The sequence below is a fragment of the Ambystoma mexicanum genome, chromosome 5q, assembly GCF_040938575.1.
Source record: "Ambystoma mexicanum isolate Mex_15411 chromosome 5q, UKY_AmexF1_1, whole genome shotgun sequence".
Taxonomy (NCBI): Eukaryota; Metazoa; Chordata; class Amphibia; order Caudata; family Ambystomatidae; genus Ambystoma; species Ambystoma mexicanum.
The window spans coordinates 710,795,108-710,939,286 of record NC_090933.1 but is presented as its reverse complement, the minus strand read 5'-3'; positions in this window follow the sequence as shown (position 1 = coordinate 710,939,286).

The following is a 144,179-nucleotide window of genomic DNA, read 5'->3' as shown; positions in this document are numbered from 1 at the left end:
ATACAGCATGCGGATGTGCAATGCACGTTAGGGTTTAAGTGGAACAGCAGCTGTATTGACCACTGATGTCCCACTGTCATTCCTATCCTTCAAACAAAGATAGAAATGCTTTTTTCTTTCACTGTGCATTTCACAATAATGGTAGCTTCAATGGCCTATCATTGTGACGTGGGCTCTCTGGAGGAGATGCTCCCACCACTAATGTATGGAAAGTGCACCACTTATGCTTCAGCAAAGTCCCCTGCAAATGTGCGGGTCACCTTTGTAGTTAGGGATACGTGTGCACTTCCACAAATGGGGCCTCTAAATTTATCACATCCTCTGAACTATTTTTGGATGCACCATTTCTTGAAGATCTGGCCCAAAGAAAAAGCGGCACCATTTTATAAAAAAATCTCGGAAATGCAGCAAAATGTGTTGGAGCGTAAAAGTAAAGCGTAAAACCATTTTACAACGTACTGTTACGCTCGGGCACATCGTATAGGGAACTTTTAAATGTGTAATCTGAGGTATTGTAGAACCTGAGAGCCAATGTCTGTTTCATTAACTCTATGGGGAAAAATCTAATTAAAAATCTTAGAACATGATTCATACTTACGTTTTCTCAGTAATTTAGAAATCACATTTACCATATGGGATGTGTTTATAGACATTTCAGGAGTCCAAATTCATTATTGGATTTCCTTGTGATATATATGTATAGGTTCAAAATCAATTTAAAACATTTCTTATATCACATCTGTGAACAGTCATGTTTTTACACATCTTTTAATTTCAAAATAAACACTTTTTTATTTTGATGTTTTATTTAGTAATGTACCTGGAAATAAAAGTCACCACGTCAAAACTAAATTGATGATATGGATTCATTGGAAGCATGTCTGGAATTTTGAAAACATTTAATTACAAGTCTCAGCATTTTTATAACGAATAGAAGCACAGATTGTGCTAGAGGACAGATGCAAAATGGAGGCTTGATTGTGGAGTGACGTGTCATATTCATTAAAAAGGGAATTGCAGCCTCAATTTTCCTATACCAAACCACCAAATAAAAAGGAACGGTGCAATGAAAGCCTGCCAGGTGAAGCCTAGCAGAGAGCAGCAACAACACATACATGTGTATAAACTTCAAGGTATCCACCTGCGGGATATCTCTGGCAGGAGATGAATTGTGACCTGAGGGCAGTTGCCTGATATGGAGATTATGGATAATGTACTAAGCCATTCCTTCTGATAATGTAGGGTGTAGTCTACCAGGCCTATCTTTTAACTAACTCTGCATATCACTGTTTGGACAATGAATTTGAACGGTGCAATGAAAGCCTGCCAGCTGAAGCCTAGCAGAGAGCAGCAACAAAACATACATGTGTATAAACTTCAAGGTATCCACCTGCCGGATATCTCTGGCAGGAGATGAATTTTGACCTGAGGGCAGTTGCCTGATATGGAGATTATGGATAATGTACTAAGCCATTCCTTCTGATAATGTCGGGGTGTAGTCTACCAGGCCTATCTTTTAACCAACTCTGCATATCACTGTTTGGACAATGAATTTGGTATGGTCACTCTTGATGGCCTTTGATTTGTTGAAGCACAGACTACCCAGGCATTGCCTGGTTGCCTGGTTGACTGGTTGTGAGGGAGGAGTCCCGTACACTGTGGCCTGTGTGGATTGAAGCAGTGCAACACACATAACAGTATATGTATTATTCCTTCAAAAGGTGCGCCTGCCCTCCTGTGAGCTCCAGCTGTGGAAATGAACCAGTATGCAATGCAGCTTCCACCCGATGGGGCCTTAAACTGCCCTTGGATCAGCATATTCTTGTCGCCACCTGGCTGGTATCCTCCCCTAGATCCAGCTGGTAGCCTAAGCATTCTCCTGGCCTGAGGAGATTATGTTCACCTAAGGAGGCATTTAAAACATGGCTGTCATTGTGGGTATACAACCTCAGTATATCAAGCTGAAGGTGTGGCCCAACCAAGCACTGCATATTAACCACTTCGCATGTGGTTGTGGCCAGGTGAAAAGCATCACATTGCATATGAGTCAGAGCTGACTTCTCTGATGAATCTCAAAGGAGAGGTCACCGCTGAAAATGTTGGGTTGGTTTTCATCCATCTAAAAACAGGGGACATCAGGATATCAGAGTCTAAAATGGGATAAGTCTTTCTTATAGGGTATATTGGACAAAGAAGTGTTCCTTAGATGTGTGGTCCTCACACGACTAAAATTAAAGTATATTTTGAGAGGTTCCCAAGATTTTGCAGGAATGTCTCATCTTGAGAGATATGGTATCATCCCTCTCACAGTGATCTGTTCCTATTTTTGAATACTTAGGAATCAAGACTGTTTTAAATGCATGCAACCATTCTTGCTGCTACATGCCTCCAACACAGTCACAGTAAGGCTTGACACCTAGAACTAATTTAATCAGTTCATGTTATGCAACTCTATGGTCTTTTAGCAAACATCTGAGTGCTATGATTTGTTGAGTACACAATTAAACAAATGGTCGCTAGTCATTGTGGGGTTTCCCGTTATTTCTAGTATGAGTAGCCGGCAGGTACATTTATCAGTGTCCCGAACAGCCTTGCGCTTCCCTTTGCTTCATCCTACGTGCCACCTTAGTCCTCTACTCCTCAGATACCTTCCATGCGGCATAATAGCAAGGAGAAAGGATGTTTAGGTGCAATACTGTGGAAGACCTAGAACTGAAAAGGTCACTGCAATGGATCTGCTATGGAAGGAGCACTCTGTGAAGAAAGAGTTGAGACAAAGGGCTAAAGCTAACATTAAAGTGATTTATGTTGAGATCAATGACATGGAGGTGATTTCAGGACTTGGTGCTGAGAGTAATTTTAAATGGAGGTGACTGCCAGAAATGTTGAGAGTAGCCACAGAATATGCAGCAAGGCACCAAAAGGAGCAACAACATAAATGAATTAGGCTAGAAAGGGGAAACAATGCTCTGGGAATTGTAAGGGGAGGAGTGACATGGGATATTCGTTCTTTGGATCAGCAGACACATGCAGAGATATGTGTGCAGAGTTCCTCAACGACCAGATCCTGAAATTGCTGGGGTCAAATGGAACCAAAGAATTTTGAACTAAAATATCACATCACATTCTGACAGAAAACATTGAAAGGGCAAATGATGCTAAGACTGACCTTAAGGCCGCATACAGGGGCTTAGTGGAAACCACTGTTCTCAATGTGATCGATGTGTCCGCTACAGCACTAAGGGGCCCCCAGATTGGCCTAAAGCCTCTGCCATCTGGATGCATGGAATATCAGGGTCCTCTCACCACATGTTTGCAAGGTATCCCGTTCATTTTGCGCTACACCACTGGCCTCAGGTGCCAGCATGCCATAAAGACCCTCATAGTGGTAAAAGTCTGGGAAGGGAATATTAATTCACTTTCACCCATTATTATGCACACATATTCATTTAAACATTAGGAGACCCTTCCTTGACCTGCAGTTACGATTTAAGAAAATGGATTTCCACAGGGCCAATCATGCACATACGCAGCTCAAGGTGGCACCACCAGCTGACGCTATAAGGCGGAACCATATTTTCCCTAAAACATTACATCTCGCTCAATTGCAAGAGAGTGGCGTGTGGAAAAATCCATCAGACCGAATACCATACCTGGAACCTTAAAAACATGATGGATGCTAGAGAAACATGATTGTTCGCACTTGAGTATTTTCCTGCTTGTAGCCTGCCATGCCTTGCTCTACTGGTATGCAAAATAGGCTTAAACTCACATCGTTCCACCATGGTAGTCAAATCCAGTGGTGCTGGAAACCCTTAGGCGTAACACATATTTTCATAGACTCTCTTTTGTTATTGTTGGCCTACAACCGCTGCTTGCAAGTCAATTTTATTGGCTGTGAAAAGAATACTGATTTAGTAATTTAGAAAAGTTCAGCTCACTTAAAACACTTCTAAAAGAGCAGCTGCAATGAATAACGCATTACATGAAGCTATCATATATGTAATTCAAATTAAATCTAGTGTGAGTGGGTTTCTAACATTTCCAACATGTCTTAGCTGATGTTTGAAACAAAGCATAAAAGGGGTCTATCTATGTCTATCTATGTGCATCCCTTGTGCAAGCAAATAGTTTGACAAGTAGCTCTCTTTGTTGTCAAGTTGTCTTGGAGATATTACATTATGTACACACAGTATTGAAAGCGTTGTCATGATTAAAGACTTGTGAATGTTAAATACCAAAAGTCATTCTTGCTTTTCTCTAATTTTCTCCTATTATTTTTTACCAGGAGAGTCGCCAAGTACAGCAATCACTGCATTGTAGTAGTTTTTGGCACTATCTGTAATATTTTTCAAACGTAATTGCAAATTACAGACATGAACACCAATCGCTGTTAACACACGTTTTAATGGGAACCATATATTTAGATGAATGTGTAACAGGGATTGCAAATTGAGTTGTGATGTGTGATGTGGACCCTCCTGAGCCTGGAGTGGGAGGCCTAGAGGGTGGAATCTAGGGCCATTCCTACTCCAGAAGGTAAAATGGCAGGTTGGGAGGACCCCTGTCCCCGTCCCTTCCCTGTGTGCCTGTGTCATGTATTGGAATAGCACTTTTCATCACCCCATGCCTCTATCTGAACATGCTGGCCAGTCTTTCTTTTTTCCTTCCTAAAAATTACCTGTACCAGCATTCTTGGCAGGAAACAAACAACAAAGCAGCCCGCCAGTGCCTCCAGGGAAATGCCTCTCACCAGCACTCCCGAATGTGCAATTAAAAGAGAAAGAACTACTGTGGGACACAGCTCCAGCAATCACAACAAGTGTCAGAATAGACTGCTACAGAACTCTCCCATACAAGGTCTGACTCACCTGCAAACCAGGCGTGAAGAGAATCACAGAAAGACTCTGGAATCCCAATAACGCTCCAATGAACCAGGACAGAGTGGACCACCATTGTCAAAGGCTGAGGGACCCGTACGAGGAAATGGGATGGTGCTTAGCCCCCTTTTTATGTATTTGCCTAATTGTGACATCTCCTGGGCGGGTAGGGCAGGGACCGATTGGACGGAGGAACCAGTGATGATGCACTAATGGGAGAAGGAGGAGGAGAAGGATGAAAAATCAGCCAAGAAACAGGAGTGTCTGGGTGAGGTAAAGAGAGAAGAAGGTGGCAGTCCAAGAGGCCAGAAGGAGGAAGGGCAGCGTCAAAGAGCATGGAGGGGCTTTCTAGACAAGGTGAGGTATTGGGTGGTGAGAGAAAGTGATACTGTGTTTTGAATGTGTGCAAGTGGTGTGAGTGAGAGTGATGATAGGAAGGTGGGGAGTGAGTGACATAGTGACTGAGGGAATTAAAGAAGGGTGACTGAGTAGTAGTGTGGAGGGAGGAACGGTAGTAGTGTGGAGGGAGGAATAGTAGTGTGAAGGGAGGAGTTGTAATGTGGAGGGAGTAGTACAGTGGTGAATAGTAGTAGTGTGCAGAGAGGGGTAGTAGTATGTTGGGGGGAGGAGTGAAAGTAATGTTGAGAAGTGAGTAGTAGTGGAGAGGAAATGGACGTAGTACTGGTGTGGAGGGAGGGGTAGGTGTAGTTTGGAGAGGAGGGAGTAATACTGAAAGTAGTAGTAAGTAGGATCGAAGTGTGAGGTAGACCTTAAGATGAGGAACAGTGGTGGGCTAGAGGAGGAAGAACTAGGGAGACATAGGGAAGTCATCGGTTGGAGAAGGAGGCAGGAGAGTAGAAGGAGAAGCGGAGAGTGACAGATAGATAAAGGGAGAGGACTATTAGAGCGCAGAAGGACCACAGAATGTGAAAAGCATGGCATCTGGAAGCCACAGCCCTTAAACCATATCTTGAGGACATTGTTGGATAAGAACCTTAGATTGTTCCCTGAAGCAAGCTAGATAAATAAGGCATTTGTGATTAGGGCATCATCTAAAGAGTTTAGATAGTATGGGTTACTGATCACTAGCACCAATCCAGAGTCAAAGGAAATCTAGATTAGGGTGGTATTGCCCATCCCTATGTAAGAGACAGAGGGACGGCCGCTAGGCCCATTGGAAACCAAAATAAAAACCATCTGGGAGTTGGTTTGATATCAACAAATAAAAAACAATATTGCCAGCAATTCACTGCAAATATGAATACCTACTATACAGCTTTATCTAAAACAGAGATGTTCAACACTAGACTTAAAATACATGAAAATGCTTGCTGATCTATCACCAGTGATCTATCTACCAGTTATTTGGTGATGGTGGTGGTGGTGTGTGTGTGTGTGTGAATCCACACCAGCAAGACAAAAACAATGACATTCTAGATTGTGAGAGGATTGATCATATTGTTATCACCAAGAAAGGAGTAATAATGTCCTCTTTAGCTCAGGTCTGTAGAATAAGTAGTGCACAAATTTCAACTGTGCACTAATTCTAACAGCACCTCTGAATCCATTAGGGGCAATGTGCAACATGCCCAAAAGGAGCTAATGTCATACTAGTTGTGTGACTTATTGCTGACATGAGGCATGGATTGGGTATCAGCGCAGCACAGTGCTGCGTACGGGCTAACAATTAACATGGCTAATTACTAAACATACTAATAACTAACCTTAACAACACAAATTCTAATGGCTATTAGTAATTAGACTGGGGTAGCTTAGGCCATAGTCCAAACTGCCGGCTGTGGGTGAAAAGGCAGCATTCGCACAGTGATGTGAATTTAGAAAATAAATGCAGAACATTAGAAAGTTGAAGCTGTACTGCAGTGTATGTGGCAGATAGCAGAATGCATTGTGGAAAAACTCTTTGTTTAAACCAGAATGCAGAGAGGATGTCAGGAGGCAATATGTTGCACATTCATCGGGAATGGAGAAAAGAGCTGTACAGAGGTTTTAGTGAAGAAGCAGAAGGAGTTTGGAAAATTACTAGGGATTGGCTAAAGGGGAGGCGATGTTTGATTGATAACATCATGGCAGGAGGAAGGGAAATAGGTGGTAATATGATATGGATTGTGTGGGAAAATTTAAGTAAGGGGGTGGAAGCAAAAGAGGGTTTATAAGGTAGCGAAGGAGGACTGTAAGGGGCTGGCGAGAGAAAGATTTGAAGAGAGAAGATGGAAGAGAGGAAAACACAGTTAATGAGTTCTCAAGTGTTGGCTGGCTGTGTGCTGTGAAGCGGCCGTTGGATTTCAGTAGCTGATCCTCAGAGGGGGCAAACAGAGGAGATCCTTGGAGCTGGCACCTAGTGGAGAATGGGAGAGAGATGGCCCATTTCGCAGAAGACACCTCTCTGGTGGCTATGCAGATAATGTGGCACTAAATCACAGTAATCATAAGTAACAAAATAAGAGAAAAATTTCCAGTTAGAGATAACGTTATCATAATTATGCATGAACGGAGGAAGCCCCATTTTTGCTTCGCGCACTAGAGAATAAATATGTTTTCCTGTGCAGAGATTCAGTTATTGGAAAGTGGGAGTTTGTAGGCCTGCTAAAATAGCTATTTTATTTTAAGGTTGCATCTCAAAAATGTGTGTGCTCTGCCAGGTTTACCAGGATAGGAGCCAATTTCGCTGGGTGAGAAAAGAGTTCATTTGTATTGATGGGTGAAGCTAAGAAAGTCTTTGCCAATGCATTACAAATAAAAATGTGCTAATAGATGTGAAAACTGTATTTTGGTAAGCTTCATTTAGACAGTTTTTCCATTTTCTGGCACATGTTATGAGATGCAATGCTGTTGTTTTCCTCTGAATTGTTTATCCTGTTTTGCTGACAGAAGCTAAAGAGTGCCAAAGAGCATTACTGTGAAAGCCATGTATGGTCTGTTTATTTTGTAATATATATAGAGTGTGGAGCCTGGTGTATTTATACCGTCGGTGGCAAAATTCGGTGTGCTTAGTGCAGCACTAGGTCTAGCATTGTCCTAGCCAAAGCATCCCACATAAAAAGGTATGAGCTCATTTCCTATGTTTTAGCAAATGACAATCAGAGACATATTGTTGCTCGATGTTGCATGCTCCTGCCTATGGCGAAAGTAACCATAGATAAAATCTCTTACAGGTCCTTGCCTGGAAAAGTGTTGAGTCATTGACATCACATTTTGTTTGATTTCTTAACCTGTTATTTAACAACTTATTAATCGTCTTCTTTATAATTAGTGTTCCGGCTATGCATCTGATAAAGCACCTGTTCCCACTACAATTATTCACTTGCCCCCCCTCCAAAAATGAACACTTTTTAAATATATTATATATATTATTAAAGAGGGAGGTCAGAATGAGTACCCTCACCAACATGAAAAGTGCAGTGTCTCTTTACCGATCCATTAAGACCTCCTCCTGAATTTGAAACATTATGGGGCCGATTCATGGAACAAATGTGTGGGGAAATTAGTGGTGCAAGCTGGCGCAAGTGTGAAAAAGCAAGCACACGTGCACGCGTGCGATTCATGGAAGGCCCTGCACGTGTTTTTCCCGGGATGTGTGCCAAATCCCGGCGTGGCGCACACGGGTGCACACGTCACTGCAACATCCCGAACGCTGTGCGCGATGTGCACTGCAAAAGCACACAACGTGTAGTGCACACACCAAAAAGGGGGGAACACGCGGAATGAGGAACAATGCGTGAAAATGAGGGCGTAACTGGGGAAGTACGGCTGGGAAATACACAGAATGCCCACACGCGCGGGTTCAACACGTATTCATGGAATCGAATACGGAAACCTGTGCACACCAAAAGACACGCACAGGCGTAAACACGTCCGCCACACGAAGGCAGGCGGAAGCGTCCCTGCGCAGTATAAAAGTGAGGGCAAACAACAAACACGCATATACAGCTACGATGAATGTCCCATTTCTCGCAGCACTGATCGTGGGACACCGCAGGAGGAGGAGAATAGCCAAGCCCTACATTTTTTTGCCCAGGAACAGCCTTTTTGGGATGCCTGATGATGAGGTCTATGGCAGGTATAGGGTTCCACCTCGTATCATCCTAGAACTGGTCACTGAGTGGGAGGATGACCTCACATCACCCACCTTGTGCTCCCAAGCACTGAGCCCCTTGGAAAAGGAGCTCAATGTCCTGCATTCTTTGCCCACTGGGTCATTTCAGTGGACAAATGCCAGAGTTGGGGGTGTCTCACTGCCCACGCAGTCATGCTGCCAACACCAGGTGTTGGCAATCATGACTGTGCGCCCCTCAGTCCGCAGGCACATATACATGCCCAGAACACCCGCAGAAAGGCAGGCCGTGGTCCAGGACTTTTACAGGGTGGCACACTTCCCCAAAGTGCTTGGTGCCATAGATTGCACCCATGTGGCCCTACGTCCACCTAGGGCCACTGAGCACATCTACCGCAACCGCAAGCACTGGCATTCCATCTACGTACAGGTTGTATGTGATGCCCATTGAATCATCACCTCTGTCTATGCAAACCATCCTGGGTCTACCCATGACAGTTTCATATACAGAATGTCTGCCCTGAGCGGGGACCTGGAAGCAGGGAAGCATGGCGACACATGGCTCATTGGTGAGTACAAATGTCTGTGCACATGCATGCTTGTCACACACAGACAAATACACAAACCCAACTAATGACAACCATCCTCACCTCCCGAGGGGACAGTGCCTACCCTCTGAGCAACCACATGATGACGCCAATACGGAACCCCACCACACCACCCCATGTAAGATACAATGCTGCCCATATTGCAACCAGGGGCATAGTGGAGTGCACATGTGGAGTGCTCAAGTCATGCTTCTGCTCCCTTGACCGCTCTGGCAGGCAGCTACTATATGCACCCCCAGTAGTGTGCAGGATCATTGTGGCAGCATGTGTCCTGCACAATGTTGCAACACGGCAGGGTGTACCGGTGGACATGGTGGTGTCCCCACACCCCCAACCACAGGCACAGGCGCTGCACATGGGAGGGGAAAGGGCACGTGGTGAGGCAGCCCGTACCCAGCTTGTGGCCACATTTTTCACCTAAACTCCCACCCCTGCGGAGTGCACACAGGCCTGGCACATATCAGGGGACAAATCATGATGATAAAGAGACACTCAACTGTCACAACCCAACCTTACCACCCTGAGAATGGTGCCACGGAAGTGCTACATTGTGTGCATCCCTAGCTACGTAAAAATAACCAATCCTGTGTGACCAAAAGGAACACATGCAAGGTGCATATTACACCACCCTCCTGCAAAACAGGCCATGACAATCACTGGTATGTCACCCAAACCCTCCCAACCCACATCACCCTTGTCGGTCACACCATGACATGGCATGCAACATCAAAAGAGCAAACCAGAAGCACAACACATGACCAATTAGATACGAAGTGCCACATGATAAATGGAAAGAGGACAGAGACAATCACACCTGACATGGAATCAGATGAAATGACTGACCAACAACCTCCCAGACATTCAAAGTCATACACAAATGCATGCCACCAGCGGTACCATCAACAAAAGACAGAATGCCTGTTTGCATGCACATTGGCCAATCCAAATCCGCAAATCCCAAACCTGTGGGTGTCTCCTGCAACACACCGCTCAGCACACAGCACAGTGATCAGCCATTGTGTTGGGGATACACCTTGAGCATCATATAAAAAGGACAAGCAACAAAAATAACCCAGTGATGCATGTACACGATCCCCAAATGTTAAGTGATCATGCGCTGCAGGGACACAGCATGCCAGAGAAGGCAATCTGTGTGGTGTGCACGTGTGGGCATGGAAGAGTGTTTGTATGTGTGGTGGAACATTGTGTAAGTGTCGGTGTCAGTAGGGACATGCACTCAATACATGCATGTGAAATCAAGTGTCCCTCAGTGTCCTGTACACATCACATGTGAACATTGCCCATGTATACACCCGAGTATATCAACAATCCCCTGACACCTGAAAAGTAAACCCAACACAGGAACATCCATTGATCAGCAGAACACATCATGTACATAGTACCCCACAATGAGAATGTCAGAGAGTGCCCAAACACTGTAGCCCAAGCGTACTGTCCAACAACAAAAGCCCCTCCCTCATTTACTCATCACCATGACCTTCAGAAGAACTGTGTCTGGGGTCCGTTGGTTACTTCCTTCTAGTTTACCTGGCTTCAGGATCCCCCTTCCCCTTGGTTTCCTTGTTCTTCCTTTCATGTAAATAGGGTCCAGCCCCCTCAGAGGCCACCTTGACTGGTAAAAATACCAAATCGGAGAGAACTCCAAGGAGTCCAACCCCCAAACCAGGGAAAAAGCCTGTAGATACCAAAAAACCCTGGAGGAGTCTCCAGTAGATGACTTGAAGTCGCTGAATTTGGCCAAGCACATGTCCAAGCACAATGATAGAATAACTACCATGGAAGCACACTTGACCAATGGTTCAACAGGATGGGTAGCAATTTCAGTACACAATAATCAATGAGGATGCCACAACTGATGGGTAGTGGCACAGCTCCGATCTCCAGGTGCAGGAGTGGCACGAACCAACCACCCTTGCTGCGGTCTGGGCGCCTGCAAGGTAGAACTTACACAGGCCTCCGAGACCCCGGCAGGGAAAGAGGTTTAGGGATACGTTGGTTGGATAGGCATCGTTATTTAGGATAACCGGAAAGAGGGTCAGGAGAGGGGAAGTGGATGTTCAAGGGAAGTAGGCAAAAGACAAAATACAACAATTGACAATTACACATACTCAATCAGAGAAACCATGTTCTTCATGCACATTGTACAAAATGGCACAAAGGTGAGCCAAAGAGACACTTATCTCTGGGGTGAGTGCTGGAATCCTGCCTGCGCACTCTCAGGTCCGGTAGCAGTTCAATGCTGCAAAGAGAGTGTGAGTTACTATTCTCTGTGTGTTTTCCCCACACACACATAACACCATTCATGCCTCGAACTTAGTGACTCCTCCCCAAACAAGCACTATTGTCTGCTGCTTTGTTCGTATACTTTTGCTTGCCCCTGTGATGGTTCATACACTGTTAATGCAGTAAGGCAGCCGCACGTGGTCCAGTGGTAAACGGAAGACCATGTGTTAAGAATTACACATGACAGAATGGGGCTTGGGTGAGCTTCTAGACGCGTGTAGTGAGGTGCGACTTCAGTACAAGTCGCGTTTTGCCAGCCGTGGATTTGTATAGGTTGCGCACGTGGCAAATTGCATATGCTAATGATATGCGCGACACTTGAGTTTGTGCGTCGCTGGGTGCCCCCCCTTGCGCTGTATTCGTTTGTGGCTAGGAACGCTACTGCGCTAATAACTTATTAGCTTCTATGGAGCAGGGGGGACTCGAGGATATGGGCAACACCCCCTGCGTGTGCCCCTGACAACCTGGACAGCTTCTTGGCATTTTCTCCTCAGCGTGGCTTAGCTGTACTGTGCGCATCTTCCCCAATGCCTGGCTAAGCTCCCCAGCACTCGTGTTACTTAGCTTGCATGTACGAGGGGCCTGGAGGAAGGTCGGCTGGGACGTTGCCCCTCATGTTGCTCACTTTGCTCGGAGCTCCTGGAAACACATCTGCTTCTGTCGGACGTCTTAGCACAAGCCCCGTGCTCAGGGGTGGACTGGCAACCAAAAGAGGCCCTGGAAATAATGTTCAAAGTGGCCCCATATTACACATTTTCAGAAATCTCAACCCTTTTCCTATAGGAACATTTGGAAATACTACACAAAAGAGGCCCAAGGCTCAGAGGCCAACTGGGAAATCTCCAGAGTTCACTATAGGTCATTCCACCTGTGCTATTATATCAGTGTTCTGAGACATATGGGTGTGTAGTGCTATATAAGAAATAGATGTTATTATCATCTTGGAAATAATGAAACAGGGGAGATGGAGTTATTGTATGTTACGATGCTTATACTGTCCAGATTAATCACTCGAGTAGTTTCAAAGTGCCAAATCCTTGTATGAGGTGTATTGCGACTCTGCTGGGAAGAGCCACACTAGTTGTTAAGTAAAATTGAGGGAATGTGGGACAGGAGTTTGCAGACGCAAAGCTATTTCCAGAAGCCTTTGCGTTCTGTGCCGATCTTCAAATGAAGTGAAATGTTCCTCATTTATACATTGACCCATCAGGCTAAGCCCCTGCAAGGACTTTAAGTGGGCCGGGGCTGTCTAAGGCTCAGCCTTGACATTGGCCAAAAACAAAGCTTGAGTCCGGGTCAACAAACGAGCTCTCTCTGTGCTGAAATTGAATGAAAAGATATGAGATAATACTGGTCTTTGCTGGTAGGTGTCACGATCACCCATGCTTAAAATCACAACATCAGTTTCAAACATTTCGAGTTAAAGTATTTGTTTTGTAGTACTCCACATTGTTAGATTTTTGCCATTTACTATAGGGAAGTCTTTTCAATAGAGTGAGTAGATAAAATAATTGAATTCAAAAGCAGGATGGGCGTCCTTCAGAAAACTACGGTATTGGGATCTTCATTGATGGGTCCTGCGATCTGCACTTATGGACAGTTCAGTAGTGCCACCTGCACCACCCTATTCTCTCATTAAGCTCCTCCACTCCCATCTTCCAGACCGCGCCCCACAAGGCTGCTCATACGGCAGAGTTTTGCGCCGTTCATGGCCACTCCACATTATATTACTTTACAGAGAAGGGGAACGTACACAAAGCTGGAACATGCCGCCCTATTTCAGTGACACACATGCATGCCACACCTCTTTGCAACATGTCATCTTTAAAGATCAGGGTTGGGATGGGACATAAAATTGTCTCGGGCACCAATGAAAAAGACGCCCACAGTTGCAAATGGTTATTCATTCCTTTTGTGACAGACTGTTTGAATAGCACCCGGGGGGGGGCATTTTTTGATAACATGTGATGCAAATTGTGTATTTTTAAAGAAAATGTATTCAGCAACACTGGTAAAAACTATTAGCTGCATAGTGAAGTAACTCAAACTGGCCCACTTTGACCAAAAAAACTCCCACACCAAAATTTTGAGTTTTTGGTTCGGTCATGGGCCTATTGCCCTATAGGTCAGTCTGAGACTGATAAAGGTTTGATCCCGAGACCGGCCTAAATGCGTGTGTAAAACTACACACATGCCTATACATGTGTACAGACATGTGTAGAAGCATATCTTAATGCAGGTACAGAACCATGCAAACAGAAACATGCATAGAAGCACATGAAGGCATTACACATGAAGATGTATGGAGCTGTACAATGGCACATTCCTAAATACATGTTCTAAAACATATGTATTCATACCCGAAAACATGCATGCACAAAAAACTATATCGGGGTGCATAGAAACATGTAACAAGCATGCATCTATACAGGTGAAATCATATATGGGTAGAATCATGCACAAACACATTAATAGGAACAGGTAACATACAACACATCATCCATCACTGGATAGCTTGATGCTGCCTGACGCTAATCTGCTCCAAGAATGAAGTAATCTCCACATCCCTCCGTCTTTAATGCTAATGCCACTCTCCCATCTCCCGTCTTCCCGACCTACTCACTGCAACCTTGGCCCTTTAACACCCTGCGATTCACCCAAGATAAGGAAATGCCCCCCGCCCCACACCTCATTCACGATGTGGCCAAGGCCCCGGTCCCTGCCCTGGTGCTCAGCAGACTGGGCTACCGCTCAAGCCTGCACTGTGGTCTATCTGTCTCCTCATTCTCTTCCCTAAACGAATATCTCTCACCACACGCGGCCTTCCCCGCTCACCACAATCTCTCTGCCCATCTTCGCCTGTGTCCCCTCCCGCGTCTGCTCTTTACCTCAGCAGATTCCGTCCCCAAGACATTAAAGCCAGCCCATCAGGGTAATTGTTTAAAATCAGAAATAATTTCCCACTGTCATCCAATGAAGGGTTTTTCCGACCCCTGCACTACCACTCACTAAATGACCACCGACAACCCCTCCGGAAAATGTCATGCGTGTGTTCAAAATGTAAACAAGCAAACTCTGTGCTTCTTCGGGCATTAGGACCTTGCGGTGCACCTCGTGGATGCCTGCTCCTTGGCAACTGGCCTCGGTCTAGGTCTCTTTTTACAACACCCTTCTTCAACTGGTGCTATGCACTTGCCGACATCCCCTCGCTATAGGAAAGGAACTACACTTCTAGACTGGAGAGACTTCGAGGTGTGTCATTTCTCTTATGAATAACTTCCCCAGTGTTTATTAAAAAAAACATACATTAAATATATGGATCCACACATGAATGTATGCATAGAAATATGCCTACATCGAGGAAAGGGGACACATTGGATGTATTCAGTCATGTTCAGAAATATGTGTTTGTTTATACATGTATGCTTAGTTATCAACGAGGACATGCATACATACAAAACCTGCTCTTTTGTTTTTGAATGTCACACCCATTGTCCAAACCCGAGATTGCTTGGCTACTGCCTCTATAGCGCTTTGCACACAGACATCTGTATGAATGAATGCTTAGTGGCTGGTGGAGGTCTCCTACGTAAGCCACAAGACCCTTTATCCCCCCACATACACGGCTACTGACCTCTTTGTAGTCAAATGACCCAGTGAAATGCTACCAGCGCCCTGTGCACGATTCTTGGGTGCCCCAACCCCTCATGCCCTAGTGCCTGAGTCAGAGCCAGGCCCGGAAGGGTCAAGTACAGGTTGTAATTAAAGCAGGAAGAGGTGGAGGGAGGGGCGGCCGCGTCACTCCTTAACTTTCGGCCCAGGGAAGGGAAGGGAACGCTGTGGCTATTCCATCAGCCAGCGCGGTATGTCTAAATAAACATCATTAGGCTGCCTGCATGAAGTGACTTACTGCGGAGGTTCACTTCTTTCTACACATCATTCTTCTGTGGCGAGAAGGTGGGGGAGTTAAAGCCGCTTTGCTTTGAACCCCGTTGTTATGTCCTGCCAGGCCAACCAGCGCTGGGGGCACCCAGCAGACACGCTGGTTGTGTTCACGCAGAAGGATTGCAGGCAGGGACTGGATCGTGCAATGCGTGTGAACCTTGTTCCTCTAAGTTTGTATCCTTCCGCTCCTGCCAAAGAGGCCCTATGCCCAGAGGCCCACCGGGGGATGTCCCGGTGTCCCGGTGGGGCAGTCCAGCCCTGCCCGTGCTTCTGCTCACGCATGCATGCACATGTGTGCCCCACACAACGTGGCCAGGGTTTTGTAGTTCTTGACCCAGTGTCTGCTGGGAAAAGTAGTCTGGAGGCTCCTTTTCCTGCAGAAAGGACATAAAAGCCTTTAATAAGTCTGGAAAGTTTTCTGTGTGTGTGTCTTTATGCTGCTTGTTACTGGGCCATGTCTGACACCTACATCTGACCTCCTCCCGCACAACCCCAAGTTCTGTACCCTGACAGGTAGAGCTGGAACTTGAGTAGAAAATAACCAAGGAGACTGTCACAACTGGATGGTTGAGCTGAAACCCAATCAATCCTTGATAGCTTGAACAAAGAAAGGCAGAGACAGCACAGGTCTGGAAAGGCACAGAGAATGCGAGATAGCTGGAAACAGCTGACAGAAAGTTAAGAGCCACAACAGTTGAATAGCATTCATAAAAGCCAACAGTCAACATAAAGGCATGGATGTAATAGATGAAAGACAGGAGCGACAGAGAGATGCTGTTGAACAGAAGTGTCCTGAGGCAAACCGAGGCAGTGTAAGAGTATGTGGAAATAACTGCCCAAGAGCCGGGCGGACAGATCTGCAACAAGGACAGTAGCAGGAAGAAGAACAGGGACTAAAGGCACCAGAGTGTGAAGAACAAGTAAAAGAGCCGTAGTCCAGTAGGGAAACTGCGCTGTCAGGCAGCATCAATCAAAGTCCAAGAGGGAAGACAGACACAACGTGCCATCCAAATGGAACAGAGCGTAGTAGTAGTATAGGCGGACATCTCAGGTGAGAACTGGACCATGAGTTGTGCCTCTTGGGTCACATTACTAATGCATCCTCCTTTGCCACAATCCCCAGGGGCTGAACTCAACATGTACCAACTTGACATTGTCACCACCCGGCCCCCTCCCACCATCAGTGTGACTTTGACAGCTAAAGGGTGCAGGCTACCGTCTACAGCATGAAGTGCATCAAGCATGTATACAGGCAAGAAATGAACATACATCACAATCAACATCAATAAATGGACAGTTCAATAATGCACTCACCAAAATTTATTGCAGACATGCCTTGGAGAAAACATCCATAATCCCCACTAGGGGTGTTAACACAAGTAGTACAGCAGCAGACAGGCCACAAATATGACGAAAGTCCAATGACCTTGTGTAAATGGTTGTCACATCGCACCATCCTTACGAGCCCATGGATAGGGGAAGCAGGAGTGGCATAGTGTCAGGACCCCAAGCTGCAAACACATACACGAGACAAGCTTCAATGGGCCCAGCTGGAACAGACAGTGTATGCTTTCAAAAGCCAGAAAGCACCACACCGTTACATTAATGGACAATAGACAAACAATATTAAACTAATTTAACTAATTAAACTAAAAAAATGAAAGATGGCCACATACGACCCGTGGGGAGGAAGGCACCCAGGAGGGGGGAGGTACAGGGTGCACCTCAACACCCACATGTGATGATGTTGAGATCAACAACAAAAAAATCCATGGGCTCAACGCCTACACGGCCCGACCTGTGTGGGAGATAAGTCGTCGTCCTGCTCACCCTCTGGATGGAAAGCAGAAGGTGGACACGGCATAGTACCCTGACCACGCCTATGCGCAGCTTGCCCCTCATCGGCACTGGTAAGCCTGGTCCTGTGCGGCGATGACACGTAGGTCAGCATGCAGCACCTCACGTGATACGCATGCTTCCTCTTGCAAGGTAGCACGTGTAACACAGAGTTCTTCCTGCATGGCCTCGCATGACATCTGGAGCACCTCCCGGCATGCACGTAGCTCAGCCGAGATGGTAATCTCAAGCTGCTCCAACCACTCCTCTGTCCGCTGCCTCTGGGACATGTTGAGCACACCCAGAGTAGATCTGTGGGATTGATGGTCATCCCTCAGGGCCTCCCTGTGTGCCTCTGCATGAGCAGTAAGTGCTTGATGCAGTGACACCATTTCAGCCCGGCGTGCCCTGTCTGAGGGAGCGGGCTGTGGACTGTGCTGCCTGCTGCTGGAGCTCCACCTGCCTTGCACGGATTGGGCCACATGTTCCATGCTCTGAGTGATCTTATCAACTGCTGCCCCCTGTTGTTCTGAATTGGCACACATGGATTGCTCCCACTCAGTATAGCCCGGTGGCACGCGGCCACCGCATTGCAGGGCTTGACACCCACGGGGCCCAAGGAGCCGTGGTCCTCGCTGGGTTGGCATTGCCCGCAGCTGCAGGACTACATCCCTCCATTGACGTGCTGCCCCAGGCACGTCATCAGCTGGTGTAGAGTGTGACCGTGTGTCCTGATCCACCACAGGCGGAGGTTTCAACACTGTCTGCCCCTCAGTGAAGGTGTCGCGGACAGAAGATCATCCACATCAGAATCACTCACCATCGACGAATGGACATGACACGCATCCAACTTAACATTGTTGTCAGAATGATCATCCGAGCTAGATTCATTCCTGGACACGATGGTCTGGAGCACAAGTGGGTTCTCGTGGCCTGCCACGCCATGACCCTCACTTGTGCTGGGTTGCTGATGTAATAGCAACCCCGTGTCAGGATTGAAATCACCATCCTCTGGCTCCATTGCATCATCATCTGTAATGTGGAAAAAACAAACATGAGTACACATGTCAGAAGCACACAACCCACACACACGTAGACATCACATCAACAGCCAACACATGAAGCGGACATGTCACACACAAATGAAATTCCAGCATGCATCCAGTGGCATTGATATGCAAAGACATCCCAAAGCAGAAATGGATGTGTGTAAATAGTAAAGCCTATACATGTACAGAATGTAGTATACCACCTCCATCACACACCACGTCTGTCAGGCACATGTCACAGGCAGAAATGACAGATGGCAACAAAGAGATGGCACATACCACAAGCATGTCTGAACTGCAAAATGGCCACAGCTGCAAGTGAATCCAAACACACCATGACACACGTAATATGCATGTACACATGCATCACTAAACCATCATCACCAATATAGCTTCATCCATCTGCAGCTTGGCCCATACTGGGCATCATGGGCCATGTAAACATAGTGAATGTCCTCAAATCATCACGGCCAGGCCCCAGCAGATTAGCTAAGTGGGCCTGGGCATACACATACTGCACCACAGTGCACATTCAGGATTATGCCAGTTGAACATAACGGGCGGAATGCTGAAATCGCAGCAGCATTAACGTTAATCAACTACATTTTAGTCATTCAACAAAAAAGCTGCAGAGAACACATGTGTAAATGAACACCTTCACACAGACACATAAGTGAGTAGCTGCAATGTTGTACTACACAACGTTGAAGCTGCTTGCATATGTAGATGGGAAAGTGTTCAAGAACATCCGTTTTCATATACACCCGTATGGTGATTATGAACAGCAACCTATACAGCAAAGCAAGCTGCTACAACGCTGCTTGCTTTGATGTATTTGAAAGTGTACACATACACACGTGAAGGCAGCTCCACAGTCATTACAACCCGAATGGCAGGCTATAATCAATCTGCAGCCTATTCCAGTTGGTATAGGCCGCAGATTGACCAATCAACTTTGCTAAACACCCACTAGGCTGTTCCAATAATGAGTACATGTGTCACAGGATGCACCTGTACGTGCCTTTCATGACAGTGAAGGGATGACAATCTGACCATACATGCCAGGTCACTTTGACATTGCAGCAGTGAGTAGGCATGTAGAACAGTGTAAAATGGCTCAGAAGTGGGTTGGTGCAGTGCAGAACATGTGTATGTTACCGACTATCTACATCAACAAGTACATTATGATATCAATCAATAAACATGAAGGCCGTGTAAGGGCAAGTTCAGGCATCACGTGCAATGTGCATGCAATGGGTTGCATGGCTACAGGCACCCCCCCCTTTAGTGAAAATGTAGGGAGGTAATGCATGGCAGTGAAAGGTTGACCAGAGAACTGTGTATTGGCAGACAGTGTTGACGAGCGTCAATTGCATCATCTGAGTCAACTGACGACACAGCAGATGAGAATGGGACAGTAAGCAGGACACATGATGAACCCTCAGTAGTACACCCATTTGTGCAGATGTCACTACACCAGTTGAACAGAGTCAGGGGGCCTATAACAGGGGTGCCCCACACAGACTATGACACCCTAAACATGTGCATGATGCAGGTCTGAGCCAGAGTAGGCATGGAATGGATGATCAAATGGCATTAAATGTATGTCATCCTGGACACATACTACAATGATCATCCTGCCAAGGACACATAGGGGCATGCATGGAATGCACATGGAGCATGAATGGGCACTCATGTCCCTGTGGAGCATCTGCCATATGCACAGTCCAAGTGAGACACCCTGCATCAAGGACAATGGATGTACCCCACTGTATGCATCTGGCAGGTTGGCAGGGGGAAGTGTGCATGTACACAGGAGTGTTGAAAAGGCCATTGCAGTAGTCCAACATGATACCAACCAGTTCCATGGTGAAATTGTGGTGGAGGGGGGTAGAGGGGCAAGGGAGCATGCCTACGTGGAGTACCTGCATGCAGGCAGAACACACATGCACGTCAGTCATGCGATGACATAGTCCGAGGGCTGAGTAGAAAGACACCCCATGCTACATGCAGAAGGGCCAGTGAGCTGGAATATGGACCGGAGGGGCTGCCGGGTGACTAGCAAAGTGAGATCTTCCTCCTCTGGTGGTGGCTGTAACGCTCACCTGATTCCCGCAGAGGCGCCGGTCTTGACTGGGTGAATGCCGTATCTTCAAAGGTGATGTGTAACACACGGTTGGCTCTTTGGGCTGGACCTCTGTGCTCTGTATGTCTGACTCGAAGAGTAAGATGTCTTAGGTAAGTGAACACCGAGCTCTCCATCTGCCTCGGGGCAGGGTGCCGTAACCAGTTTCTTCACTGGATAAGGGTGCAGGCCTCTTGACCTCAGAGGACTGCTGTCCGTCGTTAACTGCACGAACGGTAAGTTCTGGGCACTTCAAATGTCTTAAAAGTCTTTTGTAATGATATCTCTTGTTTTGCAGGGTTCCGGCGATGGCGGATGGCGGGCTGATGAGAGTTGAGGATCGAACCCGCGTGAGGAATAGAAGCGCCTGGAAGCACGTAAATAAGCGCTTGTAGCCTGCTTCACGATGCGCACTAACTGTCCCTTTTATCTTGCAGGTACAAGTTCGGAGCTTTAGAGAAGCTGAAGGGTGCTGGAATACCCACTGGATTCGGCGTGGGAAGGAGTAATGGCACGTGAGTAATAAAGTTGCCCAATGTCTTTAAACGCACCTTCTTTTGTCTTTCAGATGCGGGATGCAGCGCCGAAGGCCTCCGGAGCGTGCGAAGAGCTGGTAAGCTTTTGTCTTTGAGATGCCGGAATGCAGTGCGAAGACCTCCGGAGCATGCGAAGAGTAGGTAAGCCTTTGTCTTTCAGATGCCGGAATGCAGCACGAGGCGATGGACCAGGTAAGAGATGCGCTGCCACTGAAGACCGTAGTGCTAACCTGTTCTTTCTTTGTCTTTACAGGTGCTGCTGAAGACTGGATTCCAGGATGGTAAGCCTTTGTTCCCTTAGGCCCAGGATCAGAAGCAGAAGACACGATGAGCGTTCTGCTGCAGAGAATGCAGAATAACGCAAAGCAAGATTCATCCATCGGGTGTGGTTTAAATAGTCTCCTGTAGTGCTTAGGTGTCTCCTTCCACAGCCACGCCTAGGTAAGAAAAGAGTTCCTGCTTTCCAGAAGAGTTCCAGTGTTCTGAACCTAGGGAGTGGCTCCTGCCCCACCCAACAGGAAAAGTAGTCCCAAACAGAAGAGGATCAGGGGTTCAACTGGCAGGTAAGTAAGCAGCATGGTCTGCTGCAGGTAAGTCCACCCAAGCATTATGAGCCCGGCGCTTCCAGCGCTGGGACTGGGCATCTTTATGAGCCTGGTGCCACTGGCGCCAGGACAGGGTCCAAAAGCTCCCAATTGGGACTGGCTGGCACTCGGAACCGGGGTTATGGGTCTGCTTCCAAGGGAGTCGGGCAAGTCCTGATCTTTTGGAAGCAGAGATCATGACAGTGGCCCACTGCCAGTCACCCGAGTCATGGCATAATTGGAGGCACGCTTTAGTTTAGCACAGCGTCAGAGGTCATCCCAACGCTTTTTGCACTCCTGAGCTGTGTGCACCTCATGTCCGAATGCACGGACACACTCCGCAACATGCTTCCAGTGGGGCAAATGCTGGGCAGCTGTAGCGTGAAAATTCGGGCCCATTAGCATATCACGGTCGTGTCCCGACACATAGCCCACAAGGAAGTCCTGTTCCTGCTTGCAGAAAGGCTTCTCCCCCGACGTGCCGGAGGCCGGAGCCGTGTCTGGGGTCCTAGCCTCTTGTGCAGGTGCAACCTTCCTCCTCTTGGGCAGTGATCCGGACCCTGACTGGCAAATGCCGCCCTGATCAGTAGGGGCAGTGGGGCTGGTGGATTGAACCGAGGGAGTGGCAGGTGGAACTAGGACGGAAGCCCTGACTTGCATCAGTTGCTGCTGGGTGCCCTTGACTGGACCCTGTGCAGCAACATCCGCTGTGTCAAGGTCATTGACCGAGACTGTCCTGGATGGCAGACTCACAGCTGGGGTGGTGTCGGCTGCATCTGCCCATGCAGTTGCCAACACCTCGCTGCTCGGGGCAGCAGATGACAATACTGCCCAAGGGACATGTGCCTCGGTCAGGTAAGCCCTGCGTACACTTACGACGTGCCTCCTGACCACCTGGAAATCATCCTGGGACTCTTGAGGTGTCAACGCAGCATGCGCTGGCTGACCCTGAGTCATGGTGGCCACAGCTGCACCTGCAGCTACCACTACCCTTGGGCCCGTGGCAGTCGATGAAATGGACTGCCGGGTCACATTGTGGAAATCGATATAATATTGTGACCCCAATCGCATTGTTTAAATGTATGTTGGCCTACGCCAAGCTGTCTAAAGAATATTGTGAACATAGGTTCTGCGGCAAGGTCTTGACCTTAATGTATCGTGTAAGCTGCCATCTTGGATCTAGCCGCCATTTTAGGTATTCTTGCAGTGTGGAAGTCACCCCGAATCACAAAATGGAGGCCGAATGACATTGCGAGTAAGACTTCGGCCATGGTGACCTCCGCACACGTGAATGAATAATATGTCCGCAGGCTACTTGTTAGGGTCATGAACTAAGACCCTGTCCTCTGTTTAACCTAGGTGTAAATATGTAACTGTATCAGCGGAACCGATCTAATATATGGAGATTGCATGTTCGACCTGGCTACGAACCCTAGCCATGGTTCCAGAAATGGTTAACTTGTAGGAGGGCTGGCCAATGCAGTACTAAATGTATAAAAACCCAAGCATCCCGATGATCGGTCTCTCCCACTTTCAGTGCGAACCTAACGTTGAAGGTTCGTGTGTTAGTCAGAGGGCCGAATAGCTATTCGCATGTCAATTGACCTTGATAACTTGGTAACTTTGTAACTTTGAAATAAAGCGCTGTATATGGTCCTTTGTAACCTGTGTTGGTGTGTTTCCATTTGGGCTTCCTGGCCTCATGTCAATTTCTCTATTTCCACAGTTGGCGCCCGAATAGGGACCCTCAAGATTGATGCCGGATCATTGAAGGTTGACGCAGACTATCGAATCGGGATCGGACGGTGTGATTCTGCGGGCCCGACCGATCGAGACGCGATACCTCGGCAGCGCTGCACGATCCGATCCTTGGGCGATAGTCGTGCGGTCTGACACGGCATCTTGACGAGGGTCCAAATCCGAGGCGGGCAGATTTGCCGAAACCACTGAACACAGGTAAAATTTGTTAGTTGAAGTCCTTTGAAAACCGTACGGTCCTCCTTAGGTTTGGTCAGGTGTAGTCGTGACCCGGCTCTTAATTTAACCCTGACAATTTGAATTTGGCGTATTGTATCTGCAGACACAATTATTGGACCAGGTAACACCAATTCTTTGAGAAATGCCTGGGAAATTGTCTAGCTGTTTTAGGGCTCTATTCCGCAGCGATCGACAATCTTTGGAATTTAGCCGTCCGGCACCACAGGAGGGGTCGCCGGCGTGTACTATGTACTGTAAGTATGGCATTGGTAGTATTGTATTTAATGACATTTGGCACAGACAGACCAGAAATGCCTCCGAATTTCAGTGGCCAATCAATGGTAGTTTTGAGATCCCCCGTATTGAATACCTAGAGTCGATTTTGCTTAAGAAGAAGGCTAGGCCAGCAGCCTTTGATGTGTTACAAAATTGGAAAAAGGAAGCATTACAGCAGCTTAAAAGTAGGGATAAACATGCACGACGTCATAAAACGAATGCCGAAAAGGCATTGTTATATGACAAGGAAAAACGATTAGATGAAACCCAGAAAATGGACAGAGCTTTTTCGCTCGGAGTCCAGAAAATTTACCCTTCTAAAGATTTCCATGTTTCCGAGGAGTTTATTGAGAAAATATTAAACGAACGGAGGCCTGATTCTTCAGCGCCACCTCCGTATGCTCCTGTTGTGGGCGCTCTTCCCATTCCTGCTATTGCTCCTATTGTTATTCCTACTCCTCTTACACAGCCTACTACCCCTAGTTCCTTGGTTGTCGCTCCTCCGTCTATTTCGTCTGCTACTTTACCTCTTTCCCCTGCACCCATGTTAGGTTCACCTACACTTTCGATTTCGGGGAGTCCTGTGTTTATTAAATTAGATCCTGGTGCAGGGTCGGGGATAGTGACTCGTAGTACTGTTCCTGCGGGCAGGAAACAGGAACTATTTGCTTGGGCTAAACATTGCATGGAAAAAGGTGATCAAACTGAGGTATTTTCAACATTATCTAATTTGCACGATTTTCCCGAGAAAAACGTTTTTATTGAAGGACTGGGGATTCATTTAGGTGTAATGTGGGGTAGATTGCAGACTTCGGATCTCCCACAAGGGGTGAGAGATCTGAACGCTTTGGCACTCTCAAGGGATACCGAACAGAAAGTATATGGACATGTTGATAGATTGTTTGAGTTTAGACAGGATTTTGAAAGATTACAAAATGAGGATGATGAGGACGATAGGATATATATGCAGAAACGGTTCCTTTCGTGCCGAAGATCAGCACCCGAGGAAGTACGGATCTGTACTAGAGATGCGGTTCGATGGATCTCGGATTCATCAATACCGCCGGATGAGGTATACGATACATATAGTCAATATACGGTAGAAATGCAAAGGAAGGTAATTCAAGTGATGGTACAGCACTTGCAGGAAGAATGTATAAGAAAGAAGGTTGGTTGCCCCACAGAGTTATTAGGTATTTGTAAAAGAGCTTTTTCGCCTGACACTTCCACAGCTGCTTTAGCGCTTGATTTGGCCTTATTACTCAGTAAGCGGTCGGAGGTCCCTATATCTCAGTTGCCTATGAGAGAGGTCCCTCCGACCCTTGTCCCAAAAGTAGAAATCCCCGCCAACGCGGCGACTGGTGCTCCCGCGGTGGATATCCCAGCACATTACGTATCACAGTTTGTTCACGTCCCGTTCTCTCGACAGGAAGTGAACACGATCAGACAATCAGTCCCTGATATTAGGAAGAACCCGACAGGGTTTTATAAAGAAATAGAATCCGTTTTGCAGTCTTCCGTGTTCACCTTAAGTGACATGGATTTATTGTTTCCAGTGCTTTTACCTGTTGATGTATGGAAGCAGGTACGGACGGTAGATGATGTGCCGGGGTTAGGGGATACATGGGTAAATCTAACTAGAATAGATGGGGAACGACCAGCTGGTGAGAAACCACCCCAGGTAATACTCACTTTACCTGATAGAATAGTTGCCAAATTGAAAACTATAATTCCAGAAAAAAGGATTATTTGGGACAAGCTTACGGCCTGTGTCCAAGGAAAAACTGAAGGTACCACTGAATTCTTTAATAGGTTTGAACAGGTGTTCTCCGACTTCAGTGGACAGGATTTGGGTACAGAGTCGGGGAAGAGGTTGTTTGTGGACAAATTTGTGCGTGGATTGTTGCCCGACATCCAGTCACAAATTATGTCCTCAGAGAGCGCTTGGCAGGCAAAATCTCAGTCAGAGGTTTTGCATATGGCTCAGTATTATGAAAATCGGGTTAATAACGAGAAAGAGAAAATCGAAAAAAGAAGGGGTGACCTAAAGACTAAGGTATTGTTGCAGCAAATTGTCAGGCACCCCAGAGGAGGTATGACACAAACTAGAGGTCAGTACATTCCAAGAGGAAATACTCCTCTAAATTCTATTAATATTAATCAGTGTGCTTATTGCCGCCAGGAAGGTCACTGGCGAGCACAGTGCCCTGCCCTCCGTCAGAGGTCAGGAGGCACATTCGGAGGTATGGGTAGGCGACCACGGGGCCGCCCTGGAGCAGGGGGTCCTGATAGAGGTCAGCTTCTACGAGATCCCCAGCAACCTTTTTCACAGGAAAATCAGACTTCGAGTATGGACTCAAGAAATATATTTGATCACCCTTCCGCCGTCTATCTTTCTGAGGAACTTCCCTTTGATGAAGTTCTGCCTTACTAGGATTGCCCGAAGCAGCGTTTGGAACCTTTACCTATTCCCGTTATTCAGAAGGGCCCCTATGTTGAATTATTGGTGGGGAATAGGAAACATCAGTTCTTGATCGACACTGGAGCGCAGAAGTGCTCCATTGACCATTCTCGGGTTCCAAACATTCCCCTGTCAGGGCAAACAAACGTTTCTATAGGGTTCTCTGGTATACCAACTGTTTGTCCGGTCTCTGCGCCGGTATCCGTTTCTTTGGGCCCTTTTACAGACCAGTGCCCTTTTCTTCTTACTTCAAACTGTGGAGAAAACTTGCTGGGGTTGAATTTGTTGAAGAAACTGAATGCAGTGATCCATTGTACCCCTGACGGAATAAGATTGACAGTTTCACCACAGCAACCTTTTAACTCCCAGTACTTGACCCGACCTCTACCTCCCGAGTTCGGTATTGTCCCAGAATGTTTGTGGGCAATAGACGACAATGATGTCGGAATATTGCACGTTGAGCCCGTTAAGATAGTATTGAAACATGGGGTTAAACTGCCGCGCATTCCGCAATATAAAATTTCAGTTGAGGGCGAGCGCGCTTTGAAATGCATTGTCTCCGATTTTGTACATCGTGGAGTGATCGAAGAGATTACAGGTAGCTTATGTAATAGTCCGATCTTACCGGTATATAAGAAAGGCGACAATGCAATTCCGTACCGGTTTATAATAGATCTTCGTGCTATTAACCGGGTAGTGGCCCCACAATTTCCAATAGTGCCAGATGTAACAACAATCTTAACAATGATCCCTGCTACGGCTACGCACTTCAGTGTCGTAGATTTGAAAAACGCCTTCTTTAGTATTCCGATACACAAGGAGAGCAGGTATTTGTTTGCGTTCACCTTGGGGGGACGCTCATTTACATTCACAAGAGCACCTCAAGGGTACACTGAAAGTCCTAGTATATATAGTAGAGCCTTAAAAGAGCAGCTCGACACCCTTGAACTGCCACCTACTTGCACGCTGCTTCAATATGTAGACGATTTGCTCTTAGCTGCAGACTCTGAGAAAGCTTGTAAAGAAGGCACTATATTGTTGCTTGTTCATTTAGCTGAACATGGTCACAAAGCTTCACTTAAGAAATTTCAATATTGTTGCCAGGAGGTTGCCTATTTAGGCTACCTCCTGTCAAAGGAGGGGAGAAGATTGACACCTGAACGAATAAAACACATTTCTGGCATGTCTGTCCCAAAAACACAGAAGGAAGTCAGAGCCCTGATAGGGATGGCGTCCTACTGTAGACTGTGGATCCCGAATTTTGCCCTAGTGGTAAAACCGATGTTGGCTTTGACGAGGAAGGGCATTTCTTTGCCACTGCCATGGGAATCGGAACATCAACGATCATTTGAGCTTCTCAAAGCCGCGCTGTGTTCAGCACCGGTTCTGGGTACACCAAATTACGATAAGGCCTTTGTGTTGTTTGTGCATGAATGTAATGGATGTGCTTTGTCTGTGTTAACGCAGGAACATGGAGGGAAGAATAGGCCGTGCGGCTATTATTCCTCCGCCCTTGATCCTGTCGCATGCGCTTTGCCGCGATGTCTGCGCGCTGTTGCTGCTGCTGCTGCGTCTGTAAAACAGAGTGAGGGGATGGTCCTAGGCAACGATTTGATTCTGATGGTACCTCACTCTGTTGATATTCTATTGAATAAAACTCAAACAAAACACCTTACTTCTGCCCGGTTGACCAAGTATGAATTAGTTCTATTTGCTCCTCATATCCAAATTAAAAGGTGTTGTGTTCTCAATCCGGCTGAACTTTTGCCTCTCCCGCAAACAAGAAGATCCCTCACCCGACGCCACAAGTTACAGAAGAAACAGAACCCCTTGCTGATGCTGCACTTTCTGATCTCGGAGTAGCAAGCAGCGTTGTGAGTGCGTCGGAGAAGTTCTCTGAGCCTGAGGAGCTCGGGGAGCCGTCCATTTTGTCTCCGCACTCCCTTGATCAATCACTTCCGGAAACTCTGGTTTCAAGTTCTGCGACTTCCGTCGCCACCGACGTGACGCTCCCCTCAGGGAGCGACGATACTTTGCTTTCGGATTCGGAAAACTTGGGTACCATCAGGTACAACCTTCGACCACGAAAATAAAATCGTTGCACGAGTATCGTGCATCTGGAAGAAAAAGGAGTGATTGGAATACTATTGTCTTTCCCTTTTTTGGAACACAGAAAAGGAGGGTTCTGTTGGCTAGGGTTGGGAAGGACTGAGAAGTCGCGCGGCCGAAGTGCCGCCAGCAACGAACATTGGGGCCGTCGATCGGGACAACCATGATGCCTGCCGCCTTCACCGCTGCTCCTCGTATTGAACTATTAGATAAGGAGGTGACCAGTTCGAACAATGGACAATGTGCCTGGGCCCTGAAAACGTACTGTTGTGTTCTTGTTTTGATTATTGTTAGTTTTGCAACTGCTGCCGTGGGACTTTGGTACTTTGAAGAGATTTATCCTTTGAAGCCTCTGTTACCGACCGAAATTGTACCAACTGTTTTGACTCCCTCTGTACACCTTCACACTCTGTCCCCTAGGGACTCTCGGCATAGACAGAAATATTATAATAACACTCTGATGATAGTGATGAATGCTACGCATGCTATTTTTAATAAGAGTAATTGTTGGATTTGCACGCATTTGCCACAACATGGGAACAAGGGACTGGGATGGTATATACATCCCTTACCTCTAACGACTTCCTGCTATGCCTCTCTTAGAGCACTCTTCTTTGGCCGATGGAATGATAGCATCTCAGGGAACTTCGATGGCACTAATTTGAATGAATTTGAGAGACGTGAATTGACTCCCCTGGGATGCTCGCTTTTTGCAAATAGGAGTAGACCTAATATCGCTTCTATTAGGCCGTCTGATAAACTTTCCTTTCCTTTCCAAAATCTAGTTTCTTTCAAGATGGCTCCGATAGGCAATAAGGATGCCATGCCTCCTTCTTATTCTGTAAATCACAATCCTGATTCTGTCCCTTTCTGTGTACAAAGAAATGGCACTAGGCCAATGGGAGATTTTGAGCCTTGTATACATATTGTAAATTTGACTGGGGAAAATAGGCCTTTGTATGTAGGGGGACCCGTTTATTTTGTTTTTGGTAGTTTAGCTTTTCCCTGGTTGCCCAAGGATTGGCAGGGGACTTGTTATTTAGGGATATTGTTACCAGGTGTATTTATAGCCAGTACCTTAGAGGTATCCAAGGCTCGCCCGCGACGAGATAGTGATGGAGATACCCCCGGACAAGTGTTCGGGGATATAGCCAAATCAGTAGTCCCCTTTTGGGGACAAATAGCAAATTCAGAAAACATTAGGGGATTAGCGAGGGTATTGGAGAAAACGATCAACCGGACCACGGACATACTTTACAATATGACCTTAGAGCAAAAGGCGATAAGATTGGTAGCACTGCAAAATCGAATGGCATTAGATGTCATTTTAGCCGAACGAGGTGGAGTATGTAAATTAGTGGGGTCCGCTTGTTGCGTTTTCGGACCAGATTCTTCACCAACAATATTTAAAGCAATTCAGAACTTACACATTCTTAGTTCTGAAGTCCATATCCCTGTAGGAGACTGGAGCCTTAGTACCTGGTTTTGGGATTCTCTGCGATCTTGGGGGTGGAAGGTGCTTTCTGTCATTTTAGGTATTTTAGGGACTCTGTTATTTCTTTGCTGTTGTTTTCAATGCCTCCCAAGTATATGCGGAATGATGGGGGAATGTTGTGCCCAGGTAATGAGCGCAATAGGGCGAAAGATATACACTCCGAAGACAGCATCTAAAGAGTTCATGTTGCAAGAAGTTCTTACGAACGACCTTATGGCTATTGATATTTCAGACAATGATGCGGAACCTATGAATGATAATGCCTTCAAGTATTTTCGAAAGTATTAGAAAACTATGTTTTAGCACTTGGCATAGGCCAAAAGGAGGGTCTGTGGAAATCGATATAATATTGTGACCCCAATCGCATTGTTTAAATGTATGTTGGCCTACGCCAAGCTGTCTAAAGAATATTGTGAACATAGGTTCCGCGGCAAGGTCTTGACCTTAATGTATCGTGTAAGCTGCCATCTTGGATCTAGCCGCCATTTTAGGTATTCTTGCAGTGTGGAAGTCACCCCGAATCACAAAATGGAGGCCGAATGACATTGCGAGTAAGACTTCGGCCATGGTGACCTCCGCACACGTGAATGAATAATATGTCCGCAGGCTACTTGTTAGGGTCATGAACTAAGACCCTGTCCTCTGTTTAACCTAGGTGTAAATATGTAACTGTATCAGCGGAACCGATCTAATATATGGAGATTGCATGTTCGACCTGGCTACGAACCCTAGCCATGGTTCCAGAAATGGTTAACTTGTAGGAGGGCTGGCCAATGCAGTACTAAATGTATAAAAACCCAAGCATCCCGATGATCGGTCTCTCCCACTTTCAGTGCGAACCTAACGTTGAAGGTTCGTGTGTTAGTCAGAGGGCCGAATAGCTATTCGCATGTCAATTGACCTTGATAACTTGGTAACTTTGTAACTTTGAAATAAAGCGCTGTATATGGTCCTTTGTAACCTGTGTTGGTGTGTTTCCATTTGGGCTTCCCGGCCTCATGTCAATTTCTCTATTTCCACAGTATGGGCGCCAGTGCCATATGCAAGAGCTGCATCTCCCAGAACCACACGGGGTGGAGGCATGACTGCACCAACACGTGGCAGAACATCCTGCCAAAGTGGTGCACCCCTGCCTCTTCCCCCTCTGCAGCCACCCTGGACACCCTGGAGTCCCCCTGCTCCCTGGTCACCCCGGCCACGTCCCTGACCATGCACGCCATGTGGAGGACGCCCAGCTGAGGCACCCTTCACCTTTCGTGGCCTCCCAACCATGGCACAGATCTAGTAGTGCCAATGGGAGGTGTACACGACAATTGTCCTGGGTAATTGGGGTGAAGGGGGTGGGGTACTAGATGTTAACAGCACCCCTGTGCACCTCCAAGGCTGTATGTGACCCCAGTGAGAAAATGACGGGTCACGCAACGCTCAGGCACCCCAAAACTGCAGTAAAATGTGGTAGCCCACGTGTGCGGAATTAACCTCCTGCAGTATGCGGTGGCACCCAGGGACACGAAAAACACGTACGTGTGGGACACAGAGGCTATTATGACCTCGAAAACCGGTAAACAATACACAGGGGTACCCGCAGTGGGAATAATAGCATGCACAACTCACCGTCTGTCTAGCGTGGTAATGAAAAACCCGCATAGGCAAGACCCCTGCCAAAAGAAGAGATACGTCCTTGATCCGCTGTGAAGTAGTGATGGCACGTGAAACAACCAGAAGTAGCAACACACGCGTCAGTCTCCACGAAAAGCACATACAGCGAACTGATGGGCCCCGTTCACCTTTAACCCGTGTTGAGTGAAACGCCCACGCGCGTCACGTCACTTACGTGCTTAGGCCCTTTCATCGAATTACACGCATTAACACGCAGACGTGCTGTTTTTTCACATGCTGAATCTCTATGCACCCGTGCCGAGGGAAACGCCTGGGCATGTTAAGTCACATATGTGCTTATGCGCAAAGGGCCTTTCCTCGAATTACACGCTGACGTGCTGTTTTTATACGTGCCAAATCACTCTGTATCAAGCTGGCCACGCGACAACACACGGAAGACCACGCTCCTGCCCAGAAGGCCATTTTCCTGCCGCCCAGAGCCCCGAGTCGACTCCCACCTGTCATCTGCTGCTGCCTGCCTGCCTGCTGGCTACGTGGCCTGCTATTTGGTGCCTGCACGTCAGCCATCTGCAGGGGTCCAGTTGCTGTGAGCACCCCTGCTGGAACAGAAGACTCCCGACTGCAGTTACATCGCTCCACAGCCCAGCACCAGGACCCAGTTGCCCACCCACACCTGCCTCGGGGGTTGCCATGTCGGGGGAAACACCATCTGAGACCACTGGCAACCCCCCAGCCAGAAAGGCCAAGGGCTGCCAGCTTCACAGCAGGAGAGGTTGGCATCCTGGTGGAGCAAGTTCTGGTGCATTATGATGCCCTCTTCGGAAGAACATGCGCTGAAAAGGATGGATGGAAGAGGATCTGGATGGACATTGTGGTTGCCATCAACACGGAGGGGGTGGCAATCCGTGACCTACCACACGTTCATAAGAGATGGGAGGACTTCAGGTCCAGGACCCTCAGGAAGGCCCGCTGCCTCTAGGAAGCAGCGGATGCAGTGAGGTGCCGAGTCCACCTTACCACCGATGACATGAGGGTCATGGAACGCATTAACCCAAGGCTTCACCACCAGGTCGTCAAGAGGGAGACACGTCCGGAGTCGAGCAGTAAGTGTCCATGCTTACTTATTGGAAGCAGTGCATGTTGAGGTGTGTCGGGAGTGTGCAGCTTGGACATATGTCTGAAAAGGGCCATGTATGGATGTGTATGTGCAGGAACATGACCGTGCTGCACGTGAGTCCAGTCATGTGTGATGCACATCAATGGTGTATGTGTTCCAAAGCATGATGCACAACTGCATGTGGAGATGCACACCTGTTAGCATTTCTGTGTATGTACTATGGCATGGTTGGGGTGTGACACATGGATGCTGGTTCCACTTTCATGTACGTGCATGGAGTACATGTGCGTGTGTGTGTTTGACATGTGTGCAACTGTGATACATGTGACACAGACATGGAGGAACCCGACTGGCAGATGTGACATAGTTGCTGATGATTGCACTATGACAGGTGGTGGAGATGTACAGATGCATGTCTGCCTGGTGACATGTGTGCATGTGTTTGGCAATCCTCATGTTGCTTGTGATGTCATGCCAACCTTCGGATGTTCATGCTGTTGTGTGTGTATGGATGCTGCTGCCTGCTGCACGATTCATCTTAATTTGTGCATGTGTGTGGGTTAAAATGATATGAGTGTTGGGGAGTGCGATGCCATCTGTGAAGTTTGACACTGCCACTCATGTGCAACTGTCATGTGTGTATCCGACCATTGTACATGCCCTGATGCCTGTGTTCTGTCTTTCCCTGTCTGCAGTGTCGAATGATGAAGAGGGCAGACACGGTGCTGTGGAGCACAGCAGCAGGGATCCCACCGCCAGCCGGAGACCGAAGGCCCAGCTCCCCTCCGAGGTAGTCATCTCTTCGGGGAGGGAGGAGTCAGGTGCCGTGTCCATGGCCGCAGCTGCTGAGGGCAGGTCCAAGAGGCATAGTTTGGAGGTGGACTCCTTAGCAGCAGTAGGGGCAGCTGAGCCCCCACAGGGGCCTATGGAGGAAGATGGCATGGAGTCATCCAGGTTGGTGGTGGGTTTGGTTGAGGAGGAGGCCGTGGATGGCCCACACATGGGGCCTGGAGGGGGGATTCCACTGGTGGTAGTGGTGCAGTCCAGGGGCAGGGACAGGAGGCAGCACAGGCTGCTGCGGAGGTGCCTATATGTAATCCTGTCCCCGATCCTGTGACTGCATCATCTGGCACCAGCAGTGATGCCTCCGACCAGACCTGTATTCAGGGAGGGGATGCACATACAACAACTGGCCTTCCCCTCCCTGCAGACGTTGCAATCCGTGACTGTATTGAGCCTATCCTAGCTGGGATGGCATTGCGCCAACATGGCATTGGGGATGACGTGCAGGGTTCTCGTCTGGACACTAAACGTCATTTCAAATGCCTCTTTGGCCATGTCGACCTACTAGGACAGGTCGTCGGCACTTGGTTCATCCGTGTGCTGGAACTTCTTGCGACCCCCTCCTCAACTGTGCCCCCTATGCGCCAGTCGTCCTCTGTGCCATCTTCCGGCCCAAGTATCACCTGGGCCCCCAGTGGAGCTGCCCCTGAGCCAGCGGCCAGGCTGGTGGAGGACACATCCCTGCCACAGTCGGGAGTCGGAGGTCCAGCAGGGGTGGCCACCCCACCAACTGGACCCCAGCAAGAGGAGGACATGCAGGCATCAACAGGCAGGGCACGGCAGCAGCAGGCTCAGAGTGGGAGCGATCATGGCTCCGGGCCATCAACATCACAGGGGCAGGCATCGGCCGTTGGGCATGTGGACCCAGGATTGGGAGTGTCTTCTGTGTGGCAGCGGTTGGGCCAGCATATAGATGCGGAGCGGCTGTGGGTGGAGGAGGCACAGCTCACAATGGTCAGGGTGGAGAACTCCATGCGCCGGGCGTTGAGGCGGGCAGAGTGCCTTGAGGCAACTCGCAGGGAGTTGGAGGAGGCCATGGCTGCATCCCTGTGAGACATCGGGGCCAAGAAAGAGGCCCGCCTCCGGGACGTTGAAGTGGAGTTCGATGATGCCCTGGCCTGGGACATCAATGAGTGAGCCATCGCACTAGCCCGCCGCCTTTGTACATAGTTATTTAGATTTAGGTTTCATTTGGTTTTTATTTTTATTTGGAGTCCACGGACTTTGCTCCACCTTTTGTATATAGTTGTATTTTAGATAGGGTTTTAGGTAGGTTTCCTTTTGTTTTGGGATCATGGACCCTTCAGACTTTCATTGTAAATAGTTCCGGACCTGTAAATACCATGAGTAAATGATTTTTATGCTTTTCATTTTTGGAATTGTTTCTTTGGACTTTGGCAATGGACCACTTTTCATTTTTCATGTCTTGGCTTTTCAATTTTCCTTGGATTTAACTTTCTTTTTCTGATTGCATTCATTATTTGTTCATTTGCATGTGTGGTTTTCTTTTTTTCATAATTCTACATTATTGGTGTGGTGTACTATGATTTATTTTGCGCAAGTCTCCATGAGACGCGCCCTGATGCTTGCGAGCTGCGGCGCGTTATAAATATATAAATAAAAATAAATAAATAAAAATGAGCATTGGCTCAGTCATGTGTTGCCACTGTGTGGCTCTGTCGGACATTTCTTGATGAGCATGTTGGTTCATTTCAGATGGAATGGGTAATTTACTAGGGAGTGGGTGCAGTGGATCGTTGGGTGTTTTGGGGGGTGGGTAGGTGGGACTTGGTTTGGCATTAGGGCCATGGGTCTGTATAGTTATGACGTGGTGTTTGGGGGGACATGAGTCAGGGCCTGCTGGCAGGTGTCCATCACTGGTGATGGGGTGGGGGACATGAGTCGGGGCCTGCTGGCAGGTTGACGTCACTAGGGGTGGGGGACATGTGTCGGGGCTCCCAAGAGCATGGTGCCATGTGGGCTGCCTGCAGGTCATGGCCAGGGGTGATGGGCTGCCTGCGGGGCATGTCAGGGGTGATGGGCTGCCTGCGGGGCATGCCCAGGGGTGATGGGCTGCCTGCGGGTCATGGCCAGGGGTGATGGGCTGCCTGCGGGTCATGGGCCTGTAGGCAGCCCATCACCCCTGCACATGCCCCACAGCCAGCACACACCACAGGGGGGATTTTTTCCACGCAATTGGCCTGGCACGAGTGGGGTATGCGTATTCCGAGGGTTGCACTGGGAGTTTCCACGTGATTGGCCTGGTGTGAGCGGGGTATGCGTATTCCGAGGAGTGCGCAGGGAGTTTTCCACGTGATTGGCCTGGCGTGAGCGGGCTATGTGTATTCCGAGCGGTGCACAGGGAGTTTTACACGCGATTAGCCTGGCACAAGCAGGGTACGCGTACTCCGAGGGGTGCGCAGGGAGTTTTCCACGCGATTGGCATGGCGCGAGCGTGGCACATGTATTTCGAGGGGTGTGTGGGGAGTTTTGCACGCGATTGGCCTGCCACGAGCGGGGTACACGTATTCCGAGAGGTGCACAGGGAGTTTTGCACACGATTGGGTTCTCGCGTGTGGATTGTTTGGTGTATTTATCGCGTTTTCGTTGTTGGGGGGATGTATGCTGGTACACTGGCCTTGCGCCATGTAGGGGATTTGTGGGGATGTTTTTGGTGCACAGGCGGGTTGAGGGCGTAACTGGCACTGCTGCAGGGTCGCTGTGCCACGCTGCACCATGGCTGGTTATGGATGTAAGTATCCATGAATACACTGTGCGTCAAAATGGGTTTTGGCACACGTGGCTTGCGTACGCTGGCGCACGCGCACTCTGTGCGCCAGCCACGTGCGCCACTTCTGTGCTTGATTCTATGAATTACGCCATAGGTTTTGAAAAAGAAGTGAGCAAAGTTTAATTATAGGATCTGTAACCACATGTAGATTGCGAGTCACAGAATAGTGACTCTCATGAAAGAGAGAATATGGGCACCTGTAAAGTGAAAAACACGCTTTATTAAAAATGTATTTGTGAAGGGTAAAGCTTGTGTGAAAATGTAAAAACGCATATCAGTACCCTTTTCTGGATAAGCTTGAATGCATAAGTACACACGTTTGTGAAACGTGTGTCATATTTTGCTGACATCTTTAATGTTAAAAAAGCTGCAGAGCTTAAACAAGTATGGACTCCATTTTAGCATATACTACACTCATTTACCTCAAACCTCGTTCAGTAGATGTCCTCCATGTGCTTGACACACCAAATGGTGTCGCCCCAGAGCTTGCTGTCAAATTTGTGAGGCGTGCCGGAGGAACCATTGCCTGAGTGGGACCAAGCTAGTATTTTTAGGCTTGCCCTATGCCTGTGACCTCTACTTTATGTTAACCTGTACCTTGGTATCTGATGCTAGAAAAGAAACAATACCCCATCTGCTGCTTTCAGAGAGAAAGTTGTGAGAAAAAGAAGTATAGACAACAGAAATCCCATTTCACATTGCATTGTGCCCCTGTCCCGACCAGAACAAGCCAAGGAAAAGAAGAGGTCTACCTTCCTTCATCACCTCTAGCTCCTTTCTCACCATCCTCCATCCTGTAGTGCAAAGAAGGAGAAAAAGTTCCACTGCTCTGGGAAGCCGTCTGTGCCTGCATGGGCACTTCAGTGCAGGAAGTAAATGAAGTGCCCTTGGCACCACAGCTGCTGTTACAGGCACCTGCATCATCAAGGAAAGGGATGGCCTCCAAATGCCTTGGGACATTAGTACATTCCTCCTACAGCGGAAAAAGAAAATAAGGGTCTTGCCTAGCTGTAAAGCCCCCCATATAGTGTGAGTGGGGAGCCAGTTGGGTGTTTCTCCCACAGAGACTAAGAATACAGTATTCCAGTGGAGGGAGTGCTGTGACAAGACAAGATTTGCACTTCCAGTCATTCACACTCGAATGAGGTGGCCATGCTTCCCACTGCCCTTAGTGGAGGAAGAATGTAAGAAACTGCTAACCAAATCAAGAGCTGGGACACATACCAGGGTAGTGTGACTAATGTGACTATTACAATATATTATGTGCCCACCACAGGTGGTGAACCCGGTGTTACAAGATTCTGAATAAGTCACTTGATCAAAGAAACCGGTTTTCCACTTTAATTTTAAAAAATATTGTACAATACAAGCCAAATCAAGGTCCAGATCTAAGGATGACCCCTATATCCTTTCCCTCATCCTTGAAGGGATCCCCTACACCCCCAGCCCAGGGATCCTGCTCAAACTTGTCTGGTGGCAGTACAGATTCTGTCTATAGCCAGGTGACCCTTACTGTCTAGGCTAGCCATATTATTGGGAGGCCTTATCTATCTAATCTTCTCAGGGTCTTTCTCAGTGACTTGCGGGGGCATTCTTCCTCCAGATGACCATCTCACAATCATTTCTTCACTCTCAACTGTCTCCTCTCTCTCTCTCTATCTCTCTCTCTCTTGCCACATGCTGTCTCAACTTCTGTCTTCTCTCTTTCTCTCTAGTCTCTATCTCAGGCACAAATAACTGGACAATTCAATAAAGTAGGGAAACCTGGTGAAAAACAGATTGCTGTTCACACACCCTCAATGCATTTCAGTTACACCAATGATTTATACCTCAATATATGTCAGCTATGATGTCATCCTACATGGCTAACAGCAAAAACATACTAGGTGGACAGATTGGTTAAGGGAAACGTATACGTGTAGTTTGTATTGGTGTTTGTATCATCATGGGTGTTTTTTATCTAGTAGGCACGCCTTGAATTACCTCTAACATTGTAAAATACAGATGATAACATAATACCAGCAGCGGGTTGGCTACTGCATCAATGTATGGTCCACCATTATTTAGGCCCTCATGACTGGTTGGCCCTCTCTTACCAAGCTGGGACATTTGGCTCATTAGCAACATATAAGCAACAAAACTCAGGTGCAAGGAAACAACATCAGACAACTGCCTTTCTTAATTAATTAGCCTACCATCTCTCATCAGGCCAAGGATTCGTCTTTCTTCTTTGTAGTTGACCTTGCTGACTGTTCTCTTCCTCAGAACTTTAAAGGGAGTGACGGTACATTGCTATCTTGCCCCGGAGTTTTATGAATAGGCCTTGTTTTCCAGTCCTGAATCACTTGTGAGGAGATCATGATTCTGTTCATTTTTCCCTTCCATTTTATATTTGGTTCCCCTTGCCGCTGGAGACTTGGGTGCCCCATTCTGCATGGGCCTTCTGGATCTTTAATTGAACAATATTTGACACTCACAGTTGATCACTCCTTTACTTAATCTAAGAGAAATATGTCCTGTGTATGTAGCGTATCCTCTTTGACTCTTTTCGGCAGTTGCTTCTTGCTGTGGCATCCTTGATTCTGAGCAAAGCAAATACCCTTTGTTTTTACACAAATTTATATGCCAGTGCCTGTCAGTTCTGTAGCCTTGGTCTTTCCCCTCTCGAGGCATCTCACTTACTGTTACACAATGCATTCTATTTCCTATTTTAGCAAGCTTCTACATTGTCTTGCCTACCTTGCATTTCTGCGTGTATACATCTACTACATCTCTTGTTATTTATTCTCTTAGTGCATATGGTTTTCTTCATATTCACATATACGTTTACTTTGTCACTTCTGTCACATCTTCATTCTTTAAATATTCACATGATGGTTTCATTGCATCCTTGTATCTTCTCTTCTTCATGACATCACTTCACATCTGTCAGACTTTACTGATTATTCTTCTATGTCCAGCGGTGTCTGGAGGCTCATGTTTACCACATCAGTTCAGGTATACATTCAATACGGTTGTCTGAATACATATCGTCTCTCATATCTCCAATGCGGTATTAAGATGATACCAGGTGTCATGCATAGTGTTTTCTTGCTGTTCTGAGGTGTGGGGGTTGGCTCTATAAATGACGTGTACATCTGCCTCTCTACATTGGTACCTCGCTCCTAATAACAACAGTTGACCATTGACCATTACTCTCTACAAACACGCCAAAATTCTCCTCTAAGTCCTCCATCCATCCTCCAAACCTCATGGTTTCCCCCCAGCCTAAAAGCGCTACGTAATGAGAAAAGACATGTTGAGGCCAGATGGAAAAGCAACCCGAATAACCAAAAAAGCACCTTCTCTCCTCCCTGGATAACAAGTATAAACAGGAAATTATTCAAACCAAAAAAGACACTTTTAACGAAAGAATAAAAAAAGCCAGTTCAAGCACTAGAGAAATCTTCTCTATCCTAAGAGAATTGACATCCTATTCATCACAGAAACATGGCTGGACGACAACTAAAAAAATCACACTCCAAAGCTCCCTTCCAACAAACTTCAAATGCCTTCAAATAAACAGGAAAAACATAAAAGCAGGAGGCATCCCAATAGCATTCAAAGAACACCTGAAAATAAAAACAGATGAACCACTCAAAATCCTCAACTGTGAAACCATGGTAATACACCTAACAGTGACCCCAAAAACCAACATCACATTCATCCTGGTGTACAGACCACCGACATATGATGCAACCTTCGTCGACAACTTCATAGAAGCCATCACCAACATAGCCTTCAATCATGAACACCTAATCATCTTGGGGGATTTCAACATCTGGTTTGAAGACAGTCACGGCAACTCCCAAAACTCACTACCATGAAACTCTGACAACTAGTCAAAGGGGCAACACACTCGGCAGGACACACCCTCGATGCAATTTTGACCAACAAAAAAACTCATCACCACGGCACTGCCGATACAAATACCTTGGAGCGACCATCTCATCATCCCATTCGTGATCACTCTGCCGACTCAAGTCTGCATCCAACCTCATAAACTCACAACCACCACAAAAAGAAACTGGAAACACGTCATAGAAAGCAATCTATTCGAACAACTGGAATTAACAAAACCCTCAACTAAAGTACTAGAGCTAGCTGACCTAGACGGGAAAGCAGAGCTACTACAAACATGGATTGCAGATACGATTGACAAGATCGCCCCAGAAAAACCATTCACCCCATCAAAAAAAGAGCAATGGCAAAATGGTTCACCCCACTATTGAGCACTATGAAAAAGGAAAACTAAAAGATGGAACTGGAATGGAGGAAAGAATACAACCCAGACAAAAAAACACTGTTCCAGATACAAATCTGCGCTTACAAAAAGGAAATTCAAAAGGCAAAGAGAAGGCATTATGATGACAGAATCACCAATGCCACCAACACAAAAAAAGAAATGTTTAACATCATTAAAGAGATGAGAAACCCACCAGGCTGTGACAACACCCCAACCCCCTCAGAGAAACTATGCAACGACCTGGCAGACCACTTCAAGAAAAAAATCAATGACATCTGACAAACCATACAAAAAAGACCAACCAACCACAACATACAAACGAACAAACCTAACACAGAACCACAGCACAAATTCAAAAACATTCCTGAAATCTCAGCAGAGGCATTCTCCTTGCTGGTAAAACACAACAAGAAAGCGGGATCACCCATGGACACCTTTCCCCCAGACATCTACAAATCAATCCTCGCACAAGGAACGCCAGCAGAATATTACAGAAACCTTCTAAATCTATTACTAGCAACAGGAACTGTACCGAGGACCTTCAAAACAGCATATATCAAACCACTTCTGAAAAACACAAGTGGCGGCATAGAAGACCTCTCCAACTACAGGCCGATTTCAAACATCCCCTACCCGGCAAAACTCCTGGAAACCTATGTATATAAACTAACCCAAGAACACATAGAAAAACACCACCTGCTAGATCAAGCTCAAGTCGGTTTCAGACCGACAAGAGGAACGGAAATAGCACTACTATCCATCTGGGATGGCCTAAAAACTAATGCAGACTCAAACATAACCTCAGCCATTATTCTGCTCGACCTCTCTGCAGCCTTCGACACAGTTAGCCATGACACCCTAACCAAAAGACCGGAAGACATAGGCATAACAGACACAGCACTACTCTGGACTAAATCTTTCCTAGCAGACAGAACCAAAACCATATGGATTAAACCCTTCAAATCCACTCCACGAGTTAACGACTGTGGAGTACCAAAAGGATTCTCACTATCACCACTGTACTTCAACATCTACCAGACCCCAGTTATCAGAATCTTCAAAAAATACAACATTACATGCTACAACTACAGAGACGATACCCAAATCATCTACAAAATAAAAGACACCCAAGCTGATCATTCAATCCTAACCGAATGTCTAGAAGAAGTCTTCAACTGGATGAATGCGAACAACCTGAAAATCAACCCAGGAAAGACAGAAATCATGATCATATACAAAGATCAAGGGAACGAAACCGTTATCCCTTGGCCAACGGAAATGGGAACCACACCAACACAAATTTGTGTTTCTAGGTGTTACAGAGAACACCAGAATGGATTAGATCTTTTGTCAGTGTGTGTTCAAGACCCGTCTTCAGGACACCTTACACAATGAGTATCAAGGCAAGTTATTATTATCCTTTATGTTTTTAGTGTTTTATGCACAAGGCCTTGTGCACGAAGCAAAATATGAACTTGCCTTGATACCCATTGTGTAAAGCGTCCTGAAGATGGGTCTTGAAGACACACTGACAAAAGATCTAATCCATTCCAGTGTTCTCTTTAACACCTAGAAACACACATTTGTGTTGACGCCCCATGTGAAAAAATCTATACATGGATATTGATTAAAGCTGTCACTTGTGTTACTAGCATCCCAATAAGATCATATATATAAAAAATCTTGCATGTGTATGATATGCTCACACATTGTCTATCTTCTTCAGCAAATGTGATGGAATAACACCTCTTGCGAAAGGTTATTTTATTGTTTTTAAATTTGATGTGAAAATGTATACCAATTAAAATATGTTTGTCTTAGGATACCTGGTGAATGGCATGATATATGTTTTGTTGATAGCCTTTGTGTGCTACTTGGTTTTTGACTTACCAACCACCTAGTGTGTTTGGAAGAAGGGTAGCCAGTTGTGGAATCCGCTATGTTCTTACATGTATGTCCTCATCCACAACAGGCCCCTACCAAAAAAGAGGAACACCCTTGCTCAACTTTTTTCATCCATGCTTAGGCCCATACACCATGAGCTCTGTTTTACTGGCATTTAAACATAACCAGTTAGAAAACATCCAATGTTTGATGAGCATATAGACTTCATTTAGTTTTCCTTGATCATCCGCATAATCTCCACTAAATTCAATGGAGAGCCAAAAGTCATCAGCATAATGGTGTCCAAATTATTCTAACAGACAAGGGCTGCTCTTAACTGTGGTCACCCATGATTCAAATGACATATAACTGTGCATCCCAAAGTCCTGATGTCAGTTCCTTGGTAAAATGTTAAAAATAAAGTGTGTGTATGGTTTGATATAGTGGCCTATGGGGAGATACAGTTATAATTGCCACAGGCCATATAATGTAATGTTTTTATCAACTGGTGTCCAGTGACTCCTGCCATTGCCAGAGCTCTAGTATATTTCTGTCTGAGGCTTTGGTTTGCACATAACAGTTTTCTGGGCTAAGCCCTGGTAGCACCTTTAGTTTCCTGTTCCCAGCCTTGCCAGCACTATGGGGAAGTCACACAACGGGAGACATGTATTGAGTTGCTTTGATCAGGCAAACATTAGAAGGGGCTTCTATAGTAGAGGTTTGGAGAGGATCTGTCCCCAGAGGAAGGGACCCACAACCTTGAAAATATTTAGGATTCACTCCTTCCTGTTCCCACTCCAAAGTCCCTTGAGATAAGGCATTCTGAGTGCTGACATCAAAAGCAAACTGCTTATTACAGCAGCTAATCCTACAAAAGGATTGAAACTGACAAATTGACTGTGGCTAAATGTCTGGTAAGGAGGTAAGACCCCCACCCAACTTACTTAAATAATCTTGAAGAAGGAATTTACTGGAACTTTATTGGCGTACAGTCTGCTCAAAGTCCCCAGCCATATAGTCAACAATTTCCAAGGCAGAAAGAATGCCCTCCGTCTAACCACTGCCCTCTGTCTAACCACTTCTAGGGAGTGACCTGCTACTGAAAAAAGTGCCTCCTGATAAAACACTGGTGCCCATGTCTCTGCCTACTGGAAGTGGTGGCACGCTTGCAAGAGCTTTCTGGAAACTGGCTGACAAGGGCAGAGAAACTGGCTGACAAGGGCAGATGAATAGCTTACATTTCTTCTGAGACCCTGAGCAGAGTTTCACAGCACCTCAGGATAAGAACGAGCAGCCTGTGACTCGGTCTAACGCTTTGACCGACTTTAAAGCTGGATTGACTGCTCTCAAACTGTTTTGACACTTTTCAAACCATGTTCTCCAACTTCTTAGAGCCGATCATCCCTGCAGAACCACAACCCATTGTTATACCCAGTCAAATCAGCTCGCCATTGCAGTTGAATCACCATCTTGATGACCATTTCAGCCGTTGAACCATGATGACCTACACATCATCAATTTCCAAACTTACTTTGAGTCTCAAACCGATCGGTGCTTGTTTAAGTGCACTTTATATACCTCCCCTCGAAACAGCTCACCCCTCTCGATGGCAACTTGACCATGGGAAAAGCACCAGGAAGCCCAGCTCAAGGCTGTCGTGCCAGAAGATGGTTGAAAGGTGAACACAATATTTGGTCCCTCCGGCCTGGTTTGAAGGTCCCTAGTGATAATTAAGACCCCAATCCTTACTTTTAAAAGACATATGATTAGAATTGAACATTGCTGCATAGACATTTGCCTGCCTGCCCCTGTCTGCATACCCAGAGTGGCCTTTTCAACAAAAGGTCTGCATATTCTCTGTACTTCATTACAGGAGTGGTTTGTTAGTGATGTTCACAGTTCGTCTGTCATTTTAGCTTGATAAGATTCTTGTGTTTTATAGAAACTTGATTGGACATTTCTGTTTATTTGCTATCACAATACTATTGTTGTTTTGGGTGCTTCCTTGATGGTTAACATCCTTCTTCAAGAGAATAGCCTGCCCTCGGCCCAAGCTACTTTAAAGAGGTGATGGAGGTGTACCATTCATGTTGTGCCTGTTTCACTTTTATGATTGAGATTCCTATTGGCGTGGTAGTTGTGTGGGGCTGAGTAGGAGTTTAGAAACTACATCTCATCCTTAGAATCCTACAGAGCAGTAGCCACTTTGTCACAATAATTAAGCTTAACACAGCAGTACAAGGTGAATGCAAAGCAAGTGTTGACATCTGAATGGATTGGCATAGCTAAATGTTCTTCTCTGACAATAAAACAGAAATAAAAAGAATGGTCAATGGAATGCTATCTTTCATCGGACAGTAGTGGGTCCAAGATAAACCAGCACCATAGGTGGGCCCTGGCTGGAATTTCAAAATACAAATAATCAGTAGCTAATGTGCAAGGAGTATGGTCGCAAACATGGGGAACAGAAAAGATATCATGCACCCTCATCTTGCCATTGGTCAATAAACATTCTTTCACGGCCAATGTGTCAGTAACAGAAAATATGCAAAGGTCTGCCAAACCGGAACAGGTAAAACACAGCAGAAATCTGGGAATGAGGCATCCAAACATTGTATTTCTATTTCTACAGCAACTAATTAATCATCTACCAGAAACAGTCCTGATGTGGCATCAAAGATAAAAGCTAACAACATTATTATGAAATGCCTCCAGATCCCCATGCTGACACACATATAATGCATAAAGCAGAACCCAAGATTCTTGCAGACCAAGTAATTCACAGCGTCCCATGCTGCCACGGTAACTCCAACAGTCTGTGCCACCATTCAGATCCTGGTGTCCCAGGTGCCACACTTTTCCTGACACTTTGTGATTTGCTGGTGCTCTGAAAAATACATAGACAAATAAGTAATTAAGGAAGTATGTTACAACCCTCCAGACTTAAGATAATCTGTCGATGAATAAAATGGGACTGATAACATTCATATTTACCTTTCAATACCCTGCAAACAATTTTCAACATTTTAGCCAAGGCAACTATGCCACTTTCATGCACCCAAATATCAATGCTTCTCCAAATCACAGCTTAACTTTTCCCGGTCTCCTTCTACCTTTTTACAGTTTGCAGAAACCTTCGATGTTCTGTTCAGGAAAGGAACCTCCAAAGGCACTGGAGCAAAGCTGCCATCATCCTGATATCTCAGACGATCGCCAAGTTACATCCTTGCGAGCCACAACCACCCCAGGATTGTGAGATAACCAGTAACAACGAAAAACAACTCCCCGTTAAAATCACTGCATGTGAAGACATTTTATATGGATATCCTGAAAACATAAAGTGGTTTTGGCACTTGAGAAACAGACTTATAGAACCTTATATTATGTCAATCGTGATTGTACTTAAGAAAATCCATAATGGCATTCAATGCAAACTGTGGTTATCGAACCATGGAAGTGGTCAATGCCAGTGTCTAAAAAACACAAACACTGCCGATTATCCCAACAAGTAAGGTTAAATGCTGAAAAGACAGAGTTCTTCATGGTCGACATCCAGGCTGAGAATAACCTAGGGAATGGTGACTGTTGGCCTGATTCATTGGGCCATCGTCCAAAAGGCCTGTGTATCAGCTAAGAGCCTTGGCATCAAACTTCAGTCATCAGGATGTAGAGAGGCACAGATAGCCTCGATATGTAGTGCTGTTTTTATAAACTAAAAGATTTAAGAAATGTGCTGACTTTCATCCCTTCACATCTCCATTCTCGAGTGGTCACAGCTTCCATTATGGGAATCACTCAATTACTGCAATGGGATTTATCTAGGACAGACAGAGTTCTTACTGCACCGTCTTCATATACTACAAAGTTCTGAAGCCTATCTTGAACTCAACGCTCCTAGATTATCTCATACTTTGCCTATGCTCCATCAGCTTCACTGGCTTCCTGTTAAGCAGCACATTGAGTTCAAGATTCTATGGATGGTCCACTGAGCTATTCAGCATGTGGACCCTCCTTTTCTTGAACAGAAACTTTGATATTTTCCTTCAAGATCTCTTTGCTTGGGATCTCAGAGCCTGTTTACTGTTCCTAGATGCCGTAGTGCTCGCAGGGGTGGTCTTTCCTTCTCTATTCAGGCTCCAAAGCTATGGAACGCTCTGCCTTCCCAACTTTGCAAGCTGTCTGACCAGCTCTATTTTCGCAAATCCTTAAAGATATGTCTTTTTGTTTAGACTCTTTGTTAGGGACTTCACTTTCTTGACTAGTGATCTTGTGTGTAGCAGCAACCAGATGCCTTAGGGCCTTGGTCTCGCGCTTGATAAATTGTTATACAATACAATGCAAGTTGAGAAAAGACTATAGACAATTGATGAACAAAAATGCTTGGGGCATCCTCTTCTGAAAACCTGACACCCATGTGAAAAGATATTCTTTACTAAACGACTTCAAAACCAGTAACCACAATCGGGCCCATTTTCAAAATCCTGGAGCACAAAAGGAAAGCACAAAAGGCAGGAGTTACACATTAACGCCTTGGCTTGACACTCATTTGGAAATGGAATTAACATTTACACTATGCATAACTCCTCGGACTTCAAAGGGTGCTTTCTTTTACGGCTGCATGATATTTTGATGCAGCCATAAAAGGAATGGATTTTCATGAAATCTGCCTGTTTTTAGGACCCGCTAAAAGCTGGCAGATGCCATAGGAATCCATTATGAATGCCATCTGCAAATCATCCTTTGCAGGCAGCATTTACTTTTTTATTTACAAAATGGAGAGTAAACTCAAAGGCACTGTGTGTGTTCTTTACTTTTGCACTTTTCTGTAAACGTTGAACATTTCATGCACAGAGACCCAAAGGCACATAAGTGCTAAGGTTGACGGTCCCCTGCTGGTAATTAACACTTTTTCCAAAATGACTGACAATGTAATATGACATAGCAGCTGTTCATCTGTGAGGACATTATCTTCAACCTGTAAATGCATGCCTTTGTTGATAGGACTCATATAACTGGAAGCTATCTGTCAATAAAGCCTTTGAGCAAGATCTACCTAGAGAAGATATATTTTAAGAAGTCTCTACTAAAATCCAATCTTCATTCAAATGTATTCAGCAACCTCAGGCTGTAGCAAATGTGACATCCAGGGAGAAAAGCTACCAACTCAATAACACGGCAGTTTCACATTACAAAACAAGCAATACACCTAACATTTCTGCTGCTAAAGGACCCAGGCAGAAAGCCGGTCACTAATAAGTGTTGCTTTAAATAGCATCTGCAGGATGTTGCAGGAGGTCCTCTATTTCGTTGAACATGCTAACAACAAATCTAGATGGGTTGTCTCCATCAAGTCTCAGTTAAATCCGATAGTTTTTCTTCTCAATAAGACTGCAGCAGCTACACCATGTAGTACTCAGTGCCTCTATCAGACATGCCCCGGCTCCCACCCTCATCGGTCTCTATGCTCTGTCGCCTTCTCCATGTTCATATGTGTCCACTGCCCCCTGACCATGTCAAGCTTCCCATCTACTGTTATCGCTAGCACAGGGAACCACTCATCCACAGTAACAGCAATCCTCCACGTAGACTATTCGATGTGCTATTTGTGATTGAACAGAGGTTAATACATTCCTCACACCAAACATAGGACATTCTCTGTGGTCCCATGCCAGTGTGAGCGAACATAGCCCTCTCTTTGGCCAACATTTCACACCATCTTTCACTCAGTGCCTGGTGCTGTCACCATTGACTCTTAACTCTGGCATCCGGGCACCTGGCAGTACCTCTCTCTATTTCTTTCTCAAAGACCTTTTTTCGGTCCAAGCCCATGAAATGCCTGAATTTATAACAGTGGGGCTCATATAAAGTGAAACGTGGAAATTGACTGGAGGAACCCGCTTACATTTGCACTTAGGTGCACACAGGTCTCCTCTTGACAATGTTCATCTTTTGCACTGCAGAGTGCAAAAGGGGATGTAAGAAGAGGTGCAAAGTGAGTCAAAACTGCCTGCAATTTACACATACCAGGTAGAGTTCACAATTCTTTCCTATGGAATCTGACTGGTGTAAAAAGCAGGAGGATTGCATAGGAATCCATTGGTTTTACAGCATTGTGAAAAGGTTATGCTGGTCTATGGCCAAGTGGTTTTTGAAGGCAGAGGTTAAAAGGGAGGCAAAAAAGTAACTCGCCTTCTGCCGCCTCTCTCCTCCTTCAAAAACAACAAAAATACCCTGGATCATGAATACATCTGTTGAAACATGCTTAAAACCTTTATGTTCATTTATGCTCCAGAGACTGGAAAAATGAGGCCCCATATAGTGAGGGTAAGTCTTATATCAAACTCTTTGCATGCAATAATTGCAACTTTCAAGGATCATAAGGTTTCCAATCAATTCATATATATAAAATACCATGATAATCACTGGATTTTAGGATATTCTGTACTTCACTATCTTGGGTATCTTCCATTACAACTGGGTGCAGAGACAAGAAGCCAGAAGCATGGAAACTGCTCTCCTGAATATCCGTGAAGATCTGCTCTCCAACCTTGACTCTAATACTCCCTCTGTCCTCATCCTTCTTGATCTCTCTTCTGCCTTCGACACGGTCAACCACACCATCCTGCTCAACCGTCTCTGTGATAACCTGGGCATCACTGATCAGGCTCTGGCCTGGCTGACCTCTTTCCTCTCTGATCGGCCCTCCGAGGTCCAATTGGGGTCCTTCCTATCGTCTATCTTCCTCTCTACCTGTGGGGTTTCCGAGGGGTCTAACCTCTCACCCTGGCTCTTTAACCAATACCTGGCAACTCTCACCCACTGCATTGCCATTTTCTGCTCAAATTTGCTGTGCCATGCTGATGACACTCAACTCGTTTTCCGGCTGCCCTCGGCCACCTCCTCTCCCTCTCTCATCTCTGACTGCCTAACTGCCATTCAAGATTGGTGTGCCTCCAATGATCTTTGTCTGAATGCCAGAAAGACTGAGATCCTCCTCATCAGCACACCATCTCCATCCTTCTCCCTCACTCTCTGGCCGGTCTCCCTTGGCCCTCCTCCTACCCCTACCTGCGAAGCTAAGAACCTCGGGGTCATCTTTGACTCCACACTTTCCCTCTCCGCCCATATCTCTGAGGTCTCTAAAAAGTCAAACAAACTTCCTACTGCACCTCCTCAGAGGTACTCTGCCTTTCCTCTCCTTCCCTCACAAGCTCACTGTCTCCCAAGCTCTGGTTCTCTCTAGGTTGGACTATTGTAACAACCTCTTTCTAAATCTACCTGCCTCTACTCTCCGCCCTCTGCAACTTATCCAGAACAGGACTGCGAGACTTGTCCTTGGCCTTAAGCCCTGGGATCGTATCTCTCCAGCCCTGAAATCTCTCTATTGGCTCCCAGTGGAAGCAATGATTAAATTCAAAACCCTCTGCATTGTCTTCAAGGCTTTCTGGGGCCTGGGTCCAAAATACCTTCAGCTATCCCTCTGCAAATACCTCCCCTCTCAAGCTCTTCGCTCCTCTACCTCTAACTCCCTCCGGGTCAATCGTTTTTCAAAGAAACAAGCTGGGGGTAGATCTCTATCTCCGGCTGGGGCCTCCCTCTGGAACAGCCTCCCTGCCAATTTAAAACTTGAGGAGAACCGTCTCCAGTTCCGGAAGAACCTGAAGACCTTCCTCTTTGCTTCTGCCTTCGCTCCACCTCTCCCCTGCTGATCTGCTCTCTCTTGGCACTGTGCACCTGGCCACCCTCTGTCCCCTGGGCCCAGGTACCTGCTCATCCTGCTACACTCCTGCACTGCCCCCTGGCCACTCCTTACACTGCGGACTGTATCTGTACCCATACAGCCGCCCAAACCCATTTTTCTTCTTTTTCTGCACTTATCAGACTTACCCAGTCTGCTGCCTTAAACACAGCGCTTGCCACTTGCTGGCTGCACTACCACTGTTTATTGTGTCCATTTTCTATTTATTTATATTTATTATTATGTATCTTGTCTCCTCTTTCCACTCTCACCCTTACATGCACTGTTTCCCATTTCCCTTTCCCATGCACTTGCGCGTTCTCAATGTCTCTGGGCCTAGTAAGAACGTTGTTGTTGTGTTGTGTTCTCCCCTGTTCCCCTCCCTTGCCTACTTGCGCTCTGAAACACTTGTGTACGAGCGTGATACAAATAAAATATCATATCATATCATAAAGAAAAATTATTTCTGTAACATAAATAGGTCTGGATGGAGTATGCTCTTTATAATTTCTGGGGATTGAGCAGCTCTACCTTTAAGTGCCATTATGTGTGACTGAGGCTTGCAATATGCAGAACAGAATGTAGGAATTCTCTACACCTGTCTGTCCTTACCTTGTAGCAAGGGAGGTTGCTTTCACTGATGAATGAGAGATGGCCTTGACATTAGTGCACTTTGAACTTTGCTCAGAGTGAGAGAAAATGCACCCACTGCACTTAATCTCTGCTGTATTACTTTCCAATCCCTCTGGCTGAAAGGTAAAATAAAATACACCCACCATCTTCTAACATCAAAGCCACTAGTCCCAAAAAGGAGTGGAATGGGGCATCAGCAATAGCCACATGATACTGGCATCCCTCTGGTCCAGAGCCCTTGTGGTAAGTCAGCCAGGTGTTGGACTGAGAACTCTTCTTTTTATTGGTAATGGCAACCACACCAGTCCTAAGCCTTTGCTCAAGTCCTAGTAAAACATTGAATGTTTCCTCTTTTCTCAGTGCCTAGCAGCATCATCTGAGTGTAGGCTAGAATAATGACAGCTTCAAAGAACAGTGATAGAAAATATGACCAATTCCAGAGCAGGAATGTCTGCCTTCATCTTCTGGCCATGTTTAATAGGGCAATCCAATTTGTCACCCTGTCCCAGAGAGGTTGAGAGCCGCTTCACTGGCAGGGCAATGCTCGAATGAGAAGATCACTTAATACGTTCTCTCCCCAGATGGTGACTGAATATAAAGGACATCATTCTATAAATGTTGTTCCAAAGATCAAGAGCGCTGTTTTCATCAACATTGCTTCACTATTTTAACATAGGTACATGCAGTGCACTGCGCTAGTAGAAAGATGTATGATTTTTAATCAAACCTTAAATCTTTCACCTAGCGTAGAAACAAGGCGGTGGTGTGTCACCCCTGGAATCCAAAAGGTGGTGGCTGGTGAATGTTTTTATTGAGAGGTGTAAATATGTGTCAAAACTATGGAAGAGCAACCGAGCGTAGCGAGTGAGCCCAATCCAAGTAATGGTGGTTTGGGGGTTCTCACCTCACAGAATAAGTTTAGAATAATGGTTTTAAATGGTGCATTTTACAGCAACCGATGAGTGAAAAATTGGGTAAAAAGCCAAACAGTTGGCAATCGGTTTTGAAGGGTAACTCATGAAAGAATCCAATAGATACAAGTCACCAACAGTGCACAGGAGCATTTCCCAATGCACTTTCATGATGCCTTTCCCTACAATATATGCCAGTATAAGAAACATTTTCACACACGCTGTGTATTTCCATGCTGGTTGCACCAATATATGCCAGTGCCCCCGTGTTAGAATATATTCCTGTTGGATTTGCCATTAAAAATGCCATGGCAGTAAGAAAACATGTCCAAACTGGCTTCACCAACATATGCCAGTCTAGACACGTAGACACACTTACCATGCTTGCTTTATCATAGATGACAAAAAATTCTATGGCACAGTACGATATTATAGCTAGACTGGCTACACCAAAATGCCAGTCAAGCAACGTATTAACATGTGTCATGCATGCTTCATCCTAGATTCCCATTAAAAATTGTCATACCACAATAAGAAATGGCTAGACTGTCTGCACCAAAATGCAAGGTTAGCTACGTAATAACACTTACCATGCTCTCTTTATCATGGATGCCCAGTACAACATGCCATACTTGTCCCATGTGCTCCCCCAGTGCCTCGCACACACACATAGTCACATTCACCATGAAGGTAATTATGTTTGCATGTGAGGTGCTGGGGGTCCCAAGGGGCAGGCAGGCACAGCCATTTTATACTGGGCTGTGATAGAGGCCTAGTAAACAATGCAATGCCTGCTCCCTGGGCACCTCAGCACCTTACATGCACACATAATCATATTCATCATGATTGTGATTATCTGCATGCAAAGGGATGAGGGTGCCAGGGGAGGCAAGCATGGCATTTTGTACTCGGCATATATGATATACTCCCAGAAAATAAATGCCATGTCGGCCATCTGTGATTATGTGAGGTGCTGGGGGGCCCAGGGGACAGGCCTGGAATTTTATACTGGGCTATGATAGGTGATCAATAAAAAATGTCATGCATGCCCCTGTGCTTGCCAGTGCCTCGGGTACACACACACACCTAATCACATTCATTATGAAGGTGATTATCTGCGTGCGAGGCACTGGGGGACCCTGAGGCAGGCATGCCATATTTGACTGGGCCATGATAGATGACTGGTAAAAAATGCCTTGGCTGCTCTCTAGGGGTCCCAGCACCTCAAATGCACCCATAATTATATTAATTATTAATGTGGATATGTGTGCATTTGAGGCGCTTGGAGGCTCAGTGGCAGGAAGGCATGACATGGTTTACTAGGCTATGATATATGCACAGTTAAAAAGTGGTATGCCTCTGCACATTGACCATCAGTGCCTTGCACACACACATAATCACATTCATCATGAATGTGATTGTGTGCATGAAAGGCATTGGGCGGGCCCAGGGGAAGGCATGGACAAATACAACATTTTATAGATACTGCTCCATCTGATTTAAACCTTGTATAGATGCTGTCTCAACATATTCTGTTTTCCAATGACTGTTGTCACAGATGGCCTCAAGAACACACCAACTCTCAAAGACAGTTGAAGGGTTTTTATGGAAAGGAATTGAGAAGCAGCTCACTAAGGGCTGCCCCTCTTTCGCGTTTCTCCCCTCACTTACACTGGCATCCCTCAAGCCCAGGATGTTCCAGAGAGATTTGTAACCTCTGCTTAACCGCTGACTGACTGGTCATGATGGCCAAGAGCGGATGCCCTTTCTCTCTCTTTCCCTCTGGGAAAAAGCTAGATAAATCCTAACATAGGCCCCACAATACAATTAGTACAAGAAGAGTTGCTTTCCTGACACTCATGTTTTACTTAGTCCTTCCCTTGTACACTTATTTTTGTGCTCCAGTCCCTGATGTTCTATCCTTCCTTTCCTGTTCTTCTACTCCCCTCACCATTTCCCTTGTGGAGTTTCAAAGCCCCTGTTCTGCCAAAGGCTCGGAGAAGGATATTCTCTCATGTGAGGTTCCCAAAGAAGTAATTTCTGAAAGGTGTTCAACTTCATATCTGTGCATGCGAAGGGGATAAGCAAGGTATGTGGAGTTACTTATAAGGTCTCTGTAGTTTTCCATTCTCCAATCCAATAGGATGGTGAGGCGCATTAGAAAAGCAATGCATGGCTGGTGGCTTGAAAGATCACCTGAGGAGAAAATGGGATGTTCGACTGCGATGATGTTCAACTACAGAGAGGTGCATAGAACAGTGTAGAGTTAGTTCTCTTTGAGCTTCTGCTTGGCCATCCTGTTAGGGGTTCTCTAAAGTCTGGTGAAAGAAGGAAGGGAGGGTAACACCCAAAATACTTCCCACAACATTGTGTATTACGTACTTGGGTTAAGATCCATAATGGCCAAGTAAATGGAAGTCTACAATGAATCTGACGGGCATCTAGGACTTAATGAAGCACTGGCAAGACTAGAAGCCCAAAGTGACAGCTAACACTCCAGGACAGAGTTTTTGGACATTTCAACCTGTCGAACCCAGAGCTCTTCAGGACATGTACATTGGAGCCTATGGGGTTCTGGAAAGGATCAGTTAGCTGAACTACCTGACTGATACAAATGTTCCCAGGCAAATGCATAGGGTCTGTCATGTCAAATAGCTAAACCCTTATTACAGCAGGAATGACTTTGCATTTGCTTTGGTGACTGACACTGAGTCTGAAGAAGAGACTGATCCCCTCAAAGACTTGCTACACAAATAATCCCCAGATGGGTCTATTGTGGGGGTGCAAATCACCTCTGAACTGACAGAACAGCAACTGCAAGACCACTAGCAGCTGCTCAGTTTGTGACTCCAGGTCAGACTTGTGCGTCTATAGCATTAACTAAGGTCACAGTAAGCCAATAAAAATAATAATTCACAGGATGTCTGCCAAGATGAGGAACATGATGAATCAAAATGTCACCAAGATTCTGCCCATGTAGGTCATTGAGATGTGCCATTGCCTATGGGCTAGCCCTGTGGTGCAGGTTGCTAAAAGGTTTAGTATACAGGCACCTGAAGTTCACTTTTGCTTGGAATACAGATGGGTCAATTCTGTGTTTTTTGACCAAGACAGATCAACAACCCATAACTCGTGCAGATGATCTCATTGATAAGTTACATGCTGCCAAGTACATAGGTACCCATGGTCTTATGGCCAGGTATTGGCAGGTTGGCCTGACTCATAAAGAAAATGAGAGGTCAGCCAGGATGCAATTACCAGTTTAATGTTCTGCCTTCGGGTTGTAAAAATGCCCCTGGTATCTTTCAGAAAATTATAACCAGGTTGTATCTGGCTTAGATAATTCAACACAGCCTATTTGGGTAATGTTGCAGTCATCAGTCGCAGATGGGAAGTCCATCTTCCCCATCTTAGACAGGTGCTACAGGCCATGCAGAATCTTGGCTTGACTATCAAGGCTACCAAGTGCCAGATAGCGCAGGGTACTATGACTTACCTAGGACACCAAGTGGATGGTGATAAGAAACAGCCTCTTCAGGCAAAATTGTGAATGGCCTGGTATTGGGAGAATCCTATCACTCACAGTTAGTTGAGCGCCTTCCTTGACCTCAAAGGGCACTATCTGCCATTTACTAGGGGCTATAGGGCTATTTCACTTTCACTGAGGGATTAAGCGTCACTTGGGCTCCTGCATGCCAACCTGCTTTTCAGTACCTTAAAGAACATTTGTGCAGATGCAGGGTTCTAAAGATCCCAGATTATAGACAGGAATGTTTTGTCCAGACATACGCCAGATAATTTAGAATAGGAGCAGTTTTAGTACAGCTAAACTCACAATAGGATGAACAGCCCATTGTCTACATGAGCAGGAAACTGACCAAGAAAAAGAGAAATGGGGCCACAAGTGAATAATAGGCATTTGTAGTGGTTGGAATCAAAGTTGAAATGCTACATTTTTGTGTCACAATTTATGGGCCAAACAGATCACTGGCCTGTCATGTGGCTATTGGCTCTGCATGCACATCATTCAACATTCTTGCTTTGGGACATTGCCTTGCAGGGATTAAATATGCATATCCAGCATTAAACTACATTTCCACACTCCAATGCAGATGGTCTCAGTAGATACATTTGCCTTGGTGATGAGGCAGACCCTTAGACGTCTGGTGTTCAGTCTTTTTTGGTTGGGCTGTGTGACAGAATTTTGTAGCACAAAATGATGCTGCGAGTTCTGCCTCTAAAAGTGAGCTAGATAATCAAACACACTTTCATAATGCTCCATGCTAAAAGATATAGTGCAAACATGGACATCCGATGAGCCTGCCTACTGACAACTCTCAGCAGCTTCACTGTGGTACAGCAACATGGCAGTTACTGAGTAAAATGTGGGTTTCGGCAAACAGACTGATGAAACCCAAAGTTCCAACACCCAAGGACAACCTTTAACCATAGGCAACCCTTATCCAAATTGTGCATATGTGTATCCCCGTGGCCCAGTGGTAGATTAATAACTAAACATACACAATGGGCCTCATTATGACTTGTGCGGAATGGGTTTAACGGCACCGGTAATGGTGCCGGTGCTGTTAAACCCATTCCGCAAAATTACAAGGTTCCCTCGCGGGACCCGCTCTGGACGTCTGGTTTTTCCAGACGTTCATAGTGGGTCCCGCAAGGGGACCAGGGAGCTAACAACGGGCCCGTTCGTAATTGGCCCGTTGTTAGCTCCCTCCCCATTCCCATTGAGCCCTCTGAGGGCTCAATGGGAATGGGGAAGGACCAGGGCCGGGTTCCATGAAGGAGGAAATACTGGGCCCTCCATACTCGGAATGGCCTGGTATTTCCCCATTCAGGGAACCCGGACACGATTTTGGAGGCAGCCATGCCCATATTAAGGGCATGGGTACCTCCAAAGTCGTAATGAGGCCCAATGTCTTGTTTTGACATCATGGCCTGTGGGGATCTAGAACTATATTAGCCAAAATCTGTCATTTTATTGACAGCGGGGTTTCTACTGACTTGTCCACTTAAGGCCTTCTGTGTATTTACTGTTTGGGACTGTGTTTTACCCAAACCAGACCATTTGGCCAGAGGGGCATAGCACAGCAAAGCCTAGGTCTCTCTAGCAAAGAAGTGTCACCTTACAAGAGAACATGATCTGCCCCCATGGGCCAGGCAGAGGACCTGTGATTCAAAGGACTGGCTCTGCCCGCAAGAGTGAAAGTCGGACTGGGTTGGTAACTACAAGATGCTTTTTGATGCAGCTGAGAAAGAAGAAAGTATTGTGTTAGAATAGCCATGAGAGGAGTAATAGGCCAGAGAAGGGTTCAACCATCAAGGCATCTCTTAGGCCACTCTACATTCCCTGTGCTCTCTCCCAACTTCCTGCAGTCAAAGCACTTTGGGACAGACATCACCAGGAAATCACACTGATTACACAGCTATGATCAGACTATTACAGGACTTGAAATGGACTAGTTTGCTTTGTCAGATTTATTATGTAAGACAGTAACTAACAATTTCACCCCTCTGCATATACCTCTCAAACTCTAACCAAACACAACCACACGCCTAAAACACAACAATCCGCACAAACTTCACTACATGTGCACAACAATTGCTGTTGTGCACATAGACTCCCACAACAGCACACGACGACAACGGACTGTAAAACACCCCAAGCCCAGCCAACGGACCCACCCGACAGAGGCTGCCAACCACACATCACTGCTCTCTTGCACTTTTCCAGCTTACTTCCACTAACTCTCCCCCCTTCCCTTTTTTTAGAGACGCCACAGCGCCAGGGGACCACTCCGGTGGTGATAGTGCGTGATACAAATATCCTTTAACATTAACATTAACATAACATATAGATCTGGATTGATAACAGGAGTGTCTTAATGCACAGACACTGCGCAGGGCAGAAACAAAATAAACCCAAGACCGAATTCTTTATGTGACGAGTAGCATATAGGAGATTCGACCTCTTGAGTAACTGGTTGGCCCAATATTAAGATGTCAAATCTTTTGCTTTAAGTTCCCCTCCCTCCCCCTCACCCTCAAGTTATCCGCACAGGATTTCATTCAGCAGAGGCCCAGCCAGAGCTTTACAATGCTGAAAAGGCCATAAGTACGCCAGGGCAAATATGATAACATGCCCCTTTCCTTTGAAAAAAAGAAGGCCCCCGCCCTGGGAATGTCCCACACCGTATAGCTTAAGTGTGTTTTACGGTGCCAGGGATTAAAGCTGCGGACAGCTGCACTTTCCTTTCTCCTATAAATCCCTTCGCACATAAAGGACTAAACAGCAACGCAGCGCCAGCTGATTAACATCTGTTGATTTCGTTAAAATCATTCAGATGCCAGCATGTTTAAAGTCTAATAATTCTGTCTTTCCCTTGAAACAACGACTGTGCAACAACGTTTAATTTTTCGCTTGTTTTATATTTCCACTTCACACGTAAATAATCAAAACTGCGCGCCGTTTCATGCACTCGTGTAAACTCCCTTTCATGTTGTCCCAATGAAACAGGTTAATCGGCCTCTCAGCTACTGCCAAATATGAGCTGAAGCATGAAAACCCTGAAGCCATTTCAGAATCGGTGCCCAGCATATTTCAGTGGCAGGCTGTCTCTCAATTCATGTGAAGTCAATGGAGTCCGTCGGATTAAAGTGGAATTCTCCAGTAGCATTTCCGGCCAAGTCACTCATTGCGAAATGGTGATGAGCGGAAGAACTAGCGTGGCTGCCTGTCTGCTGAGATGTAAACGTTCACTAATTTGAGTTTATGTTATGTATATGAAGCACAGCTTTACACATATGGTTAAACTTCAAAGAAAGATAAATGTACACAATGCAGTCAAACGGATTCAATGCCCCCCCCCCACCGTCCTGTGTTATTAGCATCTTATATCCAATCAGTGAGCTCGGGAACTGTGGGAACTTGGTCACCCAATTATCCAATAAGCAATCCAGGCAGCAAAGGCAGAGTGTCCATTTCATTCCCATGGAGCTTTGCAGAAATGGACAGACGAACTGGCAGCGTCTCTCCCTGACAACATTGTATCACAGAGATTACACAACTCTGTGTTTTTGTAGGGTTTCACACAATGAGATTCCTAGTAGAACATCCTTCAAGCTTTGGGGGTGGGGCCTGGGCTAACAGGACCAAGCAAAACCTGTACAGTTCGCCTCTGCCTCCAGTAGATCTTTCCGGTTAAAAGGATAGAAAAAACCTACCTTCATTGGTTACATTTCATGAGTCAGTGGGTGTACTGGCGTCCGCACATTCTTATAGGCTCTCGTGTGCATGCTGGCTAGTCAAATCTTTCAACGCATCACTGCAGCACCTCCCCTCAGCCTGTGGCCTGTGCATGTCCAGGCACCTATGAGATAGTATAAACCTGGTCTAGCAGCCCGGTGGCAAAATTAGAGCCAGTATTCTATTTCTAGACAGTGGTGCAAAAATGGAAAGGAAAACTGTCTGAGTATTCCTGTCCCAAAATGGTGCCCCAGAGCTCACAAACCTCTGGATTTGTATATGTTCTTACACAATTGCAATCATACTTAATAGTCAGTAGGATACATTTAGATGGTTACATTAAAAAATGAGCTTCCTAACAGAATATCATTGGACCACCGTGAGGTATAAAGTTTTACTATAAACCAAAAAGATGTTCCCGTATGGCTATAACTCTAACACAGTTTGAGAAACTAACAGTTCCTATTCAAATGATAGTTCATAGAGAGCAAACAATTAAATTTAAGGCGAGTATACTTACATCACCAGTCATACTGAGCCTCTGCGGTGCCATTTGTTAGAGGCACAAAACATGGGAAATTCAGAAGATATATGTGACTGTGGGATGTCTTAACCCACTGGTCCAAGCCCTGCAACATTACTGTGCATTGCTGGCAGCAGAAACATCATCATGGCCGCCGGAAAGCATGCTGCTCACTAGAAATCACCAGAAAGTGCGCAGTGAAAATATGAAAAATAGGCCACCATCTACTTTTGCCTATGTCAGTGGTAACACAGGAGACCACTGCCAAAACCCATCATTTGGTGACCACAGAGAAAGATCATTGCAAAAGAAACAGAGCTGTTTGAAAAATCCGTTTTTATTTGGTGTCAAATTTGCAAAAATCATGGCTCACAAACCACCCAAAAAGATCCAACCCCCTTTTTGGGTGGTCCACCTCATTCTACTTCAATAATCTACTTAAATATAAGGTCCACAGAAGTATGTGTTATCTGAACAAAGTCCACTTTTGAGGATTGCTTGCTGGAAGAAATCTGTCAAAAATGGGTGTAATACCGTTACTCACCTATCAGAAGCCGGTGATTTAAAACCATCTTGTGTAAAGTTGTAAATTGAGCTCAAACTATCCCAAAGAAAGACTTGCTATCAGAAGCTTAAGAGGTGGAGACAATTCAAAACTATATTCTGAAAAGGCTTGAAGTAAGAAATTGTTTGATGTATTTGTGAAAAATGTGAGTTATATTTTAAGGCAAGACAATGTTTAGCCATTGGGTTTAGGAGTTAAAGTTTCCCACACTGTGCTTCAAACAAATTCCACACTTCTCCCTGAACAAAGGAAACTTCACTCTGCCCTTGGCTAAGAAATTGACAGGCTGTTGTGAAAGGGAACTAGGAGGGGCACCCTGGCCTGTTGCTCTCAGTGCAGACAAAGGAACCCTTGGCTGAATAGGAATGCTAATTTGGGTGTGACTGATAACAAACTGCTGGCAGGAAGAAGGCCATGTGACCTCTGAGTCAGCCCAGCTCTGGAGGCGGACCAGACTGAAATGTGGATTTAACATTGGATTAAATATATGTTTAAGGAAAATACTTCTAAAAGATTGTACTGAACTGACAAAAATTTGAAACATTGAGATTGTTAAAATGAAAAATTTGCTCACAGTTTATGATTAAACTGGAATGTGTTTATGCTAGGAACGTGAAAAATTACAGAAATGTGCCCAGATGGGGTGTGCATGCATGTCTAAAAATTGGTGCAGAACTAATATTGAGAAACCCACCAAAAGCACAAAAAAGTTGTCATTTCTGAACCAAAGTTCTTAGGAAGATGAGAGTTGGACAGAAATGTACCTTAGGCAATCTGTCATGTAATTTATCTAGTATTAACAAGTTGTGTTTTTTGTAAATATGTGTTTTATGAAAAATAAGATATACTGTACAGAGACAAAGGGGAGTGTTTTCCCCTAAGCCATAAACATGACCCATGATGACACAGGATGACAAACTGCTCCTTTCTCCAATCAGGGGACAGGGAATCCTCTGTCCTATTAGATCTTTAGAGGGCATAGACAATCAGCCTCCCTACCCACTTTGGAAATACATAAATAGGGACTGCTGAGGACAGGCAGGACACACACCTTTCCACATTCAAACTGATTTCTTGGTGAAGCACCCTGCAGGAGGACTCCAGACATAGACCAGACTCTAGAACCAAACTCTAGAACTTTGAAGCAGAGAGGCCTAACCCAAGAAGCTGAACCCTTTTTCAGCAGGCCTCAGAATCTTTTGCAACCTGATTCTAACCCCTAAACTTCCAAGGGGCACCTAACCAAACCACTCAACAGCCTGGCTGAGCTGTTTTGCTATTCTAGCTAAGAACCCTGTGCTAGAACCCAGATCCAGACCCAGAGAGCAGAGCTGTATCCAGAACTCGTCAGATCCAGACCAGAGTGCCGTGCGGAGAGCAGAACCCAGTGCCTGAGACCTGTCCGGTGGCAAGCGAATCCCAGCCAAACCCTTGACCAGATCTGTGACGGGCGCCTTGCATTTCAAAGCCATAGTTGTAAGTATTTAGTGTAGAACTGTCCATAACCTACCTCTTAGTATTAAGTAACCCAATCCAACCATTTCAACCTATCCAGAACTGCCTTATAGAATCTTTTGTCCATCCAGAATTCTTCTCATTATATTGTCTGTGATAATTGTAGCAATAATCATCTTTGCGCTGACACTTTTCTGAAGAGGGACAAGTGTTTTGATGGACAGAAGTCAGAGCGGAGGCACCGCTGTTCTGGTGGCTGCCCGTTGAGTGTCTTGCTTCTTCATGGCCCCTTAGTATAAGTCCATATTGATTCCAAATCTTTAAAGCGCAATCTGTCATTTTGAAATCTTGACTCTGTTTCTGAAAAATCTACCTTCACAAGAACCTCTGTAACTTTTCAACCGCACCTCCTAGAGACGGAATTTAACTGTCATTTTGAAGCTAAGATCCTAAGCTTTCCAAAGAACCTAATGGTATTGCCGTAATCGCGTTTCACGCACACAGAAAAATTGCCACAAATTTTATCACTTGTCAAAATAGCAGTTTCTTGTTTTCAACTGCTGAAATTCGTTTTCAATCTGATAATCATTCATGAATCATTGCTAGTGTTGACCTGAACCAATCCAAAGTAACTCTCACTTATCCTGAATCTTGTTTAGTGAATTAAAATAATTTTAGCTTTTTTCCCATTCATTGCAAGGCACATTCAAAAGTGATTGACCTGTTTTAAAATCATACCTGTTCTCTCTAAGCTTGCTGGGGAGAACTGGGATTGAACTGTGTTGTTGATTAATATTCCTGAAACCTGTGTGCCCTCATTTCCACCTCTTCATATTGCAAATTAATGGGGGGAATGAGTAATAACAGGGGGCAAGAGTGATTGTATTGTCGTTTGAATGAAATCATATAAAGTTTATTTCTGTGCTGCATTTTTCCTATCTGGCATTTCCTTGAACCCATACAAAGTATTCTCTGCTACCTTATTCTTCCTATTCCTACTCCTAAGTGATTAAAGAGATTGTTGATATTGTAATATTACCCATTTCTGATCACTGTTCATATAAGTGTGCTATTCAGATATTATTCCTATTCATAAAAGTGTGATATATATATATGTATATATATTGTTCAATTCTTCAAATAAACCTTTTAATTTGCAAAACAAACGTACTTCTTGGCTCAGTGAGGTCGGGAGATCCAAAGAGAGGGGCGTTATATAAGGGTTCATCATCCAGATTTAAAGAACTTTTGACATACAAATATATAAATAAGGGTTTCCATTGGGCATCCCATACTAGGCATTGACTTAGTTGGAGTGCTGGATTGAAGTCACTTACATGACCAAAAAGTTTGAAGAGAGGTTTATTGGACAAAAACATATACAAAAAGTGAAAACATATATACAGGAATCTTCAAATACATATAAAAAATACATCCTAGATTTACAACACTTCAAATGTATACAAAGAATACATCCTAAGTAATTAGAAATTGAAAAAGAGAAAGAAAAAGAAGGGGAGAGAAAAAAATAAGTAAAAAAAGAAGAAGATAGGTAAAACAAACAAGTTAGCAAGATACACTTGGTCTGATAGAAATCTTTGTCTATCCCAATTACATGCGTAATTCTTGTTCTAATGCACGCTTAATAGTTTAAACAGAATTCAAAAAGAGGGAAGGGTTTAACTTTCTAACCCTTGCCAAATCAAAAATATAATTCTCACATTTAGTTGTGACAAAGGTAACCGTCTAATATAAGCCCATTTTGTTGGGACAAGTAAGAACACAGGAGGATAGGTAGCAACAGACACAAGTCCTGTACAAACAGCTGAACTCAAGGGTAAGTTTTACAACACCATGTGAGACCTGCACAATTCCACTCTGCCTACATGTGATATAATCCTTCACCTCCATATGAGCTTTCCATTACATATAACAAGCTCTGACCTCGTGTCTGCCGCCCACGTGACCACCATTCCAGTTCTCATGCAGTAAAAACCTGCCTTCACACGAGACGACTCATGCTTCTCTGGGCGTTGCTGTGCCCGGGCCAAAGATAAACAGGATTCCTACACAGCCTTATGGGCTCTTGTGTGCGTGCCAGCCAAACACATTCTTCACCACTTCATCTCCCCAACTATGGCTGCAGTTATGCTCTGTCCATGCCTTAGGTCCAGGGGCCTATGAAATATAAAATACTGTCGGCCATGAGAGAACACAGGCTTTACTCTTATTCCTGCACTGTGAGCTGGCTTTTGACTTCTCTCTTCAGTTCCAATACTCCTCGCTTCTTCCATTTCCACCCTCTTCCTTTCCCTGCCGGCCTCCCAATCATCTGTCTCATTTGCCTCTTCTTGCCCCTCTCACACAACCCTTACTTTATTGAAAGGTTCACTTACGCGATGAGCGGCCATGAGACAAGCAGCCCTGCTGCATGCCGCCTTTGTTTCCCATGGGCCCAATTGAAACTGAAAAGGGACTTGCTCATTTCTGAAAAAGCTCCCTTTTCAGTTTACTCAGTGGGAATTGTTTCCCATATTTATTTTTTTCTTTCTGGGGATGAGTTGGCACACCTTGCCCCAACCTCTTCCTCAAAACTAAAACGCCTACCATTCAGGTGACAAAAGTGCTTGCTGGGAGGGGCTTTACTGATGTTAATGGCCCCACCATCCTTTTTAAAGGCCCTCCCTTCAACAGGAGTTTTCACTCAGACAGCCATCCATTACTTCCAGGTACAGCCCACCAAGGTCAGCATTATTGCCAAATGACTGCAAAGCAAATTGGAAGTGGCATTTTCGAAATTACACCTCTGTACTTCAATAAGCTCAAGAAAAACGTTGCAGACTTATAGGGCCTCATTACGACCCTGGCGGAAGACCATGGTGCTATTAGCACCATGGTCCATGCCGGTAAGTTACCGACTCCGCCATGGAGAATGGGGGAATTACCACCCCATTACAAGGTTGGCGGGCGGTAATTCCCCCTTCCTCCATGGCCCTTCCCCATTTCCATTTTTGCCCCATAGGGCTAAATGGGAATGGGGAAGGCGCTAATTACGGTGCCGCAAATTGCGGTACCGTAATTAGCACCCTGGTCACTTTGCGGGTCCATACTTTAACGGCTGGTCTACACCAGCCGTTAAGGTCGGGTCCCGCAAAGCGACCTCGTAATTAGGCGCTAACAGGTTAACAGCGCCGCAGCCTTTCTCCCTCTCCCCTGCTGAACTGCTCTTTTGGGAACGTGCACCTGGCCACCCTCTGTCCCCTGGGCCCAGGTACCTGCTCACCTTGCCACCCTCCTGCACTGCCTCCTGGCCACCCCTTGCACTGGGGACTGTATCTGTACCCATACAGTTCCCCACACCCCCATTTTCTTCTTTTTTTCTGCACTTCTCAGACTTACCCAGTCTGCTGCCTTAAACACAGCACTTTCTGACTGCACTACCACTGTTTATTGCCTCTATTATCTATTTATTTGTATTTATTATTATTTATCTGTTCTCCGCTGCTCTATACTTTCCACTCTCCTCCTTCATGCACTTTTTCCCCTTTCCCTTTCCCATGCACTTGCGCGTTCTCAATGTCACTGGGCCTAGTAAGACCGTTTTGTTCTCCCCTGTTCCCCTCCCTTGCCTTGTCGTGCTCTGAAACACTTGTGTATGAGCGCAATATCAATAAATTATCATATCATATCATATGTCGGCTCCTCAGACTGCATTCTGCACCTACCCCAGCCACCGTCTGTGCACTCGCAGAAACACATGCCTCACCTGTCCCTTGCAGCGGACAGGAGCTGCACTCCTAGTTGCTGCGGAAGCAAGACTCTGGGTAGGGCAGATACATTCTATACTAACTGAGCCTAAAAGAACATGTTGATTATGGGCTAACTGGAAATAATGGAATTTGACCTGGCTTGGCTAAATGGGAATAATGCAATCTGGCCATGCTGAGCTAATTGGATCTAATGGAATGTGAATATTATAAAGCCTTGCTCCATCCCAGTGTTTCCAAAAGAGTCTGGATGGTAAAGGACAGGGCGCCCCACGGCGCATGAGTGTGAACAACAAAGTCCTGACCAATACGCTGGAGTGTAACGACTGATCCTATATTCTCTCTCCACAACTTACAAAAATGAGAATGGGTTCCTTCCAGCGACTAACAACATGATGATGGCCAAGACAGGCATTATACTTTACCCCATAAGATACAACAGGGGCACATATTTGTTGAGGAGACCATATATAGCGAGGAACGTGGCATAGACCAAGAACATAGAATTTTGCACAAATGTTCCTGTGACAGGGCCCATGCAGCAGATCTCAAATACTCACCAAACCCTTTTGTACATTCCTCTTAAAAAAACAGGCCACACCCTACAATGTATTTGCCCACTTTCTCTGAGGCATCCAATCCAGGGCCAAAATACAACAAAATACAGTCAAGAGCATGTCAGAGGAAAGTTTATCCAGCAGAAATATAAATTGTGGGTTATCAAACACCATGGTTTATTTATTTATTTATTTTAAAATTTATTATTGGCATGTTATAGCAAAAAATGCTTTTCATACCACACATGCATAAAAAATGTTATTGCAAAACGTCAAACGTATAACACTATAATTCTGAGCACATTTATCGTCCTAAAACCGACTCGTTAGAACACATTCATTTGTTACCGACGTCACAGACTTTACTAAAATTGCTAATTTTGCACTAAGCTGAGCAGAATGGTGGCAACTACTATGGGCCTCATTACACGGAAGGCGGTAAGGGTTAACGGTCACCGGTAATGGTACCGGTGACCGTTAACCCTTACCGCCTTACTACGAGGTCCCTTTGTGGGTTGGTACTTTAACGCCTGCTTTTTTCAAAGGGACAAGAGTGCGAATTACGGTACCGCAAATTGCACCTTCCCCATTCCCATTATGCCCTATGGGGCAAAAATGGGAATGGGGAAGGGCAATGGGGGAAGGGGGAATTACCACCCCGCCAACCTTGGAATAGGGCGGTAATTCCCCTTTCCTCCAAGGCGGTGCCAGTATTTTACCGGCATGGACCAAGGTGCTAATAGCACCTTGGTCCACCGCCTACCATGTAATGAGGCCCTATGTATTAGAGCGAATACCAAATTAACCTTTGCACTAACTACCTGCGTGGACCAAATATCCAAGCTATTATCAACATCAATAGACAATTTGCAAATGCAAACGTGAGGAACAAAGAAAAATCATTGAAGGAGTCTGATTGGGAGAACAAACCATAAGAGACTTAATAACTACAGAAAGCTGGTAATTAAATGACATGTCATTCAATCGGTGCCTTTTTAAAAGTTTGTAACAGACTAATAAAAATAAAAATAATAAAAGAATATTGATCATATTGCGCTATTACGTCACCACTTCCAGTTACTCAACATTTCCAATAATATTTTTCACAGTGGACCACATATTGCGTAAGGCTATAATTATTGGAATATTGCTGCTTTGCATGCATCTTCCCCAAAATGCAGTAGTTCCTATAGTTCATTCGTCGTAAATACATTTACCCCAAAATTCTCTACAAGGCCTCACAAACCTTACACATATGCTGCAGGCTTTCAATCCCAGCGGAATCCCTACCCAGTCTGCAAGTTCTCTGTTTGAACCAGGGGCTCATCACAGCTAAGCAAGGAAGCTGATTTAATCTTACAAGGAGAAAGAACTTTTTCAAAGAAGGGCACAGGCATTTCAAAAGACAAGGCTGGAGTTTAAACGGTATATGGGTTAATTCTACTCCTTCATGTATAGACACATATTGCGGAGCTCATTTCAAGTTCGTCCGAAAATCCCTGTTGAAGCAAAGCCTTCGCAATTGGGAAGATATTGAATGTATGTCCTGAGACAGATCGATTGCCCAACCTATTTTTGTCAAAAAAGCAGTACAGCTCTTGGTTAGCCAGTTTAATTTCTTGTATCTCTCATCACTCAATTGTTTTCTTAGTAATGAGAACACTGGTATATCTAGATGTGCTTTAAATTGCAACCACATATTTAATCTGGTCATTTCTGATATTGTAGTTATGGAGACTAGTCCTAGTTCTGGCTTAATAATAGCAAGTGGGACACAAGGAGGAACACCCAGCATGCCCCTCAGTAGAGTGCCTTCCAATTGATCCAGCCATTTATTAATCGTTCCTTCCCAGACCTCTAATCCATAAAGAATGGAAGGGATGTCACTTTGTTCATATGCCAAAATCAATCCATTCTGGGAGCACATGTAATGCATAATTGCACCAGTTTTCTATGGGCTCGCATCTCAATAAGCCTCAGCGTATTGATCGCACATGGAGCATTTATCTGATGTTAACGATCCCAGCTGTAGGGGTCTGGCATGCTTTTAATTGGAGGAAAAAAGGGGTATTCCAACCACAGGTATATTTCTAAACACTCTCTTTTGGTGTTTTAATACTTCTTATTCAAGTTATTTTCAAAATCGGGCTTCAAATAGTAAACCTAGTATCTTCATGAATACACAATTGTATCCCCTAATATGTCGAAATAAGGCACAAATCCCCTATTCCTATATAGGTAGTTATTTAGTTCAATTTGTTTTTTTATAATCTGTATTGTTAACTCATACACAATAACAGAATCTTTGTCCAAAAACAAGAAGAAAAAAATCTCAAACCAAACGATAAAGCAAAATCACAAAGAAAGGAAAAGCAAAGACATAACCTGTGTACTGGTTATCTAAAAATCACATGTTCAGGTGGGTTAGTGTCATTTGTGTGATACAGTTTTCATTATACAACAACAAATTGAGAAATGTAGAAGAGAAAACAGTAGCAAGAAGTAAGCTCTGTATAGCAAAAATTATTTAGCATTTGCACATAAAAATTCGAGAGGTAAGGGCACCGAATGTTAGGTCCCTGATTATTGACTTGGGTTGTTTAATGACCTGATTTACCTCTAAATGCCTTTAGAGTTATTTTGACGAACTGAACTATGTTTGATCTAGGGTAGAGTTTAAGAAGGAAACCTGGTATGTCTGGTCTCAGATGTAGCACGACCCACTCTGCCTACCTATGCTCTGAGAGCTATAAAGATCAGACCAGGGTAACTGTTGGTTTCTGGGAACAGAGGACCAAAACCATCGGTCCCCTAATATGTTGAAATAAGGCACAACTCCCCTATTCCTATATAGGTAGTTATTTAGTTCAATTCATTTTTTTTATAATCTGTACTGTTAACTCATAAACAATAACAGAATCTTTGTCCAAAAACAAGAAGAAAAAATCTCAAATCAAACGATAAAGCAAAATCACAAAGAAAGGAAAAGCAAAGACATAACCTGTGTACTGGTTATCTAAAAATCACATGTTTAGGTGGGTTAGTGTCATTTGTGTGATACAGTTTTCATTATACAACAACAAATTGAGACATGTAGAAGAGAAAACAGTAGCAAGAAGTTAGCTCTGTATGGCAAAATTTATTTAGCATTTGCACATTACCTACTTTTCTACCTTAATTTCAGCTTTATGCACTGATTTATTTGTACCAAAACTCATCATTTCTATTTTTTGGAGTTTTTTACTAGGTCGTTTTCCCTAGAGAAGTCTAATAGTGTAGCCATAGATCTCTTTAGGGCCACCCAAGTCTGGTCCAAGATAAGTATATCATCTGCATACGACATAACCGAAATGTGCCTTGAACCCCATTTCAGGGGCACACGATTGCACGTGTCCAGTTTGGTGGGAAGGTCAGCTATGTAGAGGTTGAAAAGCTTGGGGGGCAAAATGCACCCATGATTCAAACCTCTACCTGAACTGATAAAATGAGTGAAGCTGCCTGCCCCGTACAATCAAACTCAGACCTTAGTGTGCATGTAAAGCTGGCAGAGCATGTTGAGTAAGTCATCATCCAATTCCCATTTGGATAACTTAGACTATGATGTGTTCCTGTTGACACTGTCTAAACCATTCATATAATTGACATAGATCACAAATAAAGGAGGGCATTCACCTTTCTTACCAAAAAAGGGTATGCAAGATCAATAGGTTTTGAAGAGCGAAACATCCACTACAAAAACATATCTGTGTTATGTGGAGAATATTATACTTCTCTGACCAAGCCTCTAATGTTCTAAGCAGTATTGAGGTGAATATCTGACTGAAAACATCAAGCATTGCGTGAAGATGATAGTTGGCAGGATCGTCTCTAGGTCCAGCTTGAATTTCAGTATCATCAATGAGGTTTTCCACGATTCAGATATTCTATTTGTCTCCACAATGTTACAAAAATAGTTGTATAAAATTACTGCCTGGGTGTATGAATCATCCTTGACAATTATGTTAGATTGGCTGTCTGGTTCAGGAGCCCCCAATCTTTTCAGAGATCTTATAAGTCTTTTAATATCTTCTATGTCACAATTTGTAAAGTCACATTTTTCTGTTGGAGTCATTTTATATATCCTGTCTCAGCACATAATTCTGCAATGTGAGTCTCAAACACCAGGCATTAGGCAGACAGTAGATGCCTGTTAGGAAATTCCTAGCCGCCATTAAATCCATGAGTCACTTTGCCACGTTTGAATGACCAGACTATTGTTACAGTCGGGATGGCACTTGGCTATTGTGAGGGGAACAAATTCCACTTCCTCACGGCCATGTGAACCAGTGGCCAGATTACATGGCCATCACTACACCCTGGGTCACCTTCCAGGATTCTACCATGAGTCAGCAATCCCTAGAGAAAAAGCACACCACTTAATGAAAGGCTACTTCGTGCTGCGACGGATTTTATTGCAAATCCCATCAGAGAGTTAACCTTTGGGAGAAGGGGGTGGCATGAAGGCTTACTCCTTGACAGTTGAAAATGTGCTTTGTTGCAGCTGCAAATGGTCCAATGTTGTTGCAGCCCTAAGAATTGTGACCCCATAGGCCCTTTAAGATGAGGTAACAGTATCTGAGATGGATGGAGATGCAGATCTTACTCATACATCAATAATCAGACTGACTCAGGAAGTTAGTGTGATGCTGGAAATGCATCGGAGGGACAGGGCCTCCGTATCCTTGTCCTTTACTGCTTTTTATTGTGTGTTCTGTCGTGTTTTCCGTGCAGGAGTCCATGTGGGACTCCTGGCGGTGCAGCTCTCTCTTTTGGTTTGCTGTACAGGCCCATGGGATACCCTTATGGCACCCATGGTTGGGGGTAAAACCCTGTACGCCTAGTGTATGTTTTTGGGCACCTGTGTGTGGCCCACAGATAAGGGTATGGGCTGGTGGCATCCTCCATTTTGGGATACCCAGGCCCTGCCACTGGAATCAGTTAATTCCTGATAGGAAACAAGATGGACCCTGTGGCCTCTTGCTTTCTATTGCCTGTTACCTTTTATTCCCAAAGTCCTGGGAAGCCCTGACTCTGTCCCTTCCCCTTGACTGGCTGTTGGATGGAAGTTCCATATATGGTGTTGTTGTGAAGTCCAGGCCAGACTGGCTGGAGCCTTCCAGTGACTGTATGTTGTGGGTACACCCTGTGGGTGGGACCTGGGTGAATGGAGTGTGTGACAAATACGCATTCTTGTGTTGTGGATGTCTAGTATCTGGTGTTTGACACAATGACTGAGACAGCCCTGCCTGAAACTGGTAAGAATGCAGTGTGGAGTGTTGAATGGGTGGGTACTTGTCCCAATACACATAACTTGCTGTGAGTGTCTGGAGTGAAGTGAATGGCCTGAATGCACTATGCACCTGATTGGCTGCCTGCCTGCATGAATGCCCTTCTGACCGATTGGTTACCTGAGTGAGACCCAGCAGAATGAATGGGAGATCAACTAGTATACCTGGGGGACGCTCACTGCTAGAATTTGTGTTCAAAAGCTGAAGAGAAACCGGAGTTAATACTGAAGCTTACCCTTGAAGCCCTGCTGGAAGAGAAGTTTTGCTGCTGCTCTACTTCGTCGAGCTGAAAGCTGCTGTGTCTCCAAGGACTGACCAGGAGAGGACCTGGTTAGGCACCATCTTCCCGAGCTACGAGGGACCATTGTGCACCAGCTGATCTTTGCCAGAGCTTCCTGGTAGACAGACCTACGACAGGCTGCCGACCGGAGACGGGGACCGTCGCAGAATCACAAGGAGAAGCGCCCGGACACTGTGTCCACCACCACCGTCGATGACCGCCGTCACTGACCCGAGCTACCGTGCTCCCTTTGCCTAAGTAACATTTGATCCAAGGACGCTCTCGCCTGCACCGTCGACTGCTTTGTCCCGCCGGAAAAAGCTGAGGCCGCCGACGTGCCAAGGAGCATCCGCCGGTGGGTTTCCCACCACCTGACGACAGTAGAGACGCCTGATGACTCAACACCCTTGCTGGGCCACAGTTCTTTACAATCTCTTTGCAGTCCTGAACTATCGTCACTGAGGTGCCCCGCACGCCTCTTCCTTGCAGGACACCAACGCTCCGTCATCGACGTGCACAGCTAGGAATGAAGCTGCCACCTCACCATCCTCGTTCAACCCTTTTTCCTTGTGGGATATCGACGATCCGTGGCTCCTGCCTTAAAGGGAGCTGCTCAAGATGGATCCGTCGACGACCCAATGACAAACTCTGCTACTCCAGGTACATTGGGGTTGTAGAACTATCTTAGAAGGAAATAAGACTTCTAGAACAATATATGGACTGGACTTGTGATATATGTTTACTTTACAGGTTGCCCAGGTGGGGGGATCTCCACAAAGAACTGTGTCTAGGTAACGGGGCCAGTATTCTGCCAAATGTTCTAACCAACTGCTTTCCTCCTATGTCTATTGTTAGTTACCTTTTATTAAGTGATTTGTGTGACATTTAACCAGAGTACAGTTTATGCACTTTAATGGAATCTAATAATAATTGTGGTACCACTTAGAATTGTATATATTTGCCATTGTAGATTTTCTGAGCACAAAGTGAGTTATTGTGATTGTATATAACCTTGAACTTATTTATATAAAGACTGTTTTAACTAATACAGTGTGTGGACATTGCTTTGTGGGCGCTTGGGGACTACACTGTACTTAAGAACCAGCCTGCACTACCTCCTGAGAAGCTGGACCCCGATAACAATAATAGAGAATATTGGCTGGGGTCCTCTATGCCTCTCCTCTGCCATATAGAGAGCAGAAGTACAGACCCCCCTCCAGTCTTTACACTGATGGCAGCTGTGGGATGATTATGATTTTAAGAATCAGTGTATAACCGTGCCACTTACAAAATATCTGCACTTTGTTAAATTGAGGTTTAGTTGTGTGCAAGATAACTGCATTACAAGCAATGGAGTCTATTGCAAATGGTAAATTGACTAGGATGAGCTTAGAGGCTCTCCAGAGTGCTTGTCAAGCCAGGGAGTTAGACATTGTGGATACGTCTAGGGCTGAGCTGATAGCTGCCCTGGTGGACTACCCGACTTATGGTGAAACTCTTGAAGGGTGGGTGCAACCAATGAGGACTCTGCCCCTGGGGTTGTCGCTGAATCTGATTCTGGAAATGCTACCATTCCTGCTGCCTCTGTTCCGAATCCCAGTGCTGCTCTTCAGGGGGAAGCCCTGAAGATTGAACTTTTAAAATTGGAGCTGCAACTGGAACAGTTAGCCTTTCAATAGAAAAAGTTGGCAGCAGAAGCTGAGTTGAAGAAAGAGGAGTTGGCACAGCAAGTGATACTCAAACATTGGGACACTGAGCACCAAAGAATCCAGCTAGAGAAAGCTAGAATGGAGACTTCAGCTAAACCAGTTGAGAGTGGCAGGTCCCCGGCCACCACATTTATGAAAGATTTGGTTAGTGTGTTTGTGGAGGGTTCTGATATCCTCCAATGGATTGAAGCATTTCAGATGGCTTGTGCAATTCATGATGTTGATAAAAGAGATTGGGCTAAGTGTTTGTTAAGCAGAGTGCCTCAGACTGGGCATGACTGTATTCTGAAACTGAGTGTGGAAGAAAGGGGTCATGAGTGCATGAAGTCTGCTTTGATCGCCATGTTTGGCAAGACACCAAGCCAATACCTTAAAAGTTTCAGGGATTTTAAGAGGAGAGAGAATGTGTCTTGGGTTGACTGAGTGAGTGCTGTGCACAAGAATATGATGGGGTGGATTGATGGTTACAAAGTGAAAACGTTTGTTGAATTGTCCCACCTGTTGTTTTTTGAGCATTTTTCTGAAGCCTGTTCACCATAGCTGCGTCAGTATGTTGCTGACCAGAACATTTTGGATCCCTTTAAGCTGGCCAGGCTAGCTGACAAGTGAGTCTCCCACCGGGTGTCCCCTAAGGACTCCAGTGGGAAGGACAAGTACAAAGAAAAGGGGACCTCTCAGAAAGCTGAGGAGTCCCAAGAGCAATCACAGTCGGGTAAACCAAAACCATCCTCTCCTAAGACCCAAAAATCTAGTGGGGATAAGTCATCTGTGGGTGGGAATAAGTATAGTGGTCTACCTGCTGCAAAGCAGGCTCCCAGTGGTTCCAGTACCGTACCCCGCATTCCTGTCAGTTGTTGGGACTGTGGGGCTCTGGATCACAAGAGGGGTGACCCCAAGTGTAAAGGTAAGTCACTTGGAGTCCAGGCTGTCAGCCTGACCTACCCTTACCCCATGTCTGAGGTGGAGGCCACTGTCCTCCCCTCCTCTACAGGAATCATTTTTGGTGCTCCCGTAGAGATTTCCTTAGTGTCCCTTGGGGCCTGGGACCAGTATGCAGAAGTACTGGTGACTACCCCACAGAACACCCGTAGGTTTTTGAGAAGTGTCCTCTTGAATGGCCAGCCTTCTACCAGTTTGAGAGACACTAGGGCAAGCATGACAGTGGTGGACAGGACCCTGCTCAAGCCAGAGGACTATGTAGGTGCTCCTCTGAGAACCACCAGGTTAGCTGGTGGGCCTCCTAAATTATCGCCTGTAGCCTTAGTCACACTCATGATTGGAGACAAGACTGCAAAGCTTCCTGTCCTGGTTCAGGACAATGTCCCTGCTAACATTCTGTTAGGGAACGATCTAGTAGAGTTGGGATTGATCTCGGATGGTCTACCCATGGCTGCTGCTGCAGTCACTAGGTTACAGGTGACACCGGGTCTGGCTGTGAGTCAGGTACCAGAGCCAAAGGCGAGGCCTAAGGCAAGAAGACGGAAGAACAAGAAGGCCACCTCTGTGAAGGGTGTGATGCCGGAAATGCATCTGAGGGACAGGGCCTCTGAATCCTTGTCCTTTTTCTGTTTTTACCGTGTGTTCTGTCATGTTTTCTGCCCAGGAGTCCATGAGGGACTCCTGGCAGTGCAGCTCTCTTTTGGTTTGGTGAACAGACCCATGGGATACCCTTATGGCACCCATGGGTAGGGGTACAACCCTGTGCCCCTAGTGTATGTTTTTGGGCACCTGTGGGTGGCCCACAGAGCAGGGTATGGGCTGGTGGCAGCTCCATGCTGAATTTGACAGGTGCTCTGGGTGTCCTCCATTTTGGGATACCCAGGCCCTGCCATTGGAATCAGTTGATTCCTGATAGGAAACAAGATGGCCCCTGTGGCCTCTTGCTTTCTATTGCCTGTTATCTTGTTTTTCCCAAAGTCCTGGGAAGCCCTGACTCTGTCCCTTCCCCCTGACTGGCTGTTGGGTGGAAGTTCCATATATGGTGTTGTTGTGAAGGCCCAGCTAGACTGACTGGAGCCTTCCCAGTGACTGTATGTTGTGGGTACCTCCTGTGGGTGGGACCTGGGTGAATGGAGTGTGTGACCAATATACACTCCTTGTTGTGGTTGTCTGGTTTCTGGCATGAGAGACAAAGACTGAGACAGCCCTGCCCGAAACTGGCCTGAATGCAGTGTGTAGTGTTGAATGGCTGGGTACTTGTCCCAATCCACATTCCTTGTTGTGAGTGTCTGAAAGGGAGGAGTGTGGCCTGAATGCACTGTGTGCCTGATTGGCTGACTGACTGCATGAATGCCCTTCTGTGTGATTGGCTGCTGTGTGTGTGCCAGCAGTGTGGATGAGAGACAGAATAGTATATCTGGGGACCTCTCACCACTGGAAATTGTTCAGAAGCATTCAGAAGCTGAGTCTCCACTCAAGAGTAACTGGATTTGCTGATCCTCGACGTCCAGCTGGAAGAAGAAGACTTGCTGTGGCATTTGCTTCGACGGAACTGAAGGTTGTCGAAATCGTCGAGGACTGACCCGAGAGAGGACCTGGTAAGGCGCCCTCTTCCCGTGCTCCGAGGGACCATCGAGCACCGCTGAATCTTCGCCGAAGCGCCCTGGAAGTCAGACCCTCGAAAGGCTGCCGACCCGAGACGGGACCGCCGAGGAGATCGAAGTGAAGCACCCGGACCTCGACGCTGTCGAAGTCCATTGCCGTCGACCAGGGTTCGCAGGTCTGTGTAACCGCTGGAGGCCCGTCGAAGTTGTGTTGCCCAGCCGTGGGAACCACTTGACGCCGTGCCGCCGACGACCGGAGCCGTCCGCTCCATTGCCTAAGAACATTCAATCGAAGGACTCTCTCGACCGCATCGTCGACCGCTTATCCTGCCGGAGAAAGTCGAGGACGACCAACGCGCCGAGGAGAAACCTGCCGGTGGGTTTCCCGCCACCCGACGACCCCAAAGACTCGGACGACTCGACGCCCTTGCTGGGCTCCCGTCTCTACAATCTTTGCGGTCCAGAACTATTGTCATCGAGGTGCCCCGCACACCTCCGCCTTGCAGGACGCCGACGCCCCGACGCCGACGAGCACCGCTCGGACGGAGCTGCCGCCTCCTCGACAACGTTCGGCCTCGTTTGTCGACGGACGTTCGACGCCCCGTGCCTCCCGCCTGAAAAGGAAGGCATTCAAGAAGGGCCGTCGATTCCCCGTCGCCGAACAGCGAGTCCCTCGACGCTTGTCGACGCCTTTTCGAGGAACTCGACTCCACCAGGTACATTGGGGGGGTAAAAACATTATAGGAGAGAAATAGACTATTGAACAATATCTGGACTGGGCTGGTGTTATATCTCTTTATTTTGCAGGTTGCCCAGGTGGGGGGATCTCCACACAGAACTGTGTCCAGTAGCAAGGGCCAGTATTCTGCCTATTGTTTCAACCCTCTGTTATCTCTCCTCTCTCTATTGCTGGTTTCCTTCTTATTGATCTGTGTGCCATTTCTACAGTATTGTGAATGCACTTTAATGAGGTCTAATATTAGTGGTACCACTTTAGAATTGTAGATATTTACCATTGCTGATTTTCCTGAGCACAAAGTGCGTTATTGTGATAAGTGTACATAACCCTTGAATATTAATTATATAAAGACTGTGTTTTCAGTAATACAGTGTGTGGACATTCCTTTGTGGGGGCTTGGGGATACACTGTACTTAAGAACCAGCCTGCATCACCTCCTGAGAAGCTAGGCCTTGATTGCTCGCCCATCGCTACCGTATTAGAGAATCTTGGCTGGGGTCCTCTGTGCCTCCCCTCTACCATATAGAGAGCAGAAGTACAGACCCCCCCACCGGTCTTCTTTACAAAGCTGGTGGCAGCGGTGGGATGCTTATGGTTTTAAGACTCAGTGTATAACCGTGCCACTTACAAAATATCCGCACTTTATTAGATTAAGGTTTGGGTGTGTACCAAATAACTGCATTACAGGCAATGGAGCCCATTGCAAATGGTAAATTGACTCGGATGAGCTTAGAGGCTCTCCAGAGTGCTTGTGAAGCCAGGGAGTTGGACTTTGTGGATAAGTCTAGGGCTGAGCTGATAGCTGCCCTGGTGGACTACCAGACTGATGGTGAAACCCTTGATGAAGGGGGGGATGCAACCAGTGAGGACTCTGCCCCTGGGGTTGTCGCTGAATCTGTTTCTGGGAATGCCACCATTCCTGCTGCCTCTGTTCCAAACCCCAGCAATTCCATGGAACTTGAGTTATTAAGGATGAAATTGGCCTTTGAATATCGCAAGTTGGAAATAGAAGCTGAGCTTAAGAAAGAGGAGCTGGCACAGCAAGTGGAACTCAAGAATAGGGATCTTGCGCTCAAAGACAAGGACACTGAATGTCAGAGAATCCAGCTAGAGAGAGCTAGAGTGGAGACTTCAGCTAGACCAATTGAGAGTGGCAGGTCCCCAGCCACCAAGTTTATGAAAGATTTGGTTGGTGTGTTTGTGGAGGGTTCAGATATCCTCCAATGGATTGAAGCGTTTGAAATGGCTTGTGCAATTCATGATGTAGATAAAAGAGATTGGGCTAAGTGTTTGTTAAGCAGAGTGCCTCAAACTGGATATGACTGTATTCTGAAGCTGAGTGTGGAAGAAAGGGGTCAGTATGAGTGTATGAAGTCTGCTTTGATTGCCAAGTTTGGCAAGACACCTGCCCAATACCTTAAAAGGTTCAGGGAATTTAAGAAAAGAGAGAATGTGTCTTGGGTTGACTGGGTGAGTACTGCGCACATGAACATGATGGGGTGGATTGATGGATACAAGGTGAAAACTTTTGTTGAGTTGTCCCACCTCTTGTTTTTTGAGCATTTTTCTGAAGCCTGTTCACCAGAGCTGCGTCAGTATGTGGCTGACCAGAACATTTTGGACCCCTTTAAGCTGGCTAGGTTGGCTGACAAGTGGGTCTCCCACCGGGTGTCCCCTAAGGACTCCAGTGGGAAGGACAAGGACAAAGAAAAGGGGGCCTCTCAGAAAGCTGAGGAGTCCCAAAAGCAGTCACAGTCGGGTAAACCAAAACCTTCCTCTCCTAAGACCCAAAACTCTAGTGGGGATAAGTCCTCTGTGGGTGGGAATAAGAGTAGTGGTCCACCTGCTGCAAAGCAGGCTCCCAGTGGTTCCAGTACCGTACCCCGCACTCCTGGCACTTGTTGGGATTGTGGGGCTCTGGATCACAAAAGGGGTGACCCCAAGTGTAAAGGTAAGGCACTTGGAGTACAGGCTGTCAGCCTGACCTACCCTTACCCCGTGTCTGAGGTGGAGGCCACTGTCCTCCCCTCCTCTACAGGAATCACATTTGGTGCTCCGGTAGAGATTTCCTTAGTGTCCCTTGGGGCCTGGGACCAGTACGCAGAAGTACTGGCAACTATCCCGCAGAACACCCGTAGGTTTTTGAGAAGTGTCCTCTTGAATGGCCAGCCTTCTACTGGTTTGAGAGACACTGGGGCAAGCATGACAGTGGTGGACAGGACCCTGCTCAAGCCAGAGGACTATGAAGGTGCTCCTCTGCAAACCACCAGGTTAGCTGGTGGGCCTCCCAAATTATCGCCTGTAGCCCTAGTCACACTCATGATTGGAGACAAGACAGCAAAGCTTCCTGTCCTGGTTCAGGACAATGTCCCTGCTAACATTCTGTTAGGAAATGATCTAGTAGAGTTGGGGTTGATCTCGGATGGTCTTCCCATGACTGCTGCTGCAGTCACTAGGTCACAGGTGACACCGGGTCTGGCTGTGAGTCAGGTATCCGAGCCAAAGGCGAGGCCTAAGGCAAGAAGAAGGAAGACCAAGAAGGCCACCTCTGTGGAGGGAACACCTTCTCTTCCTGCTGTTCCGACAGCACCCAATGGGATCCATGCTCCGGACGGGCTGGGTCCCGCGGAAAACCCAAACTCAACTCCTGTGGGAGAAGAGACAGAAGACTCTCCTGTGGGAGAGGTTCTCAACCCGGAGGATCATCCCGACCTTCAATGCTTGTTAGCTGAAGGGGGACCCTCCCGGGCAGACTTCTGTAAGGGACAGAGAGAGTGCCACTCTCTCGAGGGCCTGAGGAAACAGGCCCTGTCCCAGGCACAAGGTGAAGTGCCTAGGACATTCAAGATTTATTGGGAGGGTGAGCTCCTTGTTAGTGAGCCCACTAAGCCCGAACCTGGTGCCCGCAAGAGGTTGGTGGTACCCCAGGTTTACAGGCCCTTCCTACTGCAGTTGGCGCATGAGGTGCCCTTGGCTGGTCATCTTGGGACCAAGAAGACTAAGCAGAGGCTCTCTGCCCATTTCTACTGGCCACGGATGGGAGTAGAGGTGGAGTCCCACTGCAGGACCTGCCCAACTTGTCAGTTGTCTGGCAAGACTGGAGGCAGGGTCATTGCCCCACTGCAGCCATTACCAGTGGTTGGCACACCATTTGAGAGGGTGGGCATCGACATCGTCGGTCCCCTTGACCCTCCCACTTCAGGTGGACATCGGTTCATCCTGGTCTTGGTAGATCATGCCACCAGGTACCCTGAGGCAATACCCCTTCGGACTGTTACTGCCAAGGTGGTTGCCAGGGCTCTCCTGGGCATTTTCACCCGTGTTGGATTCCCCAAGGAGGTTGTCTCTGACCGAGGATCCAACTTCATGTCTAGTTACATGAAAACCATGTGGAAAGAGTGCGGGGTAACCTACAAGTTCTCCACCTCTTACCACCCCCAGACCAATGGTCTGGTTGAGAGATTCAACAAAACTCTCAAGGGCATGCTAGGTGCTTTGGAAGAGCCCCTAAGGAGGAAATGGGATCTCCTCCTGCCATGCCTGCTGTTTGCTTACAGAGAGGTACCTCAAGAGGGTGTTGGTTTCAGCCCCTTTGAGTTACTCTTTGGACATCCCGTGAGGGGGCCCCTCGCCTTGATCCGAGAAGGCTTGGAAGCCACCCCTCCAGGTCCCGCCAAGCAAGTGGGGGACTATGTGTTAGGCCTCAGGCGGAGGATGACACAAATGATGGGTCAGGCAACAGCAAATCTCAAGGCCAGCCAGGAATTGAATAAGTACTGGCATGACCTGAAAGCTTCGCAAGTGGATTGGACTCCGGGACAGGAAATCCTTGTGATGGAGCCTACCAAGCCTAGAGCTTTGGCAGACAAGTGGACTGGACCCTTCAGGATCATCTCCAAGATGGGCGAAGTCAATTATCTGGTGGACATGGGAGCCTCTGGGGTAGCCCCCCAGGTATTCCATGTCAACAGGCTCAAGCCTTTCCACAGGCGAGCAGAGGTCTCATGTCTCTTGCTAGCTTCAGGGCAAGAAGAGGATGAGAGTGAGCCCCTTCCTGATTTGCTGCATAGCAACCCTCAGGATGGCTCAGTGGAGGGAGTACAACTCTCTCCCGATTTGACAACAGAGCAGCAGAGGGCCTGCCGGGCTTTGCTCCAGCAGTATGCCCCTCTGTTTTCACTGACACCGGGCCTTACACCGTGGTGTAAGCACGAAATTGACACTGGTGACAGTGTGCCTGTCAAAAGCAGGAGCTATCGTATGTCAGATACCGTCAAAAACCACATCCAGGCTGAGGTCGCCAAGATGTTGGATCTGGGTGTTATTGAACCCTCCACCAGTCCCTGGTCCAGTCCAGTGGTCCTTGTCCCCAAGGCAAGTTCCCCGGCGGGTACCAAGGATTGGAGGTTCTGTGTGGACTACCGAGGAGTCAATGCCGTCACCAAAACTGACGCGCACCCATTGCCCAGGGCTGATGAGCTCGTGGACACTATAGGTGCTGCCAAATTTGTGAGCACCTTTGACCTTACCTCAGGCTATTGGCAAATAGCTCTGACGGACCATGCCAAGGAAAAGACGGCATTCTCCACACCTGAGGGACTCTACCAGTTTAGGGTCATGCCCTTTGGGTTGAAGAATGCCCCTGCCACCTTCCAGAGATTGGTCAACCATGCGCTCAGTGGGCTGGAAGCCTTTTGTGTGGCTTACTTAGACGACATTGCCGTCTACAGTTCCACCTGGGAAGAGCATTTGACACATCTGGATAAGGTGTTGCAGGCCTTGAAAAGGGCTAACCTCACTATCAAGGCCACCAAGTGCCAGATAGCTCAGGGGAAAGTTACCTATCTTGGTCATGAGGTAGGAGGGGGTCAAATCCAACCTCTCTCCAGTAAAGTACAGGACGTACAGAACTGGGAGACTCCCACTACTCAAACCCAGGTGAGAGCCTTTTTGGGCCTCACTGGGTACTATCGCAATTTCATGGCAGACTATGGAACCATAGCTGCACCCCTGACAGCTCTAACTTCACCCAAACAGCCTAGGAAGGTTAATTGGACTGAAGACTGTCAGAGGGCCTTTGATGGCTTGAAAGAAAGTCTGTGTAGGGCACCTGTGTTGAGTGCGCCTGACTACAGCCGACCCTTTATCGTCCAGACGGATGCCTGCGACACCGGAATTGGAGCTGTCTTGTCCCAGTTAGATGACAAAGGGAGAGAACATCCTATCATATTCATCAGTAGACAACTCAAGGGTAGAGAACTTAGGTGGGCTACTGTTGAAAAGGAATGTTTTAGTATAGTTTGGAGCCTTAGGCGTTTTAGGCCCTACCTTACGGGGTCCACCTTCAAGGTCCAAACAGATCATAAGCCCCTGAAGTGGCTTATGCAGATGAAGGGTGAGAATCCGAAATTGCTCAGGTGGTCGATTAGCCTACAAGGGCTAGACTTCACCATAGAGCACAGACCAGGGAAGAGTCACGATAATGCAGATGGCCTTTCCAGAAGGTATGTTGACCGTCTGGATGAGGGTGTCTATCCCGTGGGAGATTAGGCACCCTCCACCTCAGTCTGGGGGGGGCGACTGTGATGCCGGAAATGCATCTGAGGGACAGGGCCTCTGAATCCTTGTCCTTTTTCTGTTTTTACCGTGTGTTCTGTCATGTTTTCTGCCCAGGAGTCCATGAGGGACTCCTGGCAGTGCAGCTCTCTTTTGGTTTGGTGAACAGACCCATGGGATACCCTTATGGCACCCATGGGTAGGGGTACAACCCTGTGCCCCTAGTGTATGTTTTTGGGCACCTGTGGGTGGCCCACAGAGCAGGGTATGGGCTGGTGGCAGCTCCATGCTGAATTTGACAGGTGCTCTGGGTGTCCTCCATTTTGGGATACCCAGGCCCTGCCATTGGAATCAGTTGATTCCTGATAGGAAACAAGATGGCCCCTGTGGCCTCTTGCTTTCTATTGCCTGTTATCTTGTTTTTCCCAAAGTCCTGGGAAGCCCTGACTCTGTCCCTTCCCCCTGACTGGCTGTTGGGTGGAAGTTCCATATATGGTGTTGTTGTGAAGGCCCAGCTAGACTGACTGGAGCCTTCCCAGTGACTGTATGTTGTGGGTACCTCCTGTGGGTGGGACCTGGGTGAATGGAGTGTGTGACCAATATACACTCCTTGTTGTGGTTGTCTGGTTTCTGGCATGAGAGACAAAGACTGAGACAGCCCTGCCCGAAACTGGCCTGAATGCAGTGTGTAGTGTTGAATGGCTGGGTACTTGTCCCAATCCACATTCCTTGTTGTGAGTGTCTGAAAGGGAGGAGTGTGGCCTGAATGCACTGTGTGCCTGATTGGCTGACTGACTGCATGAATGCCCTTCTGTGTGATTGGCTGCTGTGTGTGTGCCAGCAGTGTGGATGAGAGACAGAATAGTATATCTGGGGACCTCTCACCACTGGAAATTGTTCAGAAGCATTCAGAAGCTGAGTCTCCACTCAAGAGTAACTGGATTTGCTGATCCTCGACGTCCAGCTGGAAGAAGAAGACTTGCTGTGGCATTTGCTTCGACGGAACTGAAGGTTGTCGAAATCGTCGAGGACTGACCCGAGAGAGGACCTGGTAAGGCGCCCTCTTCCCGTGCTCCGAGGGACCATCGAGCACCGCTGAATCTTCGCCGAAGCGCCCTGGAAGTCAGACCCTCGAAAGGCTGCCGACCCGAGACGGGACCGCCGAGGAGATCGAAGTGAAGCACCCGGACCTCGACGCTGTCGAAGTCCATTGCCGTCGACCAGGGTTCGCAGGTCTGTGTAACCGCTGGAGGCCCGTCGAAGTTGTGTTGCCCAGCCGTGGGAACCACTTGACGCCGTGCCGCCGACGACCGGAGCCGTCCGCTCCATTGCCTAAGAACATTCAATCGAAGGACTCTCTCGACCGCATCGTCGACCGCTTATCCTGCCGGAGAAAGTCGAGGACGACCAACGCGCCGAGGAGAAACCTGCCGGTGGGTTTCCCGCCACCCGACGACCCCAAAGACTCGGACGACTCGACGCCCTTGCTGGGCTCCCGTCTCTACAATCTTTGCGGTCCAGAACTATTGTCATCGAGGTGCCCCGCACACCTCCGCCTTGCAGGACGCCGACGCCCCGACGCCGACGAGCACCGCTCGGACGGAGCTGCCGCCTCCTCGACAACGTTCGGCCTCGTTTGTCGACGGACGTTCGACGCCCCGTGCCTCCCGCCTGAAAAGGAAGGCATTCAAGAAGGGCCGTCGATTCCCCGTCGCCGAACAGCGAGTCCCTCGACGCTTGTCGACGCCTTTTCGAGGAACTCGACTCCACCAGGTACATTGGGGGGGTAAAAACATTATAGGAGAGAAATAGACTATTGAACAATATCTGGACTGGGCTGGTGTTATATCTCTTTATTTTGCAGGTTGCCCAGGTGGGGGGATCTCCACACAGAACTGTGTCCAGTAGCAAGGGCCAGTATTCTGCCTATTGTTTCAACCCTCTGTTATCTCTCCTCTCTCTATTGCTGGTTTCCTTCTTATTGATCTGTGTGCCATTTCTACAGTATTGTGAATGCACTTTAATGAGGTCTAATATTAGTGGTACCACTTTAGAATTGTAGATATTTACCATTGCTGATTTTCCTGAGCACAAAGTGCGTTATTGTGATAAGTGTACATAACCCTTGAATATTAATTATATAAAGACTGTGTTTTCAGTAATACAGTGTGTGGACATTCCTTTGTGGGGGCTTGGGGATACACTGTACTTAAGAACCAGCCTGCATCACCTCCTGAGAAGCTAGGCCTTGATTGCTCGCCCATCGCTACCGTATTAGAGAATCTTGGCTGGGGTCCTCTGTGCCTCCCCTCTACCATATAGAGAGCAGAAGTACAGACCCCCCCACCGGTCTTCTTTACAAAGGGGGCTCCTTCTCTTCCAGCTGTTTCAACAGCACCCATTGGGATCCATGCTCCGGATGGGCTGGGTCCCATTGAAAACCCAAACTCAACTCCCCAGGGAGAAGAGACAGAAAACTCTCTTGTGGGAGAAGTTCTCAACCCGGAGGACCACCCCGACCTTCAATGCCTGTTGGCTGAAGGGGGACCCTCCCGAGCGGACTTCTGTAAGGGACAGGAGAGTGCCACTCTCTCGAGGGCCTGAGGAAACAGGCCCTGTCGCAGGCACATGGAGAAGTACCTAGGACATTCTGGATCTATTGGGAGGGTGAGCTCCTTGTTAGTGAGCCCACTAAGCCTGGACCTGGTGCCCTCAAGAGGTTGGTGGTACCCCAGGTTTACAGGCCCGTCCTGCTGCAGTTGGCGAATGAGGTGCCCTTAGCTGGTCATCTTGGTACCAAGAAGACTAAGCAGAGGCTCTCTGCCCATTTCTACTGGCCTCGGATGGGAGTAGAAGTGGAGTCCCACTGCAGGACCTACCCAACTTGTCAGTTGTCTGACAAGACTGGAGGCAGTGTTATTGCCCCACTGCAGCCCCTGCCAGTGGTTGGAGCACCATTTGAGAGGGTGGGCATCTACATTGTCGGTCCCCTTAACGCTCCCACTTCAGGTGGACATCGGTTCATCCTGGTCTTGGTTGATCGTGCCACCAGGTACCCTGAGGTTATACCGCTTCGGACTGTTACTGCCAAGGTGGTTGCCAGGGCTCTCCTGGGCATTTTCACCCGTGTTGGATTCCCTAAGGAGGTTGTTTCTGACAGAGGATCCAACTTCATGTCTAGTTACATGAAAACCATGTGGAAAGAGTGTGAGGTAACCTACAAGTTCTCCACCTCTTACCATCCCCAGACCAATGATCTGGTTGAGAGATTTAATAAAACTCTCAAGGGCATGCTAGTCCCTTTGGAAGAGCCCCTAAGGAGGAAATGGGATCTCCTCCTACCATGCCTGCTGTTCGCTTACAGAGAGGTACCTCAAGAGGGTGTTGGTTTCAGCCCCTTTGAGTAACTCTATGGACATCCCGTGAGGGGGCCCCTTGCCTTGATCAGATAAGGTTTGGAAGCCACTCCTCCCGGTCCCGCCAAGCAAGTGGGGGACTTTGTGTTAGACCTCAGACAGAGGATGACACAGATGATGGGTCAGGTGACAGCATATCTCAAGGCCAGCCAGGAATTGAATAAGTACTGACATGACTTTAAAGCCTCGCAAGTGGATTGGACTCCGGGACAGGAAATCCTTGTGATGGAGCCTACCAAACCTAGAGCTTTGGCAGACAAGTGGACTGGACCCTTCAGGATAATCTCCAAGGTGGGTGAAGTCAATTATCTGGTTGACATAGGAGTCCCTGGGGTAGCCCCTCGGGTATTCCATGTTAACAGGCTCAAGCCTTTTCGCAGGTGAGCAGAAGTCTCATGTCTCTTGCTACCTTCCGAGCAAGAACAGGATGAGAGTGAGCCTCTTCCTGATTTGCTGCATAGCAACCCTCAGGATGGCTCAGTGGAGGGAGTACATCTCTCTCCAGATCTGACGACAAAGCAGCAGAGGGTCTGCAGGGCTTTGCTCCGGCTGTATGCCTCTCTGTTTTCATTGATACCAGGCCTTACACCGTGGTGTAGGCACGAAATTGACACTGGTGACAGTGTGCCTGTCAAAAGCAGGTGCTACCGTATGTCAGTTACAGTTAAGAACCACATCCAGGCTGAGGTTGCCAAGATGCTGATGGATATTGAACCCTCAACCAGTCCCTGGTCCAGTCCAGTGTTCCTTGTCCACAAGGCAAGTTCCCAGGCAGGTACCAAGGATTGAAGGTTCTGTGTGGACTACAGGTTAGTCAATGCCGTCACCAAAACGGACACACACCCATTGCCCAGGGCTGATGAGCTCGTGGACACCATTGGTGCTGCCAAATGTGTAAGCACCTTTGACCTTACCTCAGGCTATTGGCAAATAGCTCTGACGGACCAGACGGCGTTCTCAACACCTGAAGGACTCTACCAGTTTAGGGTCATGCCTTTTGGGCTGCAGAATGCACCTGCCACCTTCCAGAGATTGGTCAATCATGCGCTCAGTGGGCTGGAGGCCTTTTGTGTGGCCTACTTAGACGACATTGCCGTCTACAGTTTCATCAGGGAAGAGCATTTGACGCATCCGGATAAGGTGTTGCAGGCCTTGAAAAGGGCTAACCTCACTATCAAGGCCACCAAGTGCCAGATAGCTCAGTGGAAAGTCATGTATCTTGGTCATGAGGTAGGAGGGGGTCAAATCCAACCTCTCCCCAGTAAAGTACAGGATGTACAGGACTGGGAGACTCCCACTACTCAAACCCAGGTGAGAGATTGTTTGGGCCTCACTGGGTATTATCGTAATTTCATGGAGGACTATGGAACCATAGCTGCATCACTGACAGCTCTGACTTCACCCAAAAAGCCTAGGAAGGTTCATTGGACTGAATACTGTCAGAGGCCCTTTGATGGCTTGAAGGAAAGTCTGTGTATGGCACCTGTGTTGTGTGTGCCTGAATACAGCAAACCCTTTAACGTCCAGACGGATGCCTCTGACACCAGAATTGGAGCTGTCTTGTCCCAGTTAGATGACAAAGGGAGGGAACATCCGATCATATTGATCAGTAGACAACTCAAGGGTAAAGAACTTAGGTGGGCTACTGTTGAAAAGGAATGTTTCAGCATAGTTTGGAGCCTTAGGTGTTTTAGACCCTACCTTACCGGGTCTACCTTCAAGGTCCAAACCGATCATAAGCCCCTAAAGTGGCTTATGCAGATGGAGGGTGAGAACCTAAAACTGCTCAAGTGGTCCATTAACCTGCAAGGGTTAGACTTCACCATAGAGCATAGCCCAGGGAAGAGTCATGATAATGCAGGTGGCCTTTCCAGAAGGTAGGTTGACCCTCTGAATGAGGGTGTCTATCTTGTGGGAAATTAGGCATCCTAACCTCAGTCTGGGGGGGGATACTGTGATGCTGGAAATGCATCGGAGGGACAGGGCCTTTTATTGTGTGTTCTGTCATGTTTTCTGTGCAGGAGTCCATGTGGGACTCTTGGCAGAGCAGCTCTCTCTTTTGGTTTGGTGTACAGGCCTGTGGGATACCCTTATGGCACCCATGGGTGGGAGTACAACCCTGTAACCCTAGTGCATGTTTTTGGGCATCTGTGTGTGACCCACAGAGCAGAGTATGGGCTGGTGGCAGCTCCATGCTGAATTTGACCGGTGCTCTGAGTATCCTCCATTTTGGGATGCCCAGGCCCTGCCATTGGAATCAGTTGATTCCTGATAGGCAACAAGATGGACCCTGTGGCCGCTTGCCTATTACCTTAGTTTCCCAAAGTCCTTGGAAGCCCTGACTCTGTCCCTTCCTCCTGACTGGCTGTTGGGAGGAAGTTTCATATATGGTGTTGTTGTGAAGTCCAGGCCAGACTGGCTGGAGCCTTCCCAGTGACTGTATGTTGTGGGTACACCCTGTGGGTAGGACCTGGGTGAATGGAGTGTGTGACAAATACGCATTCTGTGTTGTGGATGTCTAGTATGTGGTGTTTGACACAATGACTGAGCCAGCCCTGCCCGAAACTGGTTTGAATGCAGTGTGGAGTGTTGAATGGCTGGGTACTTGTCCTAATACACATAATTTGTTGTGAGTGTCTGGAGTGAAGTGAATGGCCTGAATGCACTATGCACCTAATTTCGCTGCCTGCCTGCATGAATGCCCTTCTGACCGATTGGTTGCCTGAGTGTGACCCAGCAGAAGGAATGGGAGATCAACTAGTAAACCTGGGGGCCTCTCACTGCTAGAATTCGTGTTCAGAAGCTGAAAAGAAACTGGAGTTGAAACTGAAGCTTAACCTTGAAGCCCTGCTGGAAGAGAAGTCTTGCTGCTGCTCTACTTCATCGATCTGAAAGCTGCTGTGTCTCCAAGGACTGACACAGAGAGGACCTGGTTAGGCGCCCTCTTCTCGTGCTACGAGGGACCATTGTGCACGAGCTGATCCTTGCCAAAGCTCCCTGGTAGACAGACCTACGTCAGGCTGCCGACCGGAGACAGGGACCGCCGCGGAATCACAAGGAGAAGCGCCCGGACAATGTGTCCACCACCAACATTGACGACCACCGTCGCCGACCAGAGCAGTCGTGCTCCCTTTACCTAAGTAATATTTGATCCAATGACGTTCTCGCCTGCACCGTCGACCGCTTTGTCCCGCCGGAGAAAGCCGAGGCCGCCGACCCGCTGAGGAGCATCCACCGGCGGGTTTCCCGCCACATGACGACCGCAGAGATGCCGGACAACTCGAAGCCCTGGCTGGGCCACAGTTATTCACAATCTCTTTGCCGTCCTGAACTATCGTCACTGAGGTGCCCCGCACACCTCTTCCTTGCAGGACACCAACGCTCCGTCATCGACGAGCACCGCTAGGAATGAAGCTGCCACCTCACCGCCGTCGTTCAACCCTTTTTCCTCATGGGATCTCGACAATCCGTGGCTCCTGCCTTAAAGGGAGCCGCTCAAGAAGGATCTGTCAACGACCCGACGATGAGCTCTGCTACTCAAGGTACATTGGGGTTGTAGAACTATCTTAGAAGGAAATAAGACTGTTAGAACAATACATGGGCTGGACTTGTGATATATGTTTACTTTACCGGTTGCCCAGGTGGGGGGATCTGCACACTGAACTGTGTCTAGGTAACAGGGCCATTATTCTGCCATTTGTTCTAACCAACTGCCTTCCTCGTATGTCTATTGTTGGTTACCTTTTATTAAGTGATTTGTGTGACATTTAACCAGAGTATAGTTGATGCACTTTAATGGAATCTAATAATAATTGTGGTACCATTTAGAATTGTACATATTCCCCATTGTAGATTTTCTGAGCACAAAGTGAGTTATTTTGAGTGTATATGACCTTGAACGTAATTATATAAAGACTGTGTTTTAACTAATACAGTGTGTGGACATTCCTTTGTGGGGGTATGGGGACTACACTGTACTTAAGAACCAGCCTGCATCACCTCCTGAGAAGCTAGGCCTTGATTTCTTGACCACGATACCAATAATAGAGAATCTTGGCTGGGGTCCTCTGTTCCTCTCCTCTGCCATATAGAGAGCAGAAGTACAGACCCCCCTCCAGTCTTTACAGTTGGTAAAAACATAAGTGTTTTAATTGCAATTGTTTAAAACAGGGAGCACAGCGGACGTCAATGGAAGCCACACATGTATTCTCGCTCTCCTCATACATTTCATAAAAAAAGCATTCTTTTATAGCAAATACTCCTCATCACTGACATCATACTACGTGACAAAATAAGAAAACCTACTAGGGGATCTGATAGGCTTAAAGGGAACATCTATGTATACTTTCCATGGGGAACTGGACTGTGATTGGGTTTATAAGGTCAGGTGGACAGCTATGCCCACCCCTACTGCAAGTCATCTTCCGTGTCATGAAAATATATGTTTCATTGGCTTCTCAAACTATAGGGCTCTCTGCTAGGTGGCTGTCTACAATTGGTTGGCACACTTGAACCCTTCTGGAATATTCCACTCGCTAGCAGCATGCAAGCTGGTACCCCAGGTGCTGGAGGATTGGCTTGGTCATGCCTCCCCACTCAATTAGCCCAAAATCGATCCGCACTCCTACTGCCTGCCATTCAGTTAGTCCTTTGAACTCAGCCTTGCAAAGGATCACTGTGTCTGAGAATAAAAGGGAGTGTGAACATGGCCTTATCTTCTGGTCTCGGTGTAGGTTGGCCAAAGTCTATTTTCATCTGACCATGTGACAGTAGACCACGTTTTGAGCTACTTCATTGCATGTAATACTATTAAATGAATAAAACCTGTACCTTCTAGTGTTTTTCCACTACAACTCAAGCAGGAGCTAAGCTCGCTTCTCACGTTGATTTTATCTTCTCGAGTAGATAACCAGGTTCTTGGCGGCCCCATTTTTGAAACTGGGCCAGGCAAGCCTTCTTGAATCTTCATTTGCCCTCAGATGTTTTATTCTACTGTGCCACACTTTCAGTCCTTCTATTCATGGGGTCCAAGTTTGCTAAAATGTGCCGTGGAACATCCAGATTGTATACACACCTATGTATATTGGTGGCACTGCCTGCAGTCTATGTACTATGCATAGCCAGCCTTATGATTACTTCTTTCTACTTGTGTTACTGCATCTGTACAATTATAAAACGACTTTGCATTTTCTTCAGTGCTTCTCCCGCACGTGCAATCTTCATTTTGCTCATAAATGTTGCTCAATTCTTCATTCTGCCATCGGATTCTCTAAGGTCTATTCACCTTCTTCATTGGTATCTCTTCTGGGTGCATCATTTCTGCTTCATGTGACGTCACTTGTCTTGTCTTTCACTCATCTTCACATTTCATCAGGAATTTCCTTCAGAAGACTGACATTTGTTCGCGAATACATCATATAGTGTTTCCTCAATGGATATCTTGTTTCAAGGACTCTTCGCGGTATATGCACCATCACTGGTGGAGCGCATGTCACAATTTCTGGCTGCCAACACATAGGCAAAATAAGGCAGGACCTCCGGCAGAGGCATGTGGCTCCTCCTCTACAATTGTATGGACCCATTTCACCAGTCACTGTGATACTGTCAATGACATGATTGGTGTGGCACAGAAAATCGGACCCCATTTTGTATGACAGTGCAGCAGTTTAATGTTCAAAATGTAGTAAATCAAAAATATTTCATATACCCAATTCAGCTAAGGTGATGACATTTCGGACATTGCAGTCTTGTGCAGAATCTGCACCTGGGGCTATGTCCACCAAACACTATATGAGTGATTGTGAAAAGTGAATTTAAATAGGTCACATATAATTGTCATGGCTCTTGGGCAGTGTATACAAATGTGAGGCTGTCATTTATAGTTTCATATCATATTTTATTATGTAATAATTGGAAAGTGGTATATTCTTGCCCCGAGACTTGTTCAAAGTGTGTACATTTATTTTATTGATTTATTACATGTGTTACACGCTCAGACACTGAGGTATCACGGCGTAGTTACAGACATCATTAGCAGAGAAATTGGGCATAGTTGCTTACAAATTAGCAGATGGAAAATGTTACAAAGTAAGTTAATAATTCTTGAGGCATAAAGTTTATACATAGAATGAGACAGTACAGCAAACATATATATTTACAAGTTAGGCTCAAGGTGCGAGATCACACATAGTTCCATAATTATACTCTTACGGGATGAAAAAAATCTCTAAATCTTTTCAAGGATCAAACAAGGGGTTTTCTTGACCCCGAGAATTTTAATATGCATTTGTTTGTTATAGTCAACATGCAAACAGACAGGGACACTTCACAGTTTGCAATGTTGTATATAATATACATGAGTGCAGTCCAGTCAAATAGACTGGATATGAGTGAACAAACAGACATGTTTCTCCTTTTTTGAATGACGGGTTACAATACATAAATAACATATGGATACAAAAACAAATTTACAGTGAACAAATTCCAGTGTTGGTAATGGACACTGAGAGGATGGAGAATGTCGTCCACACTACGGTGTTTCGGCCAAAATAATGAAGCTGTTGCTGCAGCTTGCATGTGGCTGGCCTTCATCAGGACAGAGAGATTGGTTGACAAGGGAAGTGTCCTTTGGGTCTGATTATTTGGAATTTACAAGTGTATACCCCTCTGGGCAAATCAGGGCTTAGACAGGTGCCCCTTTTTTGATACAGGTTAGGCTCAATCCACCACAGGTTGGAGGTTATATTAGTTCAGGAGTTCCTGAAAGAGCCTAGAGCGACTGGCTGGAATTGCCTAGAATTGGTTAAGTAGCCAGGTTTTTAGGGCTTTTTTAAAACCTAGGAAGGATTCTTCCTTTTTGATGTTGAGAGGGAGGGTGTTCCAGAGTTTAGGGGCAAGGACTTGGAAACTGCTAACTCCTGCTCTAGTACATCTGTACCGTGGAATCGCCAGGAGTGCTGCGGTAGAAGCATTTGGCCAAGTCTGCCAAATGTTGTGTTAATGTCTCCTTATCATGGAAATAACATGTGTTAGTGCATCAAAGTAGCCTGAAGTTAGTAGCAATGTGTGTTGGACTTGCTGTTAGACATTTAAGATTCTCTGGTTTAGAAATTATATGAATTGTAGGTTTCTTTGTTAAAATCATTGCTACCCATTCTAGACTTTGCAAGAAAAATGAGTACCAGAGAGAATAGGTCGTGAAGAAGGGAGGTTAGCGGCGGTACGGCAAAAGTATCAGTACAATTATTTCAGAGAAAGAGCTGCTGGGTTTGAAAAATGGCTCATATCGGGGAGTATATGCAAGTATAGCAAAATAACGAGGGGCATTGCGGCTTTTGTCTGGCGCTATTTACTGGAAACTGAAAACGATAGAGGAGGAAAGGGGGAATTGCTGCCAATGTGAGATGGAAGATGGTCAGTAAAGTGTGCACAGTAGGAAAAAGGGAATGTCTCAGGGGCGCCTATCATTGTTGATCAGGCAGTTCACCTGTTGCCAACCTGGTGAACTTCTGGCAGCTCACGGCATTAAAGGGTGCGCGGGCATTAAATAGTGGTCATGGTGAACAATTGGACTTGTAGCAGCACTTGCGTAGTGCTGCTGGTTGGGGCCATTTTGGAAAAAAACCTGTGTGGATTAAGTTGAATAGGTGCAGAGGGAACCTGGCCTGGCAGTTTGCGTAGGGCTGCTCCCATTGGTGGCAGTACCTGACTGATTTGCATATGGCTGGACCCCATTTGCAATGGCGCAGATGGGCTAAAAAACGGTGGTGTGGAAGGTTGCCCAGAGCAATGCCAGTGGTTTAGATTCATTCAAAACCTTCCACCCATCTCTTTTTTGGTTTCAGTTTGTCTCCCTATGTGAGAGAGGGTATGACCAGACGTGGGTCCCTTGCTCACTGGGCCATAGGAAACCAAGCTGCACCTCACTGAGGAGGCCCAACAAGGCCAAAACATGTCTGGGGTTGCTTGTGTTTCCGTGCAGAGGGGACCTGGCCTGGCAGTTCGGGTAGGGCTGCTCCCATTGGTGGCAGTACCTGACTGATTTGCATATGGGTGGACCCCTTTTGCAATGGCGCAGATGGGCAAAAAAACGGTGGTGTGGAAGGTTGCCCAGAGCAATGCCAGTGGTTTAGATTCATTCAAAACCTTCCACCCATCACTTTTTTGGTTTCAGTTTGTCTCCCTATGTGAGAGAGGGTATGCCCAGACATGGGTCCCTTGCTCGCTGCCCCATAGGAAACCAAGCTGCACCTCACTGAGGAGGCCCAACAAGGCCAAAACATGTCTGGAGTTGCTTGTGTTCCGTGCAGAGGGGACCTGGCCTGGCAGTTCGGGTAAGGCTGCTCCCATTGGTGGCGGTACCTGACTGATTTGCATATGGCTGGACCCCTTTTGCAATGGCGCAGACGGGCTAAAAAACGGTGGTGTGGAAGGTTGCCCAGAGCAATACCAGTGGTTTAGATTCATTCAAAACCTTCCACCCATCACTTTTTTGGTTTCAGTTTGTCTCCCTATGTGAGAGAGGGTATGCCCAGACATGGGTCCCTTGCTCACTGCACCATAGGAAACCAAGCTTCACCTCACTGAGGAGGCCCAACAAGGCTGAAACATGTCTGGGGTTGCTTGTGTTTCCATGCAGAGGGGACCTGGCCTGGCAGTTCGGGTAGGGCTGCTCCCATTGGTGGCAGTACCTGACTGATTTGCATATGGCTGGACCCCTTTTGCAATGGCGCAGACCGGCTAAAAAACGGTGGTGTGGAAGGTTGCCAAGAGCAATACCAGTGGTTTAGATTCATTCATAACCTTCCACCCATCACTTTTTTGGTTTCAGTTTGTTTCCCTATGTGAGAGAGGGTATGCCCAGACGTGGGTCCCTTGCTCACTGCGCCATAGGAAACCAAGCTGCACCTCACTGAGGAGGTCCAACAAGGCCAAAACATGTCTGGGGTTGCTTGTGTTTCTGTGCAGAGGGGACCTGGCCTGGCAGTTCGGGTAGGGCTGCTCCCATTGGTGGCAGTACCTGACTGATTTGCTTATGGCTGGACCCCTTTTGCAATGGCACAGACGAGCTAAAAAACGGTGGCCCAGAGCAATGCCAGTGGTTTAGATTCATTCAAAACCATCCACCCATCACTTTTTTGGTTTCAGTTAAGTTGAATAGGTTCCACAATGGACAGCTATGTTCAGGGTATGGTGGACGGGTATTGATCAGTTGCCATGTGAAATGACTGTAATGAGAGCAGTGTTAGCTTGTTGTTAGTCGCTGTTAGCCAGAATCCCGTGCAGTGCCCTTAGGGACCACTACACACAATTAAGACTACAGGTGGTAATACAAGTTTTACCTTTGGTACAAGCCTGTACTACTAGCTATAGTGGTAGCAGTAGCGGAGCAGCCAGGCTTATCTCAAGAGTATATGAGCAGTAGCAGAGATTACTCAAAGAGACCACAATTACTGTGACTCAAGCAAACACTGACTCAGGGTTTCAGGTAAAAAAATATAAGTACATTTATTTTTAAACCATTTGTTATAAAAACAACACTTCTATTAAATTCAAAACCACACGTAAAATATACTACAACTAACCAATTCACTTTGTACGGTATGACTCAAGGTAATTACCCTGTGTTTGAATGGACCGGTGTTATGAAACAAGACACATTACAGTGAATACGATTGCGATCACTTTTTGACAGTTCGGTCTACTAAATAAACGCGTATCCGTGACAAGAAATGCTATTGGGGCAAAAACACACTTTGCACCTGAGATACCCAGAGGGAGTTGGAGGCAAAAATCATAGGCAATATTATAGTTAGGCAGACAGAATCTAAGAACACTCATAGACAGGAATTCAAGAGTCAAAGGGTCGGAGCCAGGGTCAAGTGACACCGGGTGCCTGTTGTCGAGGATCACACAGTCGGACAGTTCACGGTTGAACGTAGCCAAGAGTACTTTGATATTGTCAATGTTCGGAAGCAAAAGTTATAAGAAGGAGGAAAGACAAGGGCAAGCCTTGGAGATGAAGAAAAGGGATTCACCCTAATTCCTCAAGCAGAACACAGTAACTTATTTAATGGAAAAGCTGGTGCCCTGGCAGTTGTTCCTGTTGGTTTCCCGCAGACCCGCGGTTCCTGGAGCTTCGATGTGAAGGAGGACGTCAGGAGGGGTCCGCACCACACAGGGATGAAGCTGGCAACAGCGATGATGAATAAAAGGTGTGCTCCTTAAAAACAGGAGAGGCTCTTCAGATGGCTATCCGACCACTACAGCAGTGTGCAGCGATTTCGACCAAGAAGAGGATCCTCTGGCTGTGGAAGATGAGCTTGTCATCCCCGCCAAGCTCAAGGAAGAAGACTCCGTCTGATAGCTCAGGACTGCAGCAGGGCTTCACCGGGACGGGGTAGTTGCAGCAGCCGACTTCTTCTCCGCTTCTCTTTGGTTCCTTGTAGTTCCAGTGGCGACTCTCTGACTTCTAGCCCAAGAGACCTGCCTTTTATGCAAAAATCCCCCATTCACACAGCCTGGCTGTCAATCACGCAGCAGGGGGCTTACCCGGACAGCCACCTCGGCCAATCATGGCAAAGTGCGACTTGGGTTCCCTAAGATACCCTGTGCAGGGGGTGACTACCCCCCTCCCTCACAATCAGCCCACCTACACACCCAGTCGCCTGGAGGAGGGCTTCTGAGCAGTAGCCTGCCAAAAGATGGTGAACAAAGGAGGCAAACCTGGTTTGCCGTGCAAAGTAAGACACAAGAAGGACTTTAACAAAAACAATGGTGAATAAACACGACCGGAGCCAAAAGAAAAAGTATTTGGTCAAGCGGGTTTAAGTTTGAGGCTAATATAATAGCCTAAAACAATACCACGTTTATATAGTATAATCGCAGTAGAAAAGTTAGGGTAGATACACTGCCACCAGCCAAGTCTAAATGTTAAAAGAGCGAAACAATGCTGTAGGAGGTACAGATACAAGATATATGAAGTAACCCTTTCCAGTACTCCATGGAAGATGGGGTCTACTGGATCTGTGGTAATTTGACTAAGTAAAGTTAATGGCAACTTTACCCTTTTCTGGGGGACTGTAGTCAGCCCCAGAAATGGAGTCGGTGGGAAGTCTAAAAAGACAACCCTGTGTCACTGCACTGAAGGTGCTGTGTGACACACAACAGAAGGGGGCTACTGAAATGGTCTACGCCAGAGCCCACAATCACAAAAACAGGTAAAAGACACATGGCAAAACATGGGTAAGAGTGGGGGAAAAGCTCACACTCTTACCAAGTGAAAGAAATAAACTCCAGAAGTCCAGCAAAGCTGCTGGGGGACTCACTAGGTGAGGGAAATTAGCCATAAAATGAGAATTCTCCCTAACAGTCACCATATTTTAAACAACTAGAATGTGTTTTGACGTTAAGAGGTGTCGCTAGAAGCAGCCATATTATGGGATACCGCAGCAGGTGAAGAAGCAGTGAGGCTGGTTGGTGCATGAAGGTAGACAGAGGCAACATGTAGAAAAGTGAGGATATAGGGACATGTGATGCTTGGCTAATTAAGTAAATGTATGCTGCAGCAGCTATAATCCTCAATCTTTAATCCAGGAAGGTTCTGCAATTGATTTACTTGAGAAATCAATTAATTTCATGATCCGTGCTGAATCCATGTTTGATTGCGCAATATCAGATTATTTTGTGAGCTCTCTGTCACCTCTTTGCTGATACAAAGATATGGACACAATCTCCAAAAAGCCAATCCTTGAGAGTTCTACATGGGGATAGGGCATTTGACAGTGCTGGGCCTGATGAGACACAGGTTTGTTTGCCTTAATGCTTCAGACATGTTGTATGGACCGTTCATTGAGTTGTCTCATAGCGCCAACATATACCATTTGACATATAGTTTAAATACTGTTGACAACTAAGGTGGTTTTGCTGTTATTGCATTGTTTTTTTTCGGTGGCATTTCAGGGCACTGCGTTTGATTGTATCTAATTGTGTGATGCACTGCAGGAGCCACCTTTGTAAATTCCAAGTAGACGCGATGGAAGCAATGCTTGTGATTGTCTCGGTTAAGGCTGCCGTGCTTGCTGACTGGAGTGTGTCCTGGGGCTGTGAGGCTCCTATCTGGAGAAGCGGTCAGTCTCCTGGCAGACTGCAAAAACTGCTGCTTGTTGTTCCATCTTCACCACTCTGTGGCCCGGCTTACTCGGACTTCAAGGACAGTCTGTCCCTGGTGCTGGCCACGGCCATCCTGGCCTTCCCTCCACCCCGCAGGTGAAGTCTCAGCTAAGTCGGCCGTGCTGTCAGATACCGTCCGTGGCTGCGAGTGGCTTTATTCTACATTGGGGCAGCATTGTCTTGTTATTTTTTCTCTTTTTTCTTCATGTTTGACTTGCAGGTGTCCTTGCTCTGTGTCTGTTTCCTGAGACTGGGAGTCGCTGCTCAGCTTGTGCTGTTTTTATGCAGCAACTTTACTCGGAGCTGTGCCGTTTCTATCTGGCCCCTCAATTGACTCTAGTGACCCCGAAGGATTATGATCTCCTATTTGGGTGATACCCGGCACAGTTGTCTGTTTGTAGCCGCCTGCTGATGGTAGTTGCTTTTTGGTATTTTTACGTTTAAGTTCCTATCATGTTTCTGTCTTTTTCTTCCTTGTCTGGCCTCATGCGGCTTTCCTCTCCTTTGCCAGCTTCCCTCAACTCAGCACGACCAGTCTACTCAATGAGCCTCATTACGAGGTTGGAGGTAGCCTTGCCGGTAAAAGCAGCAAGGCTACCTCCAAACTCGCAACCGGGTCCGGCACACACGAATGGGCAATTACCGGGATATTCTGGCCCCGTTGGACCCGGTAATTTCCCTTTTGCGGGTGCCAGAACCGGATCCAACACACATTCTCATTTGAATCCCATAGGGCTCAATGGGAATAGGGATGTTGGATGCACCGGCACCGCTTACCACAGTGCCGGTGCATCTGACTTGCTGTGCTCGCAGGTGCCGCTCTGCCCACCAGGTCAGATCTGGCAGGCTGACAGGCACCGCAAGCACAGCTCGTAGTACGGCGGTACAGTAGCAACAGTGATGGTAGCGATACCGGCACCGTTGTTACCTTACCGCCATGCTTATAATGAGTTTTCACTCATATACCATCATAGTGCTTGCCACAATAATACTTTTTCCATTTATTTGCTTTTTCATAGCTTCCACGATCACTATGACTATTTCAAATCCCTTTGTACCTATCATGGTCCTGCTTCGAAACTATTCTAATCTTATTTATCTTCCTTGCTCTTCTAGTTTGTCTCCCATTAATGTGCATTTTTGGAATACTCGCTCACTTTGTAACAAATCCCGCTCGGTTTTAAGTATTTTTCTTAGTTTGAATTGGTATTTTTTATGTATAACTGAGGCTTGGCTTCCATCTGGTAACACAGCTATCCCTGCATTTCTTTCTTCTTCTGCTATCTCTTTTTTGCACACTCCTCATCCTTCCGGTCGAGGGGGTGTGACTGATATTCTTTTTTGGTTAATCGTTTGTCTCTACATCTGTATCCTTGTCTCTTCTGACTTGTTCTTCTTTTGGAAACTCTCTGACTAAGTTTTCTAAATCTTACTCTCTGACTTCTCTACTTGTGTATCGTCCTCCTGGCCCGATGGCTACATTTTAAGATGAAATTGACGTTTTACTTTCAGCTTTTCTCCCGTGTTCAACTCCATTTATATTTCTGGGTGACTTTAACTTGCATCTTTCTTCAACTCACTTGTCTTTACCATTCCTTTCTATTCTTGACGATTATCATCTTTCTGCTCTTTCTTCTCCTTCTTCTCATGTTTCTGGTGCTTGTTTGGATTATGTTTTTACATCGTCTCTATCAACTTCTTCTGTTTGTGACCATACCATTTATTCTTCTGATCATCATCTTCTAGTCTTTACTATTCTTCCTTTTGTCCCCTCTACTGGGCCTCCATGCTCCATGGCCCCTATCTATTTTCATTGTGATTTTCATGCCTTTAAAACTCCATTGTTTGTTTCGCCTTATACTTCTCGTCTTCCTTCTCATTCTACATTTTCTGCTCTTCCCACGAACGATGTAGCTTCTATTTTTCCATCCACGCTTCATTCTTCACCTGATTGTTTATATCCAGTTTCTTCTTTTTCTCCCTCTTGGAAGTGACCTCATGCCTTTGCTTACTTCCCATCTTCGATCTATGCAGCGTGTTCTTCGTCAACTGGAGACACGCTGGCATAATATGTTCTCAGCGTCAGATCTTCTCTCTTTTTTTTGTTCTTATCGTACACTATATGATGAGGTTCTTTTGTCAGATAAACGTTTGTATTTTTTGTATCTAACTGTGTGCTCAATCTGCTCACCCTCGCCGCTTGTTTCAATCATTTTCTCATCTTCTGTATCTCTTCCTTTGCATGAATAGCCTCTTAATTCTACTTTAACTGCTTCAGACTTTGCTTATTGATTTTCTTCAAAAGTGACTGCTCTTCGATCTGCTTCCTCTTCACTTCCACCCTGTTGTAGATCTTCTTCTTCTGTTTCAACTATTTCTTTGTTTTCACAAATCTCTAATTGTGATACCACTTCTTTTTTAGCTCGTGCTCATCCTACTGCTTCTCCATCTGATCCTATTCCTTCATCTCTTCAACCGAAAGTCTATCCTTTATTGCTTTCATATCTTACTTCTCTTTTCAGTATTTCTCTTCTTACCTCTACTTTTCCTGTTTCTTTTAAGCATGCCTCAATTCATCCCATTGTGAAGAAAGCATCTTTAGATCATTCGCACCCTGCACATTTTCATCCAATTTTTCTTCTCCATTTTCTTTCTAAATTGCTTGGACGTCTTGTTTATTGTCAGGTCTTTACTCTTGTCACTGAAAATTCTATTCTTCCTCACTTGCAATAAAATGTTCGCCCTCTTTATTTGATGGAAACTGCTCTTCTTTCTGTTTGTAATTTTATCCTTTCTGCTGACTATTCTTAACATTGTTCTTAGCTTATTCTGTTGGATCTGTCGGCTGCTTTTGACACTTTGGATCATACTTTACTCCTAACTTCTCTTTTTTCTTTTGATTTTCTGGTTCTGTGTTATCCTGGTTTCGTTCTTATCTATCTTATCACACATACTCAGTATCCTGGGCTGGAACTTCTAACACTTACCTCTTCTTCATAGTGTTCCTCAAGGTTCTCTTCTTGGCCCCTTGTTCGTTAGCAGCTATCATTTCATCTTTTGGTATGTCCTATAATTTGTATGCAGATGATATCCAACTCTTCCGGTCTCTTTCTTCTTTCACATGTTCCATGCACAATAATCAGTCTTTCTGTCTTACTGCTATTAAAAATTGGATGTCCGGTCACTTTCTTGTTTTGAATGCGTTGAATTGTTTTTTCCCCAGCAATTACTATTCCTCCTTCTTCTGTTTCTTTTTCTTCAGGAGCATCGAGGAGATACAGGTCGCATGCCGCTGTGAGCCTCTTCCCATGGCTTTGGGAACATCATAATGAGGTGTATGCCAAAGTGGACACCCTCGCAGTCTGCGTCATCCTGGGGGTGTCACCACGCCTCACCCATGCCCATATAGGCAAGGTGCACAGGTGCAACAGAAGACTCACCAACCAGTGTTGAGAAAGATTCCCAGCACTGACCCATTCTCAATTCCAGGGGCAACAGTATGCCCACAAAGTAAGATGGTGACCAGCAGTGCTTACTATTAACGCTTATAGTCTCACTTCTGGATTCCAGCTTAAGTTCTTCCAGGCCAAATTAGAAAGATTAGCATATAAAAGGGAAATGGAGCAGGTTAGTGTGAGTCTCAGTAATGCTTGTTATAGTTCCCATTCTGAGAGTCAAACCTAGACTTTTCCTGTGTTTATTTACAACTCTGTAGAGGTTTATTTATATTCTGCTTGGCTGTGGACAGCCTTCTTTGGTCTCTCTTTGCCTAGTCTTTAGGTCTTGAGAGGGTAAGGAAGAAAGCTTCCTGGGCATCTCACAAACTGACTGAAGAACAGAGACTATCATACTGCAATGAAAGACTTCAGAAAATGAGCCAATCACCAGTAAAGCCATCTCTTGACAGGTTGAAATGGCCAAAGTGTATGGCCAATACAATGGTAAAGCTACATGAATTCACAGTGGCCGCGGCTCCTCTGATGCATCAAATGGAAACGTTAAAGGTCGGAAATACTCCCTTTCATTAGGCGCTATTGGGCAGAAGTCTGGTTACTCTGAATTCCCTCTTCCGGGCCTGGCCTGTGATACGTTTACTTGTGATCCACTAAAGTGTAATTCCTGCATGCCTGCTTTGCTCAATTCACTTTGGAGCCGCACCAATTTGTTACACCTCATTCCAGGGAGGGTTACATAAATGGGAATCTTGCTTGTGTGACATGGTCAACACCCTGTCATATACACTCCTCAGCCTGGGGCAGGAAACATATTGAAACAGAAGGCAGAACTAGCTCTGCCCCAGGCAGGTGAAGTGGGCATTGGGCTGTCCCTAGTCCAAGAAAATTTCTCTCACGTATGCAGGAAACATCAATGCTGATACCACCCTTTGTGTCTCAATGCTACCCCAAATAGTTGCTGGCTACAATTCTTTCTTTTTGGTTTCAGAACTGTGACTCCCAGAATCCCTTTTAGGAGCAGCAGGAAAACCATTCAAACAACCGTAAAACCCGAAAGGCAGCCATTAATGCAGACTGTGAACAAGCACCACAACTAAACATCCAGCATTGCAGAGAAGCAGCAAACTCACCAAGCCAACATAAAAAACGATGTTCAGCCATGTAGCATGACAGAGAAACACCAAAACTGTGCTGGAAAAGGGGCACTGGCTTAGACTGGGTTTTAAGCTTTCACAGCTCCCGGGAGGATAGCTCAGTGACAATGTGCTCGCATTGGAAGCAAGGTGACACAAAGCAACACAGGTTCAATCCCCCGGTCCATGCTTAGAAACCTCTGGGTATTTAAGCATGTTATAAATACGCAACTAAGACAAACAACTACTCAACTAAGATAAACAACTCCTGTAACAGCGGCTCGACGCCCCGAGGCTGTGTGAACACTTTAAACATGCAAAGAAAAAGAAAGAAAAACAGCTAAGGCAGGCACTGATTAGTGCAAGTAGTTAGGTGTGCACTGCAGCCAACGGGGAGGGTGTAAGCAGCTAAAGCACCAGCCTCACAGGATAAAAGCAGGCACCAACAGAGGCAGAGTGCAGGTTGTATGGCCGAGTTCGCAGGTGGATCTAGAGGGGCACCAAGAGACCAGGCAGAAGAAGGACCGCAGAGTGGAGTATGGAAGAGTTGGTGGAAAACCATTGAAAATGTTAAGTATTTGAGAGAGACAATGGTATCAGTGTGTGTAGTGTAGTGTATTACAGTGCAGTAAGTGGGGTGTGGAATTGTAAGAGGTGAGAGTGAGAGGGAGAGATAGGAAATAGTGTGTGAGATAGCAGTATATTAGTGACTGTCGTAGTAAGTGTGAGAAGCAGTGAGTGTTAGGAAAGAGTGTGACTGACTACTATAAAGGAGTCAAGAAAGTCGGTGCAAGGAATATGCTGTAGTAGAGAAGTGGGGATGGGGTGAGAGTGGTGAGAGTGGGAATGTGAGCAGAGCACCATGCACCTGAGTTTGGTGATGTCAGTAGCAGTACCAGTAGGTAGAGTAGTAGTAGAGAAAGAGTGGTAGCAAAGAAAGAGAATTAGCAGTGAGAGTAGAGGTAGTGGAAGTCTACAGCAGGTTGCCTCAAAAGTAATCCAAAATAGGAGTCTACACCAGGCAAGAAGTAACACAATTTATTCTGGGCCCAGGAGCAGCTGGGAAAGCACAATTCACGCAGAATGCGGAACAGAACTGCATGAAAAGCATTATCAAAGATACGCCCATAAAAAAAGAGCTTTTATAATCATACAAAGGAATTAGCATTAAACCACATTGCAACATTAGGTTAGTCCTCCATGTGAGGCTAATTGGTAGAGTTACATCATTCCCCTATAGTGAAACATAAATTAGGGCCAAGTGATCGCCAAGTGAGAGCTGTTTGGCTGTTCGCTACACTTCTGCTCTTGCTGGCGTTAATTCAGAAACCATAGACGCCAAGAAGAAGCTTGGCTGGTATTATTGCAGCGAAACTGCCTGAAGCGAACACGAAAGTAATAATTTTTACTGGAAAAGACATTTTATGGACTTTGTCTATCAATGCGTTTCACCGTCCTTCTCGTATCCCCATAGAGTCTTACTCTGTTCTATTCTCTCTTTCTGTAGGCCCCGCCTCCATCAGTCCCCGGCAATCTACAATTGGCGAGGGTACGCACACCTGCGCGCGCACCCAAGTGATAGTCAAGTGAGAGCTGTTTGGCGGTTCAGGTGCGTGGCGGACGCGTGGGCCAAGGGAAAACCCTTAAAGTAACACTACAATCTCGTGTGGTTCTTAAAGTAAGAGATATATTTAACTTATGCTGATACCATTACTGAAATATACTGTTGGTTTCTGCTGTATAAACAAGGGCTGTTGTAATTGCACATGCATGCGGCTGTTGGATTATGGTAGCTCCGCAACTCAAATGTCTGATGCCCTGTGGCTGATTGTTTAACGCATGCTCAGGAGCGCATTCCAAAACTCGTTGAGCTATAATTGTAAAAATGTGATGTTAATATATTCCCTATGAATGCAGTGCGTTGGTGAACGCCTCTGAATACTGGAAAACAAACAAGCTGGTAATACAGCGTCTGAATTTTCTCTGACATGACTCATAGGATTGGAGCTTGTCTATAAATACATTGGATACTGAAACGTACACTCCATATCTTTGTAATTTGCTCCTGCCTAGACTTGCAGCTCATAACTGCTCGTACATCAGGAATTTTTCAAATCAGAGGAACTATCAGTACTTCCGATAATCAATGAATAATTGAGGCGATTCTGTGGTCGATTCAAACCATCTAGCGCTGATACTCATTATAAATCTTTAATCTGTACTAGGTTGACGTCTTCTATTTTTGGAGACCAACTCAGATAAGTTCTGTAAGTCCTCTTCTTGATATCACGTGAGTAGGTGTCCCCCATATTATGGTGGGGTCTCTTAGGAGTGTCAAGGTCTGTAAAACTCTTCTTCCCATTAACACAGTCTGCCACTTACTTAAATTACCGTCTATTTTTAGAAATAGATATCCCACAGATAACATTATCATTGCGTACTACAGTTAATACTGACATGGCCTAATTGTCCCCGATTTGCAACTCTAATAATAAACACATAATGAATGCTCAGGAGACAGCGTCAATGGCCACTCATGTGCAGGCTTCTGCCTCGCAAGCTGGCATAGGCGTCAAACCTTTTTCCCCTTCTAACACTGCCTTGAAGGTAGAACAGCCAATTCAGCAAAGCCTTTTGAGCATGCGTGAAGCTATTTCACCTCTAAATACCTCTATTTGCGAAGATGGCATTGGGCCTCATTACGAGGTTGGAGGTAGCCTTGCCGGTAAGAATGGCAAGGCTACCTCTATACCAGCATGAAAGTCTGGCACCCGCGAATGGGCAATTACCGGGGTATTCCAACCCCACCGGACCCGATAATTGCCCTTTCACGGGTTCCGGTGCCGGTAGATCCTATTCCCATTTCAGCCCCCTAGGGCTCAATGTGAATGGGGATGCCTGTAGCACCGGCAATGTTCATAACGGTGCCTGTGCTACAGGCATGCTGTGCTCGCGGGTGCCTTTCATTCCGCCAGGGCAGACCTGGCGGAATGAAAGGCACAGGCGGCACAACTCAGTTTGCCGGTCCGGTAACAATGGTACCGGCAAGCATACCAGTACCATTGTTACCCGACCGGCAACCTCGTAATGAGATGTTTAAACCCTCGGCAGATACCTCCTTAATGGCCCCTGTAGTTCTGGTAGAACTTGATAAGAGAGTTTTCCTGTCGACTCACACGTGCACTAGCTCTACTTCTCCTCTTAAGCCCCCCCTCTTATGACCACGAAGCCTCACACATCGACCCCTGCTCTGGGGGATTGACTTCACAAGACCTGTTGTTCTCAGAAATGTTATTTCCAGTGTTAACCAGGATTTTAAACCTCCTAGACAAGGGACATGATAGGACCCATTTTGAAATACAAGAATTAAGACATACCTTGGCAGACATGGCTTCAAAATTGAACAGACTTGAGGGATTTATATGTGCACAAGAGACACGCCAGGCCAGCAATGTTCTTAAAATCTCAAAGAGTTTACAACCCCTAAAGGTCACTCAAAGTGCGCAAACGGTGCGTAGCACCACATTCTATAATACAACCCCCCCAATAGTAGTTATGTGGGGGGGGAGTCGTATCATGAGGCTGTATCTAATGGGTTGATTGATCAGAAACCTGCGTATTGTGAGGAACTTACACAAGTTAGAAAAATAGTGAATTTGAATACGGAAAAAAATGACCAGCTAGAGTACTTAATTAAATCTAACCAAATGGTCCCATGTACACCTAATCAACGGAACTGGACATTTGAGGAAAAGATAGACCCTACAGCCCTTCTGCCCTCTTAGATGTGATAGAACAAGAAGCAAAGGAGGAGCACAATAGGGAAATTGAGGAGGAGGAAATTAATTTAGACAAAGGCATTACATATAGATATTTTGTGTCCCGGCGGGAAAAAAGGATGTATGCCAGGGCAGTAAAAAGAAGATCTTTGAAACAAACTGAGTGAATTCTTGAGGGTAAAAAAAACAAAAACCTCTGTGTGACAAAAGCAAAGAAGCATAATTCTCACATAAAAGATATTTGCAGTTTATCCTTGGAAGAAGAGGCTCTTGATTTGACCCAATTGGACATCGCAAGTAAAGCAGCTCTAGAGGTACAGGATTATACTGCTAAAAGAAGTAAGATGTCAGAAAATACAAAGAAAAAAGACAAAAAAGGGCCAACAAAGGTACCCGACTGGGTAGGAATTGAAAATAAGGAAACAAAAATAATTGCACAAGAAGAGATTGACTGCAAACAAATACCTCTAGTAAACACATCAATAAAAAAGGAAATTGAAATCGATTTCAGAAAAGGGAGGAAAGAATAAAAACATTCACGTAGATCATGGCACAACATGATAAAAAGGAGGAAATCCCAGTCTCAGAGACTCATGGAGAGGAGATCAGTCTCACAGCAAAAAGTGTGAACTCTAAAATAGGTGGTGCAACGGAAGGATACGGAGAAGCCACAGTTACTCTATCTGAGGCGATGAGCCACAAGGGAAACAAGGAGAAAGCAAATAAAAAAATAAAAATAAACACACTGTGTAAAAATAAAAGCAAGACAAACACTACTAACAAAAGTGAGGAGAATAAAGCTGCTGGAAAAAAAGAGGGAGGAGGTATCCAACAGTTTTTTTAGTATAAATGCTAAGAGTATGGAAAACCTGTGGCCATCTGCCACCGAGAATCCTGGGAGCATGTGCATCCCTAGTATACAGGATCAAAGCATTAACACTGGGTAATAAAGTTGACTGGAATTATATGGGGGAGAAGCAGGATGTAAATCAAAATAACAATATCAACATCTTACCAAGTGAAGATATAAAGATTCTGGTACAACAGGCGCTTCTAAAACTCCTGTAATTTCCCGCTAATGAGGGGCTCCACCAGTATCTAAAAAAGGAGAGTTCTGGATCTAACGCTGTACCACCAGTACATGAAAGAGAAAGCACATCGCCATCTCATAGAATGAAAGAATGGGAAACTAGCGCCCCCTTAGGCCATGTCAGCTGGTCCAAGGAAGAGACCAGAACTGAATTACTGAGGGACGCCGGTTCGGCCTGAAATTAGCTTAAAAACTCAACTATACAGGGAAACCATACCTTACCTAACACTGGCCTCCTCCCGGGGATAAATCCCACGATCTTGGAATAACTCAGGGGGGTGCGGCAGAATTGACTCTAAGTGGTCGGAGAGAATACTAGAGGTGAATAAAACATATGCTAAATACAAGGAATGGGAGGGAGGAATTTTTGAGGAGAGACCTGGAGACACTGGAAAACAGGGGAGAAGTTATAATGAGGACAGAGAGCTAAGCACTACCCAGAAAAAAGAATTAGAAGATATAGACTGGAGGCAATCACACTACACTGATGACCCGAGCGTAGTATTACATATTATGCTACCATATGGAGGCCCTCACTCCCTAAACTGATGGAGAATATTGTCTCTGTTTAGTGAAATTCTGCGCCTCTCCCTAAACTGATGAGAATATTGTCTCTTTTTAGTGAAATTCTGAGCTTCTCCCTTATTTAATCAGGGGATTTAAAGGTAGTAGACTTTATTCATCCAACAAGGTATGTCTATGTATGAATTGTTTTTTACTCCCGTTCTATTTATGAACTGGTTCTCTCAGAAGCTGAAACAATCAATAAATATGGGTATGATTTGTCAAATCATAGCCAAGGCTTACTGAACCTTAGGGCAGGTGGTCAAATTTAAAATCCAAGAGGTATACAAAGTAATAACCTGGAACCAGTCCATGAATCTCGTAAATCTGGGGGAGTAACTCACGACTCAGATTTAAGATGGTTGGCTTCAACCCTAAAAGAATCAATCACCAAACTGCAAGGGCTAAACAAGCATTCTTAGTATATACAGAGCTTAGTCTGCTATCCTGGAACTCAAGGGGCTCTTGGTTCTTAAGGCTCTTCAGAAGTCTGCTCAATACTTTCGTATTGCTCCATCTTATTTATCCAAGAAACATGGGTGACTGCTGCATTGTCTCCTGATGGCTTTACGATGATAAAAGAACTTGCTACTAGGAAAGCCAAAGGAAGACCCTCAGGGGGCTTTTGATTGCCGTTAGAACAGATTTGGGGGAAAATTAATTAAAAGCTTTAATATTAACACAGCATGTATTGCTGCTCTGCTGAATTTAAGGCCCAATAAGAACTCCTTCTATTTCCTGATTATCAACATATATTGGTCCCCTAATAGTGATCTGGAGGATGCCTGTGGACTTATGGATCTTGTTATTTTAGAGTGTCAAGATCTATGTCCAGAGTTGAACATTATTATTGCAAAGGATCTGAATGCCAAAGTGGGCTGTGCAAAAGAGAACAGCTCAACAGTCCTAAGTGTAAATGAGGCATATAGAATGAACACCTCTGAGAACGTACACAGAGGACCGTCTAGGAAAAGCCAAAAGGAGAGATGTGGTACCACTTTTTTAAAGATTGGGGTCTGTATTTTGCAAATGACCAATTAGCGGTTACTAAGGATAATTCCACTTGGACTAATGGAGTACTGAAATCAACTATTGACTATGGGCCTCATTTGGAGTGTTGCGGTAAGGCAACAACGGCGCCGGTAGTTCTACCGGCGCCATTGTCACCTCGCTGCAACATTCCAAGTATGCTTGCGGGTGCTGCTCTAGAACACCTGGTCAGACCAGGTGTGAAGAGCGGCACCCGCGAACATTACCGGAGCATTACCGGATGGTTGTTGCCATCCTCCCCATTCCCATTGAGCCCTATGGGGGCTCAGATGGGAGTGGGGACGTACCAGGTCTGGGTCCGCGAAAGGGATTTACTGGGTCCTCCAAGGTCAGAATGGCCCGGTAAATTCCCTTTTGCGGGACCCGGACCCGGGCCCACGTTTGGGGGCAGCCATGCTCTTATTAAGGGCATGGCTACCTCCAAACTCGTAATGGGGCCCTATGTCTTTATGAATAAGATCCTTTATGATGCAATAACGACTTTTACCATAATCTCTACATCAGAAAGTGATAATAAAATATTAAAAACATCTCTTGGGTTTGAATTGTCACACACTGGCCTTCAATACTTTCCACAAATATTGACAAATAACAGTGCCTGTAATAGGGTGTCCTGGCATAAGGAAACTGTCACAAAAGTAAACGTCATATTCATGCAAGATTTTCAGAACTCATAGTACTGTAAAAAGTTAACTTTATATACTCACAATATTTACTATGTACTATGTCGAAACTGTATTGGAAAAAGTCCCTGGTTTAAGAAAATCAAAAGTTATAAATGTGAAACATAGGCATTCATTTTATAAAGAAGTAAAAGAGCTGAAAAAGAGTAGGAATAGGGAACTTAGATGTATACACAAAAACTTGTACCAGCTAGAAGCGAAACAGTTTTATATAAAACCATTCAAAATAAATGGAAATATCATTTAAAGAACTTCCGGATGTCCTTAAATCAGAGTGATGGTGAGTAAATGTTATTATCCCTCTCAGATTACACATCACAAAAGTTTTAGGCCTTAATCAATAAGAGAGTTGTTCCAGTGAGCAGAGTGCTAAGCGCACGAAAAAAGGAACTGAGATACCGGGGCGTAGTGATGTAGTATATGTACGACGACCACTGCATCGCGTCAAAATCAATATACGGCCAAGTCGAGGTGCACTGCACCCCATTGAAAGGTTTTCCGAGCAGCGGTCACTAAAAGGGATATCCATCTGATGAGGAAGCTGCAGGAGAAAAGCAATCCATTGAACTAGTAGTTTTGTTTTATTAAAATGTAATTTGATTTGCTTCTGTAAGTTTGAAGTAAAGAGAGCAGTTCATAATACTCACCACTGCCAATGGGCCGAATCAGAATTCCCTCTTGTGACAGCGTATTGGGAATATGCGTTACTTGTCCTGAAGGGTGTCATTATTGCTCAGCGAGTGGCACCTAGGTGTGCCTTATTGGCCAATGTACATGAGAATCAAAGCTTTAACATCACTAGTAGGCACTAAATCATGTAATTTATCAATATTTAATAACTATGTATTATAGCTGGTCATAGACAGAACGCAGCCTTCCATCAGAGGGTTTATGTCAGCACAAACAAATAGGGCACACAGAAAGATAATTCCGTGCAGGAATAAAGAGTACCAGTGTGCAGAAACATGTTTTGCAGATAAACAGCATAGATAGGACAAAAGTTATTTTGGTAATCTTTATTCTCCCTCGAAAGTGGAATGGTTAGTTCCCAGCGATATATGTAACTGTCCCCGGAATATCTCCTTTACACAGGTAGATATTTAAAACCTGATCTCCAGAGCATCAAATTCGCAAGCTCCCGACCCTAATCTTCTCTCCAATATGGCATTCAAAGGAAATCTGGAAATGTGGACAAACATTCTTAACATTCTATTTAAGGACATACTTTTGACCAGGTATATACTGGAGAGCTGGCATTTATCGTTTGTGGTTCTGATTTATAAGTAGAGCGATAGGGGCTGTCCATCAAATTACAGACCTATCGCCCTTCTGGATGCAGAGTCAAAGATCTTTGCTAGCCTGATATTGGGATATATATACATGATTGGTTGGACATAAATAAACCACTCTCCATTTTCCAATTTGGTTTTTGACGGAACGTGGGTACGGATGCTGGTAGGCTCCTCCTAACTATTATGCAACAAAATGCTTGGAAACATGGGAGTCCACCACTAGATCTAGCATAAATAGATCTTACCCTAGCTTTCGATCTTGTTGACAGAAACACTTTGTGGACAAAACTTCTTTCTTTTGGTTTGCCAGCACCATTACTATCCATTCTTTATTACCTACATGAGGGCTTGAGAATAAAAATGTTCCTGAATACCAGGGGGGTGCTATTGCAAACTATTAGAGTCCGGAATGCACTTAGAAAGGGTAGTATCTTTGCCCCCACAATCTTCAATCTTTATATCTCAGACGTTGACACTGTTCTTGAGAGAATGGCCTTTGCCTCTCCCAAGGTAGAGGGAAACAAAGTATGTTGGACAGCATACGCTGATGATGTTATGTTGTACGACCACACCCCCATAGTCCTTCAGCTACTTTTGAGTTCCTTTAGAGAACATACAAAGATCAACTCTCTACAAATAAATTATAAAAAAATGGTAATTATGCGAGTGACAGAGAGGAAAACCCCCATTAAAAGTTCATGTTTTCTAAACAATGACAAGTTAATGGTCAAATCAGTAATAAGATATTTAGGTTACCCCATATTTGGGGACAAAAAGAAGATCATTTACCATGAATTCCTGGAAAGAAAGCGGAACCCATTATCGCACAACTGAGAAAAATAGACTGTAAGTTTGGGAAATTTTCGATCCTACCATGCTTGCGCTTATACAAAAGTAAGAGTGTTGCCAAAATCTGTTATGGATTGGATTTGCCCCCTCTGGGGTAGAGAGGAAATATCTAAATATGAGTCTAGAATCCTAAAAGCGGTCATGAGATGTCTTCCGAAATGCATCCCTCTTTCCGCCATTCAATATGAGCTTGGGTTCTTCTCTTTAAAAAGTATCATAGAAAGGTGCCTGCTCTCTTTGTATAGAAAGCTAATTAACTGCAAAAACAATACCTTCCATGAAATAATGGACAATGGTTTTCATAATCATCATTATTGCAATATAAAGATTGGAATCAAACAGAGGAGAAGGTTGCTAAATTTAAAGTTTATGAACATCTTGTGGCTCACTATTAAACAGTTGGAACAGCAGAACCTTACCTAGTGACATTTCTTGTTAAAACTTGGAGACAGGATTTCATGCGCTTTAGGTTCATTGTGATGTAGTCGGGAGAAATTAAGGACATCAGAGAGGGAAAAAATTGAAAAATCTTTCCATGTAGATTTTGTAACCAAGATGAAACACCTGAAACACTGAGGCATCTGCTGACAGAATGTGGGGGGTCTAAGAGTGGAATGCATCAATAGAATTAGTAAATATGTACCCAACACTAAGTGTGTCAATTTGAATCGCTTATGGATGGACATGCTTTATAGGAAAAATGCAAAACTACAAATTGAGGTAGTAAGATTCCTAATTGAGATTTGTAGACTAAAAGATATGAAAGGAAGGAAAGAGGAAGATAAGGATGTATAACATAAATAATGCAAAGGTTTTGAATGCATCTCTACAGTATTAATAATTAAAGCTATGAAAGGTTTGATTATTTTTAGTAAGGATGGTAATTTATAGAGGAAGTCTAAATTAGGTCAACAATGGCTAACTGATTTTAGTATGAAATTGGAAGATTTACAGGGTAATTCATAGAATTTCGCACAAAAGTGGCGTGTGATAAAATCCATTTCATTGCACAGCGTATTCATGGATTCCAGCCTCCAAAACTAGCCGTGGCGCAGAGTGGCGCAGCGACCCTGCAGCAGCGCCAGTTACGCCCCCAAGAACGCCCTCGCGCAAGGAAAAGCCTTCAAAATTCCCAATTCATCGCAAAGGGCTGCGCTAACCCTGGACCAGTTCACAGGGCTGCCAAACAGCAAACGCCAAGCGGGGAACGTGTATTTCAGTGGTTCGCGGGAAGTATCACACGCGATTGTCCTGGGTACGTGTACATCAGGGGTGCGCGTGAAGTAACACACGCGATTCCATCAGGGCACGTGTATTCCAGGGGTGCGCGGGAAGTATCACATGCAAAATCAGCAGGGTATATGTATTTCAGGGGTGCGCGGGAAGTATCACACGCAATTCCATCAGGGTACGTGTATTCCAGGGTGCGCGGGAAGTATCACACGTGATTCCATCAGGGCACGTGTATTCCAGGGGTGCGCGGGAAGTATCAAACGCGATTCCATCAGGGCACGTGTATTTCAGGGGTGCGCGGGAAGTATCACACGCGATTCCATCAGGGCATGTGTTTTCCAGGGGTGCGTGGGAAGTATCACATGCAAAATCAGCAGGGTATGTGTATTTCAGGGATGCGCGGGAAGTATCACACGCGATTCCATCAGGGTACGTGTATTCCAGGGGTGCGCGGGAAGTATCACACGCGATTCCATCAGGGCACGTGTATTCCAGGGGTGCGCGGGAAGTATCACACGCAATTCCATTAGGGCACATGTATTCCAGGGGTGCGCGGGAAGTATCACATGCAAAATCAGCAGGGTACGTGTATTTCAGGGGTGCGCGGGAAGTATCACACGCGATTCCATCAGGGTACGTGTATTCCAGGGGTGCGCGGGAAGTATCACACACGATTCCATCAGGGCACGTGTATTTCAGGGGCGCGCGGGGAGCACTTCACGTAAATTGGCCATGTGGGTCCTCCCAGGTGTTCCCTCTACACCCTCCACGGCCCCTGCAGCCAGCCCACACCACAGGGGACCACCCTGCACCCCTGCCCATGTCCCACAGGCAGCCCATCCACCATGGCCATGCCCCCCAGCCAAGCCACATGTCACCTTGCACTACTGATCAACAACGCATGTCTCCCAGCACCCTCACCGCCCAGCACTGTGGGGCACCTGCCAGCAGGCCCCCACACATGTCCAACTCATGTCCCCCTGCACCCCCACCCCCCAGCACTGTGGGGCACCCTCCACCAGGCCCACACTCATGTCTCCAAGCACCCCCACCCCCCAGCATCCAGGGGCACCCTCCACCAGGCCCCCACTCATCTCTCCCTGCACCCCCACCCCACTGCATCCAGGGGCACCCTCCACCAGGCCCCCATTCATGTCTCCCAGCACCCCCACCCCCCTGCATCCAGGGGCACCCTCCACCAGGCCCCCACTCATGTTTCCCTGCACCCCCACCCACTACCAGTCAGGGGCACCCTCCACCAGGCACCCACTCATGTCTCCCAGCACCCCCACCCCCCTGCATCCAGGGGCACCCTCCACCAGGCCCCCACTCATGTCTCCGAGCATCCCCACCCCCCTGCATCCAGGGGCACCCTCCACCAGGCTCCCACTTATGTCTCCCAGCACCCCCACCCCCCTGCATCCAGGGGCACCCTCCACCAGGCCCCCACTCATGTCCCCCTGCACCCCCACTCCCCAGCACTGTGGGGCACCCTCCACCAGGCCCCCACTCATGTCCCCCTGCACCCCCACCCCCCTGCATCCAGGGGCACCCTCCACAAGGCCCCCACTCATGTCTACCTGCACCCCCACCCCCCAGCACTGTGGTGCACCCTCCACCAGGCCCCCACTCATGTCTCCTGCATCCTCCACCAGGCCCCCACTCATGTCTCCCTGCACCCCCACCCCCAGCACTGTGGTGCACCCTCCACCGGGCCCCCATTCATGTCTCCCTGCACCCCCACCAGTCAGGGCCACCCTCCACCAGGCCTCCACGCATGTCCAACTCATGTCTCCCAGCACCCCCCCCTCCCTGCATCCATGGGCACCCTCCCACCAGGCCCCCACTCATGTCTCCCTGCACCCCCACCCACAGCACTGTGGTGCACTCTCCACCAGGCCCCCACTCATGTCCCCCTGCACCCCCACCCCCCTGCATCCGGGGGCACCCTCCACCAGGCCCCCACTCATGTCTCCCAGCACCCCCACTCCCGAGCATCCAGGGGCACCCTCCACCAGGCCCGCACTCATGTCTCCCAGCACCCCCACCCCCCAGCATACAGGGGCACCTTCCACCAGGCCCCCACTCATGTCCCCCTGCACCCCCACCCCCCTGCATCCAGGGGCACCCTCCACCAGGCCCCCACTCATGTCTCCCAGCACCCCCACCCCCCTGCATCCAGGGGCACCCTCCACCAGGCCTCCACACATGTCCCCCAGCCAACATGTCATCACAATCTAGATCCCTGGCCCTTATGGTCAGCCTCCAAATGCCAAACACCCACCCGAGTATTGCATCCACCCACTTAGAAATGGCAATTACATGATAGAACCCCAATTGCAAGTTTGTAAATGAACACATGTCCCTCACATACACACAATGGGTGTCAGTGAATGTCAAAACCCATATCATGATATTCATGAAACCAATGAGATGATACTACACATTGAAGTTTGAAGAAAAAATATGTATTAAAAGCAACATAAATTGAAGAAAAAATAAACAAACAAAAATGGGAATTTAAAAAAAAAAAGCAGCATGTCCGTGAAATAATGTAAAACCACAAATCATAATCCAAAGGAAAGGTGTCCAAAGTCACAGTCCACAAAAGTAAATCCAATGGAAAATTAAAATCGAAAACCATTGCTCCATGGGTAAATCATTAAAAAAAAAATGAAAATCCAACAGTCAACTATATACAGATAAACAATCCAGGGTCCATGATCCCAACAGAAGAAATGAAACCTATCTAATAACACTACCTAATAAAAAAAAACTATATACAAAAATGTGCCCCATTGTCCAAAAGGTCCAAAAAAAATGCAAAACCAAAGGAAACCTAACACTAACTACAGAACTATTTACAAGGGCAGCGGGCTAGTCTGACGGCTCACTTCGGGATGTTCCGGGCCAGGGCATCATCGAACTCCTGCTCAATGTCCCGGAGGCGGTCCTCCTCCATGGCCCCGAGGGTCCGCAGGGCAGTCGACATGTTCACCTCCAACTCCCTCCGGATTGCCTCGAAGCACTCGGCCCGCCTCAGGGCCCTCCGCATGGAATTCTCCGCCCTGACCATCGTGAGCCGTGCCTCTTCTGCCTGCTGCCGCTCCGCATCTATGGCGTGGCCCAACCGCTGCCACACGGAAGACACTTCCCGTCCTGGGTCCTCCTGCCCTCTGGCCAATGCCCGCCCCTCCGATGTCGAAGGCCCCGAGCCATCATGGCTCCCACCTCGTTGCTGCTGCTGCTGTGCCTCTGCCCGTGCCCTGCCTCCTGCTGCCTGCACATCCTCCACTGGCTGGGGTGCAGTCGTTGATGTGGCCACCCCTGCTGGACGTCCGACTCCCGACTGTGGCAGGGATGCCTCCTCCTCCAGCCTGGCCGCACCATCAGAGGCAGCTCCACAGGGCACCCAGGTGACTAATGGGTGGGAAGATGGCACGGAGGTCGACTGGCGCATAGGGGGTTCAGTTGAGGAGGAGGTCTGAGCAAGCCCCATCAAACGGAGGAATCCGGCCTGGGTGACCTGTCCCAGTAGGCCGACGTGGTCAATGAGCCATTCGAGATGACGTGCAGTCTCCTCATGAAAAGACTGCAGGTCACCTCGCATGGCCCGTTGACGCAACGCCACACCAGTCAGGACAGGCTCAACCCGGACCCGGATAGCCACGTCTGCAGGCAGAGGAAGGCCAGTTGTTGTGAGCTCATCCCCTGCCTGAAAACGGGTCTGGACGTAGGCATCCCTGCTGGTGCAAGATGATGCAGTAATAATAATAATAATAATAATAATTAGGCATTTATATAGCGCTACGAACCCTCAGGTATCTGAGCGCTGCTTATTATTACCCACGGTGTGTGGTGCTCATTTATCGACCTCGGAAGGATGAAACGCTGAGTTTGGCGCTGCCAGGATTCGAACCTGCGTTCGCAGGTTCTGCACTGATGTCAAAGCGAGCGCTCTACTCGCTGTGCCACTTGACCGGCTAGTGACAGGATCAGGGACAGGATTGCACACAGGCACCTCCGCGGCGGCCTGTGCTGCCTCCTGTCCCTGGTCCTGCACTGCACCACTAGCACCAGTGGAATCCCCACCTCCAGACCCCGTCTCTGTTCCTTGCACGGCCTCCTCCTCCACCAAACCCCCCACCAACCTGGATGACTCCGTGCCATCTTCCCCCTTTGGGCCCTGTGGGGTCCCAGGTGCCCTTCTGCTGCCGAGGAGTCCAACTCCGACCTCCGCCTCTTGTACCTCCACCCGGCAGCTGCGGCCTGGGATGCGGCACCTGACTCCTCACTCCCTGACGAGATCACAGCCTGGGAGGGGAGCCGGGCCTTGCGTCTCCGGCCGGCAGTGAGATCCCCGCCGCTGTGCTCCACAGCACCTTCTCCGCCCTCTTCATCAGTTGACGCTGCAGACAGGGAGAAATAAAACACAGGCATCAGGGCACTGTACAATGGACACATACACACATGACAGTTGTACATGAGTGGCATTGGCAAACCTCAGACATGGCATCACAATTGCCAACACATATGGCATTTCAACTTGCACACATGAGCCATACCACAGCCATATCGCAACTGCCAGCACCATCCATACACATACAACAGCATGAGCAGGCAAAGGTGAGCGAGACATCACATGCAACACAGGGAGTGCACTACACATGCACACACACCACCACACTTGCATGCATGTGTACACCTCTGCCAACTGTCGCAGTGTTCAGATGGGCATCCATGTCACATCTGACAATCAGGCTTCCACATCCCGCTGTCACATGCATCCATGTTGCATCACTGTTGCACTCTTGTCAAATACACACACATGCACATGTACACAGTGCTGATACATGCAGCTGAAAACAACATCCATGTGTGATATCACGAACATGCCTACTTACATACACATTCATCCAAACATGTGTGCCCACACAACTGCATTTGGCATGCAAGCCTACACACACAAGCACCATCCATGTCTCACACATGACAGCCCTTGCATGTGTTAGCCTCACGGCCCTGTATACCCCCACCCATACTCGGCCCCATACAAACAGATGTGCAACCTGCACACTACTGGCACATCATCACACGCACAGTTTACAATCATGATGCATGTACACTTACCGCTCGACTCCAGACAGGTCTGCTTCTCAAGGACCTGGACGTGGAGCTCTGGGGATATGTGTTCCAGGACCCTCATCTGATCGTCCGACAAGTGGCCCTGGCGTCCCTTAGCATCCGCTGCCTTCAAGAGGCGCCGGGCCTTGTTGAGGGTCGTGGACCTGAAGTCCTCCCAGCGCTTCTTGACATGTTGGAAGTCGCAGACTGCCACCCCCTCTGCGTTGATGACAGTCACGATGTCCGTCCAGATCCGAGTCCGTCCTTCGTTGTCGGCGCGCAAACTTCCGAAGAGGGCATCATACTGAGCCAGGACTTGCTCCACCAGGACACCAACTTCGGTGGCAGTGAAGCTGGTGCCCCTCTGCCTCTCTGGCCGGGGGTTGTCAGTGGTGCCAGATTTTGCAGTGCCCGACATGACAACCCCAGAGGCAGGAGTGGGTGGGCAACTGGGTCCTGGGGCTGGGCTGTGGAGCGATGGAATCCCAGTCGGGAGTCTTCGGTTCCAGCAGGGGTGGTCACAGCAACAGCACCCTGGCTGATGTGCAGGCAGCAAATACCAGGGCACGTGGGCAGCAGGCAATCAGGCAGCAGGAGATGGCAGGTGGGAGCGTGCTCGGGGCTCTGGGGGGCAGTAAATCAGCCTTCTGGGCAGGAGCGTGGTCTTCCGTGTGCTTACGTGTGTCCAGCTTGATACGGAGTGATTTGGCACGTGAAAATCCAGCACATCTGCGTGTAATTCGAGGAAAGGGCCTTAGCGCGTAAGCGCGTCAGCACACGTACGCGAATTCATTGGCCCAAAGGCCAACAGCGCGTATGCGCGTCTGTAACGTGCGTGCGCGGGCGTTTCCCTGTACACGGGTGCATGTTACAAGTCCAATGACTGCACGTCAGAGTGTCAGCGCGTGCAATTAAAGGATGGGGCCTTAGCGCATACACGCGGAAGTGACGCTGGACGTGTGGGCATGTTTAAAAGGTACGTGTAGAACGCCATTTCCTTGTACGTGCTTTTCGTGGAGAGCGAGTGGGTGAAATCTGTACTTCTTGTCGGTTCACACGCGATTTACTTCACGGCGTTCCAAGTTCGTACTCCCTGTTACCTCTGACAGCTTTTTATCTTCTTGTCTTTTTCCTGGGCCTGTTTCCTCAAACAGCGTTCACTTCTCCTGTTGTCCTGTCTCCTCAGACAGCGTACAATTCTTCTTTTGGCGGGGGTATTTTACACGCGATTTTTCCTGGCAGACGGTGAGTTGCTCACGTATTTGACATCTCTGCTTGCCCTGTGTGTTGCCTACCCCTTCAGAGGTCAGTCTAGGCTGCGTGTGACACGCATACGTTCATTTTTGTGTTTCTGGGTGGCACAGCGTAGTGCAGGGTTTTTTTTTCCACGCACGTGGTCTAGGAGGGGTTGCATGCACATTATCTCCCTTTTTCGGGTGCCTGTGCATTGCGTGGCCCGTCATCTTCCCCCAGGGGTCACATACAGCCTTGCTAGAGCACTAGGGTACAAATTCCATCTAGTACCCTACCCCTTTGACCCCCAATTGCCCAGTACAATAGTTTACTGCAACTCCCATACGCACAACTACATCAGTGCCATGGTTGGGAGGCGAGCACGCGGTAAGGGTGGCAAAGGTGGGCGAGCCAAAGAGGTGGCTGTGGTGGATACGGTAGGGGACGTGGCCAGGACTTGCAGGGTGCCCCTAGCCCCCCATGTGTGGGTGACCAGTCAGGGACACCCATGCCCCCCCCCCTGGTTGAGGGTACCGTGGCTGACACCATCCCTGCTCAGCCCTTGTTGGACCAGCCCATTGTGGCACCAGACCTGGCACTGGGTGACTCCATGGCTGACTTCCAGGTCAGCAGGTCTAGGCCACGTGTGGCGGTGCACGTTGGTGTCACCAGCCCACGTGGATCAGGGACAGCTATGTCATCTGCTGCCCCGAGTAGGCAGGGTGGGGAGGCTGCACGGGCAGCTGCGGCTCCATCCACCCCAGCTCTGAGTGTCCCAGCCAGGGCAGTGTCGGTCCTAGTCTATCCTGCTGACGTTCCCCCTGACTACATCACACTTCAGCTAATGCCTGCACCAAGTCCCATGGTGAGTGTTCATTCCCACACTCCTAGTCCACAGTCCACCGGGGCTCCTGCCCCTAGTGTCCAGAGCGGCGTAGGACTCTCAGTATCACCACCACCTTCCAAGCGGAAGAGGAAGAGTGCTCGTCCAGTACAGGCTGGTGCCCCAGACACGGTTACACATTCCGGCCCACCAACGAAGCCCTGCTTCAATCGGGTCGAACTTGATGCACTTGTGGAGTATGTGTCCGCACATGACAGCAAAATGGTGATTACTGCAGGATGCAAGACCACACCTGCACAACGTCAGGCACACTGGCAGACCATTGCGGAACTCATAAGTGCCCTTGGATTCGTGAGGCGCACAGCTAATGATTGCTACAAGCGCTGGAATGACCTTAAGCGCAGGGCAAAGAAAAAGCTGGCCTCAAGTCATGCCGCAACTCTAGTGACTGGAGGTGGGTCTCCGGCAGAGGACATAGAACTCACTCCACATGAGTATGTTGCTGGGACCTACGTCACGGAGGAAAAGATCCAAGGCGTGGGAGACCTGCCAGATTACGAGGCATTGTCCGGTGAGTGCACATGCATGTGTGTGTCATCCATGTGCATGGCGTGTGTGAGTGCTTCTGATTGAGTGCCAGGTGAGGGGGTGTGTGTCTGAGTGGTTTGGGTCACCCATGTGCTTCATCCAATACATTCTGCGCACCAGGATTTGGGTGTTGCAGTGTCCCTTCTGGCAACAGTAGATATTCAGCCCAACCTCACGCCATTTGCCCTTGAATTGTCATCTTGCCACAACATAGTTGCATGTTATTCTGTGTTCATTCAGGCTGATTGTCTGCATTTCACCACTTTCACTAGGCATTTCTCAGTCCTATTGTCACATGTGTGACATGGCTAGGGTACATGGCTGTGTGATGGCATGTGTCATGTATGTGTATTGGACATGCCAATCACAGGCCAATGTGTGATGGCACTGCTAGGCAGTATGCAGCAAATTTGTTGGTCTTCCATCTTGGTGTCATCAATGTGTGCCATTTGCCTCCCCTTCATACGCAGTGACAGTGCATGCATGGGAGGGTTAAAGTCATGTGGTACATGTGTCAATGAAGTACTGTTTCTGTTGCTTCTCAGCCGTAATTGTGTTCCATGTTGCTAATTCCCATTTCTTTTCTTTCATGTCTTTGCAGGGGATGACGCACTTGATACTGCTGGGGTTGTGGAGATGGTGCAGACCCAGGAGGGACGTGGTGTGGTGGTGGGTGAGAACCCACACTTGCTGCAGGTCGTCATCTCAAGGGGTGTCTCTGGGTGCACCTCCCCCGAGCTTTATTCAGGTGTCGATTCGGATGATGAGACCTATGTTGCGTCGCAGGTAAGGGTCTCTGGGAGGGATTCTGTACTGTCCAACCCACCTGCGCCAGGGGTAGAACCCTCAATGGGGATGTCAGTGTTGGTAGGTCAGCCTTTGGTGGTTATGGATGCAGGGTCACACTCCGCTACATCTGATCCTGTTCCTTGGCCAGTAGATCAGAGGGGGAATGCAGTCCTGCAGCCTCAGGCAGTGCCGGCACAGCAAGGCACAGTTTGCCTTGCCCCAGACAGGTGTGGTGCCCGCCGACACGGTGGCCGTACGCCACCTGGCAATACCGCATTGGAGCAATCCATATACGGTATGGCAAACCAACAGGCAGCATCAACTGAGATGATGGCTCAGGCCATGGATAGGGTGGCCACTTCCATTGTCCCCCAAGAAAGGCTAATTGAACAACTACAGCAGGCAACATACTCCATTGGCCAGTCACACAGGGAGGACATGTTGGCGTCCAACAGGGACAGGCGGGCGGCACTGGAGACTCTGCGGGAAGCCATTTCCATTGAATCCCAGGGCCACAGGGAAGCCCTGAGGGTGGAACTCTGTCAGCTCAGGGCAACTCTGGTTGAGCTTGAGGCTTCAGCTAACACGAGGACAGAACAGCAGCTGGAGCGGCTCACACGTACGCTCTCAGCTGAGATGCAAGCAATTAGGGCAGAGGTCCAGGCATCCCGTGAGTTGTTGCATGGGGACCTCTGCACAATTATCCTCAGACCTTCCACACCCGCATGCTTGCTGCCATGTAGGACCAGACTAGGGCTTTGCATGGGCTGCCTCCCATAGTGCCACCACCTCCTGATGCAGCTGCAGAGGGTGAGGAGAGCGACAGCAGTGATTCTCCCACAATAGGGTAGCCGTGCAGGCCATGAGCCCATGGAGGTGTTTTTTTTTCCGCAAGATCCACACAGGTGGGTTTTGGTGTGCACCCTGTCCTCGGACGACCTGGGTGGCCTCCCCCACCCCCCTGGGCCCATTAATGGGCATTTTTTATTTTTATTTTTTTTTATTTTTTTATTTTATTTTTTTTTATTTTTTTGGACAGTGTGTTGCCTTGTGTGGCTCTCGTGGGCATACGCTGTATTGTGGCTGGGCACATGCAGGCTTGTCCTGAATTTGGGTCAGATGCTTGGGTTTGTGTGACACACACCCCTCCTGCTTCCCGTTTCCATGGGCTTGCAAAGGGTGTGCCCAAGTGACATTGACTTACACGGTGACGTTGGACTGCCATTTGATGTGTGGGGAGTCTGTAGTCAATACTGTGTATACATTCTCGTGCATATTGTTGTTGTATTGTACACTGCATGGTATATTGATATGTGCCTCTGCATCCATCTCATCCTCCTAATTTGCAGGTCCATTTCTCATGTCTTCACAAGGTGGTCTATTTTTGGACTGGAGTCCATGTTGTAAGCAGTGCACCTACACTCTTGCGTGGCGCTAACACTGTATACTTGGAAGTGTTCGAAGTGCTGCCATTATCAGGTAGTGAGGCTACCAATTTTTTAAGTCCGTACTGTCATGTTTATGGTAGGTTGGAGGTTGAGTAGGTGATTGGTATTCCTGGTAAGTATTTGGGAATGTGTGTTGTAGGTCTGGCATTACTGTGAGCATTTCATGTGTGGCCAGTTTCCATTAGGGACACTGTAGTTGGTGACACTTGGGGCATGTTGTGGGGATTACTTTGTTTGCTGTCACATTGCACGACATGCCATGGTGTGTTGTGTGGCCGTGCCGGGGAGGGGTTGGGTGACATGCCACTGTTCTCATGTTGTATTTTGCAATTGGGTATTCATTTTTGCTGCATGGAAGTGTGTCTTTTGATGACACTGCATTGGTGGTGTTTGTGAAGGTAGGGATGCACACATTGTGACACTTCCATATGAACAATCTCAGGCTGCTATGGTTCTGACAGTTGACTGTCCCTTTGTTCATCATAATTGTCAGATTGAGTCATCATTGATTGTCAGATGGTATGTGCCAGGGCTGTGTGCACTCCACAGGGGTGTGCTTTCTATGTGAAGTAATTAGCCACCAGCTGCATACAGGCTGCCTCACCCCGTGCCCTTTCCCCTCCCATGCGCAGCGGGCGTGCATGTGGTTGGGGATGTGGGGGCACCACCATGTCCACAGCCAGGCCCTGGCATTTTGCAACATTGTGCAGGACACAAGCTGCCACTATGATCCTGCACACTACTGGGGGAGCGTATAACAGCTGCCCGCCAGAACGGTCAAGGGAGCGAAAGCGTGACTTGAGCACTCCGAATGTGCGCTCCACTATGCCCCGTGTTGCAATATGGGCTGTGTTGTATCTTACCTCGGGAGGCGTGATGGGGTTCCGAATTGGCGTCATCATGTGTGTGCTCAGAGGGTAGGCACTGTCCCCTGGGGAGGTGGTGATGGGGATCATTAGTGGGGTATTGGCATTACTCTGTATCTGTCATGCATGCGTGTGCTGTGGCATTTCTACTCACCAAGCAGCCATGCATCGCCATGCCGCCCAGCTTCCATGTCCCGGTTTAGGGTTGACATCCTGTAAATGAAGCTGTCGTGGGTGGACCCTGGATAGTTGGCATATACTGAGGTGATGATTCCCTTGGCATCACATACTACCTGGACGTTGATGGAATGCCAGTGCTTGCGGTTTCTATAGATGTGCTCAGATGCCCTGGGGGGACGTAGAGCCACATGGGTGCAATCAATGGCACCTAGCACTTTGGGGAATTGTGCCACCCTGTAGAAATCATGGCTGACAACCTGCCTTTCTGCAGGTGTCCTGGGCAGGTATATGTGCCTGCGGACTGATGGGCGGGCAGTGATGATGGCCAAAACCTGGTGTAGGCACCGTGACTGCGTGGCCTGTGACAGCCCCCCCCCCACTATGGCACTTGTCCACTGAAATGATCCGGTAGCCAAGAAGTGCAGTACATTGAGGACTTTCTCCAGGGGGCTGAGTGCTTGGGAGCACAGGGTGGGTGATGTGAGGTCATCCTCCCACTCACTGACCAAGTTGAGTATTATGTGTGGTGGAAACCTGTACCTCCCATACACCTGGTCATCTGGCATACCAAATAGGCTGGTTCTGGGTGTGAAGATTCTGGCCCTGACTATCCTTCTCCTCCTCCTGCGGTATCCCATGGCCACTGCTGCTAGGAACGGTATATTCATCCTGGCGTCTGAGCTTGTTTGTTGTTTGCGCACTCTTTTATGCTGCGCGGGACGTGCACCTGCTTCATGCTGGCGTACGTGTTTCAGGATTGGTCCTTTTATTTTTTGGCGCGTTGTAGGCGAGCGTGAAAATCTTCCCGCCCACCCCAGGAATACACGTAACACGCTCTCCCATTCCCAGTCGCGAGTAAATAATCCCGCCCACCCCTGGAATACACGTACCCCACTCTCACAGTTGCGTGTGGTGCTTTGTGTGGCTCCCGTATGCATCCACTGTGTATTCCAGCTGGGCACATGCAGGCTTGTCCTGTCTTTGGGTTAGATGCTTGGGTTCCTGACACACACACCCCTCCTGCTTCCCCTGTCCATGGGCCTGCAAAGGGTGTGACCAAGTGACAGTAATTTACACAGTGACATTGGACTCCCATAGGTTGTGTGGACAGTCTGTAGTCAAAACTGTGTATACATCTGTTAGGGAGAATTCTCTGTTTAGGCTGAATTTCCTAACCTAGTGAGTCCCCCAGCAGCTTTGCTGGATTTTGGGAGTTTGTTTTTTCCATCCTGCCAAGAGTGAGACTCTTTTTCTCCCACTCTTGGACATGTATGTGTGTAATTCCTTTGAAATGTCAATGGCCCTCATTACGACCCTTGCGGAAAGCGACTGACCGGAGCGCCACAGCGTAAATAGCGTTTCCGCCATTGTACGAAGGAGCAAAGTGCGGCCCATTCCGACCCATCGGGCACGAGCACCACGCCACGGCGGAAGTGCAAAGTCCGCGATGGCGGAAATGACCCCAAAACGGCCCACACCGCCGCCGTACGGCGCCCTAGGTGCAATACCGCCACCCCTCTTAGCGGTCACCGCAGTGTGCGCCTACCGGAAAGTACGGTGCCCGGAAATATACGGAAACGGAAGTTAAAACATGGGCCCGGAACGGGAAACATCCCGGCGTACACCTATAAAAACACCAAAACCACACAACCACTAAAATCACTACCCTGAAACACACCCCAACCCGTCAACCACCCTAGCGAAACCAAGAAAAATGGGAAAAGTAGCGAAGAAAGCGTGCGACCGCAAGCGGCAGGTCCACTTCTCCCGTGAGGAACTCACCGTGCTAACAGAGACCCTCCAGGAGAATGCTGCCGTCGTCTTCTCCACGCAAATGACCAGGACGGCACTTGCAAACAAGAAGGCCATATGGGCTCTGGTGGCACAGCGGGTAAGTGCGGTGGGGACCGCACCCCGCACCCCACAGCAATGCCGCAAGCGATGGGACGACCTGCGGATACGCGTCCGCAGCATACTCTCTGCCAACCGCAACATTGCCACAGCCACCGGGGGAGGTCCTGAATCACCCATCAAGTTGACCCCCTGGGAAGAAATCTGTGCCTCCACCATCGGAATGGAGAGCATAGAGGGAGTCGGAGGGATGGAGAAAGGAGTGCAGACATCCGAAGATTCAGGTAGGTGGGCCAGATAAAACAATGCCAAATCCACAAAGTCCAACCATGTGAAGTACCATGCGTCCACATAGTGCAACAGAAACACATGTCCAGGAGAACGTCCACACACATCGGCCTGAAAGCGCACGTCAAAACCCACAATAAATACATAAATAATTAAAAACCCCTAATACACGCACTACACGTGCAGCAGGCACACCCTAACTGCAGGCTGCCAAACAACTGCACCCTCACTCCACACACAAATCAAAGCACCTCCAAGACCCCGACCCAAATCACCCTCAGGTACCACCCCAATGCATGTGATACAATGCCATTCCAATTCCCACTGACCCATCAATAACCCTCGCCCTCCTTTACTCCACCACAGGGTCCGATCCAAACGACGAGCTACAGGACACCCCTACCAGCACACCTGCAAAGAGGGCCAAGACCAACGGCCAGAGACCCTCCACCTCAGCTGCACGCATCAAGACACGGCAGCAGCACAAATCAGGTGGCAGCACAGAGGAGGGAACATCAACAGGCACCCCAGCAGCCAGCATGGCCACAACACCACCACCACAGGTCCCCCCAATGGATGCCACAGAAGGCACTGCCTCTGGTGGCAGCAGCACCATAGGTGACACCCCATTGATGGCAGCATGCTCGGACACAGAAGACGGGGATGTCGAGGTCAGATCCATCCATGACCTGTCCCAATCCCCCTGTCTGTCCCATCCCGTACAACATGAGGATACCACGCAGGTGCAGCCACAAGACGACGACTGGCCATCCCCCACAAGCCCTGTGGCAAGGCAACATGAGGACAACAGCCCCTCTGTGACACCACCGCAAATGGCCATGGCCCAGCAGAGGCAACAGTCCCTCGACAAGTTAATCGACCAACAGCAGCAAATGGCCACACTCCTCAAGGGCCATGCCGATGAATGTGGGGGCACCAAGGCAGACATAGAAACATCAACAGAGACACTTAGGGCAGAAATGGAGAGAGGTACAGAGACGCTAAGGGCACAAATTGAGAGTAGCACCGAGAGCCTGAGAGTCCAAATGGAGAGTAGCACCGAGAGCCTGAGGGGGGAACTGCATGCGACGTCCAAAGACGTATGTGCCGAACTTGCCGCAGTGCGCCGTGTGCTCACTGAGCTCTCGCAAACCCTTAGGGACATGCATGGACGTGAGCAGGCAGACACATCATCCGTTGCAAGTTCCGTCCAGGGCAGCCCCCAACGTAGATCTGGAAGGAACCTGCGCTCCACAGGCAGGGGTGCCCCTGATACCCGCAGAGGGGGCATGCAATAGCGACAGCCCACTGACAATGAGCATCTTTGGACACTGGTGTTCGGGGGGGAGGTAGGAGGGTGGAGGGGGTGTGTTGGGCTCACTTGGGTGGCGGGTCGATAGGGTGTTCAACATGATATCACATATGCCATAAAAAGTGCACGATCAACCAATGAGAAGTGTGGACATTGATCTTTGTGTACTAGGCCATCATAGGCGTACAGTCCATATTGTGCATGTCCCAGACACACGCAGTGCCACGAGTCCCGTGTCCATGTATCAGCCACCAGGCGTGAGTGCTAGAAGCATACATCAATGAGATGCTGACGGATGTCACGGCCCTCCGGTGCCTCGCAGACTCCATGAGGTGCTGCCACATCCCCACCCTCATCATGACCATCATCAGGTGCTTGCAGTTCTGCGTCAGGGGGCATGGGCACATTTCTACGTACGCACATGTCGTGGAGCATGACACATGCCATCACCATCTTTGCAACCTTCTCATGGCGGTACAGGAGTGCCCCGCCAGACCTGCTGAGGCAGCGGAAACGGGTCTTCAGTAGGCCGAATGCCTGTTCAATGACTACACGGGTACGTGAGTGGGCATGGTTGTAGTCCTCCTCATGCTGGTCCCGTGGGTTCCGGACTGGTGTGAGGAGCCATCTCTTCAGTGGATATCCAGCATCACCTGTATGTGGACGAGAAACGTATGATGTGGAATGCCATTGATACGTACGCACACCCCCCCCCCCTTCCTGGCAGGTCATTGACAATTCACATACCCCACATCATCATGCATGTAATGAGACTCACCGAGTAGCCAGGATCTGTTCCCTGCGTGTCGCTCCATGTAGCGTGGTATTGTAGAGTTCCTCAAGACCATAGAATCATGGGTTGATCCAGGGAATCGGGCACAACAATGTGTAATGATCCTGTTGGAGTCACACACCATCTGTACATTCAGGGAATGAAATTGTTTTCGGTTGCGGTACTGGGCCTCCATGGCATGTGGGACGACCAATTCAACATGGGTGCAGTCGATGGCACCAATGCAACCCGGTATGCCGGCAAGTGCATGGAATCCCACTTTTGTGTTGGTTATTTCCTGCTCCGAGCGTGGTAGAGAGATGTAGTCGTCTGCGTGCTGCAGGAGGGCATCGAGCACTTGCAATAGTGTCCGTGAGAACAGTGGCTGAGAAATGCCATGCAACTGTCCGACTGTGTGCTGGTAGGTGCCTGTGGCCAGGAAGTGGAGTACAGACACCACCTTCAGTAGGGGTGGGATGGCGGTTGGGCTATCTATCATGCTGACAAGGTCAGCCTGTGTCATGTCCACAATGGCGGCTATGGTGTCCCGGTCCAGACGGTAGAGGGTGTGGATCTGCTCATCAGTGAGGTTGAACGGATGTGCTCGGAGGCGTTGAATTGCGGGCTGCCTGCGTGGTGGTAGTGGCTGTGCTGGTGGGCCTTGCTGGCCCTGCCTTGGCCTCCTCCTCCTCCTGCGTCTCCTCCGTGCGGCTGGTTGTAGTTGGTGTTCGTCTACTTCTTGGAGTCGGAGCACTTGCAGTGCTATCAGGTCCCCCAGGGCCAACATCGCGAGTCCTGCCGGTAGCATTTCGGTGTGGTTGTGGGAGGAGACTGGGTGTGCAATTTATGTGTTTTCAGGCTGTATGGCCTCCACCTGTGGTGATTGATTCCACCTGTGCAAACTGCTCTCCCCTTTGGCCGAGCACGTCCCGCGCACAACGCTGCAATTCGGGGAATTGTATCTTGCTATTGCAATCATGTATTTGTACCCGATGGCCGTGTAAGATTGGTTGATATGTTCATTCTGCTGTGGTCCCATTGTTTCACATACTATCTGTGCAGTCGCGAACAGACTTGTGAGGGGTCAGTGGGACGTAGTACTCGAGTAACGGTGGGCCCTCATGCATCACTGTACCGAGTTGCAACGACGGGCGGGGCGTCCCATTCGTGGGTGAAGGCAGTTGCCATTTTCACACACAGCCGCACTCGATGGAATAATTAGTAATTTCAAACGGCCACAGATGCCTTTTCGACGTGATGTTGCAAATGAGGAATTCGAAGGGCGGCGCTTTCGGTTTCCAGCTAGCGGCGAGGAGATGCCCACAGGTCTGACTGCAAATGTAACGTTCTATTGTTCTATGTCCTTGAGACAGGGCCCATGGCGAGGGAGCAATGATTGATATGAATAGTTTGGGATGCGCAATAGCTACGTGGGCGATGAGGCCGTCCGTTCCCAAATACATGTTACTTCACAACACTGGAATTACGGGCTGGGGCACTGTGGATTTAGCAGGCTGCATAACGCACAGACTCAATGGATGTTTCTAATGTTATGTGAGTAATTATTCAGGCATTTTGATCCCGGGATGAGGGAATGATGGATGGATGCATGGGCAGGTGATTTGATACAGAGTTTGCCATGTACAGGGCTTCTTGGGATCTATCCGCCTCCCCTACGCTATGTGATGCAGGGCTGCCATAGTGGGACCATCGTCCATCTGGCCTTGTTGAGCCCTCCCTGTCTCGAGGCGCCCTCAGACACTCGTTTGTGATGGTGTTTGCACCTCGATATAGATGGTTATGAGTCGCAAGTGGTTTTGGGGTGGTGATGTTCCTTTGGAGTGGGCTAGCATGCATATGGCTGTGGATTTCGTGTGATCATTGAAGTGAGTTGTTGGTATGTAGTTCTGATGGCCATTCTGTTCTTTTTCTTTTCTTTTGGTTGACAGGTATCTCCTCCCCTTTTGCCACTGCCATCTGTATGCCACTCCTGCAGATGGCTTTTACTCCCGACACCTGCTGCTTCGTGTTAATCAGTGGAGCAGCATTACGATCTTATGGGACGATCGCCAATGGGCCACATGCCCTTACGCAGTACTGGTGGCTCGGAGCAACATTTCGGCCTTTCAGCTGGACTAGTGCCTCCCCATTGGGACGGCCCTGCGGTTCTGTGCGCTTCCATGTTGCCTTTTCGTACGTGAATGTGGCTCTGTGTACCATGGGGGAACAGGGCGACACACAGGTAGTGGCTGGTCATTTCTTGCGGAAGCAGCCCACAATGGTGATTAGTGTTTTGGAGTTCATGGCCTGATGGCTGTATGTGCTTGGTGATTTTGATGTGCATAAAATTTCTATTCTGATTTGGCCCGTGTAGCGTTTTTCTTTGCAAGTGATGTGGCATATGCCTATTTGGGGGGCGATGTATTGTGAGGAGATCTGCATTGGGTTCCAGCTTCGGGGTTTAGTTGCGTGGTACTGTGCTGTGCGCGTTTGCCTACGAAGCCCAGTGAGGTCAGGGATGGGGGCTGCCAATATGCCAGTTTGAATGTTGTCATGCTCAGGGGCGGGGGATTGGGTTTTGTGTAACAGATGCCGGTCAGCCAGGTGGACTGGTTGAATGATGTGGTTTTCGGAATATTGCTGGTCACAGGTGCCTGTGTTTGCGTGCGTTTCTTGGTGGGGGACTGTGGTCATGTCCATTGGGATGGCTTCTGTATTCGTGCCATCTGTGCCCTGCAGCTCCCATTGGCCCCTCTTGTGTTTCTTTTGTTCGTTGGCATGCATGGGTGACTTGTACATTTCAATGGTTGCATTGTGGCTTCATTGCACCTACGGGGAGTTGTACTTTGTGGGCAGGGAGCGGTGTACAGGCACTCAGTGGGGCCGTTTACGGTTGATTCGCGATGCCGTACTTCTCGCCATGGCGGAATGGTACATTCCGCCATGCCTGATGGCGTTAGGTACATGTCCGCTAGGGTCGGAATTGGCGTACCGTAGCACCATGGTGGTGTTTGCGGTTTGGCATGGCGCGCGCGCGCGTGCTTGGTGCAGTTAGCGTTGGCGTTCACTACGGTGTCGCTAATGGCTTCGTACTTTGCGGTGACGGGTCATAGTCGCACCGAGCGCTATTCGATGGCGGTATTGCATTTCCGCCATCGTTTTTCGATTTCCGCCAGGGTCGTAATGAGGGCCAATGTGTTCGATGGGCTATGGGGTCTTTTACTCCATAGGGTCTCATATGTTTTTCTATGTGTGTTACACCGCACCCTACGTGCCGTAAGACGGGGGCGCCCTAGCGGGTCCCCCACCATAGACTCCATACCCGGGGACTGACTACTGTCTCCCCGGGCATGTAAAGTCACCATTGGCTTTACTAGACCTAAATTTACAAACAGGACTAGTACAAACCATCTTATTGTGGACGTACTAGTAGGGGTAATTCGATTACTCCTGGATCTGTTACTCGAGGGGGCACTGTCCCGTCCCCCCTCGTCGATTTTTGGCTGGTGGCAGTGGAAACTACTTGTTGTGTTCGACCCCGAGCACAACCCTATGGGATTCATCCCATTGTTGGAGATTGACCCTTTTTTCTCGTTAATCTCTAACGTACCACCGATCTACTTGTCTTAAATAAGTTTATCGAGTGGTATTTTCCGCCAGAACTCGGTTTGTAAAATGGCGTCTGTGTTCGTCTCTGTGACTCCTAAACCAAAGGTTGAGCCCTTTGTTTCACTTTTGGCGGGCCTCTGTACAGAGACCCTCCAAAGTGGTGCCATTCTGTCTGGGTTACCACAGGGGTGTGGGAGGGGGTTTAGGCACCCTGGACCGAGTTGCCTTGCCAACTCCGGTCGCACTCTGGAGTGATTGGCCCAAGTGGTGAGCGTTCCCGCACACCACTTAGCATGTGTTGATTGACAGCTAGGCTGAATGAATGGGGGTTTTCTGCATAAAAGCAGGGCTTTTGGGACTGGATCTTCAGAAGTCGCCACAGGACCTAAGAATCCGACGAGGGTAACTCTGAGCCGACCTGCACGACGACACCTCCGGTGGAGCCCTGCGGAACCGACTCACCACTTCCCGACGACAGAGGAGATCTCCCTGCCTGAGAGTCTCTTCCCCTGACCAGTCCCCCTTGCTTTTTATTCGCCTCAGGACGCGGTGGTCGAATTGCCCGTGCAGAAGCACCCCGGCAACCGGATAGCCACTACCCCTGAACCGCGGCCAAAAGGTGGTGCCTTGTGACGGAGCACTCCGCGGCTGGTCTCTTCCCTGGTGGTGCACTGGACTTCATTTCCTTCGACGACGAGATCATCTCTACTCTTAGCAAAGACCCGACGTGCATCCACCACCAGGAACAACTGTCCCCGCCGGAGCTGCCCTCCACAACAAGGTACCGTGTCCGCCTAGTTTCCCTTTCGATCGGTTCTAGTGAGGTGTCTTAATCCTCTCCGTTCCGTTGGGTCGACTCCAAGCTTTCCTCATTCTTTGTTCTGAACTGGTTCAATCCACCGATAACAATTTGCAATACAGACTTGAATGCATCTCCACTAGAGACTTTTTGGGACATCGCGCCTTGCCTCTCTCCGAGTGGGCCTGGCCTCTGAACTTTACGATCTATTGTGATTCTTGCCTTCCTGCCTTGCATTTTATCCGATAGGAACGAACTGTGTTGATTTCGTAACCTGCCTATCTTTTTCTCTCCCGTCCTAACTAATATTCGAGTGTCATCTAGGTTGAGGTATACACCTCTGTCTGAAAATAAGTGGTACCAGTAGAACCTAGAGTTGTCGATATCGCTAGGGGGATTGATTATCTATTTCGTAGAGTAATTGTGTTTGATTTGTTTGCCGTGATTTGCCATAGTGTTTTTCATAGACATTTTGTTATAAATAAATACCTTAATATCTTTACACTAAGCCTCGTTACGTGTTTGCTTGTCTTGCTGCAAAGAATTGCCCTATGTTGTATGCTCCACATACTGCTCAACTTTTCTTTTGAGAAGTCTGACTGCTCAGCCACAGCTACCACGTGAATTTGTGTGGTGCAGACTGCTACCAAGTGGGTTCACCGCCAACGCCTGTAGTCCTAAATCTTTTGCAGTGGTCCCAGAGCGAACTGCACAGGTTTACGCCTAACACCTGGCACCCCCGAAATACACGTAGGCTGCTGGATTCACGTGTGGAATTTGCCACGCACCCGGAGTACACGTACCCTGCTGAAATTGCGTGTGGAATTTCACGCGCACACCGAAATACACGTACCCTGCTAATTCGTGTGTGAAACTTCCCCCGCACACCGAATTACACGTACCCTGCTAATTCGCGTGTGAAACTTCCCGCACACCCTGAAATACACAGACCCAGGGCAATCGCGTGTGGAACTTCCCGCGAACCCCCTTATACACGCACATGCTATTTTTCACACAGCGGGTGTCCGTGTTTGTCGGTACCCCTTTGCACCTCATATGTCCTTGAGGGCCACTGTATGGACCATTCATCATAGCTGTATATGAGTGCTTTTTGTAAGCGCACATTTTGGCGCACATTTATTTCAGGCTCAGGGACGCTACCGGCTGCTTTCTTGTGGCGTACTTGTTTGGCCCTGTGCGCGTCTTTCACCGTGCGCTGGTTTGCCCTATTCGATTCCATGAATACGGGTTGTAGGCGAGCGTGTGGGCGTTCCGCGCACTTGCCTCCTGTACTTCCCCCGTGACGCCCATATTTTCACGCGTTGTTCCCCATTCCGAGTCTTACGCCCCGTGTTCCGCCTACTTTTGTGATGTGCGCCGCTCTGTGTGCGTTTTTGCAGTGGCCGTGGCGCACGCCGTTGGATGACCTGTGCGCCGCGCTCTTTTTCAGTGCACATCCAATGTTTTACTCGCCCACAGACTTCCATGAATCGATGTGCGCTGGTTTCCCTGCGATTTTCGCAGTTGCACTGCGATTTTCGCACTTTTACTGCGAATCGCACGTTTTGGCACCTCTGCGCAGGAATTTTCGGCACACATTAATTCCATGAATCAACCATTTTATCTTTATTTTATCTTTATTGTATCTTGGACCATTTATATGGAGTACCTTAAGATATGATAAGATAAGATAAGATATGATTGTGAAATTATGTATTTTAAGATTGTGTACTGTCTGTGCCTAACATTTTTGTAAAGGTTATTGCGTAACCAAAAAAAAAAAAAAAATAACCAGAAATGATTGGGTCCTGCAAATCTTGCCTTACCACCCTTGACCACCTTTGTGATGTCACAGTCCAACCCCCAATTCCCACATCGTAGTGCCAAACCATTGAGAGATTTGAGATGACCAGCAGAGCTTTATTCATCTGCTGCCAGTCATCTCCATCCATTTCTTATGAGAATACAACTGATCATGATACTGAAGGAGCCTTGAACCATTGACAACTTAATGTTTTAATGTTGCCTCTTAGGAACTCTTCGAACCTCTTCCTAGACTCCCATGTGCAAAGGGGCAATTTGAAACCGTGATGGGACATTTTGAAACCGTCAGTAGACCAGTTCCATAAACTAATATGCCGGATTATAAAATGATTGTGTATTCACTGCCTTTCTCCGGCACCCATGAGCTTTGCTTCGCTTCCTGACCTCGAAAGTATCAAAGGCTGTTAATCTCTTACTGTATGATCCTGGGAACATGTAATATGTAATATGCTGGCGGCCTCTGCGGAGTACTCTTCCCTTAGTGATGTTTTTGATGCCAAGGGGGCAGAGACCCTTCCGCCTCACAGACCCTATGATTGTCCCATTGACTTGATCCCTGGTGCCAAAATACCTTCTGGCCGTATATACTCCCTGACGCAGAAGGAGGATGTGATCCTAAAGGAGTATATAGACAAGTCACTCAGAACTGGGTTTATCCGTCCTTCGCGTTCACCTGCAGCCTCTCCAATGTTTTTCGTTGACAAAAAAGAAGGAGACCTCAGGCCTTGTATAGACTACTGTGCCTTAAATGCCATTACCATCAGAAATCAGTACCCAATACCCTTAATATGGTTCTCCTTGATCAGCTAGGTTCCTCTAAGATCTTTACAAAACTCAATTTACGTGGAGCGAACAACCTTGTACAAATCCAAGAGGGGGATGAGTGGAAAACGGCTTTCAAAACCAGATACAGACTTTTTGAGTATTGTGTTAAGCCCTTTGGGCTATGTAACGCCCCAGCCACATTCCAACACTTTGTTAATGACATATTCAGGGATATGACGGACCGTTTTCTTGTTATTTACTTGGATGACATTCTGATTTATTCTGATTCCTATGAGCACCATTTACAACATGTTCGCCAGGTTCTGCAAAGACTAAAAGAACACGCCTTGTACGCTAAACTGGAGAAGTGTATCTTTCACGTGAAGTCAGTGGAAGTTTTGGGCTATGACATAACGGATCAGGGCATACAGATGAGCTCAAACAAGGTCCGAGCGGTTCTGAATTGGCCAGTTCCTAAAGACCTCAAAACGCTGCAGTCATTTTTGGGCTTTGCCAATTTGTATAGGCGCTTTGTGCGCTCCTTTTCGGAAATTGTGTCACCTTTGACGGCCTTGACTAGCAGTAAGAGACCTTTCTCCTGGGACCAGAAGGCTGATGATGCTTTTGAGAGTCTCAAACGAGCCTTCACTACGGCCCCAGTGCTTCGACACCCTGATCCACTCCTACAGTTTGTGGTAGAAGCAGATGCTTCAGATATAGCACTGGGAGCCGTCTTATCACAGTCCTGCCAGGAATCTCCAGCTTTGCATCCAGCAGCCTTTCATTCCAGGAAACTCTCCATTCATGAGCAAAACTATACTATTATGGAGAGGGAGCTCTTGGCTGTCAGGGACGCATTCATGGTCTGGAGACATAATTTGCTTGGTACTACAATTCCGGTTCAAGTGTATACCGACCACCGTAACTTGGTAGCCCTCCAGTCGATAAAATGTACCACTGCTAGGTTGGCCCGTTGGCACGAGTTCTTTTCAGCCTTTAACTTCACGATAACATATCGCCCTGGTTCTTGCAACTCTAAGGCTGATGCTTTGTCCCGTATCCCGGGGACTCCCAGACTTAAACCGGTACCCACTCCTTTATTGCTCCCTAGCCAGGTGATATGTGGGTGCACGGTTGATCCATCGATGAAATCCCTTCTAGTTACATGGGTTGCAAACAATCCCAAGATCATTGAAGAGGTGGGTATCAGAATATCACATTCACTACCCTATCTTCACGAGAAGGTGTTCCTTCCCAATTAGGAGACACAGACCTTGGCCTTGAAATGGTGCCACGATTCCAAGTTTTCGGCACATCCTGGGATAAGGAAGACCATAGAGTTGTTAAACAGGTGGTGTTGGTGGCCTACTATGAGAACAGACGTCAGTCAGTACACCGATACCTGTGCCGTCTGTGCACAGGGTAAAACTCTGCATGCCAAACCTGTGGTCTACTACACCCATTGCCTGTACCTCGGTTGCCCTGGTATATGATCTCTATGGATTTCATAGTGGAATTACCGCCTATCTCACATTTCAACACCATCTGGGTGGTAGTGGACTACTTGACCAAGTACGCTTTGTTCATCCCCTGTTCAAGGTTGCCTTCTGCTCCGGTCTTGGCCGAGTTATTCATCTCACATGTTTTTCGGCGATATGGTCTCCCCAGTGTTATTATCACAGACCGGGGGTCCCAGTTCACCTCTCGTTTTTGGAGGGCCATTACATTGTCCTTGGGCATAGAAGGCCGGTATTCCAGCGCTTATCATCCCCAGACGGATGGACAGATGGAGAGACTCAATGCCACCCTAGAGCAATATCTCTGTTGTCTTTTGCTCCATCACCAGGGTTCTTGGTTGTCCTTATTACCCATGGTCGAGTTTGCCTATAATAATTAATTGTATGCGTCCACGGGATCCACTCCATTTTTTGCTACTTATGGGCATCATCCTCGCACATTGCCATTACCTCTGTTAGGTGGCTCAAGTAACCCAGCTGCTGATTCCTGTGTGCAATCACTTACAGCCTTGCATTCCCGGGTTAGACGCCACCGTTCACCATCTCCATTTTACGCTAAGGGGATGCAGGTCTGGTTGTCCACGAAGAATCTGCGCATGCCAGGTCATGGCTCTCTCTTGCCACGATTCTCTGGTCCTTTAACGATCTTGGAGGTGATTACTCTGGTGGCGGTTCGTTTACAGCTCCCACCTTCTTGGAAGATCCATTCTGTTTTCCATGTTTCGCTTTTGAAACCGGTTCAGGGGGGTTCTCGGTTGCTCGTCCCTGACTGTCCCTTACCTGTGGTTGGATCAGACGAGTACGAGGTCAACCAGATCTTGGACACTAAGGTCCGTCGCGGAACCCGTCTGTTTCTAGTTGACTGGAAGGGGTATGGGCCTGAGGACCGTACTTGGGGGCCATTGGACCATATACACGCTCCAGGGTGTTTGAGAGACTTTTGGTCCTCTCGTAAGGGGAGGCGTTCTTTGAGGTGGGGAACTGTCAGGAATCAGGTTGGGTCTGGCCGGAATTACAAAGGACAAATGCCGTCCCCATCACATAAACAACAGAGACATGCTAGAATGCGCCCGTTGCACCATACCCCACTGTTACGGCTTTATTTTCCCCACCACACTGCAAAACAAAGGTCAACGTCCTGTCGCACCAAATATCGGAAGGCTTACCCTTCGGCTTGGCCGCGTTGGCGGTTGCCATGGCAATTGGGGCAAGCACGCCGAATCCGTACGTCAGATGCACGCTAGGTCATGTGACTTCGGCTTGATAAAACTATGCCGTCTGAGTTGTTCGTTGCTTCTGAATTTGCTGAAGTATGCTACGTATCCTGGATATTGTAAGCTGTTGTTATCTCGCTTTTCCTGGTGTTCCTTGCCAAGTTCCTAGCCCTTCTGTGTTTGGTGTTTTGACTCCACGTCCTCCCTTGAGCGCTCTCTCCCCGTTCCTTACCTACCTGTTCCTCTCTTGTTCTGCCTTAGCCCTTCCGCTGGCTGACCTCCCGGAACTGTCTTTTGCTTTACCTTGGTCTCACGTTCTATCATTGGAAGGATCCCCTGTTGCCGACCCGGACTCCATTTGGACTGCCTTTGCTTCACGTTGTGTCATCGGAATGATCCCTGTTGCCGACCCGGACTTCTTTTGGACTGCCTTTGCTCCACGTTGTGTCATCGGAAAGATCCCCTGTTGTCGACCCGGACTCCTCTTGGACTGCCTTTGCTTCACGCTCTGTCCTTGGAAAGACCCCGTGTTGCCGACTCGGACTTCTTTGGTTTGCCTTCCTGGATCCACGCTCTTGCAAGTGTCCCGAAAAGACTGCTGGTGCTCTTCTCCTCCCCTCACCCTAAAATGAACTAGAGACTGCAGGAGTATTCATGTAGGGTGAAGGGGGAAACGTCCTCGTGCCGTCGGATGTTCCCTACTGGACTTCCTGTCCCCAGGCGTCCACGTGCCGGCGGGAACAGTCCTAGTCACCTCTGCACCTGGTGGTCTTGCAGGGAGCACTTGCATCTTTTTGGAAGATCATTACTCCTATGGTAAGAGTGTCTGTCCTAACTCCTAAATTCATGTCTGTGCATTCCTTCTGGGTACTAAGACCTCTTGTTTGTTTGTTGTGACAGAATCTCTGCAGTATTTCTTGGTGTTGATTGATTGTAAAACAAGGGGTTACCTGGAAGATCGTCTCCTTTCAAGAAGAGGTTCTTCGGCATCGCGTCTAGCTCCATTCTTCCAAGTAATTGATCCCTGGTGCTGGTTTGTTTTATCCAGACACAGGGTTGCATTGCAGGGTAGAATTCATCGTCTACACCACGTGGGCAACTTGGATCGGCTACCCTGACACTGTACCACATAGTGTCCCATTAATTATTCCATGTAACAGAAGGGGACAAGAGAAACCATGGGACATGGGAATGGGCATTCTTGAGCGCCTTCATATAGGGGTTTGTATCAGTTACAATCAGTGTATGTTGGGTGACCGCAGGGTAAGGTGAGCAACGCTGGGTGTAAGGATGCACAGAGAGGCAGAAACGCATCAGGAAAGAGAAGCTAGCAGCCATTCGATGTAGGCAAGTGATCACATAAACAGGATTGTGCACCTGGTACAGACCAGGCTGGTTCGCCTCAGTGGCTTTGATGGAAGGACCACCTGATCCCAAGATTGTGTAAAGCCTATACATTGCCTCATTCTGCAGCATGATCAAGCAAAATCACATGGGGAAATGATAGTTTTCTTTGGTGCCCACCAATCCTTCATCTCATGATCAAGAGTCCCCTTTGAAACTTGAGTGAAGTATGACAGGAGAGACATTCAAAAGGGGTGTGAAGGAGTTAGGAAACGGTTGGATGTGCAGCAAAGCACATGTTGAGGTAGGCGTAGGAGAGAGGAGGTAGAAGTCAGAACAACGCATGGAGTAGAAGGTGGAGATGAAGAGGAGGAAGTGAAAATTCAAAAGAGAGGGGAAGAGTGGAACGTATTAAAATGGTGGAAAGAAAGGGGGAAAGGAAGAAGAATATCAGATAAGAGAGTGTGGTGATGAAATGAATTATTGGGAACAGGGACATTCGGCAAAGAGAAGCTGAAGTGAGAATTGGAAGTGAATGCAGAGGAGCAGAAAAGACAGGGGGGATAGCAGGTCCTGAAATGCAAAGTAAGGGAAGTTAGCTCCTTAACATTTGGGCCAGGGATCTGCCCAAACAAGCTAAAGAGGGACCAGAGTTAGGGTCAGAATAATCAAGTGAGCCAGGACTAATGACAGTGATCCCTAGTCTATAGCATAGTTGAGAGGGTGCAATCCCAAGACCCCAAAGGAGAGGCAAGCTGGCTGTACAATGGAGTCCACCTGTTTGTGTAGTGTCTGACACACATCCTCCATCAGGTGACCTAAAGCACTTGGGTGGTGGTAACTGAAAGCAGAGTCTGGGGGAACAATATGAAGCGCTGATGACCCCTGAACCAACCAAGAAATACACCAAAACAAGAAAGACATGCCAAGCTCACTAAAAGAACCTAGATAATTTTACTGGCTTTTTGACTAAGATGGTGTCCTTAAACTAAAGGAGAAGGGGAACGTCTGGTAGGTACATGCTGCCTGATTATTGTTTAGTCTCTATCCCCTTCATCGTAAAAGCAATCAAAACTAATACCTTTTGTAAAGAGAATATCATCACTTAGCAGTTTCTCATCAGTCTTGAATCATCTGTGATATTTCAGTCATCACATAGGGTGTCAGAAATGGGATCAGAGGGACCTGACCCAAGATTCCTGGCATGCTCACTGCTGCCTCCCCTTAAGGTTGTTAGTCTATTTGAACAATTCAAACTCCCAAACTGGGCACTTTCTTTAGCATTCAGTTCTGATCCATATAGCATTATGACCCGGTGATTCACACTGGGGACAGTTTACACTGATTTAAAAATCCAGCTTCCTGGGGGGAAACCTAGAGAAAGATAGTATGCAAGCATGGCAACACATCTTATAAAAGCCTAAATGTGGGAGATAGGGTAACAGACAAATATTGCCAAAGTATGTATGTATGCATCAAGCACAAACATAGCTGAATAAACACAGCAGTGTACCTAAATGATGCACCCAGTGGTTTAGGATCAAAGTGCATGGGTATCAGAAGGGCTGGGATGGGTGGGGAGAGTCGGGGAGAGGAGGAGATCTAGATGGGCAGAAGTAGGGTTCATGTGGAGTGATCAGAAAATGATGAGACCTTCAGTGAAGAGTAGCGTCTTCGGGTCCTTCCAGGTTGGAAGTGGACAGTCTGATCTGCATTGTTCAAGAGACACAGTAAGTAGGCAAAAAAGCTTCTTTTTCCTATTTTCCCTTTTTGAGTTTTTTTTCCACAATGGCAATGTTGTGGCTTTTGGTGGTTTGCTGGCTTCCAGAGATGTGAGCGTTTTCAACCACACAGAGTGGTGTTGTTGCAATGTATGCTTTGTAGGTGATACAGTCTGCTTTGAACATGGTACATGCTTCAAGTAGGCTCTTAGAGGGTGGATGTGATGTGGTCAAATTATCTTAATCCTTTGATGAGACATTGAACTGGATAATCCAGCCCTTTTGATGAGCAGCAATTACCCTTGAGATGGATGGGGTTGCAGATCTTATACATCAAATAATAGAGCCGACTCAGGAAGTTGACAAAAGGAAGACTGTTTTATTATCAATTGTCTAAGACGGAGCATAACAAAAATCAACGCAAACGCTCGGTCTTCAAACTCAAAGCAATTAAGAAAAAACTGTACTTTATAAGCAAAATGTGTCATCAATGACATTGACCTACGTCACTACAAATGTCATCCTACGTGGCAAACTACAAAAACTTATAAGCATGGGTGATTGGCTATAAGTGAACATCTAAGTATATGATCCATATTAGTCTAAAAAGTGTAACTATGTGATTGGTCACTTAACATCAGGTGGGCAACTAAGCCCTCCTCTAAAAATGACCACTATGAACGTCACTAAATGCACAACGTCCCATTGGTTTGCACACTATAGGACCCCTGAATACACAGGTCCTCTACCATTGGTTGCCACTTTATCCCTCTTCAGTACTTTTCCACCTACGTTAGCAGCCTCCTGGCTGGCTGTCCAGATGCTGGTGAGGTTGCCTTAACTTTAACTTCCCACCAATTAGCATATCAATATTTCATCACCTCAATGGTCTACTGTCAATTAGGCCTTCGAACTTCATCCTTGAGAGTGTTCTTAGCTCTGAGAAAATTAGGGTGTGAGCAGCACAGCCTGCCTTCATGCGTAGGTGTGACCATCTTGCTCGTCCAACTTCATGCTTCCATGTGACTAGAGACCATAAAATCGAGCCTTTTTGTGTATTTGATATTTTATTCCAATAGACCTCTGACGTCTTCATTGCTATGTCCGTTCCTTCTGGACAGGAGATTTGTTCTTTCACACGATTCTGTATCCAAAGTCAATTTACTCCAGTTTAATAAGACCTTGGCTCCTTCGGGCTCAACCAACCTCGCCTTTCTGAGCTCTGCTTCTGTAATTCAATGTCTGCTTTTTAAACTGCGACATACTGAACTGAGGCCTTTTTGCTAACATCCAACCTGCTTTAATACGTTTAGTGGAAACATCCATAATTCTCTAATTCCTATATTCCTATGTATGTATACATTGGCGCTTGCCGCAATCTATTTTACTATAAGCTTAGAGCCAGCATCACAATGACTTTGCTGCTTGCGTTTATTCTGCATCTGTACACATGTAAAATTATTTAATATCTTCATCTGTTTCTGTGGCATAAGTTTCTCCACCTTGAGCCCAAGATGTCACTTATCTTTATAGCTTTCTTGATGCCTTATGGAATATGCACATTCTCTGATCACTGCATTTATTTATGTACTCCATCCTCAGCTCCATATAACATATACTTGGCAATGGCTAGTAATACTACCATTCATCCTTGCCGTTTATTGGTTCTGCTTCTTCAGGGATCTCATTAAGATGGCCATCATATATTTTTGTATGCAGATAAGGTTTTCTCAATGGGTACCTTGGCTCCCAGATTCTCTTAGGTACTGGCCCTTTCACTGGCTCTGGACTGAGTCCATATTCTGATCTTTGTCGATTCAGCTGTTCTGTATAAGTCACATACTCTGGTTTCCAGAATACAGGTAAAAGCGGCGGGTCGATTGAGGTGGGGGTACTTGGCTCCTTCTCTACAACATGTTGCAGCATGCTGGATGGATTTTAGAGGGGCCAATATGCCAGTAGCATGCTGCCACTGTCCTGGTAGCAGAAGACCAGGGCTTGGACAGCTGTCCTGAAACTTGGGGCGGGGATGAAAGGCTTCACTTTGTAGAGGCACACAAACTAGTACTATAGGTATTGGGCCTTCTTGGTAATATTTGTGTCAAACGAGAGGTCACATTCAAGAGTGTGAGATTTTGCAAATGGTGAGATTCAAGTCATGAATCCATCAAGCTTCATTTGAGCCAGGCAATTCTGGTATTGGAAATGGTTGGTGTAGTTTTCAAGGAGAATGTATTAGGTCTTTGCAGGTTGAGCTTCTGGTAGGCACCTGACATCCAGGCTTGCATGAGGGACATACAGTTCTTGAGTCTATGGATGTTGCAATCTGTTGGGGTGCATCTGGACGCACTTCCCCCTGTTGAAGAGGCAAAAAGCAAACCACTGCAGAACTGTTACATTGAAGCCTATGCATGTGGCAATGATACCGATGGGGCTTCATGGTCAGCAGTATCTAAGATGACAGTGAAGTGTATTTATTTATTTATTTGTGTTGCTATATAGCGTGCCAAACCCAGGGGCATCTGGGCACTTGCTTGCATAAAAACTCACAGTTGTTGCACATGTTACAGGAATATTTACATTTATTTTACAGTTTTTGCAATATTATACAGTGTCACATTTATGATATACAGATTTATACAGGTCTGTGCATGTCTAAGGTGGCATACATGCATTGGATCATCAGATTTGTACTTTAGAAGCGCAGTTTATGTGTGATGAGGTGAGTTTTAAGCTGTTTTACGGAAGATCCAAGAGGACTACTGGGATCTAAGTTGGACAGGCAGAGCGTTCCAGAGTTTGCTGGCCCTTCTGGGGAAGCTACTGCCCCCTGTTTTTTTGTAGCTTGAATTTGGGGGTGATGAGGCACTGCGTGTAGGCTGCTCTTGTGGGTCTGATGGATTGAGGTTTGGATATTTTGTCTGCCAGGTAGACCGGGTCTACCCAGTGAAGACATTTGTGAGTCTGTGTGAGCGTATTGAACCAAATCTGTTCTTGGATGGGTAGCCAGTGAAG